A 140,669-nucleotide genomic window follows, 5' to 3' on the forward strand; every position below is an offset into this window, starting at 1 on the left:
CAAGACCTTCTGCAGGGGCATCATTGAGAGCATCCTGACCGGCTGTATCACCACCTGGCACGGGAACTGCACCAACCTTGATCGCTGGGCACTGCAGAGAGTGGTACGGACAGCCCAGCACATCTGTGGATGTGAACTTTCCTCCACTGAGGACGTTTACAGCAGCAGGTGCGTAAAGCAGGTCTGGAAGATCAGCAGGGACACCAGTCACCACAACCATAAACTGTTTCAGCTGCTTCCATCTGACAAACGGTACCGCAGCATTAAAGCCAGGACCAAAAAGCTACGGGACAGCTTCTGTCCACAAGCCATTAGACTTATAAATTCACATGTCTGTACATTGGGACAGAGTCATTACGCAAAGATTTTTACTCCCTCATGTTGTAGGGACAGATGTAAGATTTAAATAAATTCAAATTCAAATTCAATGGTAATAGAATCGTTTTCTCTTTGATGAGCCAATGATGGGTTGGGTAGAATTTGGGTGGGAATTGAAAGTGAATTGACCTGTGGTCTAGAAAACTACAGTACTTATCTGAAAGATGCTCAGAGCATCAAATTCTCTGCCACAAGCTATTGAAGTGAAGTTGTTAAGTGTGTAGGGTGACAGATGACACATATTGTTCATCAGAGAAACTGGTCTACGTAATTCACAAACACAGAAATGAGTTGCTGGCTTCACTTTAAGAGACGGTGTCTGATGTAATGACATCAGTGTAAGGTGAACAGTTGGTTGGAGGTATGTGGCAGCTGCTCACCTTCTTCGGACAGAAGGTCTTTCCACCCCCCCCCCCCAAGAGGAAGTACAGCACGTTTGACCGCGAACTACTCAGGTCCCAGCGGTCCAACCTTACAGGCCAACGGTCACGGGCCTGAGGTTGGCTGATGTCGAGGTTGGAGACGCAAGCGTTTCTCTCCTGTTCAATGTCTCAACCCATCACCTTCACCCCATAGTACCTGCAAACTGGGGGCATGCTGTTTTTATCTCCATTCATGGCCTCTCACATCCGGTGGGAAGGTTTCACAGTAACTGGTTGCTGTAAAGCTTACGTGGAACGGCCTTAGGAAGGACGAGCGAGACTGCATTGCAGTCTGTGTTGTGTGTCAGTGGGCAAAAATAAAACGTCACCATTGTCATCTTTTGTGATCCCTGAATGACGGTTTGGCCTTGTCAATGTGGACCTGGTTGTCCTGTCTGCCACTCCTGCATTTTCACCCATCTCCTTACCACGGTGGACCAGCTGTGGATGTGGCTCGGGCATTCATCAGCACCCGGGTCACTCAGTTTGACACCTCATCTGATCCTTCTTCTGACCATGGTCCTCAATTCATGTCTGGCCTCTGGGCCACAATGGCCCAGAACCTCAGCATTAAATTGCATTGCACCACGGTGTATCACCTGCAGTCCAATGGCCTGTGCAAACAGTTTCCCGCTCCTTACAGACTGCTTTAGGGACCTCTCTGACAGTTGAGTGTTGTCTCAATCATCCCCCGTGGATCTTGCTAGGGCTCAGAATAGATCCAAAAGAGGACCTGCAGAGGTTCGCAGCTGAGTTGGTGTAAGGGAACCTCTACAGATGCCAGGCGATTTGATTCCTAATGCCATGAACACCTGGTCACTGTCTCAGCAGTGTTCCTCGTTCCTCAGTAAACTCAATTCTTATACACCAGTTCCTACCTCCCATCATGGCATACAGCACTCTTGCGTTTCTGCTCACCTATGTTCTACATCGTTCATGATGCACATCAGCACCTTCTTAAACCCCCTTACGACAGCCCGTTCCACATTTTGGAACAGGGCGAAAAGACTTTTATTGGAGACAGAAAGAGTAAACCTAAATGTATTTTTGTAGATGGCCTTAAACTGGCTTACCAAGACCTGGGATGGTTCCACTACCATACACCCCGAATCACAACATGACCATGTGCGTGTTAGCATACCCCGCGATGAGCTAGAGTCACCTGCCGTTTCTCCAAACAAAGCACATAGAACCTCAGCCAGGCAACTCATACGATTTCCAGACAGAGTCACAATGCCAGTTTTGGTAAATTCTGGCTGGGGTGGGGTGGTTGTGTAGGGTAATGTAATTGGGTGATAGGTATTGTTCATCATAGAAACTGTTCTACACCGTCATTAAGTTGTTGTGTTCATTTTAAGAGAGACGTAATGACATCAGTGTGAGGTGACTGCTTTTGACTTGTTCATATTGAGGGAAGAATCAAATGTTGCTCCAATCCAAACAATCAAAAGAAGTGAGCAGCCAACAGAAAAATCCAACAAATTCTTGTTTCTTTTTCAATGAAATAATGAAGCATTTTTTTTTATTTTGACATCTGCTTGAATTCTTGAGTGTGAATTTCAAGTGGACCACCCGACTAGCACATACCGGCGCATGGTTGAGACCAAGTTGTCCAAGTAGTGGATAAAAACAAATGGGATGGACTGACAGTAGAGCAAATCGCTGAATGATGCAAAACATCTGGCAAGTGCTTAATCATTCTCACTTGACGACTGTATCATGCACCTTTAGGGAGGATAACATTCAGTAAGCCAACCAAAACCCGACTCCAAATGTGAGGAACATGGTAGCACACAAGGTAGATGAAAGATTCTGGCAAACTGAATGGTTTCAGAGAAATTACTGGATGCAAGTTGGTTTTTGGTTATAGCGGAAGGAAATATGTAAGGTTATGGGGACACCTGACAGGAGCAAAAGCACCAATGAACAACTGATCTGAGCTTTGACTTTATCAACAAGTAGCTGATGGTCTGTGAAAGACACACACCTCTCCAATATTGGCCTTTCAGTGGGACAGCAAAGAGACGGAGAGGTGAACAGGAGGGAGAAGGTCTATTGTTAGGGGCTTGAATGGAGACTGGCTGTGGTCTTCAGAAATGTTGTATACAAGGAGAATTCTCTTTTACTCTTTTGTTGATAGTGGCTTAGAAGGTTGGAACATGATGCTCCTGGGTGCCACAGGGCCAGTCCCAGCTGACAACTTCGAGAAGGGGCCTTAGTCATTTGGGTCTGTTTCAGGCACACACTCTGGGTTCCTAGCCTGGAGTATGGTGGGTGGTGAATTTATGGTGCAGAGTGTGCCTTGCCGTCCTCTAGCACCTTGCTGGATGTAAACAAGGCTCAGTTGTGCAGCAAAGTACCAGCAGGACCAATACATGCCTCAACCAATATTCCAAACTCCCTCATCCCCTTAAATATCATATGTTTCTTCATTAAATGTCACTGTGATGATTGTACGCTCTAGTATCAATTGTTTGGCGACAATGAAGTATAAAGTATATAAAGTATAAATATCTATCCAACTGAGCTGTTTTTTTCCATACAGGAAATGTTGTCCAAGTGAAACAGTAAAAAGGTTAACAAATATTGAAATTGGAGCTCAGTTAAATATCCCAAAGAACTTTACAGCAATGAAATATGAGTGCAGTATATTCACTGTGGCTGTGTAGGTAATGAGGCAGTCATTTTGTGCACAGAAGCCTCCCCTCCTTACTCCATGCTCTGAACCCTCCACCCTAATCCTTCAATATTTCTACTCTGTGTTGCCTTGATCACCACTTGGTGGCCTCTACACCTTCTGTGTTCTATTGATTTCCTCTGAAAGGTCCAACAAGACCATTGTCACTGTCATCAGTTATCACAGTTCCAATCTCTTTCTGGCCTCACTGCCCAGCACATGAACTGACTGTCAAACTTTCCAAATCCAAATCAAGTTCACATCCAGTTCAGATCAGCTGATATGACACCTTGCCCAAACTCCACTCAGCTTGTCCACTGACTCGTGAACAATACTGTCCACAGGTGGGTGGACCTCCATATTGTGAATGATTGCACCAAGCCATAGCCTTGCTACTGGTGACAAATGGACCTTGTATCATCTTCCCTGCCTGCTCTGTAATAATGGAGATTTTGATGTGATCATCCAATCCTACCTTTGTCTACCTCTGACATGTATTGCCTCCCCTTTGATCTTGTTTCATTGATCCATTTAAAATAACAGTTCTCCATTAACTCTCAGACATGATGAACAGCTTCTCAGCAAGGTATTTTGGACACATTTACTGCTTTACCCTTGGCATTGAGCTACCGATATCTTTCAGGGTTACAGCTTCCACTTCAACTAGGAAGCTGCCAAGTAGGTCCAGTCCTCCAGTTTCATCTCCACTGCTGAGACCCTAACCCCCCAGAGATCCCCCTGTAAAACTTTCCACCACTCTCCCTCTTTGTACAATTTTGGGGTCAATTGCTTAAATGAGGGCTAAGTGTCATCAGAGACCACTCCTGTGAAATGCCATGGAGTGCTTTCCTGCATTAAATAAATACCAGCAGCTGTTATTGCTCAAGGTCATATGTTTGAGTAGATTTTCAGTCCGTAGGAGGTAATCCACAATTGAACCCATAGAGAGCTTGACCCACTAAAGCCAATGGCATATCAATCGAACACTGCAATGCCTACCTCTTGTCTCCTTTTTTCTACACTTACACTGCTCCTCTATCCCATACCCTACCCATTATCCTCCATTCTCCTCTCTCCTCCTACTTCTTTCCACTCCTCCCCTCGCATCCTTTACAATCCCTCCCCTCCCTTCATATTCCCCTCCTCTTATCTCTCCTTTCTGTCTGCTCCTCTCACCTCTCTTAATTTTTTCTCTAGTTTTTCTCACATCTTCTCCCCCATCTCATTTCCTCTTCTTTCTTCCTTCATCTTGCTTTTCTTCCTCCTACATATTTTCTCTCTGACTTCGCTTTTCTAGCCTACTTTTTACATTTCTTACTCCCAAATTTTCAAATGACGGGAATATTTACAACTCCTACAAACAACAGGCTTTGACTACTTTTCCACCAAGTTGCAACATTTTCCAGACTGACTCATTGGTCTGGGACTAACATACAGCTGCATTGGCTGAGCTCTGTTTCTTGCCCTTCCGAACATTCCTGCTGACAGCCTTCTCGTTGACAAGGCAGCATGCTATGCTCACGAATCAAATGAGAAACACATGTCTCTAAGTTCACAAATTTTCATGCCAGATTTTAATAGGAACAAGCTTTTTACTAAATTCCTGCAAAATAGGGAGATTAAAAACTCCTCAGTTAATCCCTTTGTCAAAGCAGCTCAGTTTTAGGTGAACCTCTTGGTTTTTACTGGGATGAATTATACTCCTTAGTATTTAAATGTATATGAAAGAAATAGGAGGGGATTTTCATAAGGCAGCAGGTGCTACAACAGAATAATGACCCCCATCTCCCGTCAGGATTGTTCAGATTGGAGAATCCAAATGCAGATTGCATTTGCAGAGCACCTCAGCTCAGTCCACAAGGATCTCCTTACACCTCCTTCCCACTATGGCTTTGATCTCTCTGTCTTTGTACTCTTAAACCCTTTGAACACAAGACAACGTGCACTAGGGGTTAACATCTCATCTTCGAGCTGGGCACCTTTCTGATTTCTGGACTCACCAATGAATTAGCAATGAAGCGTTCCAGCTTGGTTCAGGACTGACAATATCTGAGGATAGTATATTAACATATAAAATTAACTTAATTTTTGTCTCTTTACAGATGCTACCTGACCTTCGTCATAATTACATTTAGTTTCAAATTTCAACCACCTGTTTATTATTATCCCAAGCTTCAAGTATTATTCTCTCTATCCTCCTCCAGCTTGCACCTCCTCCAGACAGATTAGCTTCTATTAACTTCCCTTCACCATCCTCCCTCAACCAAAACCATCACCACTTGTGTCGTCTTGTCTCTCTTGATCACCACCTTTTTGTTCATCCTCCTTCTCTGCAATTTAAAACATGCTCAATTTCTAACCTGTCCTGAGTACGAAGAAGGTCATTGGTCTGAAATATTATCTGTTTTGCTCCACAAATGCTATCATTATTTATGTATGCTGATAGCTACAAATATATTGAACTAATTTTGATACTGATGATGTGGTTTAGTATTTGTACATTACCTGTCTTGACTTTGTTCATTTTAATATTCTGACATTACACCAAGAGATTGATGAGTAATTTTAATCTACAAACATAATTCACCATCCTCAATATGGAATAGGGGGCAATGAAGAAATGATCAGAGGGAACTTAAATTATTAAAAAACAGGGATGCAACCTGAAAGTGCAGCAATCCCTGGGTTTAATTGCAGAATGATTGGATTAAGTCTGGTATCCATCCTGTAGAGGTCACCAAGTAGAATAAAATTTAAATGAGGCTACAGTGCTTCTAATTTTGTTGTCAGTTTGAAGTAAACGTCTCAAGCAGGGTTTCTCAGAACTCAAAAAAACAACACACCAAAATACCGATGTGGTCATGTGGGCAGGAACCTCCCAATCCAGAAAAGAAACACTTCCCCGACACTGCCCGCTGGTAACCCCAAACCCTCAGCTAAATCTGCCCAGCCCATCCCTTCCAAATGCTCTGCCAATCCTCAACATCTTTCTCCACTGTCTTCTTCCCCCACTATCTTGCTTCCCACGCAATCCTTCTTCCACCACAATCTCTTCCCCCAAGCTCTCTCTTCCCCACTATTTCTTTCTCTTTTGAAATCGCCTCGTTAAACGCTTCACTTACTGTGATTGATACATCCAGCATTGTGTTGGCGCGTGGCCAAGTGGTTAAGGCATTCATCTAGTAGTTTGAAGATCGCTAGTTCGAGCCTTGACTAAGGCAGTGTGTGTGTCCTTGAGCAAGGCACTTAACCACACATTGCTCTGCGACGACACTGGTGCCAAGCTGTATGGGTCCTAATGCCCTTCCCTTGGACAACATCGCTGGAGTGGAGAGGGGAGACTTGCAGCATGGGCAACTGCTGGTCTTCCATACAACCTTGCCCAGACCTGCGCCCTGGAGACCTTCCAAGGCGAAAATCCATGGTCTTATGAGACTAACGGATACTTATAAATAATTTTCAGCATATTCTCCCTGTGACAAATGAATATATTAATGTGAAGTGGTCTTTAAGGGAGGTGAACATAAAATAATCTGCAGATGCTGGGATCAAAGCAACACTCACAACACGCTGGAGGAACTCAGCAGGTCGGGCAGCATCCGTGGAAAAGATCGGTCGACGTTTCGGGCTGGAACCCTTCGTCAGGACTGTAGGGAGAAGGGGCAGAGGCCCTATAAAGAAGGTGGGGGGAGGGTGGGAAGGAGAAGGCTGGTAGGTTCCAGGTGAAAAACCAGTAAGGGGAAAGATAAAGAGGTGGGGGAAGGGAGGCAGGGAGGTGATAGGCAGGAAAGGTGAAGAAAGAATAGGGGAAAACACAATGGGTAGTAGAAGGAGGCGGAACCAAGAGGGAGGTGGTAGGCAGCTGGGGGAGGGGGCAGAGTGACATAAGGATAGGGGAAGGGAGGGGGAGGGAATTACCGGAAGTTGGAGAATTCTATGTTCATACCAAGGGGCTGGAGACTACCTAGACGGTATATGCGGTGTTGCTCCTCCAACCTGAATTTAGCCTCATCATGGCAGTAGAGGAGGCCATGTATGGAAATGGGAGTGGGAAGCAGAGTTGAAGTGGGTGGCTACTGGGAGATCCTGTCTGCTTTGGCGGACGGAGTGGAGGTGCTCGACGAAGCGGTCCCCCAATCTGCATCGGGTTTCACCGATGTAGAGGAGGCCGCATCAGGAGCAGCGGATACAATAGATAACCCCAACAGACTCACAAGTGAAGTGTTACCTCACCTGGAAGTACTGTTTGGGGCCCTGAATGATGGCAAGAGAGGAGGTGTAGGGACAGGTGTAGAACTTGCGCTTACAGGGACAAGTGCCAGGTGGGAGATCCGTGGGGAGGGACGTGTGGACCAGGGAGTCGCGGAGGGACTGATCCCTGTTGAAGGTGGCGGAAGTTGCGGAGGATAATGTGTTGGATCCGGAGGCTAGTGGGGGACAGAGTTCCCCTTGTCCTCACCTACCACCCCACTAGCCTCCGGATCCAACACATTATCCTCTACAACTTCTGCCACCTTCAACAGGACCCCACCACTAAGCACATTTTTCCCTCTCCACCCCTCCCCACCTTCCGCAGGTATCAGTCCCTCCGCGACTCCCTGGTCCACACGTCCCTCCCCACGGATCTCCCACCTGGCACTTATCCCTGTAAGCGCAAGTGCTACACCTGTCCCTACACCTCCTCTCTTGCCACCATTCAGGGCCCCAAACAGTCCTTCCAAGTGAGGCAACACTTCACTTGTGAGTCTGTTGGGGTCATCTATTGCATCCGGTGCTCCCGGTGCAGCCTCCTCTACATCGGTGAAACCTGACGCAGATTGGGGGAACGCTTCGTCGAGCACTTCCACTCCGTCCACCAAAACAGACAGGATCTCCCAGTAGCCACCCACTTCAACTCTGCTTCCCACTCCCATTCAGTTATGTCCATACATAGCCTCCTCTACTGCCATGATGAGGCTAAATTCAGGTTGGAGGAGCAACACCTCATATACCGTCTAGGTAGTCTCCAGCCCCTTGGTATGAACATAGAATTCTCCAACTTCCAGTAATTCCCTCCCCCTCCCTTCCCCTATCCTTATGTCACTCTGACCCCTCCCCCAGCTGCCTACCACCTCCCTCTTGGTTCCGCCTCCTTCTACTACCCATTGTGTTTTCCCCTATTCTTTCTTCACCTCTCCTGCCTATCTCTTCCCTGCCTCCCTTCCCCCACCTCTTTATCTTTCCCCTTACTGGTTCTTCACCTGGAACCTACCAGCCTTCTCCTTCCCACCCTCCCCCACCTTCTTTATAGGGCCTCTGCCCCTTCCCCCTACAGTCCTGATGAAGGGTTCCAGCCCGAAACGTCGACCGATCTTTTCCTTGGATGCTACCCGACCTGCTGAGTTCCTCCAGCGCGTTGTGAGTGTTGCTTTAAGGGAGGTGAAACTGCTTCTATACAAATGGTTAATAATTGCAGAATCAAGTGTACAAATTTTCAAGTTCAGGGTCTCTGCATTTCCTGCAATTTCAAGTTCTTCGACAACTAATATCTGCCCCAACTCCTTCCCAACCGCACTGTAAGTCTGGGCCACCATGTCATTGTAATCAAAGGATCCAACTCTTCGTAACCCAATTTAGAATTCTTAAAATGCTGTCAGGAATTAGCCTTTGACTGTTAATCACCATTTTACCTTCCACTTCCGGCAGTGTCCTGTGTTGAGAGGGCAGTGCCTTTTTCTCAGTGTCTGAGCCTGCTGAGCTCATGCCTGAGGTCTGGAGTCCCAGTTTAGCAGTCATGTCCAGGTTGTGTAGCACTGGCTGTGGTGGGAGCTTTCAGAGGATGTTGCCAATGTAGGGAAACATTCTCATCTGGTAAAGCAATCAGCTGCAGCTTGTGGTACCGAGTAACAGCCATAAATCCTCATGCACATTGTTTCGACATATGCCTGATGTGGACAGCCTTGTCCAGATACCATGAATTCATCCTCTAAAACAGATTGCCTTATCCAACAAAAACTTCTACAGCAAGAACTTTGCGATTACAGATACTTTCCATTCAATGACAGATTCTACGCCGTTTCACATGAGCAAAATCACTTAAAGTTTGGTTTCAAGACAAAAGCAGAACCTCTCTGTCTGCAGCCTTGTGCAGCACTATAGCAAGGTCTAACATAAGCTCGAGGAACAACACCTCCTTTATTATCTGGGCATGTTGCTACCTGCAGGACCCGATACTGAATTCTCCAACTTTAGACAACTTGCTCCTTCTTCAGGACTGGACATAATTACTTGTTTTTTTATATATTATTCTCTTTTGTTTGAATAGCCTGGTCTGACTGGCATACACCAGGAGGCCAGGCTATACACCATCCAAACTTTACTGCATTAACAACACATTACACACCCAAAGGAGGTTAACTGTCCTTTTAATAACTATGCTACTTCACCCCGTGACATACATACTTTTCATTTCACACATTTCTCGAAATTCCCTGCTGCCTAAACTAACTTGATTTCTCTTTTTCTCAGTTTTGAAGTGCCCTCAACTTAAAATGTTCACTGTTTCTCTATCCACAGATTAGGCCATAAGACATAGGAGCAGAAGTAGGTCATTCAGCTCATCGAGTTTGCTGCAGCATTTCATCATGGCTGATCCCGGATCCCACTCAACCCCATACACCTCCCTTCTCGTCATATCCTTTGATGACCTGACTGATCAGGAAACTATCAACTTCCGCCTTAAGTATACCCCCTGACTTGGCCTCCACTGCAGTCTGTGGCAGAGCATTCCACCAGATTGCTGTTCTCTGGCTAAAAAAAATTCCTCCTTATCTCTGTTCTAAAAGGTCACCCCTCAATTTTGAGTGTGTGCCCTTTAGTTCTGGATACCCCCACCACAGGAAACATCCTCTTCACATGCACCCTATCTAGTCCTTTCAACATTTTGGTAGGTTCAATGAGATTCCCCTGCATTCTTCTAAATTCCAGCGAGTACAGGCCCAAAGCTGCCAAATGTTCCTCATATGTTAACCCCTTCATTCCCAGAATCATCCTAGTGAACCTCTTTTGGACTCTCACCAATGACAACACATCCTTTCTGAGATATGGGACCTAAAACTGTTGACAAAACTCCAAGTGCATCCTGACTAGCATCACATAAAGGCTCGGCATTATCTCCTTGCTTTTATATTCTATCCCCCTTGAAATAAATGCCAACATTGCATTTGCTTTCTTTACCACAGACTCAACTGGTAAAATAACCTTCTGGATGTCTTGCACGAGGGCTCCTAAAACCAGATTTACACTTGTGCATATGGGCTACGCCGTAGGCCTGATTTATACTTTTGCATAGCCCTACACTGTAGCGAGCATGCGTAGTTGTGTCTGCGTCGCTTTGCAATTCACCGCCAAAACGTTAGTTGGCGGTGGGGTTTCTATGCCACCGTGTTGAGTTTCTTCGTGAGAGACATGGATGAGGAAGTGCATTACAAATATTTTCGGATGTCGGCAGGTAGATTTGATGATTTGGTTCATCGTCTCCAACCATTTATTTCGCATCAGTGTACAGATATGGCGGAGAAAAGCAACTGGAAATGCATAGGAGGAAATGCGATGCTACCAAGCAGACCAATCACAGTTGTTGCGGTCTGCATAGCCGCGACACGCGAGTTACATTTTGGGGAGGTGCACGTCACCCTACGGCGCAGGGTACGCGATACCTATGGCGTACATTTGACGCAGAGGTATAAATTGGGCTTAAGTCCCTCTACACGTCTGATGTTTGAACCTTCTCCCCATTTAGATAATAGTCCACACTATTGTTCCTTTTACCAAAATGTATTACCATACATTTCCCAACACTGTATTCCATCTGCCACTTTCTTGCCCATTCTTCCAATTTGTTGAGGACCTGTTGCAGTTTGGCTAGTCTGCTGTTTCTCTAACATTTTTAGTTCAGCTTTCCGGCATCTTAAAATTTTTGTATCCATTTTCCAATTTTCAAGACAGGCAATCCATCAATTGGTTAAATAATTCTAAAAACATCTTGAGGTGGAGAGGTTTAGAGAGAAGATTCTTGAGCTATATTAAATTGAATTTATAGCATTGAAATGGGCCTAACTGGCCTGTGTCCACAAAGTCTCCCAAAATCCAAATTCATCAAACCTGATGAGCGTGTTGTTAGATTCCTTTCTCCTTTATATAATCACCAAGTCTCTTACAATTGTGTATCTGCAACTCATCACAACCACTGCCCAGGTAGCTGATACTACCGCTTGGGAGAAAGTGTATCTTTTGCATTTGTTATTGAATTTATTAGTCCTATATTCTTGTTGCTCTTTACCTGCTGACAGTAACTACTGGGGGTTTTGGCATTGAAGGATGTCCATTTTATTTCAACAGCCTTGTAATTTGGTGCATTTAAAAGAATGTTCAGATGTTAATTACAATGAAGATATCAAAATCTACTCCTGAAAAGCCTATTAATATTCAAAAGTGCAATTCTTTTCAAATTTATCGACATAGGACTGGAATTAAAATAAAGTTTGTAGAAATTTTCACAAGAAAATGGAATATCAATTGAGGCAATCAATAAAATATCCCTTTTTATACTTGCCTGAAGGATTTTGAAAGCCACACATGTGTCAGAGTTTCAAACCTGATGTTATTGATGTCAGTGAGGCAAGATATCTACTAAGATCTAAACTCCCATTCTCATGCTGTGTTAAAGGGCTTTGTCTGACACTGTCTCATCCTTAAATGGCAATTCACTGCTAATGTGAGAAATAACTGTCTATCCTTGTGGTCCTGGCTACGTAAACCGCAATGCAAGTGTTGTCAGTGGCAACACCAAAGCACAAGTTAAATTCTTATTTGTTTTTGTCGTTCTAATCTCTTTCAAACAATCATTAAATAGAATATGATTCTCAATTGGGTCATATAATCAAGGGCAAGATATATGCCGAGTGTTACCGTGTGTGTGTTGCATTAACAGATGGTGCTGTCTGTATATTGAGCACTTCCCTGTAGATAAAGATGCCAAAGGCTCACTGAGTAAACGGAGGGTATGCTTGCTGGTCTGGTCGTTTAATGTGTTAACATGGCAGTGGGTCAATTCCACCTGCCACTAGCTGCTACAAGCCAAAGCTATTACATAATGAAATAATAAAGCCCAATGATAAAGTATTCTTCAGCTCCAAAATAGTAAGCTTGGACAAAGTGCCTACCAGCATGTTGCCAGCATACAGATTCTTATAATAAGTGGATGTAAAGCAAGATGCAGTAAACCAATGGTAATCCTTCAGCCAGTGAATCTCAGGAAGCTGGTGCTGTCAGAATTTGACCAGGCCTGGCAGCAATAGGACGTTCTGTGCATGACCCAAACTGCTCAGGCAGAAGTGCTAAAGTGAAATATCAAAGTTAAATCATTTGTCAGCATTGAAACTGGGACCAGTAAATTCAATCATTTTCTGACCACTCCTCTCTCTGCGTTTAATTTGCGCAGTGTTGAGTTAAAATTACATATTTACGTATGTGGAATGTGTCGAGGTGGATTTCATTTACTGGATGATTATTTTAGTTGATAGTGCCGTAAGTGATAAAGTTAAATATTAAAGAGTCCTTCAGAGCTTGAACTTGGTGTTACAATGAGATTGTGAGTGCCGTCTAATCGGTTTGCTATGTGCCTGCTGCCCCCACACAGGAATGCTGGCACTAGCTGGCAGATACAAGCAGACATATTTGCATAGCAACTAGAAGAGAAATAATGCCTGTTTTCTGTTACTGGAATAAATGCAATCATTTAAACTGACAGCTTTATCACGTTAACTTTAATATTCTCTGGTTTTGTTTTCCTCAAGTCATGTATGAGCCAGCTAGTTTGGAAACTAACTTCCTTCAGTACTAAATTAGGTCACCACGAGTGACTATCTAACATTGAAAGCTGCAGATTTTCTATGATAAATCTTGTTCTATTCAGTGCAGGATTCTCGATTTAAGAAGCAACATAAGTCTGAGTAACTTTCTGATGATTAATTTCAATGAATGTTTCTGACCCAAAAAATAGTAGAGAGTGGGAAGAGAACAGTATGGAAACAGTTGCCCGAGAGCTGCAGGAACTATTGCATGGTTGAGTGTGAGGTAAGGAGTCAAAGAATCTGTTTTGAAATTACAGTGGAGCTAAATTTATTGTCCTGGAAAATATGTCACTTGTTTTAAACTTGGCTCTTGATCAGAATTTACACAGATGTTTTCTGTATCTTAGGTGAGAAATCTTTTCTGTTATATCTTTTGGCTGTTTAGTCAACCTAAATCTGGTTTAAGGACACAAAGTGTATTGTTAAAGATTGCACTATCACCTAACAACTAAGAGCTTTAATGGTCCAGTTTGGGAAAATGAAGAACTGCTGCACTTTCAACAAGTGCTACTCAGGAAAAGAAAATTTTGGGCAGATGATATAAATTGTGTAGTTTCATTCTTGGTTTAATTTAAGATTACAGATTCTTGGAAGTGTTTAGATTTTCTTGTACAGTCACTATGTTCATTCCATTGAGCTAGATAAGCTAGTAACCAATTCTCATGAGTAAACACTTCTGTACTCTTGGGAAATATGTTGGAAGGTGGTAGAAGAGCATATATGGTGAGATTGCAATGATGTTCTACCCATTCCCTGAAAGATTTATTGATCCAAAGAAAAGCTATATACCTAGGTATTGACTAACTACATAGTGAAGGGAGCTACTTCACCAATTGACGATAAAATAAAATATCATGAATGGAAGAAGAAAGGAAACAGGCTGGAAACCCATGTAGCATTATGAAAATCAACGCTGGATTTAATGTCTTTCTTCAGAAATCTTTATTCTTAAACTTCTAACTGAAGCTGCTATTGAATTAAAGATTGTCAACTACCTTGCACAGAATTGAAGTTTACTTCTTGCTAGAACAAAGTTTAGTTCTTTCTGATGGAGCCATTACATAGTGAGATCTGTCAGTTTACATTATTGATTACTTGAAAATTCATCTTGAATTAAACATAAGTGAATGAGTTTCTCTGCTTATGGAGGAAAATTTCATTGACCCTTTGCTAATGTTGGGATTATTATAACTGGGATTGAAAATGAAATATCTTTGCTCTGGGCTAAAGACATTCTAATATGCTCTTGAGAGGAGTGAAATCTTGCTTTGGAAATATTAAAATCCATTAATTTATAATGTTGAAGCTAATATTTGTAATTATTAATAGTATTAAGAACCATTTCTCTTGATGAAAAATGCAAAGTAGCTTGCTAACTTCAATAATAAAGAAAGTTATATCCTGATGTATATGAAATGACTGACTCTTAATATTTGCAACCAATTAACATATTTGTGTACTAAAATTCCAAAATGTGATTGGTTGTAGACCTTCAATTACAATAAGTAGCTTCAAGTGTTGGAGCTAAGTTTTCTTTAAAAGCAATTAATATGGGAAGATCACACTTTATGAGATGAATTGCTCTGTGATGTTTGATTAGATAATTAGAGTTGAACATCTAGTTCAAATTGAAAGACATTCTTTATTTGTACAATGTTTACTTATTCAGTGAGTCATGTCTAGTGGAAACTGAATGCCCAGAAAACATTTTGTCGTATAAAGTATGATGACTAATATCAGTCAAATGACAGTGACGTAACACTACTGATAGTTACAGGATTACCAAATAAATTGAGCACTTTGCTTGGCTGCCCAATCACAGAGATACTTTAATTAAAATCTTCCATGATAATAGTTCCCTTGATGTGCAGATCAAAGGAAACAATTGTCTCACCAATCAGTGACTCAGTTAAGACAGGTAAATGCTTATTTACTGATTTTAGATCTGTGGATTCTATAGTTTTCAATATGTAGATCATTCTGCCATGTAATAGTTCATAATACGGTGTTGATGGGTGTTCTGGATTTAGGGTGTATAGCAAAATATTAACCAACAACCAATCTTTAGACCTGAACATGGACTGTAGATTTAAATTTGAAATGCAACTCTGGACAATAGGCTCCTAGAGCTGTGAACAGCAATTAATTGGAAAACCAGAAAATGCTGACTTAACATTCATTTTCGGTGTCTGTGGTGTAGGTGTGAAGAAGGAGATGTGAAGGTTATATGTAATTGAAAGGAAGCACTGTAGATAGTGAATCCATCCAGTATTTGAAGCCTCTTAAGTACATATGTTTGTGCATATGAACTGTTGGTCACTTGTGCTTTGGGTAGTACAATGCAATTGCTTTTATCCTCAGTGGCTAAGAGGGAAGGAACGTAGCAATGTGAAGCAGTAAATTGTGGGCTCTTAGCCACTGAGGATTAAAGCAATAGCATTGTATGTGATCAGCGAAATTAACCACAGCTTGTTAAAAGTGAAGTTATTATGTCACCTTGTTGTCTATTTAGTGATCATATTTGCCCAGTAGCCACTGTGCACTGTCTACTTGGGCCTACTTACTTTGAATGTAAAAGTAGATTACTGTAGAAAGGAGAGGTTGAGTTTCTTTGCTGCTGGAAATGAGTATGTTCCTTTCTCTATACATTTTAAATATGGAACTGGAGGTTGTGTACGGAAATGTATATTCAAAGTTAACAGCTAATATGTTTCAGTAGGAATTGAATATTAAGGTCTGTCTAACATGTTCAAAACTAAAGTCGTCAAATTGAGCTGCTTTAAATTTCCTATGAGATACATTTCTATTTCCATGATCACTGAGGGACACAGAAATGGGCCCCTTAGCCCACCACATCAATTACAGCTATTTTGCCCAAGTACACTAACCCAACTTGCCCACATTTGTCCCATATCCTTTCATTCTTGACCTATTTATTTGTCTGCCTAATGCCCCTTAAGTGTGGTATTTGTATCCAATTTCACTGGCATTGTGTTCTATATATCAACCATTCTCTGTGTAAAAAACACATCCTACCCTTCGGGTTCACTGAGCCCGCTAACTCCTGCCCATCATGTCTCTTACAGTATGTTAATGTACTGTAAATAGCTGAGCATCAGAATTCCTGAACAGTGGTAGCAGAGGGAGTTCAGGTCTGTGGCTGTTGGGATCGTCCATTCTCCTATTCCAAGCGATCAGTGGATCCTTGAAGATTCTATTAATCTTCTTCTCTTCTTCTGTCTCTTTCAACTATTTTTCCTCACCTAGGTCAAATGGCTCACTGACTGATGCATTTTCATACTCACTGATTGAATTCTACACTACTTATGATGTCTCATTATGGATTATAATAAAGGCATCTTGTATTTCAGAGCAAGAATGTTAGAATGTGAAACAGCAGAGGCATTGGTGATAAACATGTGTCCTTGCAACAATAATCCTGCATCCACCAAGGACCCAACATAATGCAATTTAACTGTTAAATCCACACAGCAATAGTCCACATTTTAGTTGCAACGAAGGTGACAGAGCTGTAGGGGAGCAAAGTTCAAAGTTTGAAGTTCATAGTGTCAGGGAATGTGCTGCACTGTTATGTAAAGTCCAGTCGTGTGTGGTGCAGGTCCCATTTAAGATCTTGTTTTGGAATACAAAGCACACTAATGAAGTTCCACATTAAATTTCAGCTGATTTTTTAATTTACTGATAAAGAATCTAGTGATTTCCTGGTGTATAGATGAATAAACTCTTCTCGGGCTTTCAGCCGGATACAGATATGGATTTTAACCAACATTTCGATGTCGGGGATATTGCCTAGGCATGTCTAGTCCAGTGGTATATATACATCACTGTCGTCCTTTCCTTCTGATTGGTTAGTCCTCAACCAATCAGATTTCCGTTGTCCCACCTTTTTAACAACTGATTTCCATCTTTGCAAGACCTTCATCTTTGTTAAAATTCTTTTTCTCTAGTTTTATTTCAATAGCTTCCTTCACCAGGCAGTCCCAAAGGCCATCTGTGCTGCTCAGTAGTTTTGTGCCGTCAAAGTCAATTCTATGGACATTGCAAATGCAGTGTTCTGCTACCGCTGATTTCTCCAGGTAACCCAAAGGGATGCACCTTCCATGCCCCTTAAAGTGGGTTTCCACTGTGCGCCCTATCAGGCTGATATAAACTGCTCTGCATTCACAGCGAATCCTGTAAATTCCAGCCGTCCTGAGTCATAGGACATAAAACATAGAATAGTACAGCACAGTACAGGCCCTTCGGCCCACAATGTTGTGCCGACCCTCAAACCCTGCCTCCCCTATAAGCCCCCACCTTAAATTCCTCCATATACCTGTCTAGTAGTCTCTTAAACTTCACTAGTGTATCTGCCTCCACCACTGACTCAGGCAGTGCTTTCCACACACCAACCACTCTCTGAGTAAAAAAACTTCCTCTAATATCCCCCTTGAACTTCCCACCCCTTACCTTAAAGCCATGTCCTCTCGTATTGAGCAGTGGTGCCCTGGGGAAGAGGCACTGGCTATCCACTCTATCTATTCCTCTTATTATCCTGTACACCTCTAGCATGTCTCCTCTCATCCTCCTTCTCTCCAAAGAGTAAAGCCCTAGCTCCCTTAATCTCTGATCATAATGCATACTCTCTAAACCAGGCAGCATCCTGGTAAATCTCCTCTGTACCCTTTCCAATGCTTCCACATCCTTCCTATAGTGAGGCCCAGGTCATCTTTGAACTGCATAAGCTGGGATTTGAGCTTCCTTACGGGTTTTTGTAATTCACTGGGGTTTTGAAATTTTGACTGGGTGTTAGCCTTCCATATACCCTTTGTTTAGCATATCGAAAATTGAAAATGAGAGAAGTAATCAGTTTTATGAAGCTTACTGCACACCATTATAAAAATGTTAACTCAATTCTGACTATTTTACAAAGAAAGTAACAATCATAATTTTCAAATTATGATGAGAAATTGCTTGGTTTCTGTTCTTATAGTTTCAGAAGCTATCTGAATCCTTTGCTTCTCTAATTCCAGGTATCCATAATTCCCTACTGTATTTGAATTGTTGTTACGTTGGTGCATACTTAGCACTACGTCAAATTATAATGTTTGAAGTGACTAATAGTTCCTTGTCATAATGGGAAAAATATAAGTGATTTAACTTGTAACTTCAACTTCCTTTCCTACTGTAATATTCCATAATGAGTATAAATTCCTCTGACGTACTTATAACAAAAGACTCATTTGAAACTGTGTAAGTGTTGTGGGAAGTGAAGACTCTGATAAGAAGTCTTTCTCTTTCTCATTTATCAATGGTCTCACACCAGTGAAGGTGCTACAGCTCCACCAGTGGCAGCAAGGTATATAACAACGTACCACATTTGTTTCAATTGCTTCCATTACAAATTGGTTGAAAGAATTTAAGATGGGCATTCAGAAATAACAACTAATGTCTGGAAGTTAGATTGCATCATTTTATGGAGTACTAAAACATGGTTGTGTCTAGCACAAGCACACAACCTGATTCCTAGTAAAAAAAAATTATATTGTAAAACCAGCCAAAATCCAGTGTGAAAAAGCATGGGGGGGGGGGGGTGGTTTACACACAGAAAAAGGAGATGTGCACATTTCCCAATAGGACTTCACCCAGCTTCACAGCACATGTTCGAAAACTTTGTCACACTGATTGAGAAGATGTCAATCCTTAAAGCCCCACGCTGCATTGGGACTGTTTTGGCAGAGGCAGCGGCTCCAAGGGGTAGGCAGATACTTCGCCCATCTTGTGTGTTTTCCTGTATCACCTGGCCCCTTTACCTGGTTACCGGTGACCTGTACTGGTGTTATGGATCACAGTGTGGGAGCAGAGACTTGCTTTCCATTTTGGGAAATTCCTCACTCTGTTAGGATTGTTGTTCGGGCAACATGGTAGCACGGTCACACAAAACACTGGAGGAGCTCAGCAGGCCAGGCAGCATCTATAGAACAGAGTTACAGTCGATGTTTCGGGCCGAAACCTTTCGGCAGGACTGAAGGGCCTCGGCCCGAAACATCGACAGGACTCTTTTCCATGGATGCTGCCTGGCCTGCTGGGTTCCTCCAGCATTTTGTGTGTGTTTCTCAGATTTCCAGCATGTTTTCTTGTTTATGGTAGTACAGTGGCTAGCATAAAGCTTTACAGTGACCAGGGTTCAATTCCCACCACTATCTGTAAGGAGTTTGTCCGTCCTTCCCGTGATATGTGTCCCCCCTCTAGGTACTCCAATTTCTCTTGAAAATGCCTCTGTTATCAATACTCCTACACTGAATGGACTGCTCGTAGCATCCTCCATTGCTACAGAGAGGTGAAGAACATTTTCTATTCTATTTGGTATGAACGCTGAGTGTTCCAGTTTTAGATAATCCACATCACTGATCCCACCTATCACCCACCAGCCTGCATCCCACCCTTCCTCGTACCACCACATACTGTCGACCTTTCCTGCTCACTCTCAGCTTTGATGCAAGATCTTGACCCAAAACGCTGACTTCCACCTTCAGCTAACATGCTGAGTTCTCCCAATGTTTTCTTACTCCTAGTAGTCGTCTTTTTCTACTCCTTTTGCACTGCTCACTGCCGTGCCTCAGGATGTAGCTCCACTTGCTGCTGCTGCTCCGGCTGTCTACTCGATTACACAGCACACAATGTTGAAGCCCGCTTGTCTGCTTGCTGGACCTTGAAGGACGCCCCCAGACCAGTGCAGGCAACGAAACCCTGGCTTGGGGAGACCCCTGGCTCAGCCCTCTGGCTGTCTTTCTACCTGTGCTCAGCTGCTCAGCCTGGAGTGCACAGTTACAGATGCAGTCAGATCTCCTCCTTTCACCAGAATCCATCCGTTAGGGCAGCTGGGCAGTTATTTCCACTGGGAATGTCCGATGCCTTCAGGATGAGGAGTCTTATGATTCTCAGAAACATGAAATTCACTCTTGATGAGATTATTGCAATGACTGCCGAACGTCTGCACATTCGGGTGTGGAAGCTCCTGCTGCCCTTGAGAAAGCCTTGGTTATTAACAACAAGAGTACCACACTGGCAGGGCTGTACTTAGTGTCACCACACAGTGTAGAGCAAGTCATTTATAAGATGGTTGCAGTTTGCAACAGATTTCTTAATCATTCCCTTTCTGGCTCTGGTCTTAAAATTAGTAGCATTACTTAATTCAGTTTCCCAATTTCCTATGAGAGAATGGGCTCTGGACTGCAAAGCCTTGGGGTTATAAATCACGTACCACAACTTCTTGGTTACTGTGCACTAATTGGTGCTCTCATTGATATGTGGACCATTTCTCCCTTTAATGACATGTCTTGCTGTTGCCTTCAACAAGCTAGTGCTTTACCCAAGGCAGTGCCCTTCACACAGATCATGTCTAAGGCTTTGATTATTTCTCATGTGAAGCACAGTGAGATTGGGATGAGGTTAAAAAAAAAGGGCGAAGCCTAAACTATATCCAGAATTGTACACTGCTTGATGTCACAGAACATGCTATTATGCTTTGTATTTTCCAACAGAATATTTCATCAGTGGGGATGTCATCTGATCATTATTTACAAGCAGTGCATCATGCGTTTTGCTAATTATGCAATCCAGTGTGGGGTTTGCGAAGCAGGCAGTGGAGCAGATCTCGCTGCGCTGTATGTAATTGGAGACCTACAGTTGGCTGTGGGTCCCTCCCTCATCATCATCGGGAGGCTTTGACTGCAGCTCTGCTGTTCGCTCTTGACAGTAAGCAGCACGAGCGTGTGTTTCAGCTGTCACCGGCATCTTAAGGAACTGTTTGAGAAAAGACCTTCATATTGGCGGGGAGGAAGCAGACAATGACTTTTCCAATGAGATGTTAAACAAACTGTGTCATGGTCAATTGTTCAGCGTTAAACTGATTAACTGCAAAACTACCAGCCCTTAGTTATTCAAAGCACTTCGCTACAGGATACTCCTCTGATTACTGGTAGGTACTGATTCCGTATTGTGCTGTGATTTAGAAATGCGCGCGTGTGTGTGTGTGTGGGGGAGAATGCATTATTGATCTTTGAAAAATTAGTTTAAACAAGATTAACTATTCAGTAACATTAAATAGGGACATGCATTAGAATGAAAAATAACAACGGTAAATCTCTAACAATGATTCGCAGTTTCGCTTTCTAATTAAGATTAGTTAAGGAACAGTAAAGATCAGTGTTCTTTGTGCTTTCATTGTATTTTTGTGATATTGATGAGTTATGAAATTGGAAAGTCTACTTCAATATTGTATACAGAGTAAATTTGAAATATAAATCAAAGTATGCCCAGGGCAGGGTGTTAAAATTCATGAAATTATGTAATTAATCTCTGTCAAATGTGCTTTTTAATCTATTTGATTTATTATTCATGTATTACAAAACCCAGGTAGCTTTCTGGGATATTAGAAGTCGCTTTGTAGCAGGCATACTTCACATATTTTTACGTGTACGTTTTAGTCCATGTGAGGGTTGTAACGCTGTCACCCTAGAATCTCCAGCAGCTAATATTACTGTCATTCAAAATATACCGTCAGCTTCAGTTGGCTCTGACGGAGACAATCAGGATGTACTGAACAAAAAGGTTGTCAGTTTGAATTCACGTTCACATGATCAAATATAGTTCCCATCTCCCATCTGTTAAGTTTTTGTTTTTGTTCTGTCTTTTCTATAATGTTCTATGTTAAATTATAGTTAGATACATTCATTAATAACTTTAGAAAGAACTATCATTGTGATAAAGCTATATATTTTCTCACTTAAATTTGTATGTAATTGTACAAATTGACATCCCCATTAGCTATGATGTTTCCTTGACATATAATTGGTTCTTAAAAGTATTGATTATGTGCTTTATTTATAAAGAACATGTGCAAGATATAATCATCCTAGTTCTAAATGATGATGCAATAAATAGCTCAAGCAAATCTTGTCATTACAAAATTTCAAGGAGATTGAAATACTTCCTTTGAGTTATCGCCAGATGTCAGTCTCTGTGATATGAAATCTTCTCTCGTGTTGTTAGACATGAAGCAAATGTTACAGGAGTGGAAAAATTGACAGGATAATGAACTAGTAATGCGTGAGCCAATAACTCATAGCCTTTAATAACTGACATTGGTATATTTTCTGTTGGAATAGTGGAAGGCATTGCATGCACCTTTCGTCCCCATCTCTGAGATCAAAGTGTAAAAACACTTTCTCTCCTCACAATTGAAGCTATTCTTGACTCCTTGGAGTCATTCACAAGATATATTAGGCTATAAATTCTTTCATGTATCAAAACCTTAATATTACACCGCAGAATTTGATCACATCCTTAAATCTGAGGATAAATCCACCCACAGGTAAGTCCCTTTTAAGTTCACTACTAAACCCTCAGATCTGACCCGATTGCCCCATTCACCCCCACCCCCCCAATCGACTGAACCATGACCTAAATGCCACCACCATAAATCCTCCATCGCTTAAAGCAGCCGATCATGGCCCTGAACGCCAACTAACCTGTGTATCATGATATTCTCCATGCTGAAATGACCCTAAGGATTCTGAGCAATCCCCTTCTCCACCCTCCAGGCACTCTGACCCTTCCTGTCTCTGCTGCCTGATCCATTGCCCATGACCTACGTCCAGCAAACTCCGATTCGCTTGACTTCTGATAAAGGAAAGGCCTTTGTGCACACACATTGTGTAAGGTTTGTTCTATTTTACACAATGCCTTAGACCACGTGCATAACAGAACTCCAAATGTATTTAATAATTATGGCATCAAAAACTGACCAACAGAGAAGAGTGCCATAATCAGCCTATTTATAAGGAGAAACTTGTCTTTGGTCCCCAGCATGGGAACAAAACCTGCTATTTTCCTCACCTCCCAGAATTTGGCCTATTTGAAGTCAAGGGAATCATGGGAGGGCACAGTGGGATCATGGGATAGCACAATGGTGCTGCAGATAGTGCAGCTGTCTCACAGCTCCAGCAATCCAGGTTCAATTCTGACCGATATCCGTGCCTATTCTAGTCTATATGGGCTTTACTTTGGCTTCTTCCAGGTAGCCCAATTTCTACCTATGTCCCAAATACATGCTGGCGACTAGTTAATTGGCTACCATAAATTACCTGTAGTGTATGGTAGGTGGGTAGTAGGAGAGTCAGAGAGATGTTAAAAAGTATATTTGAGAGAATATGCAGAGGGAGATGAATTACTGTGAGAACCATCATGGGGCTAATGGGCCGAATGGCCTCTTATGTAAATACGAATGGGTGGAAATGATGACAGTCGGTGGCCAATACCCCCACATGTTCAAAGAGCAGTGCCTTCCTCTTATTTATCTGTTAAAATGGTGTCCTCTATGACTTTAGTTTGGACCATCTTGGTGCTTTAAAAGGGATGCTGCTTCAATACTTTGCAGATCCAATCCAGAGTTTGCACTGAGGATTATTAAAGGAAAGTTCTCCCAATGATACATTGGGCTTTAGATGAATGGGAAGCAACAGAGTTTGTCAATCTAAGTTTTCTCGTAGTTACCAGTACTCTAAGGGTTAAAACTGTGTTGTGACTTTTTTTTCAGTTTAGTTATCTTCTTACATTTCTTCAATATAAATCAATATTTTATGTTCATGGATACCTGAGTATAGTTATGAAAATGCCCAGATTGTAAGAAATAGGCAACATCTAAATGAACAATCAAGTCCAAAAAAGTTATAATAACGTTTCAGCTGATATGCTTGATAGGGAACATTTTTAATCAAATGCCACAGCTGCGAAATCTCCCAATTGCCAATGAACATGGTCACATTTCTGAATATTAGATAACATCTAGCATGAGCATTGTGGTTTTAATTCATTCCTGGACATTGTGAGACAGAATTCATCATCAGCCATTAATCAATATCGTTAATAATGTCATCTCCTTCGACCAGCTCCAGCCTGGAACACATCTTGATGTTTTTTTAAAATGTTCTCCTAGTCCTGAATATGTTATAGCTTTACAGAACATTCCATGGGACTCTGCACATTTTAATCATGGAAAGAGTAGTAATTTTCTATTTGCTGCCTCTTATTATTTGCTGGTTCTCCTCTGACACACGTGTAGCAGCAGCAAAGCTGCTATGTTTGTCTGGATTTATTTTACTAGAGCAATGTCAAGGAAGTATTGTCAGAAGATTACAAGATAACCATGGATGACAAAGGCTGGATTAACTTTTCCTCCAGCCTTAACAATCTCTGTATCATGTCACTTCGTAGATGCTACCTTTCTAGGTCAAGGTACCTGAGTGCATCTGTTCTATCTCGAATATACCGAAGTTGGTTTAGAATTGATGAGGAATAGAATTCTATGAACTCCTAATGTGTCAAATTGGATTAAACATTGTCTACTCCTTTGTGTTACATTGTTTTATGGTCTTGTAACTGACATCTGTTCCTGGCCATTTTCCGCTCCCTGTAATTGAGTCTCAGCTTGGCAGAGAAACTCGAGACTATTTTATTGAAAAATTCCCATGTTTGGTGTTCTGAAATCTAAGGAATCTCCCTTCATCTATTTATCAACAATGCATGTGATGTTAATTTTTCCATATCTAAAATCCATTTGTATTTTAGCCATAACTTTAAACTAAAATAGTTTCTGCTGCAAAATATGAGGTGCCCAATGATATACTTATGACAAAGAAAGGCTTACAATAACTTGCAATGGAATGAACATTCCTGCACAAACAAGAGAAAATCTGCACATGCTGGAAATTCAAGCAATGCACACAAAATGCTGGAGGAACTCAGCAGGCCAGGCAGCATCTGTGGGGAAAAAAGTACAGCTGACATTTCGGGCCGAGACCCTTCGGCAGGACTGGAGAAGGGTCCTGCCGCAGGGCCCACAACGTCGACTGCACTTCTTTCCCATACATTCTGCCTTGCCTTCTGAGTTCCTCCAGCATTTTGTGTGTCGCTTGAACATTCCGGCACAACGTTTTGGATTGAGAAAGGGAAAATACATTTTCTCTATGTTTGCTGCAGTTCAAACATTATATCATATTTACTTTCAATTCGACATGCAGAAATGGTGAAGAAATTTCCGTTCCAAACTGATCCATAGATAAATTGACAATTAATACTTCATTGCATACAATGACATCACTTTTTGATCCTTTGATGGTGACTGTTCCTATCATTGTTCGCATGGATTACATGGGTGATGTGCGCTCTGATCATTTAACATATTATAATCATGAAAATTAACTAAAGCTATTTTCAACTCTAGAAAAATTTCCTGCAGTATGTCAATAGTATCTTACTAATCACTCCAAATCCAATCAGGTCCTACTCATTTGAGAATATGCAAGAATGTAATCAAAGTACTGAAGAATTGCAGCAACATGCAAGTCAAGGCTTAAGCAAACTCCAAAATTGTTCATCAAACTTCTACCAATTTCTGAAGTAATTTATCAACTTTAAATATCCTAGATGGCAACGGCGTATTTCTTTCCTTCGCAAGTCGTTCATATTTTACTTTCATAATTAGTTATCTAGATATTCATTGGCAGAGATCTTTGCAGTGCAATGCAATTAAAAATTGATTTAACTTGACAAAAGTCATGCTGGCAACCATTTTCCAGGTGAAGTCAGGCCACTCAATAAATAAAACTGGGCACCTGAAGTCATAAGTTACTCTGGCAGCTCTGAAATAACTTCTGTATTGCTCCCAATGTGACACACTTTGTGAGGCAATGCAGGGGGATTTGGACCCACTTGTCCTGGGGTGCCTGCAATAGGAAACTCCAGGGACCTCACAGACATATTCCTACAGGCCAACATGGAAGGTCAGCAGGTAAGGGGAGAATTCCTCCCTCCCCAAATCTGCAGCCCACCGAAACCTTGTTCCATGTTATTACCTCTGACAGCATTCCCATACTAAAGTCGAATTCAAGAGACGTTTAGATAAATACATGAATATGCAGGGAATAGGATGACATGGATCACATCCCGGCTGTAGGGGTTAGTTTAATTTGGCATCATGATCCTTAGAGATATTGTGGCATGGAGGGCCAGTTCCTGGGCTGCACTGTTCTACATACTCCTTTCAATAATAATGCTAGTCTCTCTGGATCCCCTCCTTCCACTATCACTGGCTGTAGTTATCTCTCCCCATGTGCTACTGGGTCTACTTTGCCTGGCACAGGCAGGCCTCCCTCCACTGATCTCCGTGGCCGGATCCCAGCCTCAGATTTGGCTCCACTATCCATCATAACCAAAGTTCCAATACCCAGTCACCCACAGCTGAGTTCTCGGGTCTTGGTTCCATTTTGGTCTGAAGGACGATGACCAAATTGTCACTGTCTGAACATGCTACCACTTCATTCCATGGATTGTTCTGGGTCTGCGGAATTCCTCAACAATTACACCTTAGTAAAGTATTGATTAAAACATTGAAGATCTTACTGAAACGCAGTGATTACCTGCTACAGACTGTAAGTAAATGGATTAGTGTCCATTGTTAGTTACTGAAATAAGATATTGCCACAAATAACAGTTGCCTATCTTCTAATTTCAGAATGATTTTAGAAGTAATTATTTAGAATGGGTACTTCAATTTTTGTGGTGACGCCTCGGGACAAATCCAGATGTTCTGTAATGGTTAACATTTGTTTCACAACCCGGCATCACAAGTATATGAACATCTACAACAGATGGTTGAAGGCCTGAGGTCTACAATTTGACAGTTTGGTCTATCTGTCAGTATAGAGGAGTGAGGTTTCACAGCTCTCAAGCTGTCAGGGAGTGGGGTTTGGTGTAAGATTTAAGTCTTGTCTGGCCACCTTAGTATCCCACAAGGTCAACAGTAAAACTTCCATGCATACTTCATCTCCCCAGTGAGTCAAATTGCAGCACACACTGTATTAGGCTGTTTCAGCTGAAAATCCTTACCAACTGTAAAAGAGAGACTCTGTTAACAGATAGGAAGCACCAAGTTTGAAATGGATGCAGTTTGATCTCTGTAGTGTTGAGATATGGTGACCGGTGAGAAACAATGAATGCTGTCAGTGAGAAAATGGCAAAAATAGCATTGTTCACTTTGATTTCATTGGTGCTTCTACTGTGAAGCGTGTGTCTCGTGCACACTCAAATTTGTAGCATGCTTGTGGTACAAATTGCATTGACAAGGGTGTTAAGGTGAGCACAGCTAACATCTGCAGGGTATATGTAGAGCATCATCAGTCAGCCTACTATATGGATTGGTTTCCAGTTCAATCATTTTGAAGCTCAGTGGTCTGGCTAATGACCTTCCTTCACACCACTTGCTCAGCAAAGCAATGCCCCTTTACGAATCTGTTTAAAGGAATCATCAACTACTTATGAGTTAGTTGTTGACTGAATTATTCTAATTGTTGCTGCAAATTTTAAAGTGTTTGGTGCTCTTAGGTTGTTTTAAGTTTCAGAATTCTTCATGGTGTGATGAGTCTGGGTTAGAAGCCTAGGGTTTTTATTTCAAGGCTTCTGTACAAACCATTTTCTCTCCCACATGACTCCATTAGTAGGCAGCTCCCTTGGAAGAGAATTTGACTGGAAGAATGAGAAATTGCAGGAGGAGAGAGGAGAAAGAAGTGGAGAATTCTTCTCTTCACACTTAGTGTTCATAAAGCAATTGACTTATCAAACTATCAGGAAGATATTTTGCCATTTTGGAGTCTGTCATTCATTGTAGTACAGGGAAGAACACTGAGGCTATCTGCCCAAAAGAGCCAATCGCACTTCATTTTCTCTTGCCAGTAATGAACTTTTGAAGAGAGAAAAGAAATTTGTAGATTTGCAGCTTTTTTTCATGGAATAAGGTGCCTTTGACTATATACACATCACTTTGAATGTTGGATGCCAATTCTATCTGACATCAGAACCAAACAAAACTCCAACCCAATTAATTGGTGCAGATACAGGTTAATGACTGGGATCCTTACAGCAGCCATGATGCCTTCTTTCCGTGTTGGTTTACAATTGTAGCTACATTTGGGACACCATTTGAACCCAAAAGTTACTGGACTTCAAGGGCAATGACAATAGATGACATGCTGACCCACAAAATCTATTCAAGCAGATGGCTGAAATGCTGAAGCAAAGTTTTACAGCCTGAACCACTCCTGCAGTACTGGGCAGGGTGGGTCTTGAGATTAGTTATTGGCAACTGTATGCTGCACAACATTGCATTATGCAGGCAATGCCCTCCCGCCAGCTTCAGTGGAATGAAGAAGACTGGAGATAACACACTGAGCTCTCTTCTACATGGACTGTCTGCAAAACCTTCATCCCAGTGTGAAAGCAAAAAGCCATAAATTCAGTTTCCCCACATCCTTCCTTCCCTCTGCTATAGGACACTCCAACGAGTACTTGCCATTCACTAACCAACTAGCCGTAAAAGTGTATCCATCTACCTGAGATGATGTTTCTACTGGAACACCAGTGCTAAGTTGGCCCAATTCTTCAGAGAGATGCCCTGAAAGGGAGAAAAAATGAACAACCAGCTAAACCACATGAGCTGTCCTAGTCTGAATTGTCAAGGGCTGCATACCTCATTCAGAAACAATCAACGGAACTTTTTGTAAAATGTTTTAAAAATTGCAAAAGATACAGGAGGTAAAAATACTTTAAGATGCTTTAAGCATGAACAAAGTGCTTTAAATAAAAACCTAAATGGTTACCTCTGTCCCACATAGCTAATCCTCTCCAATGAAAACAATGGAGAAGCACTCCCAGTTATCATCTCCTCAACAACCACCTGCTGGCAGTAACCAGTAACCATTAGATTTCTTCATTGACATTCACAATTGTTGGTTAAACAAGTTCATTACTTATAATAGAATCACAAGCGCAAGAAAACCTGCAGATGCTGGTAATCCAAAGCCACGCGCACAAAATGCTGGAGGAACTCAGCAGGCCTGGCAGCATCTATGGAAAAGAATAAACAGTTGATATTCCTGGCTGAGGCTATTATTACCTGTAGTTTCATTGACCTGACTCCTGCAAAACATGACTCTATAATTCAGTTTAATGATTTACAACAGAATATAAGGTATAAAAGGAATTGAAGGTTCTTGACTCATCCAGCAACTATTGATGTTATCGCTTGGTAGGTGGATTCAAGGCTATTAATCTGAAGCCTTGACTTTGTTTCCCTCACCACGGATGTCAGCCAACTTGTTCAGTACTCTCTGTTCTCATTTCAGATTTCCAGCATCTGTAGTGTTCTGATTTTTGTTTATGAGAGAAAATTTATTTATGCTAATTGACAACATGAACATGGAAAAACTTGTTCATGGTGTTAAGGGAAGTAGTTGAGGCAGATACTGTACATTAATATTTCAAGTATAAATGGACAGGTGTATGTACAGGAAAGGTTGGAGGGATATGCGGCAAAGGTGGGAAAATGGGACTAACTTAAAGGAGAATTTTGGTCTTTGTGGACATTGGACTAAAGAGCCTGTTTCCAATTTTGGAGGGTATTTGTCTACAGAAATACACCTTGAGATGTAGGTGAGATGTTTTCGAAAAAGGCTGGATAAATATGTTCAAGTTATAATGTACTCTTGAGATCAGATGAATTTTCATAAACATTGTAATGCAATCTGTGCTGTAAGATAATAACTAAGCCTTGGAACACACTCCCAGCCATCTGTGGTTCTGTTGTGGTGTCAAAAATTACCATGAGATTATTGTGACAAGCTTCCTATACTTTTTATGCCAACCCTCAGTCTACCCTGTTCTTTCAACTTTCAGTTTGCCTTTGTCTTCATCTAGATAGTAAAATTAAAACTCTGCTGTCAGCAAGGTTATACTAAGCCTTTGTGATGCTGGGAATGAAATACTATGAGAGAAGCGTATGATCTTTTAGTCCCCGGGAAGTATCAGTTGCAAAATCAGAGTAATACTTTTGACCTATGGTCCCATTTGAAACTCAGGATCCTGCAAACAGTCCCATGATGACCAAATTTATTTCACAAATTAGTGCTAATGTATATTTTTATCCATTATCAATATAAATGCAATGTAGATGATGTGATTTCCAACAGGCAAAGGCAATGGCTTAGAAATGGAAAGCTAGGAACCGAATTGGTCATTTGTATCAGTATAAGAGAATTCAGTGATGAACATTGGATTTAATATTGATTGAATTTCTTACATTCCAATATGAATGTTCATAAGACACTCACCTTACATGTTTTCCATAAATGACAAATGGATGTAATAGGATATTAAGTTGTAACTTTGAATCACGATAGCAGCTTTTAAATCTGCTTGCCATATGTCGTCTAGGATGAAAGCCCCCAAAGCTCTGCGACTAAACCTCTCAAATATAATTAACTGGGGGGGGGGCGGGTTTCCAATCCTTTTGCGCTTATTTGCTACCTAAAGATGATTCAAATTTATCTTCCCTCTTTACGTCACAGCTTTTCCTTTACCATTGATTTATTGACAAATCATTTTCAATTTGTATTTGTTTTAAGAAATCAGGTGATTACTTCTAAGGTGTCTTGCTTACATAAAGTATTTTGTCAATGATAAATTCATACAAATTTTTAAGAGTTTGGTCCCGCTGAATGATTAAGTCAAGCATGGAGTTCACCCAAGTGACGAACAAATGTCAGGTTGAATACGGGGTTGACTGTAGTTTGATACAGTTTCTGAGGCAATCAGTTGTTCTCAAAACAAGGAAATAGAAAGTGTTTATTGAGATTGCACCGTGGAATAATAATGAGCACTGCAGCCTCTCACCTGGATGCACTAGGCTTCAATACTGACCTTGGAAGTTATCTGTGCAAAGAAGGATTTCTTCCCCTGTGGCTCTAGGTGCTCTAGTTTACTGCCATATTCCAAAGCTGTGATGTTTGTATGTTAATTTGTGACTGTAAATTATCCCCAGTTGAAGTGTATGGCAAAGGATCAGAGGAGGCTGATGGGCATGTTAGAAAGGTCAAAAGGGAATGAGTTGAATGGGCGCTCTCAATGATAAAGGGGAATATGAGATTTTCACTTGCACTGGCCTACTGCTCATGTGATTGATGGAATCACTGCTTAATCCTCAGAGACAGACCTGTCAAATGTGTAGTGTCAATAACTGGAGAGATCATATCAACAGTGCTGGCAGAACGATAACCTTACCAAGGTTTAAACTCCAGAGGTGGCACGAGATATAGCTATTAATCTAGAGCGACACAATATCATAGAAGTGAAACAGACCTTTTTATTACTTCAATTCATTTTAGCAGTTGAGTTTAGTGCATCGCCTGATTTCTCATTGTCTATAGTCATGTTTGGAAGCTCAACAAGATTCCAGAGGCAATAAGGTCATTCTTGCAGATTTGTTAAGGGATAATTCATTTTGTGGGAACATTAATACATATTCATAACATTTTAAACCTCCTGTTTTGATTGCACCCTAGATCAAGCAATGTTTTACTGAAGACAAAGCATGTTAATAAATAAAAACAAGTATAACTTTTCAGATGTCTTATCAAGTTGTCAAGTATGTTGTCAAAAATATCTTTGTTAACAGCTGTGCCTTCATTTTCCTGCAGACTATTTTATCTGGACCTAATAATTACAGCTCAAAAATGGCAAAATTATTTCTTCTTATGGTTCTGGGAGTCTTTCTGGAGTACAACAAAGTCTTTGGCCTGCAGCAGACTTTGCCACGAGTGTATCTCACAGCTAAAGGTCAGTGCAACATAAAAAATATCCATTTCTATGTTTGGAACTATTAAATATCTTGGTGTGTTGGATATTCTGTTAAACAAAGATGCTGCTAAAGACCTAGATTAAAAATGTCAATCTAGGATGGAGAATGGGAAAGACCATGAATCCATTTTCGTACAAGTTATCAAGCTGAAAGCATGTAGTGTAGAGCAGCAAGCTTTTCCATAATGCTGTGTCGTGCATAATCTGTGAGCTGATAACTGTTGATCAGGAGTTACCCAAGCAGTAAGTGAATTGTCCATGAGCCAAATCAACATCTGAATTGTATCCACATATTAGCCTTTTATATTAAATCCACTATGTGTCATTTATATTTACTTAGAAAAGGTAATACTCTCTGGAACTTTGGAGATTTTATTGTCATGATATTGGCAAAGTCAGTATGATTGATCCATTCCAATCTTGTGCTGAAGGAGACACAATAAATGCAAGGAGTTGAAAGTGACTGGACTTGGAAGAACAAAAGATTTCTTTGACTTGCAGTTGGGAATGAAATTCTTGAGTGTGATTGAAGGATTCAAAAACTCATGAACAATTTGGCAAACTGAAAGATTATTGTTCTTTCTGTGACCATACTATCTCTATACCAACATGTGGGGTGTTTGGTCCTGTACATTGAGAGGTTTTATACTTGTACCGATCTTTAAATTCAAAGTTTGGAAGATGAAAAGGATGGGGCTGCAGGAGGTGGAGGCAGGGTGAAGTAGGGACCCTCACTAAAAACCACCATCCCAGAAGTCATCAGCACAGAACCAAGAGCTGAAGTTCTGGTATCCATTCAGTAATGGATTGGATTAGACATAGAGATACAGTGATTACCATGAAGACTCACTCTACTGTGTTGGAAAGTGGCTGTAATGAAAAAAAAATGTATTTTTACAATCTTTTATTTGCTAGCTGAAATTTACATATGTAGATCAGGGAAGTATTTTACATAATTTAAATAAGACTGAACATATCTCAAAGGATCCCTAAAATGTCCCTCAGAGAAGAAAACTACCTTCCTACTGGAGGTTATGCTGCAACTATACAGGGTACTGGTGAGGCCGCACCTGGAGTACTGTGTGCAGTTCTGATCTCCATACTTGAGGAAGGATATACTGGCTTTGGAGGTAGTGCAGAAGAGGTTCACCAGGATGATTCCAGAGATGAAGGGGTTAACCTATGAGGAGAGATTGAGTCATCTGGGACTATACTCTCAGGAATTCAGAAGAACGAGAGGGGATCTTATAGAAACATACAAAATTTTGAAAGGGATAGATAAGATAGAAGTAGGAAAGGTGTTTCCAGTGGTAGGTGAGACTAGAACTAGGGGACATTGCCTCAAGATTCAGGGGAGAAGATTTAGGACGGAGATGAGGAGAAACTGTTTTTCCCAGAGAGTGGTGAATCTGTGGAATTCTCTGCCTAGGGAAGCAGTTAAGGCTTCTTCACTAAAGATATTTAAGATACAGTTAGATGGATTTTTACATAGTAGGGGAATTAAGGATTATGGCGAAAAGGCAGGTAGATGGAGCTGAGTTTACAGACAGATCGGCCATGATTTTATTGAATGGTGGAGCAGGCTCAATGGGCCGGATGGCCTACTCCTGCTCCTATTTCTTATGTTCTTATGTTCTACCCAGTCTGGAGTCCGAGTGACTGCAGATCCATCGCTGTGATTGATCCTTAACTGCTTCTTCAGTTCATGCATAGTTAGGTGGGGTCTTTCTTGTGAGTGCGTGAGTTTTCTCCGGGTGCTATGGTTTCCTTCCACAGTCCGAAGAAGTACTTGTTAGTGGATTAATGAGTCAGTGTAAATTCCTGTGATTAGGCTAGGGGTTAATAGCTGGATTACTGGGCTGCACAGTGAGACAGGGACTTTCCACACTGTATCTCTAAATAAAAATACAAAAGCCAGCATGCCCAGTGGTGTCAGCATCCCCGGAACAAACAAAGAAACGAAGATTCAATAGTGCATCTGTTCTCCAAGGAGAAATATTATCTTTTGACTCAACATTCCACTCTGGGGGTGTTCTGCTCCTGATGGAACTCCATAAATTACAACCATGTCTTGAATCAAGTGCGAGGAATTTGAGCTGACAAGTTGGAGCCAGTTGGATTGGAGGCAAGTAGCATCCTTTAATGAATCACTGAGCTGAGTTGTCCTTGACCTGTCTGATCTCGCCAGTGTTCATTGTCTGCTGATGTAAGGTCTGGCTGATGTATCCATTGTCTCTGGCAGATAACCCTGGAGTTGGAGCATCGACAGGCTGCAAAACCCAGCTTTGCAGTTGGTGCTTTTTGTTTTCCACCATTGATGCCAATATGGTGGTTAACGCACACGTAGGCATCTATAATGTAAAACCTGCCAACTGACACCGTGTAGGAACATTGATGTTTACTAAGATGGAAGTATACAAAACAGTCAAATAATTTGATGTGAGCATTACTAAGTTGCCGCTTCACACGCCAGGTAATACCTGTCCTTAACTTCACACACTGAGCTCATGTTCATGAACAAACAGGACCTTCCACCAGCATCATCAAAAGAGCATTCATGAAAAGCATGTTAATTATTTATTGATTTATGATGGCTTCTAATACAATTCCATAAGTTTGCTTGCAATTTATTTTTAAAGTTGCCAAGCTCTGCAAGGAGTAGCAGGAAAGGACACAGACCTCATTTCAATCTTCCAGAGAGTCAGTTGCACTCTCTTTCGAGAGTGGCCTGGGGAATGAGCAGATGGTAGTCCATTGGAAGAGTAGAGGGGAAGAAGGGTTGTAGCCTGGAGATCACCTTCACTCAACATGACATGTCCTTGCTTCAATATGGCAATGCCCCCCTGCCAGCTGACACAACTTCAGTCTTAAGGCTATGGAGCAAATTACCAGTGGCTATCAAAGTTATAGTAGAAACTGAGGGTTTGGCAAGAGAGGCAGAGGCTAGTTTGAGGTTTCTCTCTATTTTCTGTTTCTTTCTTTATTAGTGCCTGGCAAGATTATAGTGGGAGCTGAGGCTTGGCTCAAAGATTCAAAATGCATTTATTTTCAAAGTATGTATGTAGTATACAACCCTGAGATTTGTCTTTTCCACAGACAGCCACGAAACAAAGAAAACCATGGACCCATTCAAAGAAAAACATCCACCTCCCCTCACACACACACACAAAAGAAACAAAATCTCACAAACAGCAACAAAAAAAAGAGCAAAAAAACACAGAATATAAAGCACAAAAAAAAACGAGGGATTGGCAAGAGAGGCAGAGACTGGTTTGAGTTTTCTGTCCAGTTTCTGTGTCTGCCTTTATTAGTGCCTAGCTAGAATAGCAAAAGTGGATCCCAGGGCAGTAATGTGCTTCAGGCCCTGTTCAGGGTAAAACTGGAGACATTTACCACCATTATTGCACAAGGGATGAAATCTCACTGGTGAAACTCAGCTTAGGAAAGCTGAGTATCTTTCACTTTACCTTGCAAGAGGGCAGTTAAGGAGTGAGTAAACACTTTTGCAAGGAACCAATGGTAAAAGATACAGTCAACACACACAAAATGCTGGTAGAATGCAGCAGGCCAGACAGCATCCATAGGAAGAAGCACAGTCGACGTTTCGGGCTGAGACCCTTCGTCAAGACTAACTGAAAGAAGAGCTAGTAAGAGATTTGAAAGTGGGAGGGGAAGAGGGAGATCTGAAATGATAGAATAAGACAGGAGGGGGAGGGATGGAGCCAAGAGCTGGAAAGTTGATTGGCAAAAGGGATACAAGGCTGGAGAAGGGAGAGGATCATGGGACGGGAGGCCTAGGGGGAAAGAAAGGAGGAGGGGAGCACCAGAGGAAGATGGAGAGCAGGCAAGGAGTTATTGTGAGAGGGACAGAGAGAAAAGAGAGAGAGAGGAAAAAAGGAAAAAAAAGTAAGTAAATAAATAAATAAGGGATGGGGTAAGAAGGGGAGGAGGGGCATTAAGGGAAGTTAGAGAAGTCAATGTTCATGCCATCAGGTTGGAGGCTACCCAGACGGAATATAAGGTGGTGTTCCTCCAACTTGAGTGTGGTTTTATCTTGACAGCAGAGAAGGCCGTGGATAGACATATCAGAATGAGAATGGGACGTGGAATTAAAACGTGTGGCCACTGGGAGATCCTGCTTTCTCTGGCGGACAGAGCGTAGGTGTTCAGTGAAACGGCCACCTCCAACAGGATCCCACCACCAAGTACATCTTTCCCTCCTCCCCCCATTTCTGCTTTCCGCAGGGATTGCTCCCTACGTGACTCCCTTGTCCATTCATACCCCCCATCCCTTCCCACCGATCTCCCTCCTGGCACTTATCCTTGTAAGCGGAATAAGTGCTACAATGCCCTTACACTTCCTCCCTCACCACCATTCAGGGCCCCAGACAGTCCTTCCAGGTGAGGCGACACTTCACCTGTGAGTCGGCTGGTGTGATATACTGCGTCCGGTGCTCCCGGTGCGGCCTTCTATATATTGGTGAGACCCGACACAGACTAGGAGACCATTTCACTGAATACCTATGCACTGTCTGCCAGAGAAAGCAGGAACTTCCAGTGGCCACACATTTTAATTCCATGTCCCATTCCTATTCTGACATGTCTATCCATGTCCTCCTCCACTGTCAAGATGAAGCCACACTCAGGTTGGAGAAACAACACCTTATATTCCATCTGGGTAGCCTCCAACCTGATGGCATGAACATTGACTTCTCTAACTGCCGTTAATGCCCCTTCTCCCCTTCTTGCCCCATCCCTTACTTACTTACTTACTTACTTATTTATTCCTATTTTTCTCTTTCTCTTTCTCTTTTCTCTTTCTCTGTCCCTCTCTCAACAACTCCTTGCCTGCTCTCCATCTTCCTCTGGTGCTCCCCTCCCCCTTTTCTTTCTCCCTGGGCCTCCTGTCCCATGATCCTCTCATATCCCCTTTGCCAATCACCTGTCCAGCTCTTGGCTCCATTCCTCCCCCTCCTGTCTTCTCCTATCATTTTGGATCTCCCCCTCCCCCTCCCACTTTCAAATCTCTTACGAGCTCTTCTTTCAGTTAGTCCTGACAAAGGGTCTCGGCCCGAAACGTCGACTGTACTTCTTCCTATAGATGCTGCCTGGCCTGCTGCGTTCCACCAGCATTTTGTGTGTGCTGCTTGAATCTCCAGCATCTGCAGATTTCCTTGTGTAAAAGATACAGTACACACTCCACTTAGTGTGTTAACATTGCAGACAGATGTAGCCTGACATTGCATTCTGACCATGTGTTTATGGGGGGGGGAGGGTGGTATATCCCATTTGGCATCTTCGTTTAACAGTGACTGAAGGTCAATCACAGGGACCAGAAGACCCATTGGAAACATTTTTTTAACACAGTAAATTGCATAGAATCAGTAAACTCAGCCTGAACAAACAGATTACAGATTCATTGGGTTACAGATTCATTGCCTCCTTGCAAAAGGGATTTGCTAAATATCCAAAGGAGACGCGTGTTGGGTCACGGGGAAAGTGAAATGATGTAGCTCTAACCAGAGCCAATGCACTCAAAGGGCTGCAAATCACTTGTTTGATTGTAATTTGCTATAACCATTTATTAAAGTTGTATCAGGTGAACCATTTGAGCCATTCTATCGCATAATTACGGGTCTCAAAGCTACGGCACTCATGACAGTGAGAGAGAAGAGGGAAGTGCATAGTCGCTGCGTTGACAACACTCCCCAGTACAATTCAGTGATGTGCACAATTGTACAGCCTTGCACAAGTGTAAGTGAGCAGACTCAATTGCAGTAGCATATACTCGTTAACAGTTGTGTACATTTTCACAACCCCATCAAGCTTCCTGCTGCAGCAGAAGAACTGAAGTGATTTTTAGTTCTAGAGGTATCATATTTTCCTTACAATGAACCAACTATAGAGAGTGGGGGGAGGGGTGGGGAGAGGGCAACAGGGGTGGGTCCTCTGACTTAAGTTTTATTTGTGGTCGTTCTGTAGAATTTTCCTAAAGAATAATTGCTTATGTTACAGAAATAACAAACTCTCGTGGTTTTACAATTCAGAATCAGTTTAAATGGACTTTGCAGCCATTTTTTATAAATGCTGATCCTATATCAACAGACCACAGGATTTCTTTAACCCTCAAACTGCCCACCTCATTAGTTCTTGAGCTCCAATGGAGAACTGTTACTGAACAAATAATGTGCCTATTAACACTTCAGATGCTACTATTAAACAGAATTGCTTTATGTTTATATGTCTCTTTATTTTTCTGATATTTTTTATCAGTATATTGCACGTCTGATTTCTGAGCAATCATTAGATTTGAAAAATGAGTAAGGGTCATTAAAACTTCCCACGTTTTTTTTTCCCTCTCTGTTTCTCCATTAATCAATTAAATCACCCATTACCGTTTAAGAGGGCAAAGTTATTAGTAATGGTAGTTAGACAAGAAACATGTGCCTTTAATTGACGGAGCACATACACAAATTCTGTAAGGGTTGGCACTTGTCTGAAGGGAGAGAAATGATTGAGCTTATCAGATATGTAAGTGCCTAGTGCGTGCAGCACTGATCCACATTGCCAATTCCTAGATAAGACGCCAAGCTTCAATAGCCTGCAGTTCTCTGCTACTGAAGGATTTGAGCATTTTGTCTCAGGCCCCACTACTCAATCAACTGACCCAATTCGTTGCTTTGCTAGGAATTAAATCATATAATTTCAGCCAATCAAATAGCTTGTTAATACAGAAATAAAAATAAAATACTGAAACAAGGAAGGCTAGACATTATCCACAGTAAGAGAAAGAGATTTAATGTTTCAGGTTGATATCCGTTGATTGGGGTCATGGACCTCAAACATTAACGTTCCTTCTCCTTCCACAGATGTGCCTGACCTGTTGAGTTATGTGCAACACTTTCTGTTTTCATTTCAGATTGCTTGTGCCTATATTATTTTACTTTGGTGCTGAGCAGATTCACCTTTATACAGTCCCCTTGTGTTCTAACCGTTGTTTGAGATTCTAAACATTGGACCCTTTTTGTAGATATTTCATCACTGGCAGTATATTTGAGGATGTAATATGAAATAAAAGCAAGAGAAAGCTGTTTGGCCCCTCATGCCTTTTCTGACGCTCATTACAATCATGACTCATCTTTCACCTCGGTGCCAGATTCCGGCACTAACCCTAAAATACTTGGATTTCTTCAAGGTGGAGTGCTACTTCTGGGACTTGAGATGCACAACTAGTGAATTATTTGATGTGTTATATCAATATTTTGACATTTATATTGCAGGAAGGAGTCAATTGTATTTAGGCCATCATTATGTGTCAAGGGAACCTGAGATGATATTTATCAAATATATTTTTCCATTTAAATGGCCTTTTCCTGTGTTTCTGACGATCAAGCTGATTGTTACAGGAAGAAAGAGGCAATTTAAAAATAATTCGCATTGAGCAGCACCATGTGGAGACTTCCAAGCTTTTATGGATTTCCAGCGTTCATCCAAAATCAAATATGGTGAACTAACAGCACAGAAATCTCTTGGACATGATTCTTAAAGTCTCAACCTCATCTTTCCTATTGTTTTCTGAACTTAACTCTAGTGGGATACAGTCTCCGTGAAACATCTATCTTTTCACAGTTCCTTTATATGAAGTTAAAATACTTCATAGCGGCAATTTGAAACAAGACCAATAACCAAGCCAAGGTGCAATAACATCATTAATTTAATTTAATTTTGAGTCAGCAAGACAGCAATGTGGTTATGACAGAACCCACAGGCTATACTATGTACTGCATCAGTAGGAATAAAGAATCAAGAAATGTTACAGAATAGAATTTTCCGGCATGTAAAATGAACTTGCTACCAAGATATATTTTGAGAAATGTATTTCTGCCTTCTATTGAATTCAATAAATTCAAGTTATTTGCTGGTTTTGGTTCAGATGTGGAACCAATAGCATGCCTACGTTTTCCAGTTGCAAAGAAAGGGGAAAAAAAAATAAAGATCACCAGTAATTTCATCTCAACATTGCAATTTAATGTGGATAAATGTGAGGTTATCCACTTTGGTGGCAAGAACAGGAAAACAGATTATTATCTGAATGGTGGCCGATTAGGAAAAGGGGAGGTGCAATGAGACCTGGGAGTCATTGTACACCAGTCATTGAAAGTGGGCATGCAGGTACAGCAGGTGATGAAAAAGGCGAATGGTATGCTGGCATTTATAGCGAGAGGATTCGAGTACAGGAGCAGGGAGGTACTACTGCAGTTGTACAAGGCCTTGGTGACACCACACCTGGAGTATTGTGTGCAGTTTTGGTCCCCTAATCTGAGGAAAGACATCTTTTCCATAGAGGGAGTACAAAGAAGGTTCACCAGATTGATTCCTGGGATGGCAGGGCTTTCATATGATGAAAGACTGGATCGACTAATCTTATACTCACTGGAATTTAGAAGACTGAGGGGGAGATCTTATTGAAACGTATAAAATTCTAAAGGGATTGGACAGGCTAGATGCAGGAAAATTGTTCCCAATGTTGGGGAAGTCCAGAACGAGGGGTCACAGTTTAAGGATAAAGGGGAAGCCTTTTAGGACCGAGATGGGGAAAAACTACTTCACACAGAGAGTGGTGAATCTGTGGAATTCTCTGCCACAAGAAACAGTTGAGGTCAGTTCATTGGCCATATTTAAGAGGGAGTTAGATATGGCCCTTGTGGCTAAAGGGATCAATGGGTATGGAGAGAAGGCTGGGGCGAGGTTCTGAGTTGGATGATCAGCCATGATCATACTGAATGGCGGTGCAGGCTCAAAGGGCCGAATGGCCTACTCCTGCACCTATTTTCTATGTTTCTATGTAACACTTCAGCTATCTGTAGACCCAACAGAGTATTGGATTACAGGATGTAATGTGGGCAGAGAATGTAGTAAGTCTGAACATTGGGAGGATATTAGAACTCAGCAAAGAATAGTGGGTTAATACGGTGCTCGAAAGCTTGAGCTATGAAAATGTACATGTATGTGTAAAAAGGGATAGATAAATAATAAACAGGGGCTTTTACAAAAACAAAGTAATATAAAAATAAACGAGAAATAATACATACAAAATGCTAGAGGATATCAATGGGTCTGGCAGTATCTTGGGAAAGGAATAGAGTCAGCATTTTGGGCTGAAGTGTCTCAGTGCATCTCTCAATGGATCAGGGAAACTGAATGCAGAGCTAGCAATTAGGAAATTAACATTATATGCCAATTGTTATACAATAATGGGTAATGTAAAAAGGTGATCTGTTCATCTCTAGTCATTGGCATACATGCTTTTAAGAATATTGATTGCCCTGTGTACTGAAGTTACTAAAGATGGAAGCATGATAGATGAATGCAACCAGTGGTTAGTATTAGTTCCACCAGATTAGCTCAAGGTGATCTTTCACCTTTTGTACAGGGCCTCAGTGAAACTACAAGTGGAGACAGCTTTGATCTCCCCAGATAAGGAATGAAAATTTATCTTGGAGAGGAGGAGAAATTTCTCCACTCAAATGGTCATGAATTTTGGGAATTTCCTCTCCTAGTGAGCTGTTATTGAGTGCTGTGAAAAAGTAATAGATTTTAGAACAGGAGAACATAGGGATAGAGTGGTTAACTGCACAAGTTAGAAGATCAACCTTAATATCAATATGTAATGGGGCAGGCTCAGAGTCAAATGGCCTATACTTGCTCCTGTTCCTTAAAAAATATTATGCACTTTTGTACTGAAGCTCTTCTGTACAATTTTAAGATTGACATTAACAATTTAATACTTACATAAATGAAATATAGAGAAACTACAGAAAAAGACATACCCTGACATACAAGCATTTTATTGTAAATTTTACAGATATACAATTGGGTACCAGAATCATGGACATGTCACTGAATTTAATTCAAAAAATCGATCCACCTTATCCCAGTCTAGTATTTCTTCGGTTTAAAGTTGGATTTGTGATATCCAATTTTGGATTATGATGATTTTGCATTTAATCACATTGTGATTAGTTACATTCTGCATCATCATATTGATTTTTCAGCTCTTGATTATGGTCAGCATTCAAACAGATTTTTATTGCCAATGCTTTCACCCATTCAGTCTTATTTCTAATATGTCAATAGAAAGGAATCTTGGTTGCCAGCACAGAAGCAAAGGTTAACAGAGGTCAAAAGATTAAGAAGTCAGTGTATTGTTGAAGAACTTCCTCCTCCACAATCTGCACAATGTTACATACACCGACGGCCCAGCTTTTACACAAGGGAATCATTCTCTAGGAGAACACAGTAGCAGACTTAGCTGAGTGAAGGCTCCATAAATGGCACATGTGATGCAATGGAAATTACAGGAAATTACAAATACAATGATTTTTAAAAAAGCATCTATTAATTAGTTTCGCAGATTGCATCAAAACAATATGTATCTTTGCATCTACCTATGATATATTTTTAAATGTGAATTCATTAAACACTGACAAAAATAGTTGGAGAAGTAAAGTTCCGTAGAACAGCTAGTGCATTGCTAGGTTTATTCGGGTTAAAGTACATCATCGGCATTTGTGATAGGAGTCTTCCAGAGGGAAAGAATTCTGGAGAAATTTTATTCTACTCAGACATGTGAGATTATTTGAATAAGCTTAATAATTCAAACAAAGACACAAAAAATATGCACCATTTTCAAAAATCATTCGAGCTTCTGCATCCTGAATGTTAATATACAGAATTGATCAGCAGCCAGGCTTCTCTTTAATAGATTCTAATCTCTGTGCATGGTTCATTCCAGGAACTGCACCCAGTCTATTAATTTGTCTCCTTTTTAATACCTTATTCCTGTACATCGAGGGGGACTGGCCTTTCCACAGCTGCTTCAAAGTATTGAGTGGCCCAGGACCAGAATCCAGGATGTTAATGTTTCCGATGTAAAATGCACTTGATATTTTTATTTCCGGCAAGAAGGACGGCTAATTTGTTTGTTGATATGATTAATACTAACTTATATGAAGTAACTCATTGCTTTATGTTAATATGCATTATGCCTGTTGACTGAATCTTATATCTGAGGCTGTGTCCAAACATAATACAGTAATTCTGTACAATATGTGAAGAAATAATGCATATAATGGATTCATTCTCCTTTCACTGAAAAAAATCCCTCCACCTCCCCTTTTCTATTCCCCATTCTGGCCTCTTACCTCTTCTCACCTGCCTATCACCCCCCCCCATCCCCTCCTCCTTTTCTTTCTCTTGTGGTCCACTCTCCTCTCCTATCAGATTCCTTACTCTCCAGCCCTTTATCTTTCCTACCCAACTAGCTTCACAAACACCTTCCAGCTATTCTTCGTCCCCTCTCCTCTCCTCATCTTTTTATTCTGGCATCTTCCCCCTTCCTCTCCAGTCCAAATGAAGGGTCTCGGCCCGAAACGTTGACTGTTTATTCAATTCCATAGATGCTGCCTGACCTCCTGAGTTCGTCCAGCATTTTGTGTGTGTTGCTTTGGATTTCCAGCAACTGCAGAATTTCTTGTGTATACAATGGATTGCTGCATTGTCAATATTGCTGGTATTGAGTGAATTGGGTAGCTTTTTAAGATGCTGAAATAGAACTTGAAAGAGAACAGATAATTCTTCTCAACAATGTCTCACCTTCCATTCCACCAAACTACAAAAAATGGGCCATTGTCCCATGAAAGTTAAATAATTAACAAGCCTGCCCATATCTTTGCATACAACCATGAAATGGTTAGGAATTATCCTGTGAATGAAGGTAAAAAAACAAAATATTTTCCTTTAGCTCAGCTAAAATGTAACATAAACATTGTATACTATACATTAAATTTAAATATTTATCACCTTCTTTATTGTTCCACACACAAAGTCAGCTGGAGGAACTATAACTTAATCAAGTTCTTACTAACTAGAACTCCAAACACAGGGCAGCTGACTAGATGATTACTTGGAATCTCTTTTTTAATGTTTGCCTTCATTTAGAGTTGTTCCTTGATCAGTGGAGTATCCTGATTTTTCCCATTAGTTCAATCTTTTTCTTCAAGCTGTATGATTGCCTCTGAGTAATCAAACAAACCAGGCATTACTAGCCACATTTAGAAGCCATATGTCCTTGTTCTGACAGTGAAACGTTAGCTGTGATTTAACTGGTAATGGACTCACCTCTTCCATCAGAAGATTATGGATATGTCTGAATGTAAAGATGTAGGCATATCAGCATGTGCTTATTCAGTAGTAAAAAGGAACTGATCAATTAGAGGTGCTATTTGTCAAATGAGATGTTAAACAAACCCCCATATCCTCTCTCAGGTGGACATAAATTATAGCACTCTTTTAAGGAATTGCTGAGGATTGATTCCTGTCACCTAGGCAAAGTTCCTCTGTGCCAGTATCACTAGAACAGTCATTATCACATTAGGGTTGTGTGGCTTTGTTATTATACTCTATACTTATTAAATTGGTTATCATATTTATGACCTGACAATCCTTAAATCATGCTGTAAAGTGCTTTGAGATATACAGGGGCTTTAAACAATGTCACATAACTCACATTGCAGGTCGAGGGAACTTGCTGTGTGCAAACTGGCAGCTGAGTCTCCTACATTACCACAGAGACTGAACATCACCAGTTGTCAAACACTGTGGAAAATTCTGACTTTCTGGAAGCCACAATATAATGTGATTCATCCTTTTAATCAGACTCGGCCTTCTTGCTACTCCAATTAACCTAATTAGCCGCAGGTTGTTCACCCGCATCCAGCACAGGCATGAGTACCAGCTCATGCCCCACATTCAGATCCTATGTGAAGTCCAACTACCACAGACATGCACGTGCATGTCCAGTTCTAACAGCAAAGACAAACATTTCTCCTGAATAATTCTCTCCTAAACTTTATTTGAATTCTTCATAGAAGCCATGCCTGCAAATGTGCTATTTCTTTCATAAAGTACATAACTTATTCATCCTTGTGATGGAATCTAATCCAAACGCCATCCACTCAACCTTTCCACGCCTGCTGTGAGCAGGTCTAGTTGACACTCTACTGTGCAGCTCAAAAGAGAACGCTCTTTTAAAAACAGTCATTAACACCAAACATAGATTCTGTTCCTGCTGCACGTTTCCTCTGCAGCCCTGCAATGTTTTAGTTGAAACAGACCCACAATAAACCTTTCCGTCTGAGCACATGTTCTACTTGCAGGGTCCTAGAACAGGCTGGCAGCGAGTCTCCTGCCTCAATAACAAAAGAAGACAGTAGCACACCGCACCACGCACCAAAGCTTTGGAGAAAGAATACCTAACAGGCAAAGCTACGAAGAGGTCTGAGCTGTGTTATCAGGTTGGAGCTTCCTTCCCTGCGAGTGGGGCCTGGTTTATTTCATGGAAAATGATGAAATGCACAGTGATTTCTGTGAACAGGAACTTTTTGAAAAGAATTTATCGTGTGGCAGTTCTCTGACCACTTTTAACATTCTGATCACCAAAACATTTATTACTGATAGCTACACATTTTAAGTATAATGATAATCCAGCCAGCTTCAAACACTCAATATATAACATTCCCATGCCAAAATATTCAGAACAAGACTCTGTTCCAAAGAACAATTAAACCATGACATTCCATTTTCCAATACAAAAGATATCCATTCCTTTTAATTTCTAGATGATCCACAACATTTTAATTGGTGCCTTGTCAACAGCCTATTTCCACTTCCCGAGGAGCTTTACAAAGTCTCGAGGACTTCCTGACAGTTCACAAGCTCCCACTAGTAACTAGGCTCGGACTAAAGAGCATGCAATAGAGAAATGGAATAACAGGCAGACAGTCAACTTGGCAGGACATGACTGCAGGAATCTATGTTGGGCTGCAATTATTCACCTTATTTAGAAATGTCTCATTCAAATTCTTATGGGTAGGAAACGATGCATCCAAGTATAAGGGTGAAATGCATTTAGTGGGAGAGATATTAATGGGTTAAATAAATGGACAAAACTTCAATAAAATGCCGCCACTGGATAAAGAGCATCAATTAAATGATCCTTTTAGCATAGGTTATAAAAATATTTGTTAGGATTTGCAATTTCTGCCCGTCCAAAATCAATGACGCAGCGTCGTGCATAGGAAAATTCCAATGTAATCCCAGTGTTGGTTTAAAAACTGAATGGCAGTCCTCCCAGCAACACTCACTGGGCAGAAATGATCCACTTTTGAGAAGGCTCTTGATGATATTGCCATATGTGGTACCCTGTGATTGAGTATGCACTGTTACTAGTGCACATTCTTGGAATAAATTTCTAAAACCATTACTCGGGGCAAGGCAACAATGGGTCCATACCCAGCATTCGGTACAAGTGCATGTTACAGAGCATTACTATATATAGAGTGCAATCCACATGAATTTATATTATATATATGTAATATAGAGCCTTGTTTTACCCTTGACATTACCGTAATTTCCAGGTTTATAATTGCGGTACAAGATCTCGAAATGAACCCACCACCGATTAAGTGGATTTATAGAAAATGTAGCAGGCATTATCAACTAACTCTTCAACTCTTAATTGTTCTGATTCTTGAACGTTGTGCCAGATAATTACGTCTAATTTACCCACTGTATTTTGCTCTGACAGGAAAAACGATACCTTTTTTTAATATGATTTTCGCTATAATCCATGAATTAAGCAGCTCATGGTGAATTTGACAAATTGGGGTAAACTGCCAAACAAGTGAATTAATAACTCATGGGCTTTGCAGTGAATTCCATATCCTGTTTAGAACCTTGTTGGAAGAGAAATACTTCACATTATTGTAGTAAGGCTCAATGTGAACCTTTTGTGTGATCAATTATATCTGGTTCACTTCTGTGAAGTTAAGCCCAGCTCAGAGCCTGATGAGACTTCAGCTCCTATGAAAATTGAGATTGCACGGCCTCTGGAGTGAAGCTACCTGAAATCTGAGGCTCAAACACTATGGTCACATGCCTTCAGGGTGCAAGGCTGCTTGCCTTTTGTGTTGCCAACATCGCTTTAAATTGAGTCTCCACAGAATTTACTCTGGCACAAGTCTAATAGAAATAGCACAGGAGCGAGGTCCTGACGAAGGGTCTCGGCCTGAAACGTCGACTGCACCTCTTCCTACAGATGCTGCCTGGCCTGCTGCGTTCACCAGCAACTTTGATGTGTGTTGCAGGAGCGAGGTGTTCCTAGTGAGACAATTAATTTCTGACATCTGCACCTGTGCACTACGGTGGGGCAGTCAGGAATGCCCTGGGGATCAAATACCAAATGTACCTGATCCCCATACCCTGCTAAACTCAGCACCACGCTGAAAATCAGTTGCTGCTTCTTTTCAGGTGGCCCCTTGGAATCAAGGACAACAGCTCCGTGGAATGCCTGATCAGGACAATGGCTCAACCATTGCTATGGCACAAGCACTTAGCATCTGACTCCTCAAGCTCGGATGTACACAACTCCAACCAAATTAGAATGAAAGCATTAAATGCTGCTGCCATTACATTTTGTTAAGTTTTCTGTATTCCTTTACTCTTTCAATTTAATATTTCTTACTTGCATTGTTTAAAGCAATCTTGAGTGTCTTTGATCATTAGAAAGACTTAATGGAAGATCCAAGGTCATTGATATCTAATGGCTGTCAGGACAATCCAGAGCTGGGGCCTCAGAATCTACCCTCCTGAGACCTAGTCTCTGATTGTGGATTGGCATATGTTACAGTCCAGCTGTGGCAGCGAGGCCTGGAACGTGAGTGGAACATGGGGACAATAAGTAAACTGAGCTATGGGAATATAAATTTTGAAAGAACTTTATTGCTAAGAAAATGCAGACTGCTTAGATTAGTGTGTCAGGCAAAGAAACCGTAATAATGACATGAGAGGTGTGCCTGATCAAACTCAATTGAGCTAATATCTATTGCCAATGGAAAACTGGGTGCAGGTGGCAGGAGGTTGAGTAAATGCAGTCCTGAGGAGTTGGCTGAGTAGGTACAACTAAGGGCCAAGCAGCAAGGAGGGGGAAAGTAAAGGAGGAAACGTGGTAACTAAAATTCAAGGCCCAAAGTGGAAAGGAGCAGCTAACTTGGATTTGAAGGCCCAAAGGACAGAATGGCGAATAGTGAAGGCAGCAAGGGTGGAAAGGAGGAGCTGAGATCACCTGTCCAAAGCTTACACTTGTACAAGGAACAACCAGTGAGGTTCCATTCCTTAGTCTGGAATTTAAAATGTAGGTTTTATTCAAAAGCATAAGATGTGAGAAAGATAATAAAACTAATCAAGGTCACTAATCCAAAGATGTAACAGTCCATAGGGGCTGCATTAATAGAATCAAATTTTTGTAAGAAACTTGTTACGATGAAAACGGAAACTGTTTATATTGGTGTGTCAGGCAGAGGAACTATAATAAAGGCATTAGAGGCACGCAGAGAGAAGGTAGATGCTCAACATGAAGAACCCTGTACCAGGGAAATGGGTAGGGTTATTTGAGAGTATTCTATTCTGTAGCTGGTAGTCTCATTATCATTTTACTTACAATTTGACAACTAATTTGCCAATGTAGCAAAACCCACAAAATCTTTGCAGAACTCAGCAGTTAAGACAGCATTTATGGAGGGAAATGAGTAGTCCAACATCTCAGGCCGAGACCCTTCATCAGAATCCTGGTGACGTCCTGATGAATGGTGTCTGGTGAAACTTTGACTGTTTATTTCCCTCCGTAGGTGCTGCCTGAACCACTGAGTTCTTCCAGCATTTTGTGTCTGTTGCTCCAGGTTTCTGGCATCTACAATTTCTCTTGTGTCTCTAGTTTACCATCGTCACTGGCTAATGCAACAGCATCCTGTGTGAAAATGGAAAAAGACCCTACTGATCCATTGTCTCTCCCAGAAGCAGTCAGCTCTAGGTTCCAGGAAAAACTCTGAATCACGTTTGGGAACAGTAGATGTCACATGAAATCGAGCTGGGAAATGTTACCAGGCTTCCTATCAATGTTTTGAGGCTGTCAGAGGAAAGGCTCATATTCCTGTCTCATGTCCAAGTTCCACGCTTTGTCATACAATCTGTTCAACTCCAGCAGGTAACAACTGGCAGGAAATGGTGTTTACAAACCTGGCAGTATTTCTTTCTGTGCCAGAAGGCTTTATTCACTTTCCTGTCAGGATTCGTCAGGAACATAGAAACTTTTTGCAAGATAGATCTGACTGTGTGTAGCAGGAACCTGTGGCACTCTGACCATGAAAACTGATCAGCCAATTGACACTGAAAACCTGTAACTGAAGTAGCAGGGCTGACTGAACGTATGTGTGTGGTTACACAGCCGGGTATCACTCAGACTCTTTACTTCCTGAAGGTGGAAGAAGATCAAAATGTACGTATTCCACAGGAAATTGCCCCAGCACCAGCCACTGTTAGTCAGTGGAAAAATTCTGCATTGGCACTCTATTATGCTTGTATAAAAGCAAAGAGGTATGTTGCTTCTAACATAAATTTAGTGCCATATAAAGGAAATTTACACGTCATACTTTCAAGAAGTGCCTGGCTTTCAACAAAAGCAACACTGTACCTATCCTCGCCACATTCTTGTGATGTTCCTTAGCAAGAAATCCTCACATAAGTTAATACCAGAACCACTTTGCACATCCTCTCATAATGCCATCTCTCCAGTCTTGTCCTGAGAAACATGGGTTGCATTGTGCAATCTGTGAGAGCAGAAATGTTGACTGTTTCACACTCCTGTAACAAAACAAACCTTATCCGAACACCAGGCAGCAGAGCTGTGGCCTGCTTACCAGCTGTGAAGAAAGACCAAACACACTTTCAGAAATCTTTTCCCTTGACAGTTTGGTCATAACATTGACAAGTCATTGGATCACTGAGCTGAACTTTATCAAAGACCAATATTGTCTGGCACATGTGGAGAGGGAGTTGGGTTGTAATTTGTTTTAAAGGCTTAATTATATTGCTTTCAACACATGATTTCATTTGTTGTGGAGTTTTTCACCTTGTAAATGTTAAAGCATATTTCAGAATGGAAATGCACAAGGCTTTTCTCATTAAAAAAAAGATGGAGAGATTATTACTCTGATTTTAATCCCATTCAATTAGTAGACAGTTTAATTGGCCCAAGTAATATAGACATGCATTTCTCAATGCCTTCGTTAGGTTACAACCTTGTATTTTTCTGAGTAACATGCACAAAATGCTGGAGGAACTCAGCAAGTAGGCAGCATCTATAGAGGGAGGTAAACAGTCATTAATTCAGGCCAAAATCATTCATCAAGACTGGAAAGGGGGGTGCACAAGCCAAAATAAGAAGATGGGGGGAAGAGAAGGAGTAAAAGCTGGCAGGTGATAGATGAAACTAGGTGAGGAGATAGGAGCAGTATGAAGTAAGAAGCTGGGAGGTGATGAGTGAAAGAGGCAGGGGTTGAAGAAGATGGAATCTGGTAGGAGATGATAATGGACCATGGAAGAAAGGGAAGGAGGAGGGGCACCAGAGGAACATCAGAATCAGGTTTCCATGAGTTGCAGGTGAGGAGAAGAGAAAAGAGAAGGGGCACCAGAATGGGTAATGGTAAAAGAGAGAAGGGGAGGAGGGAGACATTATTGTTAGTTAGATAAATTGATGATCATGCTATCAGGTTGGAGGCTAGCCAGATAGAATACAAGGTGTTGCCCCCCCAAGCAGAGTATGGCCTCATCATGACAATACAAGAGCGCGTGGGCCGGCATGTCAGAATGGGGATCCGAAGTTGAAATAAAATGGATAATCACCTGAGGATACTGCCTTTTGTGGTGGATGGAGTGAAAATGGTTTATGAAGCAGTCCCTGAATCTGCATCGGGTCTCACTGGTACGGAGGAGGCTGGACCGGGAGCACGGGATACAATAGATGACCCCCGACAGACTCAGAAGTGAAGTGCGGCCTCACCTGGAAGGACAGGTTGGGGCCCTGAATTGTGGTGAGGGAGGTGGGTGTAGGGGTAGGTATAGCATCTTGTGCATGTTCCTCAAGATTTCCAGCATCTGCAGAATTTCTTGTGTTTTGCTTTTCTGGGGTACCGTGATAGATAAGCGTCAAAACGCAGCCTAATCAATCTTTAAATACCTTGATTGTGTTCCAATAAACCCTTTAAAATTGAGTCATTGATTTGTTCAGGGAAGTAGTTGTGGCTGTCAGCAACAAGAAGCACACCCAGAATAGGGCTAAAACGAACACATGCTTTTCAATGTTCCCAGTTTCTCATTTACTAAGAAATTCAGGTGCAGCTCACTTAACAAGAGATAAGTAAAGGGGGTGGTGGTAAAACTCAAAACTGTTCTCCAGTTTCCAGCATCAGCTGCACTGCTGTCTGTACTGAAGAGTGGTCCTACTATAATGAAAGCAGCAGAAGCTGTAACAGCTCAAGTTCTGGCCACAAAAACGATGAACTTTCAGTGTCGTTTCTCTGTGATCTGTACGACATAACCTCTGGCTTCTGGTGTGGTGAAATCCTCCCAAATGTTGAGCACCCTCAGTTGATGGTGTTCTGAAGGAATTCTCATCCCGAGGAAAGCAGTGCTTCAGGACCAGCAAATACCGTGCCAATGAGAGGATCAACATGGAGAAAAGCAGGAATCTGCTGACAAACGAGTCGGAAGGTCTGCTCTTGTGAACCCGTTTGTTTATGTTCTTGGGCAACATTCGCAAGTCAACACTTAATGCTGACCTGAGAGGGGTCAGGGTTCAAAATAGAGGAACTTTTGACCAGGCCAGGCACAGGTGAAAAACTCCATTCCCTGAAGAATATTGATGAAAAAGTTTGGAGTTGTAACCATTCAACAGCTTTCATTTATATGTTCCTGACGCTAACTCACACATTAACGAAGTGTGGACTTGGCTGGAAGCACTTATGTTTAATCTACTCACCTAGCTGCCATGACGGAGCGCTCTGGATTTGATCCAAGTGCCTGGAATCTCAGAGAAATTAAATGTGACTTTGGACCAAACTCTGAGAAACTACATCCTTTTCCGCAAGTATTAAAACCCAGCACATAAGTGTAATTGTGAAGAAAACACAGCAGTACCTCTACTTCTTTAGGAGTCTGCAAAGATTTGGCATGACATCTAAAACTTTGACAAACTTCTTTAGATTTGTACTGGAGAGTGTATTGACTGGCTGCAGCATGGCTCGGTCTGGAATCACAAAGCCCCTGAACAAAAAAGCAAACATGAAGTAGAGGATATGGCCCAGTTCATCACGGGTAAAGCCCTCCCACCATTGAGCACATTTACACTGAGAATTGTTGTAGGAAAGCAACAGCTATCATCAGGGACCGCCACCTCCTGGGTCTCTAACACTTGTGCCACCAGGTAGAAGGTACAGGAGCCTCAGGACTCACACCATCAAGTTCAGGAAGAGTTATCACCCCTCAACCATCAGACTCTTGTAGCAGAGGGGATAACTTCACTTGCCCCATCACTGAACTGTTCCCACAACCTATGGGCTCACTTTCAAGAACTCTGCATCTCATGTTCTCAATATTTACTGCTTATTTATTATTATTATTTTATTATTACTACCATTATTAATAATATTATTATTGTTATTATTTTGTTTTGCATTTGCAAAGTATGTTGTATTTGCACACGCTGCCCACCCTGTTGGGTACAATCTTTCACTGATTCTATTATGATTATTAGATTTACTAAGTTTGCTTGCAAGAAAACAGATCTCAGGGTTGTATATGGTGACATATATGTATTTTGATGCAGTAATTAATTTACTTTGAACTTTGAACCTTGAAGCAAAACTGTTTGATTTGGGGCATTTTTTGCATCTCACAAATCTAACACTTATCAGTGAAGCTGACAGTACTCTCCCAGATTCTCTATACAGTTCTGATAAACATCGATGCCATTTTGCCAACGTTGTCTTTAATCTGGAAATTAAGCAGGCATGGGTGTCAAAGACACAGACATTATTATCACTGACACTGCTTTGGGAGAAAAGCTGTTTTTTTAAAGTAGTGATTTACTTGGGAAAGCTTGGGGTGAGGAAATCCCAGTAAACCTAAAAAGTATGATCCTGCCAAATGTGGCAGAGGTGATAGTGAATGCAGCAATGGCCTTTTATGGACTCTTAACCCAGTTTTACACTGGTGCTAGAAAGTATGTGAACCTTGTAGAATTTTCTCTATTTTTGCATAAGTATAACCTAAAATGTGATCAGATCTTCACGTAAGTCCTAAAACTAGATAAAGAGAACCCAATTAAATAAATAGCACAAAAACATTATACATTTATTTATTGAGAAAAATTATCCAATATTAAATGTACTTGTTGGAAAAAGTTGTGAATCTTTGCTTTCAGTAACTGGTATGACCCCCCTTGTATAGAAATAACTTCGACCTAATGTTTCTGGTAACTGTTGATCACTCCTACACATCGGCCTGGGGGAGATTAGGCCATTCCTCCTTACAAAACTGCTTCAACTCTGGGATGTTGGTGTGCTTCCTTGCATGAACTGCTTGCTTCAGGTCCTTCTACAACATTTCTGTAGGATCAAGGTCAGGACTCGGACGTTCCAAAACACAAAATTTCTTCTTTTTAACCCATTCTGTTGTTGATTTACTCTTGTCTTTCGGATCACTGTCTTGTTGCATTATCCAACTTCTATTAAGCTTCAGGTGATGGACTGCTACCCTGACATTCTCCTGTAAAATGTTTTGATACAATTTTGAATTCATTGTTCCCTCAATGAATGCAAACTGTCCAGGCCCTGAGGCAGCAAAGCAGCTCCAAACCATGATGCTCCTTCCACCATGTTTCACTGTTGGGATGAGGTATTGGTGTTGGTGTGCAGTACCCTTTTTCCTCCAAACATAGCAATGTGCATTTCTGCCAAAAAGTTTAACTTTTGTCTCATCTGTCCACAGAACATTATCCCAGAAGCATTGCAGAACATCCAGGTGGTCTTTTGCAAACTTAAGATGTGCAGCAATGTTTTTTAAATAGCAGTGGTTTCCTCCATGGTGTCCTTCCATAAACACTGTCCTTGTCCAGTGTTTTTCTTATAGTGGATACATGAACAGAGACTTTAGGAAGTTCTAGAGATTTGTGCAGGTCTTTTGCTGCCCTTGGGTTCTTTTTCAGCTCCTTCAGCATTGCACGTTGTGCTCTTGGTGTGATCTTTGCAGGATGCCCTCTCCTAGGGAGAGTAGCAACAGTACTGAGTTTCCTCCATTTGTAGCTTATTTCTTACTGTGGACTGATGACCAATCATGTCTTTGGAAATGGTTTTGTAGCCTTTTCCAGCTTCATGCATCTCTACAATTCTTCTTCTAAAGTACTCTGAAAGTTGTTTTGATTAAGGCACTGTGCACATAAATAGATCTTTCTTGAGAAGAGCAGGCTCTGTCAGTAACCTGACCTTGTGTGTCTTTTTAATCGGGCAGGGCACCCCTGCAACTCACACCTCCAATCTCAACTCATTGATTGGAACAGCTGACTCCAAATAGCTTTTGTAGAAGGCATTATCCCAGAGGTTCATATAATTTTTCCAACAAATACTTGTAATGTTGGGTCGCTTTTCTCAATAAATAAATTATTTATTTAATTGGTTCTCGTTATCAAGTTTTAGGACCTACTTGAAGATCCAATCACATTGTAGGTCATATTTACGTGAAAATAGAGAAAAGTCTACAGGGTTCACAAACTTTCTAGTGCAACTTGTATATCGCAACCAATGATTATAATATGCATTATCTCCTTACTGACTAGGAACACTTGGAAGAATTGTGAGTTTAAATTTGGTCCGCAGTTATGCTGTGATTTAACTGTTTTTGTATTACATTTGAGAAACAGTTAAGACAGATATTTTGTGGAGTTATCTTCTCCCTGTAGAAGGCTTTGGATCGTGACCATATGACAACATGGGTAATTCAAAGTTTTCTTCAGTGAAATCCCTCGTTAATCGTGCTATGCATTTTCTTACGTTTATAGAGTTGCCATTATGAAGTAAAAGAGCAAACGGAAAGATTTAGTTCATGTGTGATTAATTTAACAGTAAATGTGACATGTTTTTGTTAATTAACATTTACTGTACTTATACTGCCCATTACACCACTAGGGTCTAGGACAGTAATGGAGGTCCTCCATCTCTGGTGGTGTGCAGGGTTTCCTACATCATGTCAGTAGCTTCTATCGGTTTTCACTACTGTCAGTCATGTAAGTCCTGGGTGGACACTCAAGAATACCACTGCACTCAGATGTAGAAGGAATCTTCATTGCTGTTTCTATAAATATTTTGTTTTACCAGTCAGGGTTGTTAGCCCTGAGCTGAACACCCAATACCTGGAGGACCAGTGGAGCACTCTTACCCTGTCCTCTTGACAATTTGGCATGGGTGACCCTACCAAGAAGTAAAACACTCGTCCCTGACTCGAGGCAACATAGCTCTCCAGGTCACTGAGGCATGAAAGCCTCCAAACCCTACGATGAGGTTATGGTCCTTTGGAGGAACATTTACTATAAATATTGCATATCATGAAACGTTAAGGCAGTAAGATTTCACCAATATGTGTTCATTCTTTAGAGATAAATAATTTTAAGCTCTGAGGTAAAAAAAATTACCCTTGTACAAACAATTCACATGAAGTGAAGATTGTTATACTTAATTTCAAAAAATAGACCAACTGAAGTAGCATTGGAAAAGGATATTAGATTGGAGTGAAGTGCACACCTATTCCTACATGACACATTAAATGAATGCTGCTATGGACAATTCACCAAGCCCTCCTACATCTTGCTCAGTAATCAGCTCCTTTCAAATCAGTGGATCAACATGACATGGAAAAGTCAGCAGGTGCAAAATTTTTTGTTTTGCAATACCTTTGCCATTCCTTCAATTTTAAATTTGTTACATGTACATTGAAACATAAAAACGTGCCATTGGTATCAACAACCAACACAGTTCTCGATGTGCTGGGGGCAGCCCGTAATCGTTGCCATGCTTCCAGGGCCAACGTAGCATGCCCACAACTCACTAATCCTAATCCTTTCAGGAGGAAACCGGGGCACTCTGAGGAAATCCATGCAGTCACAGTGAGAATGTACAAAACTCCTTACCAGCAGCTGCAGGAATTGAACCTAGATAGCTGGCGCTATAACACATTATGCTAAATTCTCCGTGACTATAAAAACATACAATTATTCAACACAATGAATGGAACCCAGTGTTATGTCCTATTATCTGCATGACATAAGTGTTCAATAGTCTGTCAGAATGACAGGTTGATCAAAGGGAACCTTTACATTGTGCTTATACTGTAAGAAGAATGTGGTGACGGATGCAAAGTCCCTTTTACTGCTTCCAGTGCTCTGTTTGGAAATCCATGTGTTCCTTTATTTTCAGTACAAGTGATGGTTCACATACTTATGGTGCACCCTCTGATAATCCGACCACTGCGGCTGTTTTGCTGCGGCGACCCTCAGGGCATTGATTGTGTATGGAGCTGTCATTCAAGAAATGGACGGAGGAAGAACCATTGCTGCCGAGTGTGGGAATGTAATGTTAGCTTTGTGCGTTATAATTCAACTGCAGTACCACTTAAACGAACAAAGAAGTAAGGGATTTGAGAAAGTCAAAAAAGTATGGGTTAAGTTAAAGCTTGTTGGATTCCAAAATTGGTGCTTTATCCTTTCCTTTTTATCAAACAAAGTGCCTCCATTTTCGTATGACTGTGAGAGAGGTAGCACCAGGACAACAATTTTGAATTTATTTTCATTGGTTGCTGCTTTTCCTTCACTGGTTGCAATTCTGAGTTGATGATGAAACACGGCTGTTTCAGTCTTAGGGCTACGGCACAGGATCAAAATAAGCTGCAGAGGCTTGTAAACTTAGTCGGCTCCATCATGGTCACTAGCCTCCGCAGTATCCAGGCCCTCTTCAAGGAGTGATTCCTCAAAAAGGCAGTGCCCGTCATTAAGGACCCCCGTCACCCAGGACATGCCCTCTTCTCAATGCCACCATCAGGAAGGACGTACAGAAGCCTGAAGGCACACAGTCAGTGATTCAGGAATAACTTCTTCCCCTCCGCCATCTGATTTCTGAATGGACATTGAACCCATGATCACTAACTCAATACTTTTAAAATTTTTATTTTGCAATATTTATTTAATTTAACTATTTAATATATATATACTTGCTGTAATTCATGTATTTTCTGTATTATTATGTACTGCTGCCACAAAGCAACAAATTTTACAGCATATGCCAATGATATTAAATGTGATTCTGATTAGCAAGGAATTGGATATTATTTGAAATATCATAGCTTTAATGAAAACAATCTAAAAGTGTGAATTTTACTCGTTCATTATATGTCAATTTTTAATTATTAAATTCAAAGGTACCACAATCTCGGCGCTGTGAGGCAGCAAAATGGCATGAGTGCAGCACGTGGAGACAGGGGCAGATGGTTATCATTCTGGGTGACACCTGTGACAGATGGAGAATTCATTGTGTCTTCTCCTTTGCAGATGCTAAGCAACAGCTGAATATTGACTTTAGCCAGTGGCATGACCCTAAAAGAGACCTGCTGTTTACACACTGGCCTAATAGCTTCTGACATCATACTGCTGGACCAGAAAGCAAATGCACAGTTGCGCACTAAAATCTATGTGAGAATCAAACAGTCCGCACAATGCGCAGTGTACCTGATAATTCCCAGTCGGATTCTATAATGGATTTAATGTCCAATTGCTGATATGCAAAAATAGTGTGTTGTTGTATGGATTGTCCTATTTCTTCAATGGTCTGGTTCTGGCTTTGCATTTTCTAAATGTCAAAGTATTGCGAGGATGATCATTTGAGCCTTTTAGAGGATCCAATGACCGTGGTTTATGTCTTTAGATTAGCAACACTGCCAACATCATCACTCTCCAAAACGATACCATTAGGGGATTTGAAATGGCCTTGAGCCATTCTAGCTTTCCCGTTAACCAGCTATTGACCTTGTTGTGGGCACAATATTATCTTCCCCACCTCTGGTTCCTTCGTAGAATTGAAACAGATAACTCGCATCACTAACAGTAAGAATCCACCCATCACTGTGCATGGCTTTTATTTTCATTTCGTTTTCAGGCCTGTGTGGGAATGTATACATTAGGTGTTCTTGTGAAGAATGCAGATGGGCAAATCTAATAGATTTGCTGTTTATATCATCTGAAAGTTGTTTTGGTTCACATTTTGATACAGCTCTGAGGGGGTTGTTAGCTTATAAGATGTCTTTGAGTGGCTTCAGTTTACAATGTGAAAATATATAACACACCCAGTTGCAAATAAGTTCCCACCATTTCCAGAAACATGGGAATATTTAACCCTTTTCTAATTTATATTACGTTGATGATATTTCAAAAGAACTCATTGTGAGAAAGCACTTAGAGAGCTTTATTTAGTTTTGTGAGGGAGCAGACAGTCTGCTTCGTTCACTGATATTTTTTCTTTGTCAGAATTTCTAGAGGGAAACTACTTAATTTTGTTTCAGTGCAGTTGGAAAGTAGTGGCACTAGATTTCAAGATTCATATAGCAGTCCTGTTCTTGTAAGTTGTGCAGTATTGTCCCTGAGGTATAATCATTCTGTTTTGTCACGGTGATGGATTCTGTTTAAGGTAAGTTTTGATCAAGATAAATGGAAAGCAACTGAGGCAAGTATAGGAGGTTTAACTGATCTCCAGTCGAAGCTTTAACACTATTGTGAGACTGCTCCCCATGTTGAACCCTTGTGTCTGTTTTTATTACTTATTTGCGGTTTCACGCAGACACAGATCTCTCCTCCAAGACCAGAGGTCAAGTGTGAAAGATGTGAACTGGTAGTGTTGATCCACCTTTGCAGATTTGGAAAGTTGCTATTGGAACCAATACATCATGATTATTTTACGGTGAAGTCAGTGAGAGCATATTGCATGATACAGATGCAGAATGGATAGTACAGGTCTCGTGGGCCACATGTCTCTTGACTTGCTATCCACCAAGAAACTGGTGGGGTAAAACACCTTACAACTTGCGAAAGCAGAGGGATGAAGCAGCACAACAATACTGGTGAGCCCAGAAGATTTGGTTTAGCAGCTGGGGAAAATCACAGACAGACAAGAGTAAGAAGTTTCAATGAAATCTAAAGCAATGAGCTTGCAGACAAAGAGTTGGAAGGAAGGCTAACCCAGATCACTCTACTGCATCTCAACGTGGCTGAATTCAAAGTGACAAATCACCAGTCTGGCCCCTCAGCTGCGAGGGAAGACTTGTGCAGTTAGGCCGGAAAAAGGAAAATAGAGAAGTTGATTGAAAGGAATCGTATTTAATCTTTCAACAAAATAGCCTTTCTGGTGTTATTTTCAGATTACAGGACCAGGGAACTTCCACCCTGTGTCATTATAAGAGAATTATGCACTATTATTCAGAGTTTCCTTGTTCCCTTAAACATATGCATTCAACTCTCAAAATTGGCTGGGAACACTTGGCTGAATGTATTGGCTCAATGAACAGCCTGGTGTTTCAATTCATCTTCTGCCAGACATCCGTAGCCATATAGCCAATTGATACTGCTGACAACATCTTCTGAAGCATCAGGCAAATTTCATCAGGTGAGAGGAATATGAGGTGCCCTCAGATGCTGTTACGTCAACTTGATCATGACTCTGAGGTTGAGCATCCTATCTGGTGCCACGAGGCAAAACCAATGCACAGATCAGATCATCTGGTAGGGTGCTTGTAGACAATTTAACCTCTCCTTGCTTTGACCCGTGGTTCACGCCTGATTTAAGAAGACCACTGTCATCCTGGTACCTCAGAAAAAGAAGGCAATATGCTTTAATATATGGAGAGAGAGTGTGTGTGTGTATGTGTGTGTATGTGTGTGTGTGTGTGTGTGTGTGTGTGTGTGTGTGTGTCTCTTTACCCGCTCTGAAACCATATCTCAGGCGCATTCCTTTTCCTCCTCCTTGGTTCTTTCATGATCCTGATCAGGGTCTCGCTCACAGTCTCAATCCCATTCACACTCTTGTTCCCATTCTTTTTCTTTCTCCCATTTCTTCTCTCTTTCATGCCTTTCTCTTTCCCATTAACATTCTTTCTCTATTACTCTTCTTTTCTTTTCAGCTTTGTCTTTCTTTTTCTTGCATTCCATTTTCTTCTTCTAGTTTCTTATGAGTATCTCTGAATTTGCTGATTTCTCAAGAAATTATCACAATATCACAAATGACCTGACTTGGTCCAACCAAGCAGAGTCCACTGCCAAGAAGTCCCACCAGCGCCTTTATTTCCTGAGGAAGCTAAGGAAATTTGGCCTGAGCCCTAAAACCCTCACTAATTTTTATAGATGCACCATAGAAAGCATCCTTCTTGGGTGCATCACAACCTGGTATGGAAGTTGTCCTGTCCAAGACCGGAAGAAGCTGCAGAAGATTGTGAGCACAGCCCAGCACATCTCACAAACCAATCTTCCATCCTTGGACTCACTTTACACCCCACTTTGTCGGAGCAGTGTTGCCAGGATAATCAAGGACACAACCCACCCAGCCAACACACTTTTCATCCCTCTTCCCTCCGGGAGAAGGCTCAGGAGCTTGAAGACACATACGGCCAGATTTGGGAACAGCTTCTTTCCAACTCTGATAAGACTGCTGAACGGATCCTGACCCGGATCTGGGCCATACCCTCCAAAGATCCAGACCTGCCTCTCGGTTTTTTTTGCACTACCTTACTTTCCCTTTTCTATTTTCTATTTATGATTTGTAATTTAAATTTTTAATATTTACTGTCAATTTGTACTCCAGGGAGCATGAAGAGCAGAATCAAATATCACTGTGATGATTGTACGCTCTAGTATCAATTGTTTGGGGACAGTAAAGTAATTAGACCTCGTTTGTCCTCTTCCATTTTCATAGTATTTATAACATCCTCCTCTCACTTTTTCTTTTCTACTTTTAGTTTGTGCATCTTGATCTTGGGAAGGTGCATTTATTTAACTGAAGTGTTCTCTTATTAATCCTTCTATTGCTCTCTTTATGATCTGATCTCTCCTCTTGGTTTCCTCACCTAATGAATCCTCTGCTTGCGTATCTCCATTGACGTCTTTCTTTTCGATCAGCTGGGCTTTAGTCTTTGCATCTACCTATGCAAGCAGCTTTTTATCTCCCATTTGTAGTTCATGCAATAACCTCAATGCACACAGAGTAGATTCTGGTTCTTTATACTCACAAAAGCCGAATGCTTGCAACTTTTCCGAAGTTCCTTGAAGTCTCTTCCAGCTTAAAACAAAGCCATATTTCACAAGTAGTTCAATCACAAACAAAAGAAAATCTGCAGATGCTGGATATCCAAGCAAAATGCACAAAATGCTGGAAGAACTCAACAGGCCAGACAGCATCTATGGAAATGATGCTGAAGAAGGGAGTCAGCACAAACCATCGACTGTACTCTTTTCCATAGATGCTGCCTGGCCTACTGAGTTCTTCCATTATTTTGTGTGCGTTGCTTTCACAAGTGACTACCTGGTTAACACATCAAAAGCTGTCTCCGATATATTGCCAACAAAAGCTGTTATAGTCTGCCCACTGCCTTCGTTACTTTTACGACCCCTCTGAACAGCAAGGTCCTTCCTTGGGTCCAATATGCTTTCCAACCAGAGGCACTGAGGGTGGCACCAATACCTGTTTGCCATCTGTTGGTCAACAGTTCATGGTTTACAGCATAGAGACATTTATGGCATCATCCAGTATCTTAATTCCCTTTCAGTTAACTTTATTGCAGGGGATGCAAGTACTGGATGGATCTCCAATCAAGTTGTAGTTATCTCACATCCTCACAATGATGTCCCTCCTGTTTTTACCCCATACAAGCTCAATGTGGTATGTTGGTTGGTGTATTTCACTGTTATGAATGTAATTTCAACAGGAGTTACCTTTTTTCCAGTATAAGTTCTTCATTGGATGTCTACAGGCTTCAGTTCAGTATCTTTGAAATGCCATTCAAACTCATTTTGTGGAATGACTGAATCAGCCAAGCCCGTGTCCAATTCTATTTTAATTAATTTGTTGTTTACTTCTTATTCACTTCTGCTGTAAGCCATATTGCTTGTCCATTGTTAGTTTTAACATCATATCTCGCAAGGCTACTCAGTCCTGTGTCACTCTCATCATCAGATTTATCATCAACAGCATGCAGATTAATTCACTTTTTGAAACTGCAACTTAACTTTTTATCTTTTTAGTCTTCCCTGTGCAGACCATTTATTTTAGTCTGCTCGGCATGTTCTTTGTATGTGCCCTACTTTTCTGCATTTTCTGCAAGTTTCACCTTTAGATCTGCATTTGTCTGGTGTATGTGAACCTCTGCCACAATGGTAATACAATTTCTTTGGCCAGGCAGGCCTCCAACTAGACACTGCAATTTGTTCACACTCATTTTCTTTCCTGACTGCAACTCAGTTGCAGCTCTAGCTGCAGTTTCCATTGATACAGCTATCTCAACTGGTCTTTTAAATGTAAGTTGTGTTCAGTTAGGAGCCATTTTTGAATGCTTTCTTGTAAGATTCCATAAACTAAACAATCTACCAGTACACTATCAAGCCTATCATTGAACCAACAATGCTCAGACAACTAGTTCAATTCAGCTAAATTCATTGAAATGGATTCTCTTTCTTTTTGATTCTGTTCATGAAACCTAAAGCCTTCTGCAATCTGAAATGGTTTCAGTTCTAAACGTTCCTGCATTACTCTAGACATCAGCAAAGCTCATTTTGGCTGGTTTGGTTGGAGCAGTTAGATTTTGAAGCAAACTATCTGCCTTAAATCCAATGCACTCAGCAAATTTGGCACTTGTTTCTTATTGACTATAACATTTGTTTTAAAATACAGCACAATCCATTCAGTATACGTACTGTATTTCAGTTTTCTTTTGTGTAATCAAACATGTAAATCTTTCCAATGTAGCCAGCCATTTCTGCTCTTTTTTTTTAATGGTTGTTATCACCTGGTACTCACTGTTTATGAACCCATGAATTCTTCAATTTTCTGACTTTTTTAGTCTATTGTCTTTCTTTTTGCAAATAAAATGCACTGCTCCAAAGAAAAAGAACACGTACTGGGCTTTTTTAGAACTTGACCATTTCTCACTGTGTTTTTTAAAAACTGAAATGTCTCACTGCACTTCGGGTAGGTAGTCATCTTGGGTCCAATTTTAAAATACCTCATCGCCACTGTTATGCTTTGTAACTCCAAAACATAAAAACTAATCGGAAGGAAATACGGAGAACCCAGAATGCAAGTCCAACTTCATTTTTACATTAAGTGAGGCGCTCACATACATACGCACGATGACGCGTCCCAGTCGCATACTTTGTACTTATAACCATTATGAATTATATAAACAACAAAGAATGCTTAATCAAACAATGTATTTACAATATTACTCAAATATTACTATATTAAATACACAACAGAAAGCATTACCATTTGTACAGTTGCAATGTCCAGCTCAGGGAGTATCAGAGCTGGACAGCAATTCCATCAGATCTGAAACAGAAAGATAAGTTAACACTTGGAGTCCGGCCCTTTGTGAAGTGGAATTATGCTAAATTTTCATCTTATAATGGAATCATTTCTTTCTTGCAAGGAATATTATTAACGCTCTATGTTCCTGTTGCTTCCAGGTTTTATTTGTAATTAACAGCATTTTGTTTGCTTTTCCTGTTATCTCTGGGGGTCTCTTTTTATTTTAAAAGCTTACAATTTTCTTGTTTTACATCATGACAACTCTAAACATTATTCCAAAATATTATAGTCTTTTTAAGGTCATCATTACCCATGTCAGTAATTACAATTAGTGTAAGAGAAGAGGTTCACAGGCCTCCACTAATTCTATGAAAAACTACCTCACTTATAACGGAGTCTAAAATATACTCAGTTGTAACTTGTAAAGGAGCTGTTGCAATCTGGAACCAATTTATACTTTATGCAGTGGATTAGAGTGAGTTTGCAGACTTTTCTTTGTATCAGGAATCAGAATTTAGTTTGGTGTATGTTCATAATTCTGTTTGTAATTCCTCATTGCATAGAAGGAAATAATTCAACCCATTGAGTCTCTGCCAGTTCTCAGAGTAATCCCAATTGTAAATCATTTAAAAATTCATTTAGTGTTTAATAAAAGTCAGAATAACAAGTGAGTGCAGGCTTACAAAAAAATGACCAGTTTTAGCTAATCCGATTAATAAAGTGCTTAACTGAGTTTAGCAGATAATCACGTGAAAGCATAGAATTCGCAGCAGCTTCACACCTTTGCAAGTGAATTTTGCTAATAAGCCACTTCATTGTTTGACTGAGAATGAAATGATCTGTGTGTAAAAGACGTGAAGCAAATTACAATGTTTTTATGTTTTGTAACTACAAAGGGCAGCATTGTGGCACAGTAGTTCTCCCAGTGGCTGCTTGGGTTTCCTCCAGGTGTTCCGGTTTCTCCTGCCTCCCAAAGACGGACCGATAGTTTAATTGACTGCTGTATGTGACCCCGTAAAGTAGGTTAATGACAAAAATAAGCAAAAGGGATTTGATGGACAGGCATGAGAAGGAATATGTTGAAGTACCATAGAGAAGTAAGGAAGGAGGAATGCGACTGCTCGCATGTAAACCTGTGTAAAGCTGACAGAATGGTCTTCTGTGTTGGTATAAGTATGAAATACATTATGAATTATCAACAGAATGAATCAAGTCTACCCCACCTTTTCAAAAACAGCTTTGTGCATGCATACTCTGATGAAGTGGCAGTGATTCATCACAGATGGCAGATTTTCAAAACGTGAAATTAGGTGTTTTCCTTTGAAAAATAATAAATGTTTCAGAGGAATCTCTGACTAAAGGTGTGTTTCTCATTAAAGTATTCCAGTCTGAAAGCTATTTGTGTAATCACTGGCTATTCTCTGTTTGGCCAAGACTGAAAAAAATCACAAACTCTTGGCTGATGTGACTATGGCAGCTGTTCGGTGTATAATAGTGCTGGAGTCATCTTTCAACATAATTTCATTTTTAAAAAATGCAGCCTTTCTTCTGAAATCTCCAGTACCTCATAGGGCAAAACTTCAGTAACTTAACTCTACCTAACCTTCAGCCTATTTTCTTCGACATATATTTTCTCTCTTTTCACCACTGTCATTTGCACTATCTCACAGCTGCATCAAACCTCATTTATTTGAGAACATATAACGTACCCAATATTTGAGACCTTATCAAATGGAAAGAAAATGGACCTTTCATATGTGAGGTGAACAGATCAAATGCTGCGACTAAAGGATATCCAGCACATCAAATCGAAAGATAAAGAAATGCATGTATGTAGTGCCATTGACTACCGGACAGCATCCCAGGGCGGTACTCAGGATGTGTGTGGCACAATTGCCAGGTGTGTTAACAGACAGTTTAATTCTCTCCATCTCCCAGTATAGAGTTGTCTCCTGCTTCAAATCATCCACCATTGTCCCTGTACCAAAAAAGACCAAGGTAACATACCTGAACGACTGGCGTCCTGTCACACTCACCTCAATAATAAGCAAATGCTTTGAGAGGCTGGTCAAGGATTACATCTACAGCATGCTGTCACCCAGACTGGACCCCTTACAATTCACCTACTGACACAACCGATCGACAAATGACGCAACAGCCGCAGCTCTACACACAGTCCTTACACATCTGGAGAAGAAGGTTGCTTATGTGAGAATGCTGTTCTTGGACTGCAGTTCAGCATTCAACACCATAATTCCCTCCAGGCTCAACACGAAGCTCAGAGACCTTGGCCTTCACCCTGCCTTGTGTAGCTGGGTCCTGGAATTTTCTGTCAGATCACCAGCATGTGGTAAGAGTGGGCTTCCTCACCTCTGCCCCTCTGACCCTCAACACAGGTGCCCCTCAGAGCTATGTACTAAGTCCGCTCCTTTACTCTTGGTATACCATTGACTGTATCACCACCCACAGCTCCAATCTGCTAATTGAATTTGCTGACAACACTACACTACACTGATTGGCCTTATCTCAAATAATAATGAGGCAGCCTACAGAGAAGAAGTCATCACCGTGACACAGTGGTGTCAAGAAAGCAACCTCTCCCTCAGTGTTGCAAAAACAAAGGAGCTGGTTGTGGATTACAAGAGCAATGGAGACGGGCTAACCCCTATTGACATCAATGGACTTGGGAGTTGAGAGGATAAACAGCTTTAAGTTCCCCGGTATAAACATCACCAAGGATCTCACGTGGTCTGTACATACTGGCTGTGTGCCGAAAAAGCCGTAACAGCGCCTCTTTCACCTCAGACAGTTGAAGAAGTTTGGTATCGGCCCCAAATCCTTTCTCTAGGGGCACAACTGAGAGCATCCTGACTGGCTGCATCACTGCTTGGTATGGGAATTGTACTTCTCTCAATTGCAGGACTCTTCAGAGAGTGCTATGGACAGCCCAGTGCATCTGTAGATGTGATCTTCCCACTATTCAGGACACTTACAAAGACAGGTGTGTAAAAAGGGCCCAAAGGATCTTTGGGGACTTGAGTCATCCCAACCACAAACTGTTCCAGCTGCTACTATGATTGCACATTGGACATTTAGATGGAGATGTAATGCAAAGATTTTTACTCCTCATGTATACAAAGGATGTAAGAAATAAAGTGAATTCAATTCAGTTCAAATCATCCACTACAGTATTGGAATTTTAGAAACAGGGCAGCCAATTCACACAGGAAAAAATTGCTACAAACTGCAAACGTTAACGGCTGTATAACTTGCTCTAACAATGGTGAATGGGGAAGGAATATTGGTCAGAGTAAAAGCACATCCCCATGGGTACTATCTCAGAGCTACCCATCTTCTGATACTTAGCCACGTATATGATTGTGATGACCCAAACAAGGACAGAAGAGGATAAATCAACCCGATGCTATTCTTCAGAGTCTGTAAGTGATTGGTTTACAGAGATATCCTGGCAGAAAAGTACAGGGTTGGATAAGTAAATTTAATTTTACCAGCACTGAGAAAGTATTTAAATATGCCACTCAATTAACTTCTTCAATCATCAATATATCTTACAAATCAGAAAAAAAGGTGTGGAAAAATTCACTGAGTTTGAATGTGTTCCTGTGACTACACAAATTCTTCCAACTAAGAGCAGCACATTTATATTATGTCAGTAATTATATCTTCTCTGGGTGTTATTTTCATTTAAGCCTGCAGTTTAACATAATCCCAGGGTATTGGTTTTATTTAAAATAGATGATCCACTTGAGCCTGCTGACAGGTCATTCCTAAATCTACAGCCACCTGTCACAGTCACCAAGTCATCAATTCAATGCTTTAACATAAATACAACTAAACCTGAAATGAAAACCAGGTGTAACATCTCCACACAATTATTGGAAGAAGACTGGCTCCTGACTTGCTGCTAAAACCAAATCAGTAGGAAAATCATTGCAAACATATAGAGTAAATAAGCAAAAGGATTGCTTTGTGAAACATAAGCACAAATATCCCACAACTCCATCTCAAATGGTATCTAACATTTCTGGTTGGATGCTCTCCCAGGTTCAGCCTTTATTTGTGCCAAATCAGATGAGACGTGCAATTCATCCAACCATCAGAAGGCTTAACATGCTAACACTTCAAGAAGATAAATTTCCCTTAGACCAGAGCACTGGCTCAATGGTTGGAAATATTGCAGGCTACCAAGAACAATCAAGCTTTGTGGACTTGTTTCACATTTTAAAATTTAAAAGTTGGAGCAAAGACATATTAATATTCCTTCACACACTACTTGTCTGCAAACTTTGTACATTGCCTGTCACTCAAAATATACAAACCTTACATGAACTTCTCACTCTACAAGTAGAATACTCGTTTCTTCCCTCATTTTACATTTACCCTATCCAGACCCTACTGACATGGTCTTCCTCCAGCACAGTCAGATGCTGGGTGCTGCTCCTTCACTGCCCAGCGACAGCCTCCTGCACTCAGCCTTGTGTTCGAGCCCACTGTCAACTTGCAGGTCGTCGTCCACCACTTTAAAATTTACTTGGAATGAAAGTATGAAGCCCTGAAGCAAAAAACACTTGGCTTTCCTCCTGAAGCTGTGTGAACGATCTTTACTGCTCACTTTGGCCTTTATCTGCTTGATTCCCAGCCCAAGAGAAACTGGGGAGTGAAGTGTTTTATCTGAAAAGTTGAGGAGCCTCATTTTTTTTCTGCTGTAATTCCCAATATTGCCAACATTATTTTTTTTTTGTCTCTCATTTTTATGCCGTTCCCCCTCTCAAGTGCCTGCCTTCAGCTGGCCATTCCTTGTTTCCTGGCGTAGTATCTGATGCACACAGCAAATGCTGTATTCTCTTCTCCTGAGGATGCTTCTATCGATGTGGTCAGCCACCGAATCCAAAGCCTTACTGGGAAGTGAGAGAATGAAACCTGTGTGCCAAATGTGTAGGGCTGGGGGTGTTTAGCACCTTGTAAAGAATTTTGAAAGCCAAGGAAACTTGATGAAATCCTGAAGCCCAACCCCAACTTTATCGATGCACTATCAAAGTGCAGACTCGTTTTATTTAGATGTTAAACTTGGTGAGCATAAAAAAAATCTTTAATTCCACAACTTCAGATTAATTTCATTCCTGAAATGATTGAAACATTTCAGGAAATGGAAGCAAGTCGGATCCATTTCTGACAAGTATCTGCCGCAACTACTCATTTCGACAATACACTGGTGCAGTGTTGGAAACCTCGTCCATAAAGACCGGCACTGTTTGGTGACAGCTGAACAACACATTCATCCTGCTCTTTAGGAGAAGGCAGAACCATCATTCTGAATAGCTTCCACAAGACCGCGTTTACATCTTGTTGGAGATTTATGTGGCCTGTCAGGTCTGTGAAAGAGAATTGTAAATGCATCAAAATTGCTTGCTGAGAATGTGAACACGCTGCAGCTGGATTTTAAATGGCGTCTGAAAATATTAATTACATAGATATTTCTCCCTGCTCTTTCCCTGCTAGAGCAGGGTTCCCTTGGTTAATGATGGGGGTCCATGGCATAAAAAAGTTTGGGGACCCCTGCCCTGGAGTTTCATTTCAAGACCTAGTACCTCATGTGAAGATTTTAGTTTTAAATACTTCTGTTCATTTCTTTTCGTATTTTTGAGCAAATGAATGCTGATGTGATCGTGAGTCATAAACTCGGAGACATGTTAAGACCCTGTGTAATGAGAGGGACTGGACCATTGAAACAACAGTGTTGCTTAAGTCCTTAAAATTAATAGATGTATAGGTATGAATTAGTCTCCTTGCTCAGTTCGGGCCAGTCACTTTGTTCAGCTGGATCCTTTGAGAAAAATGAGCAAATAGATGGAAGTCTTCTCACATTATAATTAGAGTCTTAGTGAGGAATATTCCATTTTTGCAATAACTTAAATATAACTACAGTCTGATTTCAGATACTGAACCAAAGTAGGAATTTCCTAAGGAAAAACTTCAAATCAATGTGCTTTAATCGGTTCAGCTCTCAACTGGTTTGCTAGTTTACCATTGACAACAGCCAAAAGCCATCAAACTCGTGACTTCTTAAAGACCACTTGCACGGGAGAGTAAACACATGACTTGAATTGCACACGGTTTATTGTGGAATCTTAACCAAGTAAAAGCTCGTAAAGTTCATGGAATCTCAAAAATCCTCCAGTGATCTGATGCCAAGCCACATAAATTGATATTAGATCAACTTTTTCATAGAGGCGATTTTAAGGATCATCTTGAGAAGAATAATGAAGTGGAGACAGAAGCCATTCAATGAATGAAACATTGTAAGGCTGGAAGTGATAAAATCAGCAAATGGAAAGACATTGGGTGGACATGAAAACAGATGAAAGTCTTTAAAATCAAATCCATATAATTACAGGATGGTCCGTCTAACTTTGATAATAGATGAGGGGTAGGAACAATAGGAAGTGAAAAAAATTAACAGGCACAAGTTAATTGAAGAGAGTGAGCAGGGGAGTTGTATAAGTTCAAAGTAGATTTTATTATCGAAGTACATATATGTCACCAAATACAACCCTGAGATTCATTTTCCTGTGGGCATACTCAGCAAATCTATAGGATAGTAACTATAACAGGAACAATGAAAGATCAACCAGAGTGCAGAAGACAGCAAACTGTGCAAATGCATATACAAGGAATTAGCAATAAATAATGAGAGCATGAGATAATGAGATAAAGAGTCATTAAAGTGAGATATCTGAACGTTTCAATGACTGTAGTTATCCCTTTTTATTCAAGCATCTGATGATTAAGGGGTAGTGACTGGTATTGAATCTGGTGGTGCGAGTCCTGAGGCTCCCATACCTCCCAGCTGATGGCAGCAGCAAGAAGGTAGCATAACCTGTGTGCCAGAGATCTCTGATGGTGGATGCTGCTTTCCTATGACAGCGTTTCTTGTGGATGCGCTCAATGATTGGTAGATCACATTGGACTAATCAAGCTGAGTTTTTTTTTCTGACAAAGTAGCAGTGAAGCTTGAAGAATGAAATACAGTGGATTTTAGGGAACCACTTAACAAAGTACGACAAAAAGGTCATGAACAAAATGAAGACCCAGAGAATTAGAGTGTTAGTGTCCTTTGTAGGATTGGTTAAAAAGTCAGCTTAAGAATGGAAAGCAATAAATTGTGGTAAATTTATTGGCAGCCCCCAAGATTCTACGGTAGTGTTGCGATTTGGCTTACACATACATAATTGTTTGGATATCGGAATTTGGAATAAAGTAAAAAAATCAATGTAGCAAATAATCTCTTACAGTGTATCTGACTGTACGTAGTCAAAGGTCGCAGAGGAGTCCAGAAGAACAAGCTAAGACTGTTTAACACAGGCTCAATTGCAGGCATCAGTTGTGACTTTAATAAGGGCCATTTTACTAATTGAACAGGAAATGGGTATCAGGTTGGTGTAATTTAAGACTTTGATTCTGAAAAAGCGAACAGTGGATTTGGAAGAGTAGTACATTCATAAATTTTGAAGGAGTAAATGGGTTTGAAGAAGATTATGAAAACTGGAGGGTCATGGCATGGTACGTTGAGGAGAATGATGCTGGAATACTTGCAACACACACAAAATGCTATAGGAACTCAGCAGGCCAAGTAGCATCAATGGAAAAGAGTACAGTTGGTGTTTCAGGGCAAGACCCTTCAGCAAGACTGGAGAAAAAAAGATTAGTAGATTTAAAAGGTGGGGGAGGGGAGGGAGGAACACAAGGTGATAGGTGAAACTGGGAGGGGAGAGGTGAAGTAAAGAGCTGGGAAGATTATTAGTGAAAGAGATGCAGGGTTAGAGAAGGGGGAATCTAATAGGAGAGGACAGAAGGCCATGGAAGAAAGAAAAGGGGGGAGGAGCACCAGAGGGAGGCAATGGGCAGGTAAGGAGATAAGGCAGAGAGAGAAAAGGGGATGGGAAATGGTGAAGGAGAGGGGGAGAGGGAGGCATTACCAGAAATTCGAGAAATCGATGTTCACGCCATCAGGTTGGAGGCTTCCCAAGGCGAATACAAGGTGTTGTTCCTCCAACCTTAGAATGGCCTCATTGTGACAGGATGGGCAGGAAAAACAAAAACAATGAAAAGGACAACTTATCAATTTCAGTCCAAAGGAGAGTCATGAAAGGAAGTAGGGCTGTCAATATCTTAGTGGAGGCAAAATTTGGATCTCATGGACAAAGAGAACTTGGCAAAGGCAGAAGGGGAGAAAGTAGAGAATGTTGATTGTTCAGGTCAAGTTGTACAGGGGCAGGGGTCGTGGATGAGAGAGTACTTTTGAAGAAGCTTGGCTGCAGGAAGGGAGTGAGGTGACAGAGTCAGCTCAATTGATGCAGTTTGAAACAAAGTACAAACCTTCAGCACAAGTTAACCACAAAATTATAGATCATGTTATTCTGGGTATTCCTTTAAAGAGGAATATTTCACAAGAAGTGTTTAAATTATAGTGGGGTCCCTGGTAGTTGTTGCTCTTGAAGTTAGTGTTACCATTTTGAGAGACCATGTACAGCTTGTAATTTCTTTTATTGCTGCAAGGTCTCAGGAATAAGTTCTCATTATCCTCAAAGACTAGCCTATTTTATTTAACTGAACTAAATTCATATCCGATAAAAATACAGTACATAAAATAACAGTTGCAGTTTCTATAATAAAAGTGACACACATGGTTCAGTAAAACCCGATAATGTAACAGACTGAAGCAGTTAGATTGCAGCATGTCAAATGGACATGTATAACTTGACAGTTTAGAGCGTGTGGGATAGAAACAGGCCCTTTGGCCCAAATCGTTCATACCAACCAAGATGCCCATTTAACTTATTCCCATTTGCCTATTTTTGGACTACTATTCAAGTACATGTCCAAATGACTTTTATATTTTGTTATTTTATCTGCCCCAACTTCTTCCTCTGGTAGCTCTTTCCAGGTAAGTGGAAAGGGTTGCTTCTCAGGTTCCTATAACATATGTCCCCTCTCGCCTTACAGCAATGTCCTCTAGTTCTTGGTTCCCCAAATCTGGAAATAGTCTATGTGCATTCTATTTATGCTCCTCATGATTTTATACACCTCTATAGCATCTTCTTTCTGTCTCCTACGCTCCAAAGAATAAAGACATAGCCTGCCCAACCTCTCCCAAATAACTCCACCTTTCGAGTCCTAACAACGTCACTGTAAATTATTTCTGCACTCTGTCCAGCTTTATAGCATCTTTTCTGTAACGGGGTAACCAGAACTAAGCACAATACTCCAAGTGCAGCCTCACATACAGGATGTTTTCCTTGTCGATTATTACAGGACTATAATTTTCTTCTGTTTATGAACAATAAAGTTAACTGACCAGAATCCTAGAGGTATGGGTGACTTCAGATACATTATGTCTGTTGTCATTTGTTGGTGATCAGCTGCTGTGTTGCTTGAAAATTAAAATAAAAGCAATCAGTTATTCCTGAGAGTGATATACCATTGCTGAAATTTTTAGCAAAGCTCAAACCTCTGCATAACATATTTTATCACGTTATAGTTGTTGACCAAGTTGGTCAGAATAGAAGGGAGCACTGAAACAGCATGTGAAACATTACAGTGCCCTAACCAAACATCACCACACTTTCTACACGCCGTCCGTAGGGATGGGTATTCTCCCGGACTTGATCAACACGGCCATTCATTAGGCTCCTCCACAATAAGTTCAGAGATGCTCTGTCGTCTTGGTAAAGTTGATTTTGTTGATTGTGTTAGTAAAGCATTGTACTCTGATCTTGAAAGTCATAGGACATGAGATTCAACTAAAAGCACTTACTTTGAATATCAAACAATGTGAACTGGGAAGATCTGGAACATGTTCAGTTTAATAAAAATAGGTTAGCCTTTGAGAACCATGGTAATAACTTTTCCAAATGCTTAAAACTGAATTTTGGTTTGTAATTTGTTTTCAAACCAGTACAGACATCCACCAAAGTACAATATTTTGTTTCATAATGGGTTTATTTAGTTGAGTCAGTTTCGTGTTTACGAGATAATAGCTGCTGAACTATCACAATGTATTATTTTTAACATTGAGATGCCAGTATTTAAAACAATACATACAATCCCTGGGTTACGTAAAAGCTCTGTTCTTGAGAACAGTCAGAAAACCAATTTTTCAAGATGTCAGAAATGAACAATTTCTATAAGAATTGTTTGAAATGAACAAATATTTATTGTTTTCTCCTGCAGATTAGTTACAATGGTATATCGTCAGAATGTCCCACATCTAATAGTTTGTTTTGATGGCTTCAAAGTATCAATGGAAGTTACGTTATTTGATAAAGTATTTTACCAGTATTTTAGAACAGATTTGCCATGTCAGTTTCCAAGGTAAATCTTTTAAGTGGACTCCTTCTGTGAACCAGCAGCTATGTTCTTAAAGACAATGCTTCTATTGGATTACTGTGGGAAGGTTTCACATAAGCAGTTTTGTTTTGAAGATTGTTTGTCTTTGAATTAACAAGTTCCGTAACTCCTGAAGCTGTTTACACATCTGTAACTAAATTTCTTGTCTTGAAAAATGTTTTAAGAGTTTAATGGAAGAATCTGTGTAGTTAGATGTTTTTCCAGTCAGGCCTTTCATGAGCTGGAAAACCTTATTAGGATGGTGGTGAATATTGGTAGCTCAGGTTGAGGTATTTGATTTTGTGGTGCTCGCTGAGCTTGGCAATTAGCTTGCAGGCGTTTCTTCACCAGTCGAAGTGACATCCTCAGTGTAAAGTTGCTGGTGTTTCCCTCTGGAAATGCTTGCGTTTATATCGCCCCCATTCACTTGCTTCAGTCCTGATTGGCTACCTTCTCAGTTGACCTTTGAATTCTATTGGCTTGTGTTTCTTTCACACTTAGATGTTTGTAGATGGTGAATATTTTGATGTGTTTGGTTTACAGAGTTATTGGAAGATAACCATGCTTCTAAAAATCCTTGTATCTGCTTCAAGGAAAATCTTGTATTCAAGAAGTGTTAATTAGTCTCCGGTCAATTGTATTTTCAGAAATGTTTTTAAACAAAATGGAATTTTCATATCACAGTCATGATAATAGTGTAAGCGAAGCATGAGTTTGTATAATTGAGTTGCAGAGAGATGTATATTTGTTGTAACTCCATAGAACGAGAAACTAAGAGCTACTCAATAGAGAAGGTACAAGCACTTATCTTTCACTAAAGTAATAGCAAAAAAAACCCAAAGAAACCTTGGGAAAGTGCCTTTGGAAAATTTTTGAGATGGAGGTGACAAAGTGCAATAGTTTAATGGCAGAAATCCTTATGGAAGAATTTACTGATTGAAGATTCAGCTGATAGAATGAAAGATGCAACATTATGCCGGAGTATAGGAGTGATAGGCTGTTGTGCTCCTGTGTCTTATGGTCTTATGGAATCATGGAATCATTTTACCACTAAACAACGAATCAATGAACATCTAGGTGCACAGAGTGGTAACTGTATGCAAGTTACTGTTTGCATTAGATAGATTTGCCAACCAGGGAGGTCTGAAAGTCTGTCACTGAACTGTTAAATTTCTATGATTAGACTGTTGAGCTTGAAGTCAATGAAGATGGATGGCAGGACAGTTCTGAAAGTTTGCCAAGGCTGGGTAGCCAAATTCAGCTACATAGCCTTGGTGATCTTTTCCTAACGTTGGCCTGAATGAAATTTTACCTCATCCAAAGTTTCAGGTTGGGCCAGCAGATGGAAATTGTTGCAACATCCCTGATAATGAAGTGGTGGTATCCAGAGCTGACATGTAACATTTAACTTTTTATTAACATGTCCTAGTTCATATTTTACTTCACTACAAAGAATCCATAAAAGTAATTATATTCAACTAATAACAATATTACCTGTCTTGTTTTTATAGAACTGAAGGCCACCCGTACATCTCAGTTCTACAGTCTGTCCTTGAATCCTTTGGATTATAGAATCCTACTCATGGATGAAGATCAAGACCGCCTGTATGTAGGCTCTAAAGATCACATTCTGTCTCTCAATGTAAACAACATCAGCCAGAACCCTCTTTCTGTAAGTTTAATCTCTTGAGTTTGTTTTGGATGATGGAAGTGACTTTGATTCACACTGTTATTATAAGGTTTCCATTCGCTGTTTCATCTAAATATTGTATGGACCACCTAGTAATGTGTCAGCCATCCTGGTCTCCAGAGCTGCGACAGGAAGCTGTCTCTCATATTTTCCCATTGGTTCAAGAGGTGCAGTGAAATTAAGAAATTCAGAAGCAGCTTTTGAAGAGATTCTATCCATTAATTTTCTCAGTACATCTAAACTGTGTGTCAAAAAGGCTTTCAATATAAACTGAAAATAAAAAAACTGATTTACATAAGGTACCAGAGATGATTGATTCTAACAGCTGTACATGCTACCATTTTATTTTCAAATTGTCCTATTCGTCTAACTATTTTTCCATTGCCATAAGACAAAAAACAGTCCACAATAAGCAGACTGTGGTGCTGGGTCCACATTAGTTGCAATGCTTTTTTACTGTGTCCTGGATTGTTTTAATGGTGTGTTGAAGTCTTGCAATATCTTTCATCAGGTTCACTGGCCAGCGTCAAGCAATAAAGTAGATGAATGCAAAATGGCTGGCAAAGATCCAAGTGTAAGTAGCAAATGTTTCGATCCTCCCTGTGGTGATGAATTTTTTTTTGACAGACGTGGAATTACTTAGAATTACAACATGGAATTGGTCTATTTAGCCCAATCAGTCCATGTCAATATTTGTCCTCCACATGGGCAGTAATTCTGATCCCATGTATCTATTCCCATATTTTATTATTCCACTTTCCTTCAATGACCTATCAAATGCTTAAATGTCAGCATGGTCTCTACTTCAGTCAGTAAATCTAGTAATGAATTCCACAGTCTGTTAGTCTTCTGTGTAAATATAATTTCCCTGCTCCTTTCCTTAAATCTCTTCCACTTCATCTAATATAGCATAACATGTCCCTTGTTCTATGCTCCTCAACCATGAGACGCAATCAGTTTCATTTCATGTGTCCTATCTGTTCTTAGTTTGAAACACATTGGTCACCCATACACTGTTCAAATGAAAATGGGCCCATTTTCTGACCTTTTTTTGTATTTTAGTATATTGCTTCATACCAGCAATACCCTCACAAATATTTTCTGTACCCTCATAATTTGCATTAAAGCTATTTGTCTATTGCAGAATACTGCTTCATAATTGATGTAGATTCACCATTACATATTAACTTTTACTTTCAATGCCCATTGCCATTAAACACTGTATTGCTTGAATGGCTTTTAACAATCCTTTCTCCCTGCAGAATTAGTTTCGGCATCTTACGAAGCTCTTGCACATCATTGCAACAGATGTTAAGCTGACTGGCCTGTAATTATCTGGATTAGCTTGATCTGCAAAGTCATTTCAATCTTCAATCACATTTCCATTCTTCATGGAAACATCTGTATTTTCTCCCCCCCCCCCACCCTTTCCCTGAGGATATCTCCCCTCTTTCAAGTTAACTAATCTCTCTAACATCTCTTTAAATCTACTATAATATTGAGCTTTAGCCGGTTATGGAATTCTGTCCTTCCCAGATTGTTCCCTGAAACAAAACACCTGTTAAATGTAATTGACAAAAGTAACTTGGCAGAGATGAGGTGAGCAGCTCACCTGAAGTGAAAACAACTAAACTATGAAGACTTTGAATGCAATATGCATGAAGTTAATGGAATTAAACAAATTAAGTGAACAATGAGAACAATCAATTTTCAGCTGCCACTAGAAGGAGGATGTTGAGGGTGCAGAAAAGGGTTACTAGGATGCTGCCTGGCTCAGAGGGCATATGCTGAATAAATTTGGGCTGTTGTTGCTGGAATGCCAGAGGCTGAGGGGAAGATCTGACAAAGGTTTATAAGATTATTACTCAGAGAGTGGTGGATGCCTGGTATGATGGTTGAGGCAAATGCATTAAAGGCTTTTAAGAGACTTTTAGATAGTCTCGTTGATGTAAGGAAGATGGAGGGATATGGATATTGTGTAGGTAGGAGGGATTATTTTTTGGGTGTGTTGGATTTGCTGTTCAGCTGGTTCAGCACAATATTGTGGACCAAATGGCCTGTTCCTGTGCTGTTCTATGTTCAATATGTTTTTTTTAAAAATCTCTTGTCTTTCTCACAGAATCATTTAGTTCAATTGTGATCATCTATTAGTAAAAATAGCTTTTTATTCATATGTAAATTATAGATTGCCTGCTCATGGCTAATTCTTTTATTTGTTTCTATGTTTTTTGACAGACTGGATGTGGTAATTTTGTTCGTGTCATACAAGTTTATAACCGGACTCATCTCTTTGTTTGTGGAAGTGGTGCATTTAGCCCCGTCTGCACGTATATCAACAGAGGTCGCAAATCTGAGGTTTGTGTTAAACCATTAATAAATTGGCAATAGCTGCCAAAGAAATGCTGCATTCAAATCCCTGTAATTACTGCTATGGATTCAATTTCCTGTACATTTCCAGTAGCTCTGAAAGACTTTCTCTTATGCATTGTCTTGTCTTCCAGAAATAACTCAAACATTTCAAGTGGTTGATTAGTGAATCGTACAGTTACTGTTTAATGTAGCAGAAAGCTATTTGCTTACATCTGTGCAATCCATTTTAGAATTTGAGGGATATAGAAGAAATTTATAGTCTGATGAAAACTGCATAAAATGTAGAATTGGATCATCTTGTGTTGATTAATGTAGAGTCATATTTGTGCGGCATAGGCACGTGCCCTTTGGGCCAACTTGTTTATGTTGACATTTGTACTTAACATCCTGTTCCTAATTGCTCTGTAGCCTTTTATGTCAATGATATTTCATTGCCCCTCGTTTTCTTTCTAGTTCCTTCCTGAAGTTTCTCCTACACTCTTCAAGGATCTCCTCTATTTTCAGCCACTATACCTGCCTTATGCTTCCTTATTTCTCTGCTTCAGACTCTTGATATCCCCTGTCAGCCAAGGTACCCGAATCTTGTCATCCTTAGCTCTCACGCTAAGGAAACAAACCCACTCAGATCTCTCACTGTCTCACTTTAAAAGACTGACTTATTGGATATATTACAGAAATTGTTAAAAGAAACCCTTATTCACGTACCTGTCAATTTAGTACCATTATTCTAGGAAATTCCACCTGTGGTGAAAACAAAATTCAATTTATTTAGTTCATTTAATTTATCCTTTTTTTTCCAAAATTCAATTTATTTCGTTAATTGAAATTAGCCTTTTGGGTTCTAATGTTTCTTCAATCATTCATTCTTTCGGGTTTTTCTTCTGTTTCATGGATGTCTGTGAAAAGTAAGGCAGTGTTAGCTGTGAGGAGGATGCTAAGAGGATGCAGGGTGACTTGGATAGGTTAGGTGAGTGGGCAAATTCATGGCAAATGCAATTTAATGTGGATAAATATGAGGTTATCCACTTTGGTGGCAAAAATAGGAAAACAGGTTATTATCTGAATGGCGGCCGATTAGGAAAAGGGGAGGTGCAACGAGACCTGGGTGTCATTATACACCAGTCATTGAAAGTGGGCATGCAGGTACAGCAGGCGATGAAAAAGGCGAATGGTATGCTGGCATTTATAGCAAGAGGATTCGAGTACAGGAGCAGGGAGGTACTACTGCAGTTGTACAAGGCCTTGGTGAGACCACACCTGGAGTATTGTGTGCAGTTTTGGTCCCCTAATCTGAGGAAAGACATCCTTGCCATAGAGGGAGTACAAAGAAGGTTCACCAGATTGATTCCTGGGATGGCAGGACTTTCATATGAAGAAAGACTGGATGAACTGGGCTTGTACTCGTTGGAATTTAGAAGATTGAGGGGGGATCTGATTGAAATGTATAAAATCCTAGAGGGATTGGACAGGCTAGATGCAGGAAGATTGTTCCCGATGTTGGGGAAGTCCAGAACGAGAGGTCACAGTTTGAGGATAAAGGGGAAGCCTTTTAGGACTGAGATTAGGAAAAACTTCTTCACACAGAGAGTGGTGAATCTGTGGAATTCTCTGCCACAGGAAACAGTTGAGGCCGGTTCATTGGCTATATTTAAGAGGGAGTTAGATATGGCCCTTGTGGCTACGGGGGTCAGGGGGTATGGAGGGAGGGCTGGGGTGGGGTTCTGAGTTGGATGATCAGTCATGATCATAATAAATGGCGGTGCAGGCTCGAAGGGCCGAATGGCCTACTTCTGCACCTATTTTCTGTGTTTCTATGTCGATTTGCCTATTCCCAATAATGGAGGAACTGAAATCAAAAGTGATGAAAAAGAGAGCAGGAAAAGAATATATATTGAAATGGCATGCTGGTTTCATTCTTGCTTAGTTAAGATCACCCTTATGGTCCAAGCTGATAGTCTGCAACTCCTGGGTTGTTTGATGTATCAGATATACATTTGGAGATGCTCAGCCTCCAAGTCCAGAAACGTAATCAGTTTGGTTAAATTTCTGGATTTGGATTGTTGGGCGTCACCACATGTATACGTGATATGGGGAGCAAGGACATGGCAGACCAATTGAATAATTACTTTGGTTCTGTCTTCGCTAAGGAGGACATAAATAATCTTCCGGAAATAGTAGGAGACAGAGGGTCCAGTGAGATGGAGGAACTGAGGGAAATACATGTTAGTAGGGAAGTGGTGTTAGGTAAATTGAAGGGATTGAAGGCAGATAAATCCCCAGGGCCAGATGGTCTGCATCCCAGAGTGCTTAAGGAAATAGCCCAAGAAATAATGGATGCATTAGTGATAATTTTTGAAAACTCTTTAGATTCTGGACTAGTTCCTGAGGATTGGAGGGTGGCTAATTTAATCCCGCTTTTTAAAAAAGGAGGGAGAGAGAAACTGGGGAATTATAGACCGGTTAGCCTAACATCGGTGGTGGGGAAAATGCTAGAGTCAGTTGTCAAAGATGTGATAACAGCACATTTGGAAAGCGGTGAAATCATCGGACAAAGTCAGCATGGATTTGTGAAAGGAAAATCATGTCTGACGAAACTCATAGAAGTTTTTGAGGATGTAACTAGTAGAGTGGATAGGGGAGAACCAGTGGATGTGGTATATTTGGATTTTCAAAAGGCTTTTGACAAGGTCCCACACAGGAGATTAGTGCGCAAACTTAAAGCACACAGTATTGGGAGTATGGTATTGATGTGGATAGAGAATTGGTTGGCAGACAGGAGGCAAAGAGTGGGAATAAACGGGACCTTTTCAGAATGGCAGGTGGTGACTAGTGGGGTACTGCAAGGCTCAGTGCTGGGACCCCAGTTGTTTACAATATATATTAATGACTTAGACGTGGGAATTAAATGCAGTATCTCCAAGTTTGCGGATGACACGAAGCTGGGTGGCAGTGTTAGCTGTGAGGAGGATGCTAAGAGGATGCAGGGTGACTTGGATAGGTTAGGTGAGTGGGCAAATTCATGGCAAATGCAATTTAATGTGGATAAATATGAGGTTATCCACTTTGGTGGCAAAAACAGGAAAACAGATTATTATCTGAATGGTGGCCGATTAGGAAAAGGGGAGGTGCAATGAGACCTGGGTGTCATTGTACACCAGTCACTGAAAGTGGGCATGCAGGTACAGCAGGCGGTGAAAAAGGCCCACGATATGCTGGCATTCATAGCAAGAGGATTCCAGTACAGGAGCAGGGAGGTTCTACTGCAATTGTACAAGGCCTTGGTGAGACCACACCTGGAGTACTGTGAGCAGTTTTGGTCCCCTAATCTGAGGAAAGGCATTCTTGGCATAGAGAGTACAAAGAAGGTTCACCAGATTGATTCCTGGGATGGCAGGACTTTCATATGATGAAAAACTGGATCGACTAGGCTTATACTCGTTGGAATTTAGAAGATTGAGGGGGGATCTTATTGAAACGTATAAAATCCTAAAGGGATTGGACAGGCTAGATGCAGGAAGATTGGTCCTGATTTTGGGGAAGTCCAGAACGAGGGGTCACAGTTTGAGGATAAAGGGGAAGCCTTTTAGGACTGAGATTAGGAAAAACTTCACACAGAGAGTGGTGAATCTGTGGAATTCTCTGCCACAGGAAACAGTTGAGGCCAGTTCATTGGCTATATTTAAGAGGGAGTTAGATATGGCCCTTGTGGCTAAAGGGATCAGGGGGTATGGAGGGAAGGCTGGTACAGGGTTCTGAGTTGGATGATTAGCCATGATCATACTGAATGGCGGTGCAGGCTCGAAGGGCCGAATGGCCTACTCCTGCACCTATTTTCTATGTAAGAATTTCAATTTGTATACTGTATACATTCTCTGATATTAAGTGGACTGTTATATCACTACTTAAAATCTTGGAATTTTGCTTTTTACCACTGGCAACCAACCTACGATGTTTTCCAATCATGCAGTGATGCTGATTATACAAGATATTCAGTTGTCCATCCAATCATGCCTAGAATTCACTTGAAGTACTGTCCACAGCTTTGTATAATTTATTTCTTCTCCTTTCACACTGTTCCAATTGAGGCAGGAAACAGAAAATTGAGCAATGCCTGACCAATCTCATTATTTAATAGAACACGGAAACATAAAACATTTGGCGCAAAAGATAAAATTGACGTTTTTATTTACTTAAGTGCCTAAGTAGCCAATGTTATGAACTAAAACTGTCAAAGAGATAATGCTAAAGAGATGGAGTGCTAGGCACCCCAGGGTCAAATTTCAACAGAAACCTATTGTGTGCAGTAACAGTGGGATGAAACATTTTAAGTTTACTAAATGCCTTCATGTCTCCAGCCCAGAACCAAAATACTTTTGGATAGTTAGATTATGAAGACACGCAGTCCTCTTTTATCGTCATTTAGTAACGCATGCATTAAGAAATGATACAATATTTCCTTCGGTGTGATTTCACAAAACACAGGAAAGACCAAGACTGAAAAAAACTAACAAAACCACATAATTATAACATATAGTTACAACAGTGCAACAATACCATAACGTAATGAAGAACAGTCCATGAGCTCAGTAAAAAGTTCAAAGTCTCTCAAATGTCCCACGTCTCACACAGACGGGAGAAGGAAGAAAAACTCTCCCTGCCATGCCCGACCACAGTCTGACTCTGAGCCGTCCGAAAACTTTGAGCCTCCAATCAGCTCTCTGACACCAAGTACCGAGCACCATCTGTATCCGAGCGATTCGACCTCAATTTCGGTCGCCAACAGCAGGCAAAGTCGGGGATTTTGAGGCCTTCCCTCCAAAAGATTCCCGACCGCGCCGTAACGACAGCAGCGAATGAGCGTTTCAGAAATTTCTCCAGATGTTCCTCTGTGCTTTCACATCTGTCTCCATCAAACCAGTATTGTCCACGGCCCCTAGTTAACGGATACGATATCATTTTTCACCGGAGGGCTGCGCACACGCGGTGCACAGCACTCTCTCCTCCCGCCGAAGTTATTCTTGCTGGCTTGTGAAGACTATGGAAGTTAACTCTACTAAATGATTTGATACAGCTGAAATTTGCGATAAATTGCTGAGGCACCAGAATTGTTGATTTTTTTTCTTATCTCTTATGTTATCTGTCCATTAATACAACATTGAGTTTTCCCACATATAAAATTCTCATCTTCCACTTAGAAAAGTAAAGGTGGCTTTTAGCAGCTTCAGGTGTCTTTACCTAGTCCATATACAGCTGGTCTTCAAAGCAGTGAATGAACACTGAATACACATGCCATCACACTCCTACAATGGCATTTAAGTCTAACTTTAGAGACTAATATTGTGATAGAAATTGATCTACCATGCTGTAGATGTGGACAAATTAAGGGAACTGTTCCCAAAAGTCATCTGATCAAATATTATGTTAAACTATATTGATGTGTTCCAAAAACAGACATTAAACCATTTCCAAATCTAAATATAGGGCCACTCTCCGACTTATTGGGGTTCCTGGTAGAAACTAGCTTTGGATGGATAGAGCAAATGCTGGACTGAGTCATTCTGGATCCTTCTGTGATAATTGAAGTCACCAGCCCAAGATGGGGAATTCTTTTTTGCTTTCATTTCTGTGGAACGTAAAAGATCAGGAGTGCCGTCCTATGATTCTCATCTACATCTGGTCACCTGAACCAAACTACAGCAGTTCCTGCCAGCTGTATCTGCACCACTCTATACCCAACAGAGACTTAACTGTGTGCTGCCTTCTTGGGGAGAAAGCAGTGCAAAGTTCACCGGCGCCAGGAGGACCCAATAGGAAGCTCCCTGTCTACTGACAATGAGACCTGAGTTTAACAATAGTTAAGATGACACGATGAAGGGTCTCAGCCCAAAATGTTGACTATTTATTCCCCTCCATAGATGCTGCCAACCTCCTGAGATCCCCCAGCATTTTGTATGTGTAACTTTTAGTTTGTATTTTCTTTCTACTTGAACCCAATAATAACTAACTGCAGGTTGTACTTGTCTTAAATTATAATAATACATCTCATTCCCCTTCCACTTTCTTCTTCAGGATCAAATATTCATGATAGAGTCAAAAAATGAATCGGGAAAGGGCCGCTGCTCATTTAACCCTCAGGTTGACACAGTGTCCTTCATGATCAGTGAGTAGAGCAGAGACATAGAAAAATAGTCCTTTTTGAAAATGGAGTACAATGTAAATATACTTATAATGGTGTCATGTTCTCTTCAGATGAGGAGCTATTTTCAGGAGTGTACATTGACTTTATGGGAACTGATGCAGCAATATTTCGCAGTCTAACAAAAAGAAACAGTATAAGGACAGACCAGCACAACTCCAAGTGGTTAAGTGGTAGGTATGCTTAATTAGAGCTCATTATATACAAGTTACACATGGGATATGGTGGTTGCAAAGGATAGGGTAAGTTGCACCTAATGGCATCAATCTAATAAAAGGTAACTATAACAGACCTATATGAATGAACTCTTCTTGGACTTCCAGCCGGGTACAGGTATTTTAACCAACGTTTTGATGACCGACTCTGTCATCTTTATCGGGGATCCCAAAAGCTATTGGCACGGCACAGTAGAAATCGGCGGTAGCAGAACGTTACATTCGTAATGGCCAAAAGACTGACTTAGACAGCACAAAACTACTGAGCCGCGCCAGTGGCTTTAGGGACCACCTGGTGAGGGAAGTCTTTGAAATAAAACTAGAGGAAAGGAATTTTAACAAAGACAAAGGTCTGCTCTAAGTAAGCACTAGAATTCGATTGTAAACAAGGTGGGACAGTGGAAACCTGATTAATGAACACTAACCAATCAGGAGAGATGGACTACAGGGGTATAAATACCAGCAGACTAGATATGCCCAGGCATCATTCCTGATGAAAATGGCAGAGTTAGTCATCAAAACATTGGTTAAAATCAAGACTTCTACCTGGCTGGAAGCCCAAGAAGTGTTTATTTGTCATGTATGCCAGGAAAGCATGAGATCCTTTATAATAGGCCTTTTATAGGTAGGAACTTCGGTACCTTCTATTTGAATTTTCACATTATGCATATGGTTACAGGTCTGCAAACACGATTGTTTCCCCTATTGTTCATAATACAAAATTTTACCTAGAGATCAGGGATATTACGTGGTTAAAGTGTCCAATTTAGTTAAAATTGCATTTTAAAGAAAATAACAGTGGTTGACTGTGAACTAAGTGTGTTATTATTTTATTCTACTTTGTTTCTGCTTTCTACAAATGAAAAGAAATTATACTCTGATTATTGTCGTGCATTTTATGAAATACTTCTGCTTAGCCTCTTCTCTAACACTTCTCACATTTGAGACAAAAGGTTGTCGGTGAAAGTCCTACTACTGTCAAGCTTTCACAATGTCATTTGAACCATTCAGACTATTTTGTGAATTCCTGTACAGAAATTCACAGATATTGCCATTCAGAAATAAGCCAACTAACTTATGATGGGGTTGATGCCAAAGAAACCCCTCATCTCACCCTATCAATGTATCCATTTCTGCATTTTTCATCATTTTCTCATTCCGTGTTCCCTACAGTGGACTCGTGCTCGTCCCACCCTGTTAACCTTACTCAGTGAAAGCCTCTTTTCCTCAGGTTTTTAACAGCCAATCAAATCTCATTTCTGAATTCTGCTTTAAGTTAGCTACAAGCTGCTAATCTTCTATTTTCTGCTGTCTCTGTCTGTTGTTAGAACCTGTATTTGTGGATGCACAGTTCATTCCTGATGGCACAGACCCAAATGATGCTAAACTCTACTTTTTCCTCCGGGAGAAGGTGACAGATGGCAACGGTAATACCAAGCAAATTCACTCCAGGATCGCTAGAATATGTCCAGTAAGTAAATCACCTCGCTGTAGATTTAAATCTCATTAGGTTGCCAGGTGCGATATTTCATGTTTGCATTGAGAATTTGGCTGCTCAATTAGCTAAACATGTCTTGGAAATTTGAATCATAAACCAAATTAAATATTTCAATTGAAATCAATACAAATTTAACACAGATCCAGGAGAACTAGATATCAAGAATTTTTTTAAATCAATCATTCATTTGCATAGAAGATTGAGTGATATAAGCTTATGTATAGAGCGTGATGCTTAAATGCTCTGTGGTGCAATTGTAATGAAGGAAGTTGTTGACTGAAAAGAATGTTGGGGGGGAAAGTAATAAATGTGGAAATAGCTATTATCTGAAGTTCCGTTCAATTGTTTTTGAGGATCTGCAGGTATTAATGAAGAAAGTTCTGCTGAGATTAAATGCGTAAGTAGGAAGAGTCCATCTGTCCACAATCCTCCCCTCCCAAGCACTGTGCACAATCTTTTGTCATCGCCACTGTGAAAATTCCTCAGACATCTGGACATCTGAGCACCCTCACTCTGGTAACCACACCCAGAGCTCTTCAACCTTGTGCTTCTCGTTTAGATGATTTGTGTGTGTGTGTGTGTGTGTGTCTTGTAATTATCTAAACCAAGCTCCTGCTGCACAGATGAACTCATGTAACGATTGCTGCCTTGAATTACTCGTGCCTGGGAAGCCTGGTAAAGAATTGGAAATGGGAGTTGCTGGCTCTTTACATTCTGACGGATAACCGGTTGTCAATGGTAGAAGTATTTCACACGACCCTCTTAAATAAACACTTTTCGCTAACCATGTACTGTTCATCCATTCACCAGAATTTCTAATCCACTTTCCTTCCCGTACCAAACTCTAGCCTGCCATCTGCTGGGGGTCACTGGCCACATTCTGAAGTGCACTGCTTGCCCAGCCCATGACTGATAGCCTCTCCTCTGTACCCAGGCCAGGTTGGGTTTCAACCTTGCCACCCCTCTTCCCTGCAACCTTCCCTCCTCTCCATAATTATTGGTGCCTGTTTCTACCACAGATGAAGGTGATATCTGCAAAGCAGGTTCGGTCTTTGACAGGAAGTTCTTAATGCTTAAGCAAATCTGAAAGGGTACACATATTCCATGGTGCAGCTTGTATTGAAATAAAAATGTATTATTTAAGATTTTCCACTGCCAGATGTATGAAATATTTCTAAATCACTCAGGATCCTGTTTCTATGTGGTTTGGATGTTGTTTTATAGATATGAGTCATTGGACACAGAGTCAGTGTTGAGTCTATTTCCCTCCACATGTTTAAAGTCTTCCTTCTCTTCATACATGCTATAAATTTCGTTTATTGTCTAGAATGACATCGGAGGTCAGCGCAGTCTTGTTAACAAATGGACAACATTCTTAAAGGCCCGTTTGGTATGTTCGGTAATAGATGATGATGGCACAGAAACTCACTTTGATGAACTGCGTAAGTAAACAATTTTATAAATTTATTTTATCTTTGACATCTTTTATTACCAAATCTATAAATAGTCCTCCTTTATGAAGTTCCAGTGAGAGAAATAGAGTGGCTGTCTTCTTGTGCCAGAACAGGTTAATGATGACCTTGGTTAAGAGTTCAAGAAAAGCCATTACAGTCCATCTTGTAGCAATAAACTTTTTTTTAAATGGAAGTTTGCCTCCTGTATTCCTCAGTTACTTGTTTTAACAAAAGGCTAACCAAATCCCTTGTGGTTCCATTGTAATGTTACTCTGACCCTTTCATCCTTTGAGTAGTTACTACCTAATAATGCCTTACCTGACAAACCTTTCTGTGAGGACATATCAGAAAGCAAAAGAAAAATGTACTTCTGAAACATTATTGCTTGTGGGTGACCTCATCAGTTTCTGCATTTCAAAACAGGCCATCAGAATTTGACAGCAATCCTTCAGGCAGGATGTAACTGCAATATGGGTTCAACACACATTGCTTCAGGTTGCTTTAAGGAATCTTTCCCTAAAACAACCTTGAATGCACCATTTCTACTTGCAATAATCACCCTTTGTCAGATCAATCTTGTCAATTTATGCTTCTCTCTTTCAGGAGTCAATTTAGTTAGATGATGAAAATTATTGAATCAAGGAAACTTTTATTCCCATAAAATTACTGTAAGAGGTTTCACCATATAGTATAACTCAGCACGTTTAATAACAAGAACCTTGTATTCTATGGAAAAACAATCCAACTATTCAGACTCTTTGGTTCCACTTCAGCCTGGGATTTATCATTTTGAGCACCGGATTATTTTCAGAATCTACAAATGACTAAAAATGTTTTTTTTCCTCCCTCTCAGAGGATGTCTTTTTATTAGAAACAGAATATCCCAAGAGCTTGCTCGTCTATGGACTGTTCACGTCCTCAAGGTAAGGCACAGCTCCAAAGGACTTTTCTTACTTTCTATAAATTGGTTTCAATCTGAAAAGCTTCTTAATAGCTTTATTATTTCAATGAATAAATAAAAAATGTATTTCATTATTTTAAATGGCTCGCTCATGATATATTATTTTGTAAGGCAACGTTTGTAAATGAAGCTGAACATAGCAAAGCGTTTTTGGCATATGTTCTCCAAATTATTCTAGATAAACAATAGAAATGGGAATGACATCAATTCCTATTGGTCGGTACCTGATGGTATGAATATTGATTTCCCCTTCCTCTGTTCCCCACTCTGGCCTTTCATTTCTTCTCACCTGCCTATTACTTCCCCCTGGGTCCCCTCCTCCTCTTTCTCCTGTTGTCCACTCTCCTCTCCTATCAGGTTCTTTCTTCTCCAGCCCTTGACCTTTTCCACCTAACTGGCCTTACCTATCACCTTCCTGCTAGCCTCTTTCACCTCCCCCAACTTTTTATTCTGGCATCTTCCCCACGTCCTTCTCAGTCCTGATGAAGGATCTCAGCCCAAAGGGTTAATTGTTTACCTTTTTCTATAGATGCTGCCTGACTTGCTGAGTTCCTCCAGCAATTTGTGTGTGTTGCTTTAGATTTACAGCATCTACAGATTTTTTTCACGCTTGGAAACTACATCAAGTTATTGAATATTGATGACAACAAATCTCGTTCACACATTATTATTGATTGAAAGCTTTCATGAGAGAGTTATTTTGCAATTAATCTAAACAAGTCTATTAGTGCTGTGGATTCCTATTACTATATCTGATGCTCATTGTAGTAACTGCTTTTTCAACATGTTATCATACCAATGGTTGGATTTCCTGTCTTCCATTTGCTAATTATTTTCTGTATATCTATGGCTGCAATATACATCATCCCTTTACCTCACTGCCCCTTGGAAACTCCCAGTGGAGTTGAGCATTCAGCTACTGTGACGGGAGGGTGGGTCAGATCAGAAGGCAATCTCTTCAGCTTTGTTCTGTAGAGTTGAGTATAAGGCATATGCTTCAGTGAAAGGGACAACAATAATTCAGAACTTAACATCCGTAATCTTCTTTTAGCTTTTACTGCCTCTAGCTAAACCTACCTCTGTCTTTATTATAAAATGCTTTCAATATTTGGATGAAATCCCCTAACACTCAGTCTGTGTGCGATGTTGAATATATGCCGAGCAAGTAAGAATTTCTCTCTTATTGTTCATAAATCTGCTTGTTTTTGCAGCTCAGTTTTTAAAGGGTCGGCTGTGTGTGTCTATAACATGCTTGATATTCACACGGTATTCAACGGACCATTCGCACACAAGGAGGGACCAAACCATCAGTATGTTCCGTACCAAGGCAGGATTCCATATCCCCGGCCAGGCACTGTGAGTGTTCAAAACTCCATGTACTGTTTAATAATTCACTCATTTTTAGAAGTTTTACTGAAGACTCCAGGTTTGATACAGTGACTTCACTCTTCCCTCCAAGACAAGGATTATGGCTCCAAACCTCACCATAGATGTTTGAAATTTATAATTTATGCTGGAACTTCAGTAGAATTCTGGGGGGTTGGCAATATTGTTGAAGATACTACCTTTCAGATGGATATTATATTTTGCAGAGCAGAACATTTGGAATTCTATTTGATGTGAGCAATCCAAGACTTGCAATAGGGTGAACAATGTGATTCACTTATGAAGATTATGTGTTCAGATATTTCTTTTGCAAGAAACTAGCTGTCAAATTCACTTTCATCTCAGCAAATTTAATTTTCTTGGTCTGCCTGGAATTCACATCAATCTCCTCCCATAATGATAGGAACTATTGTTATCCAAAGTCCAAACCAAACATCTCAGCCCCTTGGGGTCAGTTTGAACTTCGATTGAGTCCTTGATACATCATTTCATTAATTGACACAGGCAATCTCAAAAGGCTAAATGAAAAGCAAAAATATACTGAGAACTAGAAGAGAAAATATATTCCATTCAAAATTTATAACAGTATTTCCATTCTCTTTAAGGATACATTTGATATTTTTATTCAAAAACAAACTTCGAATCAGAAAAATATGTGTTTTATCTATGACTGAATTTTGACTTCTATAACAATGAGTAGCAAAATGATTTGGATCTGGTAAAATCAGTCCAAGTCAAGTGATCCTAAATTTTCCACGGGGACAGCCTCTATGAACCATCTCCATTATTTACGAGACAGCCTTGCTTCAGCAAGTCGACATTACTCAGAAAGCAGGGACAGAAGTAAGCTAGTCAATGTTCTCACCATAACTATTCACCCATTTTCAATGTGGATTCAAAGGTGATGGAAATTGCAGTAATGGAAACATTGCCAGCAGTTCCCTCCAAAACAAAATTTGGACCAATAGTTATAAACTGAAATCACTAAATTCAGGTCTAAATACAGTTATTTCTTCATCATTCTGTCTTGTTTTGAATCAATATGTCATAAATTAAATCTTGGAGCATCAGTTTGACAAATTCACAGGTTTAAAAAATAAATTTTAAAATATCAGGATTTCAAATAAATTTTAAACATTCAAGCCTAATGTTTTCCACAGCATTTTATGTACTGAAGTCCATTGCCTATTTAAATGTTTTATGCGCCACTTTGAACTCCCAGATTGTCACTGATGTTTTATCACAGCTCTTCATTGTTAAACGGTGTAAAATATGATGCAGTTTGAACCGAGCAATCATTTGTAATTTACTTTCTAAAATTATCTAGTTGAAAGCAGGAGAAGCGGATAGTTACATGGATAATAAATCAATACATACTGCTAAAAGAATGTTAAAGTCCAGAAGAATAATGTAAATTAAACTGACATGATAAAGTACATGATTAAGTAAAGGCCAAGAGATTTCACTGAGACCTGTTTGTACTTACTTTGCCTTCATTATTCATTATTAGTGTCCTGGAGGAGCATTTACACCAAACATATTGTCAACAAAGGAGTTTCCCGATGAAGTAGTTACATTTATCCGGAACCATCCCATGATGTACAATTCTATTTATCCAATCAATAAACAGCCACTGATTGTAAGGATTAATACTGATTACAAGTACAGGAAGATAGTGGTGGACCAAGTGAAGGCTACAGATGGAAGGTATCATGTCCTCTTTCTTGGTACAGGTAAGATACTAAAAAAAAATCTAAATTCCAGTAGAGTGACAATGAAGGCCTACGATTTTGGATTACAAGAGGAAAACATTTTCTTTGTTGGACTGAGGAGAATGTTCTAGCTGTTCCTTTATTACTAAAGAGTTGTAGTATTAGGGATCTTACCAACCAACATAAACTTATTGAGCTTACCAAGGTGATACTAACCAGATTGTAACATAATAATGCCATAAGGATATCATGAGAAAGCTTGAAGCAGGTTGCTAGGACACCTACTCTGTGTCCTTCCTCCAACTTCCCACAGGCATGCTGCAGACATCCCACCTCTCCCTGAAGTTCCAGGAGTCTCAAGCATATTGATAACAGCTCCCTGATGCCTGAAAATTATAAACAATATCCCAGAAATTGATTTTTTGGGAGAGAGGGGGAGAAGGAGAGAGAGTATGAATGAGAGTGAATCCTGATAGGTCTACTTAGCATAAAGAGAGACCAATCAGTTTTCTCTGTGGGCGGGCTTTACAGTCGACCTCTCTCTCTCTTTCATCGTCCATCAGTTCAGTTTAGTGTCCTGCAGCGCCATGGCAGAGTGCTCCAAAAACAGAAAATATAAAATGTACCTCACCCCAGACTACAATAAAGTGTACCCCTGCCTAATAGGGGTCAAAATAATGACAGTGTTGCTCACTGCACTGTTTGCAACAGTGACTTTTCTATTGCCCATGGTGGGCTAAGACTGTAAAAGACATGTTGAGGTGAGTTTAACAGGTGTCATTCGTTCACTAGCATAGCCAACGTTATTTAAACTAGCTGGCTAGCTGCTACGGAGCTACTCTATTGATGTCCTACGTGATGAAGCCAAACCTCTTGTAGACTTGCTTAAAGTTGTAATAGAATGAAAAAACAACTCCATTATAATATAAGTACACATTTTAATGTCACATTTTCTGCATAAGACAATATGATAAGGATACACCTTATGCTTTTGTTTATGCTTTTAAATTTTGCCAGTTGATGAGTTCTGGGGGAAGCTGTCCAAAGTAAATTCTGTGAGCACAGGGCAGTTGAGATTCAAAGAGCTCTGCCAGTTGCTGAAGCTGCTTTTGGTGCTGCCAAATTCTAATTGTGATGTAGAAAGGGCATTCAGCATGGTGATTCACATTAAGACAGGATTCAGAAGTCAGCTGTCTCACAAAACACTTGTGAATCTGATGTCTTGCAAAATTAACAAATTCATTGACACAGACTGCTGTGAGGTTGAGACTTCTGACAAAATGCTCAAATCTGCCAAGCAAGCCACATCACAGTACAAGGAAAGTTTGCAAAAGAAATAGAAAAGCTATTTGTATTAGCATTTAGCTATTAGCATTGAGACTGCCAACAAAATACTCAACAAGGAATATATAAAAATGTGCGTAAATAGTTTCAATATGTGATCAAATAAATTGTTGTTCTTTCATAATCAGAAGTCCTGTATACAGTACATACACCCTTGGAGGTTGACGGGGGGGGGGGGGAGAGGGGGTGGTGGTGCTACCTCCCCGAAATGAGTTTTTGCAGGGTGGGTTGTCTGACGCTGCACTAGAGACCTATGGTTTTATAACCTGAGAAGCTCAATCGTATCTACCTTTGATGAAGGCCCCTTAACTTGTTGGATTGTTGGCTCACTCCCAAACCCAGAACTGCAACTTAGACTTGGTCACACTTTATCAACAGTCTCCCTTGCAAAAAGGCTGCCATGGGTTGGTGTACCTCGTCAAGCTATGCAGGGAGGACCTTTGTCTTCCCATCCCCCTTTGAATTGCCTGCACTTTTTCATAGTGTACCGGTTGATTGTTTAATTTATTTTTATTTATTTATTGAGATACAGAGCAGAGTAAGCCCTCCCGGCCCTTCAAGCCACGCCATCCAGCAATCCCCTGATTTAAGCTGAGTCTAATCACAGGACACGTGGCCGAGCGGTTAAGGCATTCGACTAGTGACCTGAAGGTCATGTGTTCGAGCCCCAGCCGAGGCAGCGTGTTGTGTCCTTGAGCAAGGCACTTAATCACAAGATTGCTCTGCGACGACACTGGTGCCAAGCTGCATCAGCCCTTCCCTTGGACCACACCGGTGTCGTGGAGAGGGGAGACTTGCAGCATGGGCAACTGCTGGTCTTCCATACAACCTTGCCCAGGCCTGCGCCCTGGAGAGTGAAGACTTTCCAGATGCAGATCCATGGTCTCGCAAGATTAACGGATGCCTTGAATGAATCACAGGACAACTTGCAATGACCAATTAACCTACCAACTGGTACGACCTTGGACTGTGAGAGGAAACTGAAGGAACTCTGCGCAGTCACTGGAAGAACATACAAACTCCTTACAGGCATCAGCAGAAATTGCACCTGGGTCACCAGCTCTGTAAAGCATTGTGCTAACAATCAGAAGCCAGAATAGGGAAGCTGGGGGAGGATGAGGAGTACAAGCTGGCAGGTGATAGGTGAGTTCAAGTGAAAAGGAAGGTGCAACACACATAAAAGTTGCTGGTGAACACAGCAGGCCAGGCAGCATCTCTAGGAAGAGGTGCAGTCGACGTCTCAGGCCAAGACCCTTCGTCCTGACGAAGGGTCTCGGCCTGAAACGTCGACTGCACCTCTTCCTAGAGATGCTGCCTGGCCTGCTGCATTCACCAGCAACTTTGATGTGTGTTGCTTGAATTTCCAGCATCTGCAGAATTCCTGTTGTTTGCGTGTTGAAAAGGAAGGTGGGTGGGATGAAGAGATGGGGGAGGAAGGGTAAATTAAGAAGTTAGGTGATAAGTGGAGGGGCTAAAGGGGTGAAGAATAGGGAATCTAATAGGAGAAGACAGTGGACCATGGAATACAGGGAAGAAGGAGGGGAACCAGAGGGAGGTGAAGAGAGTAGAAGGGGTAAGAGGGCAACCAGAATGGGGAATGGAAAAGGGGAGAATGAGTGAGGGGCAGAAGTTACCAGAAGTTAGAGAAATCAATATTCATTCCATCAGGTTGGAGGCTGCCCGGAGAGAATATGGGGTGTTGCTCCTAGAACCTGAGTTTGGCCTCATCATGGAGGGCATGAACAGTCATATTAGAATGGAAGTGAGAAGTTGAATTGAAATGTGTAGTCCCTGGGAAATGCTGCCTTTTGCAGCAAACAGAGTGAAGGTGTTTCTCCTGCAGTTGTTGTTCTATATTCCACAATGGAAAGGGTGGGATTTTACTGATTTTGCACTATCACCAAAAGTTTTAAAAAAAACAAACCACACCCAGCACAGAAACTTAATGGGGTTATCCAAACAAAATTGCATGCTAAACAAAATGATTTAGATAATTTAAGGTTCCATTAAGCCAGCCTCTTTTAGGTGAACTGATTTGTGTCTAATGTCTTTCAGATAAGGGAACTATCCAGAAAATTGTGGTTTTGTCAAAAAATGCATCGAACAAAGAAGAGCTGATCTTGGAAGAAATGGAAGTATTTGAGGTCTGACGCAATTCTTTTTATCAAGTTAAGCAGCGTGTGGTCATAATGTTGGAATTTGTAAGGAGCCTTTCCAAATTTCAGGAGAGTTTCATAAGTAAAAAGCTGTTAGTTGAAATCATAAACAGCTCAGTTAGATGCTACATCACAGAAAAATGTGGAAACAATCAGCCCTTTCTTTATATTCAGGTTGCTGCTTTGGGTTCAAACCAGAAGACGTAGAGAGTGTGCTCCTAACAATACAAGTCCCCAAAGATCTGTAATGTGTTCAAGGCAGCCAAGCCATACACACTTTGAAGTGTTATTCCATGAGTTTACTGGTAGACTTTTGAAGTGGACATGTGTTGAGATAAATGGTGGCTCTTTATTTATTGCAGTCACTTATTTTCATTTTTTCTCAATGCTAATTATAAATTTAAGCTAACTGAAGCTGGTCTGTGCAGTGAATCATATATAAATATATTTTGCTACTATCTATTAATTTCTTGAAATTCTTGTAAACAATTCAAAGGGTGAACTCCCAGTTTGATTTTTCTTTGAGTAGTTCTGACGTTTGAGTCAACTATTGGAATTCTTGGAAGAAACCATCTTGGGTAATAAATTGTGCAGTGCAAATAGTTCAGAGGGAAAGTACTGGATAGAGGAGAGGAATTTTAATGTTTATTAACTCAAACATAAACCAGCTTTTCTTGATTTGGCAGGCTAGGCTGTGAAGTCGCAAGATCTTGTTGAATAATTTTTGATATTGCTTTGGGTTAATTATCGTCACATCTACCAAGATACAATGAATACTGCACACGATTTATACAGATTAAATAATTACACAGTGCATTGAACTAGACCAAGTTTAAAAAAAATAGAGGTTCAAAGGTTCATTTTTATTGTCAAAGTATGCATGTACAATACAACTCTGATATTCGTCTTCTCCAGGTAGCCATGAAATGCCGAAAAACTGTAAAAGCTGCTGAAAGAAAATATATCAACTCCCCCCACCCCCACCCCCACCGGCACAAAAAAGAAAAAAGAAACAAAACTTTCAAACCACAACCCCTCCCCTCACCCCAATCTTGCACAAGAAAACTAACAGATCATCCATATGGAAAGACAGCAGCTGGAACATCATAAAATCTGAAAGGCCCCAACCCACTCCCCCGCAAAAAAAAAACACCCATGGTAACATCAAACACCCAGCCCCATCCCTCACAAAAAAACTGACAATAACAATGCAAAATAAAGTGTAAAAGCTACCCAGTGCTGGTTAACGTTAAAGTGCAGGACTCTAACAAGGTAGGTCGTGAGGTTAATCATCCTACTTTTTGGTGTGGGAATGAGTTTTAGTTAGTACTTCTAATTTGTATCACGCGTCAGAATGCATGGAACAGGCCACAGAAGATCATAACTTGTCTGGAGGATATCCTGCAAGCTGGGGCTACAATTGGGTTCTTTTGGCAAGAGGTTGCCAAGGAGGCCACTGTATTAATAATACTGGAAGAATACAGAATCGAAATATCTATATTATGGAATTCAGGCAAATCCCTGTGATCATTATGCCTACTTCTGTGGCTAAAGAGGAACTATGTTTGACAATGGTGCTTAGGGAAACCTCTATTATGGAGCAATGAGCAGAGAACTATGGCCAGTGATCTACGAGGGAAGTCTGGAGTGATCCCATGACCAGGAAGCATGAAGCAGGCCGGTTACAAAATGAGCCCCTGTTTGATCTCACAGATCTCACTGAGGACAGAAGACGCACCTTGAGTATTGGCTCTTTCATTAACATGGGCTTCAGCAGAGCAAGGTTTGGAGATCCTGCTTGTTCTGTGCTGTTGCTGTTCAGACCAGGGGGAGGCTCAAATTTTTACTGCAGATGAACTTTGTGTGTTCCACTGTTATTGATGGCATCTGTGGAAGCTTTGCAATAGAAAGTGTTTTCTGGTGTTAATGGAAATCCTGCACAACGTCAGGGTTGAATTACCCACTAGGGGCAAAGAGGCCTGGAAATGGGTGGAGTTTTACTTTGCTCCAGCTGAAGCCCATTTCCAGCTGCTTTCCCACGGTTGTGAGAAGGGATTTATAGCCCATGATTTATAATTGCTCACACATCTAAAATTTACAACAGAAAATGAGCAGATCACTGTAGAGTTGGAGAATAGTGTGGTGTCCTTTCTCATCCCCACTGTCTTTGTGTTATTATTTCTCTGTCTCCCTCCTAACTTTCTTTATACCGTTCCTGTGTTCTATCCTACTTAGCTACTAATTTTTGCTCCGTTGTTTCCTGTTTGGAAGGTGTTGTGGTCTGTCTTTTCACCTCCTTACTACCAGCATGTGCCCTGTGCTTTTCCTGTTTACGTTGTCCACTATCCCTCCACATCACCCTCCTCCTGCCACCTTGCTGCCTCGTTCCCTTTATTCTGCCTTCTCAATCTCTCTACTGTTCCTGTCCCCTTCCTCTTCAGTCATTCTCAAAATATTTCTACTCAAATTAGACCAAGAGATGGGGGCAAGAAGGACCTTGTCACATCAACTTGTTATCTCCTCCATTTCTTTCTCCCTTCTTTCTCTTCAGTATCTCTACCTGCCTTCATCCAAGATTTTTGCACTTAATTATTTAAATTTCATCAAATAATAATTTATCTTTTTAGTTGACAAGAAGCTTCAGAGCAGAAAGTTCTGGAATATCAAGAAAAAACTTGGATGATTTGGTTAACTGCATCATTGTTACATGCAGAAGATCAGTTAACAGGACTTAAATATGTGCAGTAAAGTAATTCCAATTTACAACTGGAATTTACGTGTAGCCCTCCCTTTCAGTGCATAAGAACAAAAGAAATAGGAGCAGGTGTGAAGGCCATTGGTCTCTTAGTCTGCTCTGCTATTCAAAAAGATTAAAGTTGATCTTCTTCATTTTCATTCTCCTTCCCCACATCCTTTGATTCCTTGAATATCCAAACTTTTATTGATCTCAGTTGTGCATGAAATCAGTAACCAAGCCTCCACAGCCCTCTGGAGATTCATCACCTTCCAAGAGAAGCATTTCTCCCAAATAGCATATCCCTTATTTCAAGATTGCATCCACCTCAAGAAAGGGGATAAGTGCCCTCCAATGAAATACTGAGAAGGCAGATATCATTGCCATTGGCATCCGCCAAAATCTCTGCTCCCTGTCACCAATCTGACTTGTACACCTGCCTTTAATAGTGGTTCATCAGTTGTTGCCTGTGGTCACATTTGTACCTGACTGCTCCTATTTGGAGCCACGTTACCTGCCCCCCCCCCCACCTCATCCACATGGGACGAATGTTAGTTCAGTACCAGCTCAGTCAACATCATTGTTACAGTCCTCTTAACCTGGGCTGTGAACCCAGCCACTGCCCAGACTCATGACATCCGTTGCCTGGCGGCCTGGACTTCCTCTTCCAGATACATGAGCTGAAGGACTTGCCCCTGCTGGTTAACCAGGCTTCTCGTGAAGAAGTGCTGTCCCCGAAATAGGTGTGAACATTGTACCACTGGTCATAGCACTCTGAGCGCCTTTGACATCGCATCATTGTTGAAGTGGATCCAAGTAGATTTCAGTAGTTTTTAAAAAGATATTAAATAAGTGCAAATAAAATGCATTCAATTATAGATGCTGCCTGGCCTGCTGACTTAGTAGTCATAGTCATACTTTATTAATCCCGGGGGAAATTGGTTTTTGTTACAGTTGCTCCATAAATAATAAATAGTAATAGAACCATAAATAGTTAAATTGTAATATGTAAATTATGAAATAAGTCCAGGACCAACCTATTGGCTCAGGGTGTCTGACTCTCCAAGGGAGGAGTTGTAAAGTTTGATGGCCACAGGCAGGAATGACTTCCTATGATGCTCAGTGCTGCATCTTGGTGGAATGAGTCTCTGGCTGAATGTACTCCTGTGCCCACCCAGTACATTATGTAGTGGATGGGAAATATTGACCAAGATGGCATGCAACTTAGATAGCATCCTCTTTTCAGACACCACCGTGAGAGAGTCCAGTTCCATCCCCACAACATCACTGGCCTTACGAATGAGTTTGTTGATTCTGTTGGTGTCTGCCACCCTCAGCCTGCTGCCCCAGCACACAACAGCAAACATGATAGCACTGGCCACCACAGACTCGTAGAACATCCTCAGCATCGTCCAGTAGATGTTAAAGGATCTCAGTCTCCTCAGGAAATAGATACGGCTCTGACCCTTCTTGTAGACAGCCTCAGTGTTCTTTGACCAGTCCAGTTTATTGTCAATTCGTATCCCCAGGTATTTGTAATCCTCCACCAGGTCCACACTGACCCCCTGGATGGAAACAGGGGTCACCGGTACCTTAGCTCTCCTCAGGTCTACCACCAGCTCCTTAGTCTTTTTCACATTAAGCTGCAGATAATTCTGCTCACATCATGTGACAAAGTTTCCTACCGTACCCTGTACTCAGCCTCATCTCCCTTGCTGATGCATCCTCCAGCATTTTGTGTGTGTTGCTCAGATTTCCAGCTTCTGCAGATTTTCTCTTGTTTGTGATTCGATTAGAAAGTCATAGACTCATAGAAAAGTACAGCACAGAAGCAGGCCCTTCTGCCCACCTAGTCCATACTGAAACCATTTAAATTGCCTACTCCCATTAACTTGCACTGGGACCATAGCCCTCCATATCCCTACTATCCAGGTACCTATCCAAGCTTCTCTCAAACATTAAAATTGAGCTCACATACACCACTTGTGCCGGCAGTTTGTTCCACACTCTCATGACCTTCTGACTGAAGAAGATTCTCCTCATGTTCCCCTTAAACTTTTCACCTTTCACTCTTAACCCATGACCTCTGGTTGTAGTCCCACCCAACCTCAGTGGAAAAAGCCTGCTTGCATTTACCCTATCTGTACCCTTCATAATTTTGTATACCTCTATCAAAACTCCTCTCAATCATCTACGTCCTAAAGAATAAAGTCCTAACTATTCAATCTTTCCTTAAAACTCAGGTCCTCCAGACCCAGCAACACACTTGTAAATTTTCTCTGTGCTCTTTCAACCTTATTTACATCTTTCTTGCAGATAGATGGGTTGCTGATTGATGATTTTGCATAGTAGGGGAATTAAGGGTTATGGGGAAAAAGTCAGGTAGGTGGAGATGAGTCCATGGCCAGATCAGCCATGATCTTATTGAAGGGCGGAGCAGGCTCGACAGGCCAGATGGCCTACTCCTGCTCCTATTTCTTATTCCTTATTAAAAGTGTGAAGACACCTAATCCTTTAGGGGAAATGGCCATATTCAAATACAGTCACCATCCATATGCCCTGTAGTACTGGTGTAAAACTTTGCATCTGGCCTCTCTGCAGCACATTAGTACTCCATCGCCGAACCCTCTGGGGAACTCAGCCGCAGAGCAGGAGAATGGGCATGACAGAATCTACAAACATTATAGCCAGTGGTCAATCACATTAGTGGACCCGTAATCTTTCTGCTACCACACCAGTGGGCCACAACCTCTGAACCTCATGAATCAGAAGCACTTTTAACGAAACCAGTGTTTATGGTCCATTCTGTATTCTCCCTGAATGTTTAAGATTCCATCATATTTTGGGTCTGGAGTCATATGAAAGCCACACCAGGGTAAAGGCAGGAAATGTTGCTTCTCTTAAGGCCAGCAGTGAACAAGATGGCATTTAACATAGTTTACTGATACTAGCTTGGCATTCTACATTTAACTATCCTAATTACATTACTTGAATTTAAATTCCACAGCTGTGGTGTAAGCATTTGGGTTTGTGATTCTGGATGAATAGTTGAAGCGTCTGGCTATCAGCCTTAATCACCATACCACTCTGCCTGTGAATCTTTCTACTTTTATGTAAACAAATCTTTGTATAGGACAGTGCCAGGTGCGACTCCTTTTCTGATAATTATATCAAAATGGCTCTTTGTATTCCTCTAAATGCTTCTAGTATATTTTGACACCTCAACTTCAAACTGTTTTGATACTCTTTTGTTTTTAGGCAGTGTTTTAAACACATTGTGAACAAGAGTTTAAAAAGGAAAGGAATTTTCCATGACTTACTCTCGCTAATGAAAATTTTTATCATCTGGTGGGAGACATTTTTCGGTCATGACATTTCCTGTTGTTTCACTGATCCCTTTAATTATATAAATTCAATCAAAAGGAGATAATTTTTAGTCAAGTATGTATTTTTTTTCTCTCTGAGGAAGGTAGCAGCAATGTAGGAACTATTTAAAGGTTGATTAGAGTCGTCAAAGAGGCTTCAGGTGTGATAGTCAAAAGAGAGCACAGAATATTTTTTCTCTTTTCCTAGAAGGAGTCTGATTTTTCAGTTGCTTCACCCTTGATCTGACAATGTGTCGGGGGAGAAAACTATAGGCCTCAACGAAATGAGTGCAAACAGGAGGCAGTGGGTGGCGTCTCTGCTTTTATGAGTAGGAGCCAAGAGCTTAACCACTGGGAGCAAGCAGACCACCAGAACATCACTGACAAGTTTACATCCACGTCCAGATTAAAGGCACAGAAACATTTCAGAATGTTGGACGCTATTTCTTAACAAACGCAATTAACAGACGCTTCAACTATTCATCCAGAATCACAAACCCAAATGCAATCCATAATGTTGACTTTGAATTAAGCTTTTTCCTTAATGGGTTAAAATGGCATTTTTTTTTTAGAAGAATCTGCTTAGTTTGTGTTTGGTTTTCTATCACCAGCAAGTTCAGCATCACTTGTAAATCATTGAAGTTGATGGAGCATTTATTGACAAGTTCACATGAGCCAATAATTTGGAGGTGGTCAAGACATGTCAATCAAAGCAAGCAGTTGACTGTATAGCAAAGTTAATTACTCAAGAAATGAACTCTAGGCAGTAGATTAAGCAAACTACAATAACTTCTCGTGATACAGATAGGGTGTAATGAGTAGAGGATAGTTGTGTATTAGTTACATGCATGAAATTACACCAGTACCGTCACCGAGCTGGCCCTTTTCTTTCCTCATTCCTCACCTCCCTTTACAACTTAAGACATGCTTGCTTATCCATTATCTGTATTTCTGATTAAAGGTTTGCCAGCTAAAGCGTTAATTCTATTTCTATTTACAGAAGCTTCGTGAGATGCTGAGTATCTCCAGCTTTTTCTGCTTTTGTTTCTGTTTTTAATCATCAAGCCCAATTGACAGTGGAATTACCCAAATCATCTCCACTCTGTTCAGCTACAGTGCAGGCATTAATCAAGTACTGATAAAATAAAGCAAACCTATGGGATTAAGCATTCTCTAATGAGATCCATTGGATTATATTTTTCAGAAGCCTGACAATTGGGTCACCTGGGGGAAATAATTCTCTCAATGAAAAGGGATATATCCCAGACTCTCAAAATTCTGATATACCACACATAGTCCTACTTGCCAGCAAATGGATTTCAATTAAACTTTTACTGTGTTCTATTACATAGTTGTTTGAACCACAACTCCTGTTGTTGTTTAGTGAACAATAATCTTGTAGCATTGACGTTGGCGCATGGCCAAGTGGTTAAGGCGTCGGTCTAGTGATCTGAAGGTCGCTAGTTCGAGCCTCAGCTGAGGCAGCGTGTTGTGTCCTTGAGCAAGGCACCTAACCACACATTGCTCTGCGATGACACTGGTGCCAAGCTGTATCGGCCCTAGTGCCCTTCTCTTGGACAACATCGGTGGTGTGGAGAGGGGAGACTTGCAGCATAGGCAACTGCTGGTCTTCCATACAACCTCGCCCAGGCCTGCACCCTGGAAACCTTCCATGGTCTCACGAGACTAACGGATGCCTAATCTTACAGCATTGTACCAGGCAAATGTGTTTAATGTGTCAAAACCAGAAAAGGTTTTCGATCAAGCAGCATCTGTAGAAATGGGAACAGTCAATATTTCAAACCTGTGACCCATAATCAGAACATTTCCTGGTTCTGTGAGACCTTAAACATTGACTTTCACTTCTCACACATGCTGTTTGATCAGCTGATGTTTTTTCAATATTTTCTGATTTTGTTTCAGATTTCTATTATTTGCAGTACTTTGACTTTCAGGTTTGGTTTTAGTAATGCCTGGGTTTTTCCACAAAGTGGAAATCTCATGAATGGGGTTCCACGGTAATGTAGTGGCTAGCATTGAAGTTCAGAGTTCAATCCTGGCATCCTCCCCAGGGAATGCATGTTTTTCGCTGGGTGCTCCGGTTTCATCCCATAGTCCAAGGACCTACCCAGTGGGTTAATTGGTCATTAAAAAATTGTCCCATGATTAGGTTCGGGTTAAGTTGGGGTTGTCAGGGATTGCTGGAGCGGTGTTGCTTGAAGGGCTGGAGGGGCCAGAAGAGCTTACCTGTGCTTTGTCATTAAATAGAACATAGAATAGTACAGCACAGTACAGGCCCTTCAGCCCACAATGTTGTGCCGACCCTTAAACCCTACATCCCATATACCCCCCCCCCACCTTAAATAAATAAATGTCAGGTTCACAGCAAAGGGAAAACTGTTATTTCCACAACCCTCCAGTCTGAATCAATAAGATTTGGAAGTCCTAAGATATAGCCTCAGTCACAAAATACTGCATACAAGACTTGTCATCCTACCTGTGAAATCAAACCTAAGGAATCTGAGGTGGTCTGTCTGAAAATATTGAAACAATTAAATAACAATGCTGTGTGCTTATCTTCAACAATATGTTTCAATTTAATTAATTTCTGATTAATTTTTCATTTAATTTTTTTTGAAGTCATCCAGATAATATGAAATGATTGCTTGTTTTCACTTGGGCAATAGGTAATTGCAAATGAATTTAGCCATCTGAATTTGTAATATGACCTTCATGAGCCACTTCAAGGCATTCACAAATCAGTAGATTTGTGCAGGAAAGGAAAATCGGCCTGTTGTGCTCAATATAGGCATTCTTTTGCTGCATTCAAATTTGGGGCTGCCTTCAAAATTCTATTAGTCCATTAGCTGACTATCAGGAACATTATGTTTGAGGCCAAGATACTGAAAAATCTAAAGTCTAAACAATATGTAATTATCCCTGCTATTTTATGGCCAATTGACCTCAGCAATGCATAAACCAAAATTCAGAGTAAATTTATTATCAAAGTTCATATATATCACCATATACAACCCTGAGAATCATCTTCTTGCAAGCATACTCAATAAATCCGTAATAGAATTAATGAAAGACCACATCAAGCTTTAAAGAGTAGTTCACACAAAGAAAAACATAACTTCAATAACAAACAAGGAAGTTTGTATCTAGTCTATGTGGTGTTCACTCTCTGCAGAGTTAATAAAACATTTGGAGATTTGCCAGAATGCTGACTTGGTGATATGCCAAGAATACATGAATAATTATGATTATTTTCCTTTTTATAGAATCGATCAGCCATCACAACAATGAAGATTTCATCCAAAAAGGTAGATATTTATTTTATTTTCAATCATCTCATTAAATGTATTATATGGATTTTAAGATCAATTGTTCTTAGTAAAACAGTTTAGCTGTGATGTAGCACAAATATAATGTTTCTGAACAGGCACAAAATGCTTATATTACTTAGTATTGACTCTAGAACTGCAAAAAATGGAAAGATGAGATGGCAGCTCATGTTTATACATCAAATTCTACCAAGCAGAGTGAAATCACTTTTTTCAGTAATGTAATACAAAGGGGGATTTATGTTATTTCATATTAAAAAATTACAACATTATGATGCAAGTGTTTACCATCAATTTTAATGTAGAAAAATTGAGATTGTCAATTTCTGGCAAGCAGTGTAATCTACTCTATAATTTCAGGTCAGAAATGAGATTGCTAAAATAAATATTTTAGTCTTCAGCTTAATTTGGCACACTGATGAAAGAACTATATTTTTCAAGACAATGGAACTGAATTGCACAGCGCAGAGCCATTAGTTCGATGGAAAAGTTGAAAGAATTTGAGATTAAATTGCTTAACTTTATTAGTAGACAAGATACAGGAATTCTTACTTGAAATAGTAAGAGATAAAAATCAGAAATTCAAAATATAATATTGTTCAGAGTTATTTGCAATGCGGGATGCTATATTTGACTAATATTGATTTATTTGAGGAAGTAGAGAGGTATTGATTGAGTCATGCGTTAGATAAATATATTGCTAAGAGCCTGTAATAAGGTGGACATTACTAAAATAACAACATCTGGATTTAGGTTAATAACAGAAGACTGGAAAACAAGCTGAATACAAAAGATTGTGGGGAAATCAAAGAATTGTTCAAATGGAATTGGGAGAAGTATTCCATGAGTTTCAGTATGCAGCCTGATGTTTCATTTGGATTGAGAATCAGATATGTAATTTCAGCAATATTGTGAAGTTATAAAGGGAGATTAACGACAATATACAGGAAAGCCTGCAAAATCAAAGTTCAAAAGTTCAAAGTAAATTTACTATCAAAGTACATATAAGTCACCATATACAATCCTAAAATTCCTTTTCTTGCGAGCATTCACGTTAGGTACAAGAAACACACTAAAGACAAAGAAAGACCATGACCAACGGAACAGGCAACGGCCAATGTGTGAAAAAAACCAACAAACAACAAAAAGAGAAGAGAAAAAATAAATAAATAAATAAACAAACAAACAATAAATATCAAGAACATGAAATGAAGAGTCCTTGAAAGTGAATCCATAGGTTATAGGAACAGTTCAATGATGGGGCAAGTGAAGTTTAGTGAAGATATCCCCACTGATTCAAGAGCCTAATGGCTGAGGGGTAATAATAACTGTCCCTGAACCTGGTGATGTGGGTCCTGTGGCTCCTGCGGCTTCTGTACCTTCTTCCTGATGGCAGCAGCGAAAAGAGAGCATGGCCCAGATGGTGGGCTCGTTGATGATAGATGCTACTTTCCTGCAATTAACTGGAAATTAATTCCATTATGGATAAGAATGATGTAGTAGATTTTGGAAGAACAAATCAGGATGAAACAGATTCATTGGAAAATAACTATCTGAAGGTGGAAAACAGCAACATATGGGTTACGTGCAAATATCACTAAAATTAGTGAAATAGGATAATATCCAAAGGCTTGCATTCTTCCTAAAACAATAAAATTTAATTGCAAAAAGCTTAAATATGACGTCTTGCTTAGGCAATATCTGTATTACTGTGAACAATACTAGTCTCCATATTATCAAAGGAGAGACAATGGAGAAGGTACAAAATAAATATTCAGTAACTATATCAATCAAAAGAGATTACAGCTCATTGTTTTTGAAAATAGAGGCCAAAATCGAAACTGTATGGGTTGGATTGGAAAGAATTTTCCAATTGCACATGTGACCAGGACAGATGGTGTCTTTATAGGACGGCATCAATAAATCCAATAAGGAGTTTTGGGGAGCCTTTCACCCTGAAAGTGCTTATAAAATAGAACCCACTATAACAAGATTAGCTGACTTTACTAATAAACAGTACTATGCAAACGTCCTGGGCATGTATTTACAGCTAGGGTTTCTAAGAATTTTGCTCAATACTGTAGTAATTTTATGTACTGCACTATACTGCTGCCAGAAAAAAAAATCATGACTTGTGAGTGATGATAAACCTGATTCTGATGTGGGTCTCGACTGTGGACGGAGAGAGGGAAAGAGGCAGGGAGAGGTGAATCATTGTTGGGAAAAGGAAAAGGGAGAAGGAAGGGGATGGGAAGCACTGGAGAGACAGACATTCTGTAATGATCAATTAACCAATTGTTTGGAATCAAATAACCTTGCCTGATGTCTCAGGGCTGGGTGTGTCTGCACCCACACCAGCTCCTGCCCCTGGCATTTCTTCCCTGATACCCGCCCCAAACCCCCCCATGGCCATTCACCCTTGCCATTCCCAGTATCCTTTGCTCCCACCAGATTTACAAACTCGCTTTCTGCTACAAGTGGACAAATACAGTTCCGTGTAAGCGTGTTAGGCACCCTGTCTATATACAGTACATATAAATGTGCCTAAGCCTGTTGCACAGTACTGTAGATGCATTTAAGAAGAGATTGGATGAGTGAGAAGGGCAGAACTATGGAAACACGAAGGTCCATCTCGATTCTGCTTGTTGAATTGTGTCAGAAGTGGGTTCTTTTCAGCCAACAAAATAAAAAATTACCGGCTGTATTAACCACAATCATCTCTTTGTTTCAGCAACAACTATATGTTAGCTCTGATGAAGGAATTACCCAGGTGTCCTTCCATCGCTGCCATGTCTATGGTGCAGCTTGTGCTGACTGCTGCTTGGCCAGAGACCCCTACTGTGCTTGGGATGGCAAATCATGCTCCAGGTTTTATCTGTCTGGCAAAAGGTCAGTGAAACAGCAAATGCTGTGTGGTCCTAATAAAAGAGGTATACATTCATTATGCATTCAACAATCAAATGACTTGAAAATTACTTAAGTAGATCCTTCAGTTAAAGCATAGAAATGTAGAAAACCTACAGCACAATACAGGCGCTTCAGCCCACAAGCTATGCCGAACATGTCCTTACCTTAGAAATTACCTAGGGTTACCCATAGCCCTCTATTTTTCTAAGCTCCATGTACCTATCCAGAAGTCTCTTAAAAGACCCTATCGTATCCACCTCCACCACTGCTGCCAGCAGCCCTTTCCATGCACTCACCACTCCCTGCGTAAAAAAACTTATCCCTGACATCTCCTCTGTACCTACTTCCAAGAACCTTAAAACTGTGCCCTCTCATGTTAGCCATTTCAGCCCTGGGAAAAAGTACCTGACTATCCACACGATCAATGCCTCTCATCACCTTAAACACCTCTATCAGGTCACCTGTCATCCTCTGTCACTCCAAGGGAAAAGGTCGAGTTCACTCAACCTATTCTCATAAGGCATGCTCCCCAATCCAAGCAACATCCTTGTAAATCTCCTCTGCACCCTTTCTATGGTTTCCACATCCGTTCTATAGTGAGGTGACCAGAACTGAGCGCATTACTCCAAGTGAGGTCTGAGCAGGGTCCTATATAGCTGCAATATTGCCTCTCTGCTCCTAAACTCAATCTCACGGTTGATGAAGGCCAATGCACCGTATGCCTTCTTAACCATAGAGTCAACCTGCGCAGCAGCTTTGAGTGTCCTATGGACTCAGACCCCAAGATCCCTCTGATCTTCCACACTGTCAAGAGTCTTACCATTAATACTATATTTGACCTACCAAAATGAACCACCTCACACTTATCTGGGTTGAACTCCATTTGCCACTTCTCAGCCCAGTTTTGCATCCTATCAATGCCCCACTGTAACCACCAACAGCCCGCCACACTATCCACAACACACCCAACCTTTATGTCATCAGCAAATTTACTAACCCATCCCTCCACTTCTTCATCCAGGTCATTTATAAAAATCATGAAGAGTAGGGGCCCTAGAACAGATCCCTGAGGCACACCACTGGTGACCGACCTCTATGCAGAATATGACCACTCTTTGCCTTCTGTGGGCAAGCCAGTTCTGGAACCACAAAGCAATGTCCCCTTGGATCCCATGCCTCCTTACTTTCTAGATAAGCCTTGCATAGGGTACCTTATGAAATGCCCTGCTGAAATCCATATGTACTACATCTACTGCTCTACCTTCATCAATGTGTTCAGTCACATCCTCAAAAAATTCAATCGGGCTCTTACAGCATGACCTACCTTTGACAAAGCTATGCTAACTATTCCTAATCATATTATGCCTCTCCAAATGTTCATAAATCCTGCCTCTCAGGATCTTCTCCATCAACTTACCAACCAATGAAGTAAGAATTTTAGTATTTTTATATTCATGTATATATATTTAATATTTGTGTCCTGTGTGAGGTTTCGAAGATTATGTTAAGCCATTGAGTTAAAGAGGTTTGCAGCTCAGAAAGAAATCTGTAAGACAATTGCCCTGTCCCTTCTCCATAGGCCAGGTGATACTGAAACCACCAAACCCTGCTAGGCCGGTTTCTCTGGATATCTTGTCTGTAAAACCAAAGGGCCTTCAGGTCAACCATGTGAATCCTCACGATTGAGCATCCATGGTCTCAGTTCAGCCATTCAAGTAAACAAGTAGTGTCCCTGTTGAAAGCAATTCTGTAACGCTGAAATTGCAGAGGGAGGGACAAACTCATAACTAGTATTTTAAGTGTAGAGTATTTGTCACATTCTCTAGGGCCAGCGCCGATCTGAATAGCGCTTTCATCCCCATGAAAGGCGATGTATTCACCAGCCTGAGGAGAATGGCTCTGTTTTTAATGAGAGTTTCTGAATAGGTGTGCAATTTGGAGCTGTAAGGGAAATATCAAACACTGAACCAGCACATTACACCCATGAATGATTCTTTTCAAGTTTTACTTTTGATTAAACTAATCACTGATTCAGACTCGACTCATAATCACCATTGCACACATTTGTGGGGCAGATGAGATTGGAATGTTTTCCAGTGAGGACAGCAGCAGCAGCCGAAGTGGAGAGGTAATAAGATATTTAAATTGAGGATTCAACTCCAGATTCAAATGACACCACCAATCTGCTCAGTTTAACACTGATGAATTCTCAGTTGGGCTGTTAAGTAAGAAGTTCAACATTTAAAGAAAGGAGACAAACAAACTATTCTTTGCAGTCTTCCCTATAGATGGATTGAAGTTTCCTAATAGCCTACTTATAACAAGACAGCTTGACTTTTCACATGTGTCCAATTGCCTGTTGACTGACTTTGTGCTCACGCCAAAATGAAAACTTCCTCATGAGCCAAGAAGTTCTGGATTATTAGGCAACAGTAGTTTCTTTCCTGAAATTCAGCTGTATTGAACAAAGCTAGATAGCTTCAAAGAAAACTTCACCTTTTAATGAACAAGTTTCTTGAAGCACAGCAAGGTAAATTTTGACCTTAATGCCGAGGCTGGAATCTGCAGCGGAAACCTGCAACTTTCTGCAGAACCCATCCTGAATAAACCAAATATGCAGATGGAAGATCTCTTCTGTCATCTTTGTGCTCATGAGGTGGTCAGAAATACCCGCAGAGCAAGCCTCATCATTATTCTCTTTTATGTCCTGATCACAGGAGGAGTCGTAGACAGGATGTGAGACATGGCAACCCCATGACTCAGTGCAGAGGCTTTAATCTGAAAGGTAAGCATTACGCTCTGCTATTGGTGATGGGACAGTTATTTACACTGCAAAGTTGGGTATGGAATACCCCAAATTCCTTATCAACACAAAGTAGCAGGAAGGAAGTTAGATGTTCCAAATTAACATTTGTTTTAAATAATATGGAAAATACAGTATGCAGTGGTTGTATCGAAGGAGATATTGGCCAGCTGTTGGTTTTCACTTCATGTGAACTTCTTCACACTTAGCTTCCAGCCCCATCCACATATTCTTCTGCTCTTTTATTTGCCCTTGTATTCATTTGACATTTTCTTACCTGCAGCAGTTACTTTCTGCAGAGGTGACTTCCACACTCTCACTGCTCTGCGGATAGAGAAATTTCTCCTAAATTCCCTGTGATATGTGTGAGTCACAATCTCATACCTATGGACCCTCGTTCCTGTCTTGCCTGAAGGAGAAAATATTTTCTTTCTATCAACAAACCCTTAAGCAATCTTGAAGGTATCCATCACATTTACTGGAAAAATGATCCAAACTGTTGAGTTACTTTTTTTAATCATCTTCAGTGTCAGTCCAGTGTTTTTTTTTAAAGACCTCTTAACTTTCTCTTTCTCTTATTTATGGGCTAGAGATGGAACTATTCACTGCAGTCCCAAATATAAGTAATGCATAAGTGAACATTGGACAAATTTATTTGTGTAATTTATCCTTAGTTCCTGACTGTTGGTTAAAATTAAGTTGATTAATATATTGTGGCATCAGAACATTTTGAGTCTGGGTAAATTCTGGGAACATTGCATCTTGAAATACTTTTTGTTTGTTCATTATAACCTGGAGATAACTGTTGGCAATATTAATGGACAAGTATTAGTCACAGACATTCCTTTGTCTGCTATGGTAGTGAAGGGAGTGACGCAGTTCGAATGCTGGATAAATAAACGCCACATGAATAAGGTAGATACTTGTCCAATGGTCACTTCAGGATGATTTTGTTCAAGACAGCATAAGTTATTTTTAAAATTTTTATTTTGGAGTGACTTCTTGTCCTCAAATTTGCTCAGTGTTTGCATTTGTACCTGTTGACTAGACCTAATACAATTCATTGGCTCAGCGTTTGCATAGTAGTGAGTTAATAACATCAGTGCAATATGGTAAATTTTCACAATCATTCATCACACTTTCTGTCTGAGTACATTTCTGTCATTCTCCCAACCACCCAGATGTGAATATCCTGCAATGGTGCTTGCTTGGGGCTTTTTCACAAAACTGAATAAACTCAGTCTCTTGGTCTTATTACTGCATATCTTACAAGCTCACTACATTTTACAAGTTCACCCTCACTGCTCCCCGGGTATCTTTACTATATTTCTGTGGCATGGCTGGCAGTCCTTATGCAAAGTAGATTCCATTTTGACTCATCTTCTAATTTGGGAGCCAAGAAATATAAATGTTATCTTGACAAAGTATCGTCAGAAAAAGGTCAAAGAATTACCCACCTAGTAAACAATAAGCAAATATTTTTTACATGCCATACCAAAATTACAGGTATTTATAAAACTATAAATAAGGAAGAATCCCCCGGATTGAACTTTATGTTATCACGAAGAAGAACTGAAATTTCCATCCTCTTCTGGAATCCCATTCCTTTAAAAACGAGAGCAGCTATTTGGACATTTTATAAAGTACATTTGAAAGCTGCTGCCTGTCTGTACTTCCACGCCGACATTCGTAGACAGTATGGAGCAGTCAGTAGACCCTAGTTACATTGCCGGGCATGCTGTGTTGTGCTGCAGATCAAGAGATGAATGTTAAGAGTTGTGTCCCTGCATGTGCCTGCTGGGCTCCACCCCAGACTGCATATTTTCAATGTTATCAGAGCTGATGGGAGTGCCTGCTTCTTATCATTACATAAACCTGAAAAACAGAAAAATGCATTCTATGAAACATTTTTCCTGGGCCTTAACCACACTATTGAACCGTATTTCAGACTTTCAACTCTGGATATTTTTCTTTGCAGCTGGCAAATTCTTTACCTGCCTTCAGAAGCCTTTTTAATAACATTAGTTTATTTTTCGTCTTTCTCACCCTCCCAATATGACCTTTCTCCTCCATTATAAACTGTCCTGAAAGTATAAATAATTTCCTGATAATGTAGCGTCGTGTCAGCTGCTGGAAAATGCTTGGTCAAAAAAGACCCTTTCGAGTCTGCCTATCCCACTGTTGCTCGCATTGGTGATGTGCACTGCCATACTGAAAAATCATACATAACACATGCCAAATGGTTGACTGTATAAAAATAACTAACATAACCAAGCCATTTTATAGGAAGGTAATTATTGCAGCCGAAAGTTTTCAGAGCGTCTATCTCACTTTCGTTCACCATTTGCTATCAAAATTTATTCATTATCAACTTCCCTTCACAAATCACAAGTTTGAAAGCTCAAGCTCTAATTGAGACACTCTTTGTGATGTTTGCCTGAGTTATCATGTGCGGAATATCAGTTCAATTTGCTCCAAGAAAAATACAAAAACATTAACTTATTATTGTGTATCAGTGGGAGGAAAAATTGAATTACAATTTTGAATTGGAATGTATTTAAAGCATTTTTAGTTATGCAAAATGCACTTAAATTTGTGCAAAATGTCCCCTCAGTTTGTTTCTTTCTATTTACTAGGCTTATTTGCAAACCTTAATTTCCATAAACCCATCATCATCTGTTTTGATACAAAATCAAAATCCATCCAAATATTATAGATTATTTGCAAATATGCCTTTTTCTGAAATTGTATGCAACCAAAGAGAAGTTACAGTATTGGGGAAAAAAAAATTCTGGGAGACGGGATTAATTGGCACCTTGAGATCCAGGGATGGCTTGCATAGGACAAAGTAAAAGACTTGCCTGGCTAATCTAATGGTCACCGCCTTGAAAAATTCTGAATAATTTGATAACCGAGCGTGTTTGTCATGTCATAGTCCACATGGACTTCAGTCGGCTTTTCATGTCCCACTGGTGCAAAAGAACAGAACCCATGGCATCCAGGAATATTTTGCATTGTGGTCGACAATTCCAGCTCCTTGAATCTTAATTTGTAATGTAATACATGTGTCTGAAGTATAATTAAAATGTGTATTAATCTCAGCATACAGAAATGCTGCTGAGTCTGTGCAATACGGAGTCAAAAACAGCACTGCCTTCCTCGAGTGCACACCAAAGTCACCCCAAGCATCCATCAAATGGTTGATGCAGAAAGCAAATGACAGAAGAAAGGAGGTGAGTATTTTTACAGTTTTGTTTTAATCAACATTTCCAATTTCGCATCTCATATTTCAAGTATTCACTTTTGTTTTACTTCATTTTCTAGAATCTTCAGAATCTGTTTATTTCCAAATTAAAATGCTCCAGACGGATCTATTTTCATTCACCCTCCTTTATTAGACTCCATTGATCTTTTTATCTCTCCACCTTTCCTTTAGTTCCCCTATCCCTCCATCCTTTCCCTGCACCTTAAACCTAGTTTTTCATTTATATCTACGTTCTGTGTTCTGAAGGGTCATCAACCAGATACGTTAACTCTCCCTCTCCTGCTTGCCATCCCAGGTACTACCTGACCATCTGGCTATTTCCACGATTTTCCATTTTGATTTCTGTTCAATCAACAATGGTTTGAACCTCTGCAGTATTTCCCCTTCAACCTTACCCCTGATTAAAGATTGTCAGTATGCTCCTTGGCGCCCCCTTTTATGGGGGCAGTAGCTAGCAATGTGCATGAATGAGCTTAGAGATGTTTCTCAAGTTATGAAAGAAAAATATTCCTGTTGTGTCCAGACTATGCAATCTTTGTAACAATAGACTCGGGCAGGATTACCTCTGGATTGGGAATATTAGGCATTCTCTTCTCCGTTTCTGACTTCACAGGCACATTTGCAGAGTGGAACCTTTTCATATTAACGTGACCATGGGTTGATCCCGGTGATCACATATCTGCCATCTGTGCAATCCAAGAGGATTCCCTTGCCTGCAAAATAATATTCATTTCCCCAGGGAAGAATGGGCAGAGTACTCTGTCATTTTGTCAAAGTGACATCAGATGGAACAAATAAAAATATGTTTCACCAGGCATTTTTTTTTTAAATGGGCTGTTGCTTTTTAATTAAATGAGGCTTGCCATGCCTAAAATTCCATTCTCCTTCAGTGCACCATCCATAACAGCCTTGCCTCCACACATTCCGGAGCGGAGCCAAGAGAATGGAGGAGCAGGGCAGCAACTCTCCTCCCTCCCTCGCCTCCATTTTGGTATCAGCAGAAAAAGATAAAATGTCCTCCCAAATCTCATCACTTTGCCATTTCCCACCTCCTTGCTAAACGTTCAGTCAACCCTTCTCATGTCGCTGTGTTCTAGCAAATTGCCTTTTTGTCAAGCACATTAAGCTGCTTTTCCAACATTAAAACTAACAACTGGATGAAGGTTGCTGCTGTCTGCTGAGAAAGGTCGCTGAATAATCTGTTCGGGGGTCCATTCATTAACAAGATTGTGTGTGTCTGAACTTTGAATTGTGTCAAGATTTTGATTTTTTTTATTTCTTTAATCTTTTGGATTTACTGATAACTTTAATTTACAGGTTGAGTCTGCAGTAAAGAAGGCAAATGCAATGTTGGCATTTATTTCAAGGGGAATAGAATATAAAAGCAAGCAGATAATGCTGAAGCTTTATAAGACACTTGTCAGGTCACACTTGGAGTATTGTTAACAGTTTTGTGCCCCATATCTCAGAAGGGATGCATTGTCATTGGAGAGAGTCCAGAGGAGGTTCACGAGGATGATTCTGGGAATGAAAGGGTTAATGTATGAGGAGTGTTTGGCAGTTTTGGGCCTGTACTCACTGGAATTTAGATAGGACTAGATAGGGTGGGGGTGAAGCAGATGTTTCCTGTGGTGGGGGTATCCAGAACTAAAGGACACAACCTCAAAATTGAGGGGCAACCTTTTAGAACAGAAGTAAGGAGGATTTCTTTAGCCAGAAAGTAGTGAATCTGTGGAATGCTCTGCCACAGACTGCGGTGGAGGCCAAGTCTGTGGGTATATTTAAGGCAGAAGTTGATCATTTCCTGATCAGTCAGGGCATCAAAGGATATGGCAAGAAGACAGGTGTATGGGGTTGATTGGGATCTGGGATCAACCATGATGGAATGGCGGAGCAGACTTGAGGGGCTGAATAATCTAATTCTGCTCCTCTGTCTTATGGTCTTACTGACTTAATATATTTATTGGCTTTCTTCCTTTGTTGTGTTATTGTCACTTCATATTGGTAGCCTTGTCCGGTTGCTTGGGAGATTGGTTCCCAGGAATGCAAAGAGAACTAGCCAGGGCTTTCTCTCAACTTACTCTCAGTAGCCATCTATCAGTTTAGCCCTTTACAATGCGATTCAAGATTAGCCGTGATTTGTTCAGACTTGCCTTTCTCCCCTAAGCTGCACAGCATCTTAAAATGAGTGTCTCTTTGCATACAGGTAAAACAAGATGACAGAATTCTAGTGACTGAATATGGCCTCTTGATTCGTTCAGTACAAAACAGTGACAGAGGGATTTATCACTGTGTGGCCACTGAGAACAACTTTAAAAGCACCGTGACCAAGGTCAAGCTGAAGGTTGTTGATACAGATTTGCTTTCCTCCAAAATTAACAAAGGAACACCATGGCCTTGGAGCACCGCCAACGACTTGAGGGGCATGCAGGTCCTTCACAAGGATCTGGTAGGACTATTTAGTTACTCTGAAATGCAGGCAATCAATAAGTACTGTAAAGAGAGCTGGCACAAGCAGAGACAGAGTGGGGAGGGACTATCAATTAGAATAGATCATTCAAAATTAAAGGCCCTCATGGACAGAAGAAAAAGTCGGAATAGAAGAAACCATTTGCCTGTTACTTAAAGGACTGCCTACAAAGAATGTCTGTCAGTATGAACCTATTTAATATAAATTGTACAGAACACATCTGTAGTCATTTTCTTCTATTTTTATCTTTTCAAAATACAAATAAATTCTTACTGTCTGCATGCCATAATTAACAGAACAGTTCGGTTTAATACTTTTTTGTATGTAATGTCCAAATGTACATTTAGTTTTAAAGTTTTTGTCTAGTTAGAATAACTTGGAAGGCAGTTTTACTCTGCTGAAGCATTTAAACTTAATTCAGAGCTCTGCCTTCAATCTGTAATCTAATGCTGCTCTATCCCCTTGACTTCCAACCACTTTAGTCTAGGCTAAAGAGCCAAACGTAGGACCAGTTCATCACAATTTATTGGTCAGGCTGGCTGAAACATTCAATTCATTTTCATGAGAACATCTATGATTAGTTTGGTATGGTACTAGTCATGACTTTGTGCTATAAGGAGTGTCAGGAATGCTGAAGACATAATAGGACTTGTGCTTTAATATTATAATTATGTGAAATATGAGGGGGTTGGTATCTTAAGAACAAAACCTAGAGGGAAATTATCTTAAGAAATCAATTCACCAAGTATTAAATATACTTCAATTTATTGAAAATAACTGTTATACTGTAGAAAATAATGTTACTTTGAAAATGTAAAGCTGCTGTATATCAGAAATATTGACAGGACATATTGGAAGGACACAACAATTCGTCACCTCGTGCAAAGAAATTAAGGTTAGCATTATGCATAAAAATTTCAGGTTCTAAAGACCCATTAATTGTTTTGCTGTGTGTTTGTAATAGTTGCTGTTCCTATTTCAAACTTTAGCATTTGCTTTGTAATTGCATTTCCCCTTATCCAGTTTGAGATGCAACAAATAAAAACAAAAATCACTATTGTCCTTTGTGAAACAAATATTCCACAATGAAAATAGAACAATATCTGGTCATTTAATAAAAGTGAATCTTCATTAGGTAAGCGACTATAATCTCCTGAGTCTGCACGTTGCCAAACTTAATGACATATAGATTAACGTTGTGGAACATAAACTGTAAACCAGAAAAAAAAACCACCAATGATATCAAATGTCTCTAGCATTCCTGCTAGGATAAACCTGTAAAAATAAATGTGTTATGTGTCTTTATTGTGAATGTTTAAGATATTATTTAGTATGTTTAAATGTTTTGGTATGTTTAAGTGTTGTTTGGTATGCTGTAATGTGTAGATTGAGGGCAAGAAGTATTTCTGTCTGCCAGTGTAAGCTGCAAGCTCAAATATCTTTGTACAGTTTTTATGAAAATTACATTGCTGTCATAGAAAAGGGTAAATTGAACAGAACTTTTTGTTCATATAAGTGATTAACATGATGAAATTCTCCTGATCTAAATTATGTAAAAGATGACACAGTGTATTTTCATGGTGATGATAATAAATCTTCAAAGACACAGTGAACCTTTACTAATATGTATGTTCTCTCCACCTTGCTGCGTGCCGTGCGTTACAAGAATGATTGTTCTTTTCCACATTCCAGGATATAATGAAGCAGATTAATAGACATCGGCTGTCTTTATTTTATTTTAAGTATTCAGACACTGTACAGAACTGGCCCTTCTGACCTAATGAGCCGCACCACCCAGTAAACCACCTATTTAACCTTAGCTTAGTGACAGGACCATTTACAATAACCAATTAGCCTACTAACCGGTATGTTTTTGGAATGTGGGAGGAAACTGGGGGAAGTCCACAGGTTCTTGGGGAGGACGTACAAACTCTTTGTAGAACGCGCGGGAATTGAACTATGACTGTAACAGTGTCACGCTAACTGCCTCACTACCGTAGTGCCCCAAAGTATCTGGTCTTAAAGTATCCTTGTCCTTTCCACTTCCACCACCTAATAAATGGAGCACTTCCAATCACAGTCCCAGGAGAGAAGGCAATGAAAGATGTTTCCTTTGACCTTCTTATCCCACAGGTAACAAGACCAGCAATATGGATAGAACTGAATTTGGTTTATTTTTGCCACATGTACTGAGACACATTGAAAATCCAGTATACTGCTCATACAGATCAAGACATTTTACGGTGCATTAAGGTAGAACAAGGTAAAACAATAACAGAAGGCAAGATGGTGCCAGTGACCAACAGTGATGTTTTGCAGAGAGCTCACAAAACTACGCAATACTCTAGGAGGTATAAATCTTCTGAACTATGATCGCTGCAGTCAGTCATTTCCCTTTTAAATATGTACTTCTGAACCGACTAAACAATTTGGTGCCTTTGCGATCTCCTGGGAGGTTTAGCAAACGAGACTTTTAAAAGTGCAGGGACGGCCCTGTCATCCATGGCTGGGATGAATGCTGCGTTGAGGCCTGATAGCGGATGACAAAGTCGTGGTTGGCTCTACTACTTCAGGCCGCTTAAAGGGCTGAGCAAGATCTTGGCGTGGATGAGAATGGAAAACAAGCAGGTATTCAGCATCGTCTGTCCATATTTTGACTGGTCTCCCTTTCTTCTCACCACTACAATCAGGAGAAAGGATGGAGCAGGAGACTTGGGTCCCACACTGCCAGATTTAGGAGCAGTTGTTACCTTGCAGTCATTGGGCTCCTGGACAGTTTTCACTCACCTCATCACCAAACGTGCTCCACAGTTGTGGACTCACTTTCGGGGGCCCTCCAGTTCATGTTCCATGTATTTTTGTTTACTTTTTTTTTACTATTTGAGTGATTTGTCCTCTTTTGCAAATGGGATAAGAGGTGACATTGAGTTTGTGTGTTTTAGTGAATTCTGATGTTTTTTTATGGCTGCCTGCAGGAGGATAAATTTCAAGGCTGTATATGGCATACATATTTTGATAATAAATGTACTTTGAACTTTTGAATGCAGTATAACAGTGCAGAGAAGGTGCAGTGCAGTGCAAAATCATAACGAGGTAGATTGTGAGGTAAAATGTCCATACAATAATGTTATAACAGCATGGTAGACACTGTCCTTGGGCCTGCTGGTACAGTATGTGCATTCAGGCTTTTCTACCTTTTGCCTGATGGGAGGAGGAAGCAGAGAGAATTTCTGGGATGGGTGGGGTCTTCGATTATGCTGGCTGGATTTTTCCTCTCAGGCTGAGATTAGCTATGAGAGTAGAATTTCTCAATCCTATAAAGTGTTAGCCATGGCCAATTTAAAATATGGAAGAAAACATTGGACTCGAATGGGTCAAGGACAGTGGAAGCAGACAGATCAATTGTCTTTGTTCCTGCCATGTGCTTGGAGATAGAGGCTGCCATTTTCATGGAACTGCTTTACAGCCTCCATTTTGTGAGATGAAATTGCTTGGCTTTCTGTGTTTTAAAGTAGACTCAGTGATGCTTCAGGTAATCTGCTGGACCAGGGATCATTTCCAAAGAAGCTATTTGTGAGGCATTCTTTCACGTAGTATAATATTCAGGTTTGTGACTGTTGGGGTTGGCGCCCGTCTGGAGTGATTCGAGCTGGGTACCGATGAGAACAAAGTGGCATAAATTACCGATTGTCACTTGCTGGGAAGAGGGCAATAAATAGATGCTGGCCTGGAGCAGAGCTAATAAAAATGTGTTAAAGATCAGACACATGATCTGCAGCCAATGACACTGGAATGCAATATTTGAATGGGTAGGGAGCAAGTATAAAAGTGGACATATTGATGCACTATCAATTATTCCAAAAGACTGGAAGTAGAGTAAATACTGAAAGGCTTTTATTAACAGTAAATGGTCCACGTCCCTGCTGAGTATCTGCCCCGGACTAAGGGAGGAGCAGTGGCACAATCGCCTTTATTCAGGGGTCCTCAATCCAAGCTGCAACTGATCCCTATTCAGACTACATTCTAGCCCGGGCTCATGCCTATTGCCCTAAGTCATCTCACAATTCAAATGTAAAGAGACAGTACACTGTTGATGAACAGAGGGATTTTGGGGTCCAGGTTTTGTAATTCAGGTTGATAGGGTGGTTAAGAAGACGTGCTTGCCTTTATTGGATGAGGCATTGAGTTTAAAAGTCAGGAAGTTATGCTTCAAGTTTATTAGACTCCTCTTAGGCAGCATTTTGCATAATGCATTCAGTTCCGGTCGCCCCATGATAGGCAAGATGTCGAGGCTTTGGAAAGGGTGCAGAAGAGATCCTAGGATGCTGCCTGGTTTGGAGTGCAAGTGCTATAACCAGAGCTTGGACAAACTTGAGTTGGCTTCTCTGGAGTGGCAGAAGCTGAGGGGAGATCTGACAGAGTTTTATAAGATTAGGAGAAGCATTGATAGATGGACAGTATCTTTTTCCCAGAGTTCAAATGTCTATTACCAGAGGGCATGTACTTAAGGGGGGGGTAAATTTCAAAGGAGATGTGAGGGGCAAGTTTTTTTTTAATATAAACACAGTAGTGAATGCCTGGAATTCACTTCCCAGTGTGGTGGTAGAGACAGATACATTAGGGGTTCTTTAGAGGTGTTTGGAGGGAAATGAAAGGATATGGACATTGTGTAGGAAGAAGAGGTTAGTTTAGTTGGCCATTTGATTACTATTTTAATTGGTTCAGCACAACACTGTGGGTTGAAAAGCCTGTTTCTGTGCTGTACTGTTCCATGTCCTTAACCCTTGATCTTGACCTTCCTGGTTGCAGGCGTATCTAAACTTTCTTCATGCATCCTGTCATGGTGCAGCAGATGAAAACGTGCATAACATCACCGCAGAATCTCACACTGTGCTTGGTCCAGAACCAATATGGCCACTGCACACTGGGCAGCAACAGTCAATCTCCATCAGTGTCTCTGAATAACTAGCCCCCTGCGTCTTCAATCTTACCATGCAAACTGGGTATTTGCTTAAGCAGGAAGCTTTGGCATATGTCTCTGAGAAAAATAAAACAAATCAATATGAATTCCATTACTCTGGACAAATATTGATATGGATTGTTTAGCTATTGACTCTCGAGAGGCTCAGCACACAAACTGAACGTCTTTCCCTATTTAAAAACGCAAACAAGAGGAATTCTACAGACGCTGGAAATTCGAGCAACACACATCAAAGCTGCTGGTGAACGCAGCAGGCCAGGCAGCATCTCTAGGAAGAGGTACAGTCAACATTTCGCCAGTCCTGACGAAGGGTCTTGGCCTGAAATGTCGACTGTACCTCTTCCTAGAGATGCTGCCTGGCCTGCTGCGTTCACCAGCAACTTTGATGTATCTTTCCCTATTGCTTCTCTCAGAGTGTTGTCACAGTAGCGTTGTCTTTAGATTTATTCTGACGAGAGGAAGAGAAGGCAGAGATCTCGCAGCACAATGGGATTTTCCATAATCAATAACCTTTAGAGAACAGCGAATAAATCTCATCAAGATGAAGATGAAGTGGCTTTCCACAAGCCAAGTTTACTGTTTGTGCTTAACAATAACTGCTCAGAGTAGCAACTGTGGGAGAAGCGATATGAATGAATGAAATTTAGTTCGGTCAGTACAAACATAACAAAAAGCATCATTTTCAACGATGATTTCATAAGACAAAATTAGAACAAAAAAAACAAAAAAATATCAAACTTAACTAAGAGGCAGCAGCCGCAGGAAAATATTAGCATGTCAACACTTGTGTATCTTTCAGCAAGGCCCATTCTGATGCAAGTGGTTTATTAGGAGCTCAACACACTGCACAAAAGTGCTGAAATAAATCTACAGAGGTTGAGAATTCCAATAGATGAACCAGTGAAATCAGCATGGTTTTGCAATGTTCCTTGCAATAAAAAGTGAACTCCCATTCTTGATGAATGTGCAGATATATTGCTTTTTTTCCCTCTGGTTCAAAGTTAATATTTAGCATTTATTTCTGTTTGCAGGGCTTCCCAAGCAAAGTGCAGGCTGCTGCCTGGTCTACAACTCCTCACTGAGGGTCTGAAGATTCTCCACCAGTCAGCACTCCAATAGGCCACTCAGTCACTGGTGTTTCACTGCTTGGTATGAAAGCTCCAATGCACAGGATCAAAAAAAAACTAAATAGGGTTGTAGAATCAGTCAGCTCCATCACAAGCCTCCCCAGTATTGAGTGAACCTTCAAAAAGCGGTGTCTCAACAAGGCAGCGTCCATCAATAAGGACCTTCACCATCTAGGACACATCCTCTTCTCATTAATACCATCAGGAAGGAGGTACAGGAGTCTTAAAATGCACACTCAGTGTTTTGGGAACAGCTTCTTCTCCTCTGCCATTGGATTTCCGAATGGTCCACGAAAACTACCTCATATTTTCTGGGGTTTTTTTGCACTATTTATTTGTCTTGATATTTCTTATTGTAATAGATAGATAGATATTATTTTTTTTTATTTTATTTTATTTATTTATTTATTTATTTTTAAAGTATTGCACTGTATTGCTGCTACAAAACAACAAATTTCAGGACAAACTGATTCTGGTTCACCCCAAGGTTGTAGCAATAGCTCAGTCCACCTGTCTTCCCTCAGGACAACAATACCCGTCCTCTCTCTCACCCCGTGGCTGGTGCTAATGTCACTCATTGTCCGCTAGACAGCGCTGACTCCTGCAATGTACGGCCAGACGACTCAGTCCAAAGCTAGGCTCTCTGGACATCTGTCCTGTAAGGATTTCCATCACTGTAAGTCATTAGTTCTCCCACTAGCCCAGGAGGATGCACAATACAACACAAGGCACTCAGACCTCTGACACCAAGAAAACGGACAATGGTGGCAAGTCAATATTTGTATGGCTTGTTTTATGAATTGGGTTAATAGATGTGGTTTGGAAAGTTAGTTAGGTGTGGTTAAGCAGATACTGAGATAATTGGTACCAAAAGGAAAGAAATAGGAATTTTCAAATATTTTCATCCACTCGTGCGATGTGGTATCATTGTCAAAGCCGAGATTCGTTGTCTATGACTCATTGTTGGAGACCCACTGCCCTGAAACACTCTGCGGTCTAATGCCCTTTCAGTTGCATGCTGCTACACAGAGAGTACAAGGACCTTTACCCAATGATGGTGAAGGAACAGCAGACATCTGCAGGCAGGTTGCTGCAATTTTAAGGTAGACTCTGAGGCAATCACTTCGCTATGCATCTGCGGCTCTGTCCTTCTAAGTGTTGGGGATCACAGGTTTGTAAGTTGCCTTGCCAATACGCAGCAGTGAATGTTCTGGTGAGTACAGGTGCACAGATAATGGAGAGGGAATGGATGCTCAGGGTGCTGGATGGAGTGCCGATCAAAATGGCTGCTTCATTCTGGGTAGCGTTGAGCTTGGATTTTGTTAGAGTCTAACAAGATCTAACAAAACTCATCCAAGAAGATGGAAAGGATGCTGGAAAAAGTCTGCTACACTCAAAAGGAATTGTATAACGTAAATCTACTTTTAGAGTAAATACCATTTTTATTTCATCAGTTTGGATTATCTAATTTGTCAAATTTGGGATTGCCTCTGACCTTCATAAATTTTCAAATTTATCCAAATCATTAAACATAAAATATTAATAATAAAAAATTACTTTTTAATTAAAAGTTCAAAGACAAACTTCACACAGACATGTAAAAGTAAAAAAAGAACATTTAAAATAGCAAACTTTAATGACGATACTCCTGACAGACAATTCCTCCCGCTGGTGTCAATATGTCTGCTGCAGAGCACCAGCTTAGCCTGACATGCGTTCAGCAGGTGGATTTCCCAGCCTGAGAGGTGGAACTAACTCAGTGGAAGTTTGAGCTGTCTTGTAGGACTTGATGAGGCCACATCTGTCAGTCACTCTGTGCATAATTTTCCGCAACATAATGGCAGTACCTATCGTAACTATCCAAGCTGAATTGAATGGCAATTTTAAGAGTTTGATCTGGTGAAAGAGACCTCTGGACTGCCACTTTCCTATGTCCTGCCCTGAAGGGAATAGGAATCACCTGTTCTCCATGTTTAGGACGAAACAAAATGATGAGGAACAGCTTAGTGAGAGAAAGCAGAGTCCCCAAGATTTCCTCCTACATTCCAAAGACATACAGTTAGGGTTAGTAAGTTATGGAAATACTATGTTTGCGCCAGAAGTGTGGCAAGGCTTGTGGGCTGCCCAGTGCAATCCTCGCTAATTTGATTAGTATTTCACTGTATGTTTCAGTTTACAGAACACATGACAAATAAGGCTTACTTACTCATTTATTGCCCGTTACACCACTGGCGTTCAGGGCAGCTGTGAAGGTCCTCCAACTCTGTCTGTCCATACTGTCGCACACAGACATAGAAGGATTCTTCGTTGCTGTTTCTGTAGCAATTTAGTTTCACCAGTCCGGGTTGTTAGTCCTGAGCTGATCCCCCAAACCTGGAGGACCAGTGGACCACCCTTAGACTGGCTTTGACCTTTTGACCTGTTCACCATGGGTGACCCTACCAAGAGCCAAACCATAATGCCGTGACTCCAGCCAACATAGCTCTCTTGTTCATTGAGGCACGCAAGCCTCCAAACCATGGCAAGGATGTTGTCCTCTTGGAGGAAAGCTAATCTCATCTTTTAATTTCATTTAACCAGGATGCCAGACTTACATTCTGAGGGTGTCTGTAAGTGGACTTGCTTCAAATAGGGATGCCACTTGCATCCCTAGAACAAATCTTTACAATGAGAGCCACAGAGTTGTTCCTATGCAGAATGGAATATACTACGTCTGCCGTATATAGTTGAAGATGTGAAAATACGGCCAGATTTGGGAAGAGCTTCTTTCCAACTGTGATAAGACTGCTGAATGGATCCTGACCTGGATCTGGGCCGTACCCTCCAAATATCCAGACCTGCCTCACGGTTTTTTTTGCACTACCTTACTTTCCATTTTTCTATTTTCTATTTATGATTTATAATTTAAATTTTTAATATTTACTATCAATTTGTACTCCAGGATGATTGTACGTTCTAGTATCAATTGTTTGGCGACACAAAAGTATAGAGTATGAAAGTATTGAGGAGACCTGATCAAGATATTGAACATTATGAGAGACCTAGATAGAATAGATAGTAACAAACATTTCCCCATGGCAGAAGTGCCCAAGACCAGAGGTTTATGGTGAAAAGTACGAGATATATGGAGTGCTTGAGAAAGAAGTTTCTGATACACTCTACCTGACAAGGTGATAAGGACAAGACTTTTCACAACATTTCAGAAGCAACTGATGAGCGATTGAATTGCCAAGGCGTAGCAGGCTATGGACCAAGTGCTGGTCAATAGAATTTATCTAGATCAGGGGTTCCCATCCTGGGATCCTCAGACCCCTCAGTTAACGATAGGGGTCCACTGCATTAAAAAAAAGGTTGGGAATCCCCATCCCAACATGAACGATAGGGTGAAGAACCTTTTTCCATGCCGTCTGCCATCAGATCTCTGAATGGACATTGAGCACTACCTCACTATTTGCTTGCCCTACTTATTTAATTTAACAATTATATATAGCTCATGCAGCTCCACTATCACAAGGATCGTTACAGAAAATCTTTCTTATCAAATGCAATAAGCATATACAACAGTTCATCTTGGTGTGAAGGGAGAACACACACAGTACAATAGTCCCCACTTTATTATTTTGTACATTATTGCACATTGGTACATTATTGTCTATATTATTATTCTGTACTTTATTACTATTTAAGTTTGCACATTGCTAAGTGTGTTTTTAAATGTCACTGCTGTAAGGAAAGAATTTCCCACTGAGGATCAATAAAGTACTTATACATAATGTAATTCACAGTTTTTATTACAGTATTAAGTATTGTATGCACTGCTGCTGCATAACAACAAATTTCACTACATATACCAGCGATATTAAACCTGATTCTGATTCTGCAGTTTAACAATGTTTAGAGAATCTAAACTATTAACAGAGTTTCAATCTATTTCTCAATGAAGTCCATAGTGTTTCTACACTGCAGTAAATTGCCACAATAATAAGACTGATGGAAAGATGTTTAGGCAACCGATGGTTGGTAGGAATAGCATTTGGTGATGTGGTCTAAAAGAATTTCTAATAATGATGACTATCATACAAATAAATGGTCCAATATTGAACTGAATGAGGTCATTTCTGTTACATAAATATTGGAAGTACACAGGTCCAATGCCAAAAGCAGCCGTGATAACTAAAGGGCCCTTTATGTACTTTCACTTCCTCAGATACTGCCAAAGAAAACTAAAGCATTGAATGCAAGTTACTTGCTGATCCTTGTTACATTTTATCCAGGATCTAACAGAAGCATGGACTAGAGTTAGGGTTGCAACATTCTGAACCAGCAAAGACATAAGCAGGAAAGTCACATAGCACACTCACAAAAATCGCATATACTGTAATCTTCACAGAAGATTAGATGAATTTTCACCTAGTTACTGCATCCATAGAAGGAGATATGGTGGAGGGAAATGATCGGCTGTGGAAAGACAAGGCTGTACTTCAAAAACTGGGGGCAGGGAAATGGAGAGGATAAAGAGATGTTGAGGTTAAAATGCTTGTACGTATCTCACTGGTGTCCAAAGAAACCCAATTACTCAGGCTCATAAAAATGTCACAATGTGTAACACTGCTCTCTGGGTCACAGCAAAACAGCCACGACCTAACCGGGCATGAAAGCTACAAGTAGCAATGGAAAAATAATAGAAGGAAGTTCGAAAAAGGGTCAGCCACAGTGTGGTGTGAGTAGGAACAAAACCAAGGAGATTCAAGGTCATGAAAGGTCAGTGGTTGCTGGGACAGCATGCTGGAGCTTTCTACTTGACAGTGTGACATGCGAGTCCCTGCATCACATGCACAATATTCCAAAAAGCTGGCTGATAACATCGTAAGGGCAACAAGAGAAGGAAATAAATGCCAGCAGTGCCTACAGCCCAGAAATTAAGTTTAACTGTGAAAATACTAGTGAGATTTACTGATTTTATTCAATTAATGATGCAGGGCCACCCAGAGGCCAATATACTAAACTCCCTGAAGGTGCCCACTCACAAATTAAAGTACTGCACTGTAATTCGTTAATTGTAAAATGCAATTCTACATTTCATTTTCATGAAAGTGCTTTACAAATGTAATTTATTTCAAAATGTTTCTGAAAGTATCCATATCCATTCATTGTTGAAAATTGAGCTGTTATTTCTCAACTAAAGGCAAGCAGTTTAAAAATAAAGCAGTAGATTTTAAAATTTTATTTTTAAACTTACTTTTGTCAGTGGCCAATATTTTCTATTCTACTTCTTTCAAGATTTTAATGGAATCCTATCTTAAATCTGACATGGAGTTCAATGGAGCACCATATTCATAATAAAATGTTCCAGTTTCATTGTCAGTGTCCTCTCCCAGGAATGGACTGAGCTGGTACTGCCTGATTACACTCTTAAATGATAGCTCTTACCGCTCTAAACACTCACTATTGATCCACATCTGTTTCTGAGTTCCTGCCCGGGTATTCTTGACTCAGATTTGTTATCAGCTAACAATCTTGTACTGAGATATGTTACTGTTCTACAATACCATTATCTGGGATCAATAAATGGCCATTACATTGTGATAGAAATAATTTCTGCCTTGAATCGTTCTTACCTGAGATTTGTTACTGCCCAACATCCTTGGACTGAAAACAAAAGAATAATCATTGGCAACTCATACTTGCTCCACCATTCAATAAAGTCATAGCTACACTTTTACCTCAGCCGACTTCCCTGCATTAATCCTATTACCCTTCATTCTCTGAAAATCCAAACTCTTATCGATCTCTGTCTTGACCATACTCAGCACAGAGCAATTATTCTGAAGAATCATTCCACCAGCTGTAGAATTGTCTTCTCATCTTCAATCTTACATGATCAACCTGTTATTTTGAGTGTGTGGAGCCCTGGTTTTATTTGGATTGATTCATTTATTTATTTAGAGATGCAGAGCAGAACAGGACCTTGACCTTCCTGCCCAGAGAGCCATACCACCCAGCAACCCCCCCTCTTTAACAGTAACCTAATCACAGGATAATTTACAATAAACAATTAACCTGCTAACCAGTCTGTCTTTGGACTGTGGGAGGAAACCCACACACTCAGAAGGAGAACGTACAAACTCCTTACAGGTGGAATTGAACTCTGAACTCTGGAACACCCCAAACTATAATAGTGTTGCGCTAACCACTACACCACCAGGGCACTCTAAAAACTATATTTCACAGACTGCTTTAGCGTTTGTCATCACAGATTGTAAATGTTTTACCAGTTTTATGATTATATATGTAACACCGAATTTGGTTTACATTTATAATAGTCCTTTCAAATAATTTCCAGAGTATCTGCTGTTTTTGGGATGTAGAGATTGTCAGCTTTTTCTGTAACTGGCTCATGGAAGACATGAGAAGGGAAGGCAAGTTGTGCAAGGCAGCCGCTGACCTCCGAGCCTCTTCAGCATCTCTGGAATAACTTCAAGTAATGAAGATAAGATACAAATTGTACTTCTTTTATCTTCAGACTGTGACAGAGTCATCCAGAGTTTTTGTTACGCTGCTTTTTGTTTGGTAGTTCTCACCGCAGTTTAACAGAATATTCATGAGCCCAATCTGGCCTTGATTTTCTTCATCAAGGCTCTTGAATTAACATTGGTTCATGAGATTCTCTCAATTTACAGATCTCCTGTTTTTACATTATGAAAAAGTATGAGACTTATTAAAAAGAGCGAAATCATTGTATTAGGCAGTTGCACAATCTGGTGTTTAGTTCGTCCAATGCAGACATGGTGAAAGGCATCTTCCTCTTGGAAAACAGCATTTTCATTTAATTGCAATCACAGAATGCCATTTCAATGAGTCCAATCAATGTGCATTTCTTAATTGCTCAAAGATAATGCTGTGCTTTTGGAAGCAACATGACTTTTCTTCCTTACCCCCAGACAACACAACAGATCAGCCAAAATATTTATTTTCGGGAGCCTGTTGCACATTATTTAATGAATGGACAGCCGACAGTTTTCACTTGAATGACGTACGTGAATCATCAGATCTCTCTTGATGCAGCAAGACTATATTCTGGACCCCCGTTGCTAAGTAAATTGTGCCATACTGAAAAATCTGAAGGTTTCCTTTGAAGGCAAATATATTTTCATCTAATTAACTATTCACTTCAGTAAATGGTACAGTAAATGGTTAGTCATTTAACAGCTATAGTTCCGTTCTGTTCCTGTGTGTATTGACAGTGATTAAGCACTGCCATTAAAACATGGCCTTTTAGCCTTTCCATTGCTGTCTTCCTCCCACAGTAATTCCAGTAATGAGATAGACTAAGGGTGAAATTTCATAATAAGCTGAATTTAATAGATTCAAAAGTAAGCAATTAGTCAATCACCATTCTAGCTAAGGTTTGTTGTGTACAGTTAAGTGATAATCAAGACCTTCGGCAGCTTGCAATATTTTTTGTTTTCTTATAAGAAATGCTTTCAAGGCTTTTAATGGTGACTTTGCAAGCACATTGATCCAAGGAAGCAGTGAACGTATTAATGTAATTAATTGGTAAATTGGTTTATTATTGTCACAAGTACAATGAAACACTTGGCTTGCATACTGTGAATACAGATCATTCATTACACAATGCAATGAGGTAGGATAGAGTAAAAACAATAGAAGTTCAGAATATAGTGTTACAGTACGGAGAAAATGCAGTGCAGGTGCAAGGTCATAATGAGGTAGAATGTGAGGTCAGGGGTCCATCTTACCATATTCAATGGTTTTAAAACAGCATGGTAGAAGCCATTGGTATGTGCTTTTGGGCTTTTGTTTCTTCTGCCTGATGGGAAAGGGGAGAAGAGAGAATGTTCAGCGTGGATGGGGGTATTTGATCACGCTAGCTGCTTTATCAAGACAGCGAGAGGTGTAGGTAGAGTCCACAGAATGGAGACTGGTTCCCTTGATGTGCTGAGCAACGTCAGCAACTCTCTGCAGTTTCCTGCGGTCATGGGCAGAGCTGTGGCCATGGATGCATGGGTAAAAATTGGTGAGGGTCACGGGGGAGATGCCAAATTTCTTCTCAGAAAGCAAGCTTTACTTTCTTTCCATTTTTATTTATTTAGCGTTACAGCACAGAACAGGCCCTTCCAGTGCCCAACGGCCCCTGATTGAACCCTAACCGAATAACGGGATAATTTACAATGAATAATAAACCTACTAACCATTACATCTTTAGACTGTGGGAGAAACCAGAGGGAAGAAAAAACACGCATTCCACAGGAGGCCATACAGACTGCTTACAGAAGTGCTGGGATTGAACTCCAAACTGACACCCTAAGCCATGGATGGTCAGACACTCTGAGTCAATAGGCTGGTCCTGGACTTATTTCCATCTGGCATAGTTTGCATATTGTTGTTTGATTTTTTGTGGTTTCTGTATTGCTATATTTATGCTCTATTCTTGGTTGGTGCAGCTGTAATGAAACCCAATTTCCCTTGGGATCAATAAAGTATGTCTATCTATCTATCTCATAGCATTCTACCACCCACTACACTACTGTGGCATCCTAGTGGGATCATAACTCTTTCTTCTCCAGTTTCTGATGCTTATTTCCTTAGCCGCAACATCCACTCAATCTTCTGCCGGGACAGCAGAACCCGAGATGGAGAGAAATTCCTAATTACCTTTTCAAGGCTACTGAGACTAACGTTATTACTTTTATAGCACAGAGAAAGTCCTTTCAGCCCAGCAAAGTTATGTCAGCTCTTTTAGTCCAGAATTAATCTCAGCTACTTAACTTCAAATCAACTTCTGATAGAAGGTTGTAGCCTGAAATTTTCCCCTCCATAGATCTTCCACCCTCCTATAATCGCTGGCTGCTGGCTCCTGTATCCTTCTGTCTGTTCCAGTGTGGCCCTAATATTGTCTTTTGAGGGCGTCTGGTTCCCAGCGTGTGGTACAGCTGAGAGCAGAACAGCAGCTGTGTCAGAGCAGACAGCTGCATTCACAAAATGATAAGTCCCCTCCGCCCTCCCACACCCTCACCAATCCAGGTCACAGGTCACCCAAGCTGTCAGTGTAACCAAGGCCATTGACGCTTGGTGAACCCCTCAAATCTGACAAATATTCAATTACATGTAGGATAAATTGCAAATAAGAATATTGTCACAAAAAGATATTTTCACACTTCAACATCAGCAAGTACATTCACACACTAAGTATCAATTGTGCAATATCAGAACTAACAAGTAAGTAAGAAAAGCATTTACTTACCTTAGTCCGGCAGCCATTCATTTGAAGTAGATGCCAGGCTTAAACCAGTATAGACTCACCAAGAGAGAATTCCCCATCTGGGAACCTGTAGACAACAGTACAGCACTGACAGATTCCATGGAGAATCTACCAGTGCAGATCAGGAGCAGCAGAGATTGTGGACAAAGGATGCTGCTGTCAGCTTAGGCCAACTCCTGTGAGGCTTATAACTGATCTGGCCCTGTCTTTGATGTGGCTGAATAACATTCATCTGTGCTACTCCTTGTCCATTTGTCCTTAAAGAAACAGAGCCAAATACCATTGAGCAGAGTCGCGGATGATAAAGTAACTATTGCTGAGGGCCAGTGACCAGAGCACAAAATGAATAAATGAGGACAGGAAAGATTCTGCCAATGCTGGAAATCCAGAGCAGCGCACACAAAATGCTGGAGGAACTCAGCAGGTCAAGCAGCTTGTATGAAAATAAGTAAACGTTTGGCGTATCAGGCTGAGACCCTTCATCAGGACCAGAAAGGAAGGGGGAAGATGCCAAAATAAAAAAGTGGTGGAAGAGAAGGAGAGCAAGCCACGGGGTGATAGGTCGATGGGGAAGAGGGGGATGAAGTAAGAAGCTAAGAGGGGAAAGGTGGAAAAGGCTGGAGAAGAGGAAATCATAGAGGAGGAGAGTGGACTATAGGAGAAAGGGAAGGGGAAGGGGCACTAGGGGGAGGTGATAGGCAGGTGAGGAGGAGAAGTAAGAGGCCAGAGTGAGGAATAGATGGGAGGGAAGCAGGAGGGGGAAAAAAATCACTGGAAGTTGGAGAAATCGATGTTCATGCCTTCAGGTTGACAGCTACCTAAACGGAGTTTGAGATGTTGCTCCTCCGACCTCAGAGTGGCAGAAGAGGAGGCCATGAACTGACATGTCAGCATGGGAGTATGGATAGGAATTAAAATGGTTGTCTACTGGGAAATCCCGCTTTTGCTGATGAAGTGGGGGTGCTCAACAAGCAGTTCCTCAATCTACATTGGGTTTCACCAGTGTAGAGGAGGCTGAATTGGGAGCACTGAATTCAATAGATGATCCCAACAGATTTGCAGGTGAGGCATTGCCTGACCTGGAAGGACTATTTGGGGGCCTGAATGGAGGTGAGGGAGGAGGTGTGCGTGCGGGTGTAGCACTTCTGCCACTTGCAGGGTTAAATTCCTGGAGGGAGATGAGTGGGGAGAGTCAAATGGACAAGAGAGTCACAGAGGGAGCAAATGAGGAAGTTATCTGTGGTAAATTGTAGGGACCACATACGATCACCAGGTGGCATTTGTTCATGTGTTCTCATTTCATGTCAGCAGAAAGAAGCAGGTGTGAGAGAGCTCTTGCAGGAAGCCTGAAGCATCCAAGTCCATATTATTGGAGGTACAGTAATGTGTTTCAATGGTTAATTTAATATCAGAGAATGTATACAGTATTCAACCTGAAATTCTTACTCTTCGTAGACATCCGTGAGACAGAAGAAACCCCCGAAGGATTAATGACAAAAAAACATTAAAATCCCCAATGCCCCACCTACCCCTTCCCACACACAAGCAGCAGGAAAGCATCCACCCTCCCCCTCACCAGTTTTTGAAATACCTTGAAAACCTTTCCACAAAATGCATTTTAAAACGCAGTGTGTATTTTCGTGTATATAGAAAGGTTCCTTTCTGCATGTGGCTAAAATGTTGATGGTGATTTTGATATTGAATAGCACATGCCAACAATTAATAAACGCAGACTGACCAAGTCACTGGTCTCTTTCAGCTCCAGACATAATCTGGTAAAGAACAGAGTGACCGTGAAAAAAGCTTGGAACTCAAGCTTAAGCCAGAATCAGTATGAGAATACAACCTGTTGGGTTAATATTTATTTTAAATCCTAGTGACACCAGTGGGCACTAGATCAAAGGCCACTCTGACTAATAGACTCTGCAACTCCTGAATTTGCAGCCTGGAAACTATTATTCATTCTGCTTTCCTTTCTGTGCCCTTTTGCCCCTGAGCTGATCCATGCCCTCCTGACAGAAAAGGCAATAACTGGTCCCTGGCCAGAAACTGCTGCAGCTTCCAAAGAAGTTACTGAAAGCTTTATTTATGGCATAGAGGCCAGAAAGACTTTATTTCAAACATTGCAGGGAGTATTTGTGTTTGCTTCATATTTCTATGTTTTAGAAATGTGTGTATTCATATTCTCTCAAAGTGAAGGCCTATCTTTGGACTCATGGGGAAATCATTTGATACATTCTCTTTATGTTGCACAATAAAAATCACTGATTCATGGAGTCAGACCCTTCACCCCAGCTCACCCTCACTGTCTTACTTGCCTTCCTGAGCAAGAAAGGGCATTGAGTTTTGGAGTTGGGACATTATTTGGGATTGGCTGAAGTCACACTTGGAGTACTTTGTGCAGTTTTGGTCACCTTGTTGTAGGAAAGAAGTGATTAAACTGGAATGGGTTCAGAAAAGATACATGAGGGTGTTACTACAACTAGAAGGCCTGAGTTATAGGGAGAGGGTGGTTAGTCTAGGTCTTTATTCTGTGATGGATATTTATTTTCCATGCTCTGAGAAGCTTATTACTGACCTCAGCTTTCTAGCTCAGAAGCGTGACCTATCCGAAGGGTCAGAGTTGTTTATGATGAAGCTAAGTTTTTAACCAATATTTCTTGCTCAGATTCTTGTTGTAAACAAAGGTCAGTCTTCAATTCCTAATATAAATTGCAAACAATAATCAGTCTGAGCTTAAAAGAACAGCTTTTCAAATAAACAGCACCGTCTACAGAGCACAGACTTCAGTCCCACAGCAGGTGACTGGCTGCTCAAGAAATGTGGTCTACAAAGAGAAGTGACCATGTGACATTCTGCTCTGCATCTGCTAAGCATAAGACAACTACAGCTAATTTATTTGCATCATTGTGATAGAGATCAAGGAGGGTTCCAGAGCTATTTTGTCATTTAGCACACCAAACGTGGTCACGGGTATGATCAATCATTTGCTGGGATATTTGTGTACTCAGAGAGTCAGCCCTCACAGCATTAATTTTGTGTGCCTGTGATCTCTGTCACCAGAAGCTTTTATACCATCTGTGCGAAATACTTCGTCCTAGCAAAGGTATCTGAAAAACATCACACGCGGATAATGTCAACTAGTAGCAAAAACAGTACTAATGACAAGGAGAATGACAGAAAGAAGAACTACAATTCATTCCTTAGCCTTCAGTTTCTGCCACAGATGACTCATTCATCTGCCAACCATTGATGCCTTCTTTTAGTTTAGAACGATTGTACTTGTATTTTGAAATCCTTTGTGGTTCATATATAATATTTGGGAATTTGGAAATCTTTTATAAATCAGAAATCCTCTGCGAGTTTTAAATTCATGTTAATAACTATTTGTCTAAATTTAACTATGTCCCACTATAAATAAAATAAACTGCGTTTAAACTCCTTTGTTAGCTGAAAGTATCAACCTCCTTGGTAGGGAGGGGGGGGGGATCCAGCACTCAAGTAGTGAGCATTGGCAGTTAGACCTCACCACACCACAGAGACTAGACAGGGAAGTAAGCCAGTCTTTGAAGAGTAGATGGATATAGTAATAGCTCCCTCTAGTGAGAGTCCTCAGATGCTGTCCAAGTTGCATGCCATCTTGGACAATGTCTCCCATCCACTACATAATGGACTGGTTGGGCACAGGAGTACATTCAGCCAGAGACTCATTCCACCGAGATGCAACACAGAGCGTCATAGGAAGTCATTCCTGCCTGTGGCCATCAAACTTTACAACTCCTCCCTTGGAGGATCAGACACCCTGAGCCAATAGACTGATCCTGGACTTATTTCCTGGCATAATTTACATATTTTTTTTTCTATATTACTGTTTAATTATTTATGGTTTTATTACTATCTAATTATTTATGGTGCAACTGTAACAAAAACCAATTTCCCCCGGGATCAATAAAATATGACTATGACTATGACTAGATACCTACTGAATATCAGATAGAGTTTAAAAACTCCTCTTGAATTTAGTGTTTTGCAGACAATGAACTCAATACCATCACAATTTCTTGGAATGTAGGAAAATGAGGAGTGACTATGTAGAAATGTTTAAAATTCTGAGAGGCCTAGATAAGGTGACTATAACAGTGCTTTTCCCAGGGTAAGGGAATGTAAAAAAGTTGCTCCTGAGGTCGCCTTTAACTCTTTCCCCTCTGACCTGTAAAATGTGCCCTCTAGTTTTTTTTTGGTCTCTCCTACCTTTGGGAAAAGACTGTGGCTATCCACCTTATCTATGGAGCCTCTGTACTCTTATTTTTGTTCTGTTTGTTTTTAGTTTTTGTACACTGTGTCTTTTTTGGTTCTGCTGAGAGTCCTTTTTCTCTGCTGTTGTCAGTTTTATGCACATAACTCTTACCAGCTTTATCAGAACCATCTCCCCTCCCTTGGGACAAGACAGTGTACAGCATTTGTCATACAATAGGATTGACTCTGTAAGTGGAGCAGTGTACTAGCACATCAGGAGAATTTGGGCAATTATTTGGAATATGCTAAAGCCTTTAGTTGGGCTCCAGTCCACATTCTCTCACAGGAATTGGCTAATTTGTTTCTAATGTGTGTGAATGATTTGGATGTGGATAAGGAAAGCAAAATCAGTACTTTCACAGATCACATGAAGATTTTCAGAAGTTTTGGTAGTGTGGAAGACAGTCTCAGGCTGCAAAGAGATATCAAACTGTTGGTGAAATGGGTTAAAAATAAAAGATTGAGTTTAATCCAGACAAAGGAGAAGTGATACACTTTTCTTCCGGTTTTAGGAAGTATTGGGGAACAGAGGAACATTGGAGTTTAAGTTTATAGATTCTTGAAGGAGACATGTAGGTTGAGAGTGTGGTGAGGGAGGCATATGCAACAGTGGCCTTTAGTATTCGGGGCAGTAAATAGGGAAAAGAGAAGTTAGATTCCCACTTTATAAAACCTTAGGTACACATCAGCTGGGGTGACAGGCTGGAGATACGTCTCTACCAAAAGAGGTGTAAGGCACTCCTTCCCTCTCCTAGGTCTGCAGGCCACCCTTGGGCAAGGTGTAACACCTGCATATCCCTCCCCCACCCTCAACCAGGGTCATGTGAAACCATGGGAGCAGGTGGTGGATGGTCGTATGAGCAGCTGGCGCACGTTACAAAGCTTGGTTATGCGAGCACTGATGCCCGGTGGACAACCTCTGAAGAGTATTGATAATGGCTGGGACTACCTGTCTTGTAAAGGCACTGCCCAGAGAAGGCAATGGCAAACCATTTAACCATATAACCATATAACAATTACAGTGTGGAAACAGGCCATCTCGGCCCTTCTAGTCCGTGCTGAACTCTTGCCCTATCCTAGTCCCACTGACCTGCACTCAGCCCATAACCCTCTATTCCTTTCCTATCCATATAGCTATCCAATTTAATTTTAAACGACAACATCGAACCTGCCTCAACTACTACTGCTGGAAGCTCGTTCCACACAGCTACCATTCTCTGAGTTAAGAAGTTCCCCCTCATGTTACCCCTAAACCTTTGTCCTCTAGTTCTCAACCCATACCCTCTTGTTTGAATCTTCCCCACTCTCAATGCAAAAAGTCTAACCACGTCAACTCTATCAATTCCCCTCATAATTTTAAACACCTCTATCAAGTCTCCCCTCAATCTTCTACACTCCAAAGAATAAAGACCTAACTTGTTCAACCTTTCTCTGTAACTTAGGAGATCAAACCCAGGCAATATTTTAGTATTCCTCCTCTGTTCTCTCTCAATTTTATTGACATCTTTCCTATAATTCGGTGACCAGAACTGTACACAATACTCCAGATTTGGCCTTACCAATGCCTTATACAAATTCAACATTGCATCCCAACTCCTGTACCCAATGCTCTGATTTATAAAGGCCAGCAAATCAAAAGCTTTCTTCACCACCCTATCCACATGAGATTCCATCTTCAGGGAACTATGCACCATTATTCCTAGATCCCCCTGTTCTAAAACATTCTTTAATGCCCTACCATTTACCATGTACATCCTATTTTGACTAGTTCTACCAAAATGTAGCACCTCACATTTTCAGCATTAAACTCCCTCTGCCATCTTTCAGCCTACTCTTCTAACTATCCTAAATCTCTCTGTAGAAAAATTTGCCAGTAACAATCATGGTCATGGAAAGACCATGGTTGTTGTTATACAATACGCCACATAACAAACGATGAACACATCAACTGGAAAATTGTGTAATGCTGGTCACCAAAGCTTAGGAAGATGTGATAGTGCTGGAGATGGTGCAATGGAGAGTCACCAGGGTGTTGAGTGTGATGGGACAGTTCAGTTGTGAGGAGGGACTGGAGAGTTGGGTCTGTTCTCCCTGGAGCAGATGTGGTTTAGAAGGGGCACGACTGAGGTTATTAAATTATGAGGGGTAGAGATAGGTTGCCTCAGAAGACTTCTCCCCTTATCAGAGGTAGGGGAACATAGGTTTTGGGTAAGAGGGGGAGATTTAGAAGAGATCTGAGGGTCTTTCTTTACTTAGAAAAGGGTAAGTACTGGAATACATTGCCTGAGAGAGTGGTTGAAGCTGAGTCACTGGCAGCATTTAAAAGGTGTCCAGTTGAGAAACACTCTGGAGCAAGGGCTAGATAATGGTGTTAATACAGAAGAGACAGCATGGATGAGTTGGGCAGAAGGGCCTGTTTCCACACTATATGGTCCAACGATTCCATGATTCTAAGAGCAAAAAGTAAGAGCACTGCAAGATTTGATGTGAATTTATTGTATTAATTCAACAATCTCAGTTATGCCTTCAGCCTAGTTGCGATAATTGAGGCAGGAGCACTGGTGAAGTCCTTTACCTTCCGGGAGGTATGGCACCATCTACTGGGCATGAGAAATAGGAATTAAATGATAGATTCTATTTCAATTTTGCATTCAAATTTAGCCATAGCATCCTGATGGACATGGCTGTTTCAAAATAACCTTCTTAAAAAATATGAACATTTTCACTTCCAAGCGTTTTGCATTTGATATACGACCCAACAAAACGCTGTGCCAATTCTAAACTTAACAGATTGTAACTGTTTTACTATATTAGTGCACTCCCTTGGGTCTAGAATTATCCTTGTACGGGCCTCAGTGGAAGAACTCTCGGATGGCTGTGGTTCAAGTCCAAGTCTAAGAAGGGAATGTATCTTCTAACCAAGAACTGTGTATCTACCTCATTTAGTGGCAGTACTCACAGAATGCACTTCTCTGAAGTCCTCAGACAAAGCATTTAAAACAGGTTAGATCAGGGTATCCAACCTGGGGCTCCTCGTTTAATGGTAGGGGTCCATGGCATAAACAATGGTTGGGAACCCCTGGATTAGATCATCATTCATTCAACTGGTTGTGTTAGGCATTTTTCTGTTTGCAAATTGTCTATTTTATTTTGCAACAAAACACAGGAAATCAGGAGGTCTTGAAGTATTTTGAAACATGTTAGAATCACGTAGAGAGGCACCAATCAGGCTTCCAAAGTGTTGCAAAAGTTATGGTTCTTGTGAATCTTTCCATCCAAAGTGCATTTTAATTTCCTGTAGCACAGATACTTGATCAAGTTTTTGGCTGACAATAGTTGCACAAACCTCCCAGTCCTATTGCATTGACTGTTTTATTATTCCCAAACACCCATATCTGGAAAAAGACAACCACATCAGCCTTGATGGTAATTGTAAGGAAACAGAATAAATACAAAGCTAAAGTTTCTAAATTCTAAATTTGTCGGCTTCCAAAGGGAATCATGATACAGGGCAAACAATTTCACTGAAATAACTTTCTAGAACCTCCGAGAGAACTACAACGTTAGGTTTCGGAGGCTTGCATGCCTCTATGACCCAGAAAGCTACGTTGGCTAGAGTCTGGGCCTTGTGTTTTGGCTCTTGGTAGGGACCCCCCATGCCAAACAGGTCAAAGGGTAGAGGCCGAATTTAAAAGTGGTCCACGGGTCCTCCGGGTTTCGAGGGTTCAGCTCCAACTAGTCAAAAGAAATCGTTATGGAAACAGCAGTGAAGAATCCTTCTACATCTGTGTGCAGCGGTATGGACAGCTAGAGAAAGAGGACCTTCATTGCTGTCCTAAGCACCAACAGTGTAATGAGCAGTAAGTAAGTAACTTTCATGAGGAATTTATTCAATTCAGATTAAAGTACCTCAGCAGGGTACCTTTCTCTGCAACACTACAATGTGATTAGTCTACAAGTTCCTTTATCTCTGCCACATCTGTTCCCAGAATGAGGCTTTCCTTTCCAGAACATCAAAGAACAGGGTTTCCCTTCCTCCATTGAAGCTGCTTCACCCACATCACCTCCATTTCCTAGACATTCACACTCACCCCTTCTTCCCTCCTCCTCAACAGGGTTAGAGCTCCTCTTGCCCTCACCTAGCATTCCATCAGCCCCTGTATCCAAGATAAAATTCTCCGCAACTTCCGCCATCTTCAACAAGAGCTACCACCAAACACATCTTTACTCCCCACCCCCCCACTCTCCACTTTCCACAAAGTTTGCTCCCTCCATAGTTCCCTTGTCCATTTGTCCCTCCCAACTAATCTACCTCCTGATATATATCCCTGCAAGCTACCTGCCCATTCACCTTCTCCGTCACCTCCATTCTGGGCCCCAAACAGTCCTTCCAGGTGAGGCAACACTTCATCTGTGAATCTGTTGGTGTCATCTATTGTGTCCAGTGCTCTCAATGCCGCCTCCTCTACATTGCTAAGACTCGATGTAAATTGGAGGACCACTTTGTTGAGCACCTCCACTTCATCTGCCAAAAGTGAGATTTTCCATTGGTCAATCATTTTAATTCCTATCCTCTTTCCCATTCTGGCATGTTGCTCCATGACCTCCTCTTCTGCCACAATGGGGCCACTCGTAAGGTGGAGGAGCAACACCTCATATTCCATCTACGTAGCCTCCAACCTGATGGCATGAACATCGATTTCCCCTTCCAGTAATTTTTCCCTCCCTCTTCCCTCTTCCTCCTTCACCTATTCCCCACTCTGGCCTCTCACCTGCCTATCACCTCCCCCTAGGGCCTCTTCCCCTTTCCCTTTCCCCCATGGTCCACTATCCTCTCCCATTACATTTCTTCTTCTCCAAACTTTTCCACCTTTCACCTCCCAGCTTCTTACTTCATCTCCCTCTCCCCCATCCACCAGACTTCACCTATCACCCTCTAGCTTGTTCTCCTCCCCCCCAACCACTTTGTTCCCCCTTCCTTTCCTGTCCTGATTCCATTCATTTCCATAGATCCTGCCTGACC

General features: G+C 40.7%; 1 protein-coding gene across 2 annotated transcripts; it reads left to right on the plus strand.

Moving 5' to 3' along the window:
• Positions 1–13,460: 13,460 nt before the first annotated feature.
• sema3c (sema domain, immunoglobulin domain (Ig), short basic domain, secreted, (semaphorin) 3C) lies at positions 13,461–117,567 on the plus strand. 2 transcript variants are annotated; one of them, XM_063072803.1, is made up of 18 exons: positions 13,461–13,593; positions 31,961–32,099; positions 75,598–75,758; positions 76,288–76,350; positions 78,012–78,131; positions 84,216–84,306; positions 84,396–84,515; positions 85,886–86,028; positions 87,383–87,497; positions 88,363–88,432; positions 89,682–89,826; positions 91,367–91,589; positions 94,968–95,056; positions 104,452–104,493; positions 107,246–107,403; positions 110,139–110,206; positions 113,327–113,457; positions 115,696–117,567. In XM_063072803.1, exons 1-18 carry the CDS (start codon positions 13,498–13,500, stop codon positions 116,113–116,115), a joined length of 2,394 nt encoding a protein of 797 aa, XP_062928873.1. In that variant the 5' UTR covers positions 13,461–13,497; the 3' UTR covers positions 116,116–117,567. The 2 variants fall into 2 exon arrangements, with proteins under 2 accessions (XP_062928873.1, XP_062928874.1); XM_063072804.1 differs by lacking the exon at positions 13,461–13,593 and adding an exon at positions 21,045–21,351.
• The last annotated feature ends 23,102 nt before the right edge of the window (positions 117,568–140,669 follow it).

The sequence above is a fragment of the Mobula hypostoma genome, chromosome 20 (genome assembly GCF_963921235.1).
Source record: "Mobula hypostoma chromosome 20, sMobHyp1.1, whole genome shotgun sequence".
Lineage (NCBI taxonomy): Eukaryota > Metazoa > Chordata > Chondrichthyes > Myliobatiformes > Myliobatidae > Mobula > Mobula hypostoma.

Bases quoted from the DNA above. Each gene is read 5' to 3' on its own strand.
- sema3c (XM_063072803.1), top strand. From the start codon at position 13,498: ATGTTTCTGACCCAAAAAATAGTAGAGAGTGGGAAGAGAACAGTATGG. The intron at 84,516-85,885 runs GTAGGTATGCTT...GTCTGTTGTTAG, and splicing joins CAACTCCAAGTGGTTAAGTG to AACCTGTATTTGTGGATGCA. The intron at 104,494-107,245 runs GTAGATATTTAT...TCTTTGTTTCAG, and splicing joins TGAAGATTTCATCCAAAAAG to CAACAACTATATGTTAGCTC.